Source organism: Salmo salar, chromosome 04, assembly GCF_965601325.2.
Source record: "Salmo salar chromosome 04, fSalSal1, whole genome shotgun sequence".
Taxonomy (NCBI): Eukaryota; Metazoa; Chordata; class Actinopteri; order Salmoniformes; family Salmonidae; genus Salmo; species Salmo salar.
The window spans coordinates 96,124,834-96,269,012 of record NC_138294.1 but is presented as its reverse complement, the minus strand read 5'-3'; the positions used below and the strand labels follow the sequence as shown (position 1 = coordinate 96,269,012).

General features: G+C 42.8%; 2 protein-coding genes across 3 annotated transcripts in view; both read right to left on the bottom strand.

Moving 5' to 3' along the window:
- The window catches only part of nectin1a (nectin cell adhesion molecule 1a), a 49,333-nt gene extending 10,648 nt beyond the window's left edge, over positions 1-38,685 (bottom strand). The window contains exons 1-8 of the mRNA XM_045717662.2: positions 38,502-38,685; positions 38,308-38,424; positions 37,974-38,115; positions 37,248-37,365; positions 18,716-18,897; positions 14,811-14,928; positions 12,424-12,575; positions 12,134-12,275 (exon numbers count right to left, since the gene is read on the bottom strand). Coding sequence (XP_045573618.2) covers positions 12,134-12,275; positions 12,424-12,575; positions 14,811-14,928; positions 18,716-18,897; positions 37,248-37,365; positions 37,974-38,115; positions 38,308-38,424; positions 38,502-38,591 — 1,061 coding nt within the window. The 5' untranslated portion in view covers positions 38,592-38,685. The remainder of the gene's footprint in view (positions 1-12,133; positions 12,276-12,423; positions 12,576-14,810; positions 14,929-18,715; positions 18,898-37,247; positions 37,366-37,973; positions 38,116-38,307; positions 38,425-38,501) is intronic.
- A 47,456-nt stretch (positions 38,686-86,141) lies between these two features.
- On the bottom strand, positions 86,142-124,850 carry LOC123742519 (uncharacterized). 2 transcript variants are annotated; one of them, XM_045717515.2, is made up of 5 exons: positions 124,690-124,850; positions 96,157-96,209; positions 89,248-89,335; positions 86,917-87,206; positions 86,142-86,737 (listed from the first exon to the last, which is right to left on the bottom strand). In XM_045717515.2, the coding sequence occupies exons 1-5, from the start codon at positions 124,722-124,724 to the stop codon at positions 86,640-86,642; spliced, it is 564 nt and encodes a 187-aa protein (XP_045573471.1). In that variant the 5' UTR covers positions 124,725-124,850; the 3' UTR covers positions 86,142-86,639. The 2 variants fall into 2 exon arrangements, with proteins under 2 accessions (XP_045573471.1, XP_045573472.1); XM_045717516.2 differs by having other exon boundaries at positions 86,917-87,164; positions 124,690-124,814.
- Between the last annotated feature and the right edge of the window lie 19,329 nt (positions 124,851-144,179).

The window sequence follows — 144,179 nt, the reverse complement described above, 5'->3', positions numbered from 1 at the left end:
TGACATTTATTGATGAAATACAATAAAATCACAAATTAGGTTTCTTTGAATCAAAGCTAAAATAATTAGCTACAAAAAAATTAAAACCTGTTAAACATCAACTGCTGTGTTCCTCACCTGGCTCACTGTAAAAAGCTAACTACAGTAAAACATCAACTGCAGTGTTCCTCCCCTGGCTCACTGTAAAAAGCTAACTACAGTAAAACATCAACTGCAGTGTTCCTCCCCTGGCTCACTGTAAAAAGCTAACTACAGTAAAACATCAACTGCAGTGTTCCTCCCCTGGCTCACTGTAAAAAGCTAACTACAGTAAAACATCAACTGCAGTGTTCCTCCCCTGGCTTACTGTAAAAAGCTAACTACAGTAAAACATCAACTGCAGTGTTCCTCACCTGGCTCACTGTAAAAAGCAAAGGATTGATTACTGTACTTCTATATTTCCATCAACCCTGTCTTGTGGATTTGGCCACATGTTCTCATCCACATCACAATGGATGTTTTCATTAGCCAAACATCTTGGGAAGAATCTTTGGGCGAATCCAGGCCTGACACTGGTCTGGCGTGATGTCATTGCATGCATCATCCATGGCCTGGAGAAGGGTGGCTTGTTCGTGAGGGCGCCTATCATATACCTTCCACCTCCATGTGGAGAAAAATTCCTCAATCGGGTTAAGGAAAGGAGAGTATGGGGGTAAGTACAGGGTGGTACATTGTGGATGGGCCTGAAACCATGCTTGCACCATTTGAGCACGGTGGAACCTGACATTATCCCACACAATGACATAGGTCATGCCATCAGCTCTACAGACCTGATTTAGCTCATCAAGGAAGGTTACATTCGAACAGCGAATCACGTGGCTGCCTGCAACTCAATATATAGAGTATATAGAGTAGAGCGCTTTAGATGTTGTTCGACCAAACATTAGAATATGCAAGATGAGTAATCTAAGCAACTTTGACCGTGGTATGATTGTTGGTGCCACACATGGTGATTCCAGCATCTCAGAAACAACTGCCCTCCTGGGATTTTTACGCACTACAGTCTCTAGAGTTTACAGAGAATGGTGCGATAAACAAAACACATTCAGTGAGCGGCAGTTCTGTGGGCAAAAACACCTTGTTAATGAGAGAGGTCAGAGGAGAATGTCCAGACTCATTCAAGCTAACAGAAAGGCCACAAATGCTCAAATAACAGCTGTTTAAAACAGTGGTGTGCAGAAGGGCATCTCTTAACGTCCAACATCGTGAATAATTCAGGCTGTTGTGGAGGCAAAAGGGGGTCCTACCCAGTCCTCGATAGGTGTACCTAATAAAGTGGCAGGTGAGTGAACAGTAATGTCAAATCTGAAAACATGGTCTGGAAAAGTGGTCCATGGGACCATAGAAACAGTGTCTGATAAAGAATGATGATGAAATATTACATCCATAGATAATGTAGTCCAATTGGTTCATGTTCCACGGTAATTGGTGTCAATGGATCTCGTTATCCTGAAACTTTCATGATCTAAAGATGGAATATTGTTTGTCAGTTTCCGTAAAACTATGCATTAAGAGTAATGCAACAGTTACTCATCATTTTGAGCAGTTGTATCAATTGATAGTTAGATCATTGTAATGAAATGAATAGACAGTCATCTCAGATGTAATGTGTGAATTGCATTTTGAAACAGGTGATTTTAGTTCAATGAACAAATGATCTTATCTTTATGTGTATTGTATCCAAGCAACTGGAAAAAGTGTTAGAGTTTTGAAAAATTAGCATTTTGATCATCGGTTGTGAGTTTTGTGTCTCGAGATTTGAAAAATGACATCAAGGTTCCGAAATTAGTGCCAAAGTGATTGTTAAAAACTGTATTATAGCCCTGGTGTGATATGGTGGTTTAGCGTGGCTGACACTGAATGCAGCAACTAATCATTCCCCAATTAGTTAGTGGCTAGTTCATTGAGTCTATATACCAATGCTGGAGTCAATATGATTTATGGTTCATGAGAAGATCTAATGGAGAAGATGATTTTCAGCATTAGAGTTACAAAGAATGAGATGTTTATAGTTTCCTTGTTCTTCGATATATACTATATGACCAAAAGTATGTGCACACCTGCTCGTCAAACATCTAATTAAATTTTTTTTTTTTTCATTTAACATTTAAAAATCATGGGCATTAAAATCGAGTTGGTCCCCCCCTTTGCTGCGGGTAGGTAGCATTCTCCTGGCATCCGCCAAACCCAGATTTGTCCGTAAGACTGCCAGAGAGTGAAGCCTGATTCATCACTCCAGAGAACGCGTTTCCACTGCTCCAGAGTCCAATGGCGGCGAGCAATACACCACTCCTGCCGAAGCCTGGCATTGCACATGGTGATCTTAGGCTTGTGTGCGGCTGCTCGGCCGTGGAAACTAATTTCATGAAGCTCCCGATGAACAGTTTTTATGCTGATGCTTCCAGAGGCAGTTTGAAACTCGGTAGTGAGTGTTGCAACCGAGGACAGACGATTTTTACACGTTACACACTTCAGCACTTGCCGGTCGCGTTTTGTGAGCTTGTGTGGCCTATCACTTCGTGGCTGAGACGTTGTTGCATCTAGATGTTTCCACTTCACAATAACAGCACTTACAGTTGATTGGTGCAGCTCTAGCAGGGAAGAAATTTGACGAAGTGACTTGTTGGAAAGGTGGCATCCTATGACGGTGCCACACTGAAAGTCACTGAGCTCTTCAGTAAGGCCCTTCTACTGCGAATGTTTGTCTATGAAGAATGCATGGCTGTGTGTTACATTTTATACACCTGTCAACAAAGGGTGTGGCTGAAATAGCCGAATCCACTAATTTTAATGGCTGTCCACATACTTCTGTTCATACAGTACCAGTCAAAAGTTTGGACACATTTTTCTTTATTTTTACTATTTTCTACTATGTAGAATAATAGTGAAGACATCAAAACTATGGAATAACACAAATGGAATCATGTAGTAACCAAAAAAGTGTTAAACAAATCCAAATATATGTTATATTTTAGATTCTTCAAAGTAGCCACCCTTTGCCTTGATGAGAGCTTTGCACACTCTTGGTATTCTCTCAACCAGCTTCATGAGGTAGTCACCTGGAATGCTTTTCCAACAACCTTGAAGGAGTTCCCACATATGCTGAGCACTTGTTGGCTGCTTTTCCTTCACTCCGCAGTCCAACTCATCTCACCCAAACCATCTCAATTGGGTTGAGGTCAGGTGATTGTGGAGGCCAGGTCATCTGATGCAGCACTCCATCACTCTCCTTATTGGTCAAATAGCCTTTACACAGCCTGGAGGTGTGTTGGGTGATTGTCCTGTTGAAAAACAAATGATAGTCCCACTAAGTCCAAACCAGATGGGATATCGCTGCAGAATTATTATTATTTTTAACTAGGCAAGGCAGTTAAGAACAAATTCTAATTTACTATGACAGCCTACCGGGAAACAGTGGGTTAACTGCCTTGCTCAGAACAACAGATTTTTACCGTGTCAGCTCAGGGATTCAACCCAGAAACCTTTTGGTTACTGGCCCAACACTCTAACCACTAGGCTACCTGCCGCCACAGAATGCTGTGGTAGCCATACTGGTTAAGTGTGCCTTGAATTCTAAATAAATCACAGAGGGTATCACCAGCAAAGCACCCCTACACCATCACACCTCCTCCTCCATGCTTCAAGGTGGAAACCAAACATGCAGAGATCATCCATTCACCTACTCTGCGTCTCACAAAGACATGGAGGTTGGGACCAAAAATCTCAAATTTGGACTCATCAGACCAAAAGACAGATTTCCACCGGTCTAATGTTCATTGCTTGTGTTTCTCGGCTCAAGCAAGTCTCTTCTTCGTATTGGTGTCCTTTAGTAGTGGTTTCTTTGCAGTAATTCGACCATGACGGCCTGATTCACACAGTCTCATCTGAACAGTTGATGTTGAGATGTGTCTGTTATTTGGGCTGCAATCTGAGGTGCAGTTAATTGCCGATTACTGGTAACTCCAATGAACTTATCCTCTGCAGCAGAGGTAACTCTGGGTCTTCCTTCCTGTGGTGGTCCTAATGAGAGCCAGTTTCATCATAGCGCTTGATGATTTTTGCGACTGCACATGAAGAAACTTTCAAAGTTTGTGAAATTTTCAGCATTGACTGACCTTCATGTCTTCGTTTCTCTTTGCTTATTTGAGCTGTTCTTGCAATAATATGAACTTGGTCTTTTACTAAGTATGGCTATCTTCTGTATACCAACCCTACCTTGTCACAACACAACTGATTGGCTCAAACGCATTAATGAAAGAAATTCCACAAATTAACTTTTAACAGGCACATTCAAGGTGACTACCTCATGAAGCTGGTTGAGGGAATGCCAAGAGCGTGCAAATCTGTCATCAAGGCAAAGGGTACTTTGAAGAATCTCAAATATAAATATATTTTGATTTGTTTAACACTTTCTTGGTTACTACATGATTTTCAGGGAAGCTCATATGCGTGCTAGTCTTCCTCATCAGGGTCTTGACCTGACTGCAGTTCAGCGTCGTAACCGACTTCAGTGGGAAAATGCTCACCTTCAATGGCCACTGGCATGCTGGAGAAGTGTGGTCTGATTTGAAACCGGATGAATCCCGGTTTCAACTGTACTGGACAGATGACAGACAATATGCGTCATGTGGGTGAGCTGTTTGAAGATGTCAATGTTGGGAACAGAGTGCCCCATGGAGGAGGTGTAGTTATGATATGGCCAGGCATAAGCTACTGACAACAAACACATTTACATTTTATCACTGATCATTTGAATGCACAGGGATACCATGATGAGATCCTGAGGCCCATTGTTGTGCCATTCATCCACCGCCATCACATCATGTTTCAGCATGATAATGCACAGCCCCATGTCACAAGAATCTGTAAACAATTCCAGAAAGCTGAAAATATCCCAGTTCTTCCATGGCCTGCATAATCACCAGACGTTACCCATTGAGCATGTTTGGGATGCTCTGGATCAACGTGTACGACAGCGTGTTCCAATTCCCGCCAATATCCAACAACAATCAACAGCCTGATCAACTCTATGTGAAGGACAAATGTTGGGAACACCAGATACTGACTGGTTTTCTAATCCATGCCTCTTTTTTATTTAACCTCTTGACGTTACCCTAGGATAGGGGGCGCCACAGCGCATTTTGGAAAAAATTCGTGCCCATTTTCAACGGCCTACTAATCAGACTCAGAAGCTAGGATATGCATATAATTAATACCTGTGGATAGAAAACACCCTAAAGTTTCTAAAACTGTTTGAATGGTGTCTGTGAGTATAACAGAACTCATATGGCAGTCAAAACCCCGAGACCGATTGAACCAGGAAGTGGAATTCTGAATTGTGGACTCAACTTCACGTCGTCGCCTATTATTCACACCGTGAGATATCGTTTATTGAGCACTTCCTATTGCTTCCACAAGATGTCGCCAGTCTTTACAAAGTGTTTTGAGCCTTCTACTGTCGAAACTCAGTGAATGAGACGCGTTGGAAATTGGTCACAGCGGGAGGGCCATCACCATTATGACGCCGGCGGCCCTATCTACCCCCACCTTTGGAAACGTTTTGAAACACATTGAAATCGTCCCCCTCGAATCTTATTGGCTCTCTTGTTGAAACAGGCCCTGAAGATTTATGTTATACAACGTTTGACATGTTTGAACGAACCTAAATGGGAAAAAATTGTTTTTTCCGACACGGCTGTCCCGCGGCCGGCAGAGCTTTTGGATACTGCCTTCAGACGCGCTAACAACAGCAAGCTAATGGAACATAAAGGATGGACTTTTTCGACCGAAAATACATCTGTTGTGGACCTGGGATTCCCGGAAGTGCTTTCTGATGAAGACAACTAAAGGTAAGGGATTATTGACAATATTATACAACATTAGATGTGATATGCGATTGTTCCAAGATGGCGCCGAGCTGTATTTACTAGCTCATTTTCTGAGTATCGCATCCCCTTTTATCGCTAAGTGTGATTACCCAGTAAAGTTATTTTTAAATCTGGTATGACAGGTGCTTTCAAGAGATATTCATCTATAAATCTTAGAATGACAATATTACATTTTAAACATGTTTTCGAATAGTAATTCAGTAAATTGTAGCACTGTTTCATCGGATGCTTTTGACGGGAAAATAGTTAGTCAACGTCAGACGCCGATGTAAAATGCTGTTTTCATATATAAATATGAACTTTATTGAACAAAAGAATGCATGCATTGTGTAACATGATGTCCTAGGTGTGTCATCTGATGAAGTTTGTAAAAGGTTAGTGCTGCATTTAGCTGTTTTTTGGTTATTTGTGATGCATGTGGTTGGTCGGAAAATGGCTATGTTGCTGCTTTTTACGATGGACTCCTCTAACATAATCTAATGATTTGCTTTTCCTGTAAAACCTTTTTGAAATTGGACGACGTGGGTCGATTCAGGAGAGGTTTATCTATAAAACGATATAATTTGAAAAAAAATATAATACATTTTTTTTTTAAATTTTGTTATGCTAATGGCGATATGATTTTTCGCTGGATTTTGATCCCGCTGACGGGATGAGACGCTGAAGAGGTTCTGTGACCAACAGATGCATATCTGTATTCCCAATCATGTGAAATAGATGAGGGCCTAATGAATTTATATCAATAGACTGATTTCCTTATATGAACTGTAACTCAGTTAAATCTTTGAAATTGTTTCATGTTGCATGTATATTTTTGTTCAGGGTATACTTAGATAATTAGGTACAACTGCAAATTCAGTGTGGTTCATCTTATGGATGTCCATGATAGCGATTACGAGTTTCAAGTTGGTAGTCCTTGGCGGAGTGGATTTACACACCCTGCTATATTGTGGATAAAGAGTTAACTGTCTAACAGAGCATAATTCCCCAGAGAAGCTGTCTAGGCCCTTTACTTTTTTAATTCTTTACTAATGACATTCCACTGGCTTTGAGAAAAACGAGTCTGTCTATGTATGCGGATGACTAAAACACTATACATGTCAGCTGCTACAGTGACTGAAATGACTGCAACATCTAACAAAGAGCTGCAGTTAGTTTCAGAATGGGTGGCAAGGAATATGTTAGTCCTAAATATTTCAAAACTAAAAGCATTGTATTTGGGACAAATCATTCACTAAACCCTAAACCTCAACTAAATGTTGTAATAAATAATGTGCAAATTGACCAAGTTGAGGAGACTAAACTTATTGGAGTAACCCTGGATTGTAAACTGTCATGGTCAAAACATATTGATACAACAGTAGCTAAGATGGGGAGAAGTCTGTCCATTATAAAGCGGTGCTCTGCCTTCTTAACGACACTATCAACAAGGCAGGTCCTACAGGCCCTAGTTTTGTCACACTTGGGCTATTGTTCAGTCATGTGGTCAGGTGCTACAAAGATAATTGCAATTGCCTCAGAACAGGGCAGCACAGATGGCCCTTGGAAGTACACAGAGAGCAAACATCTCTCCTTGCTCAAAGTGGAGGAGAGATTGACTTCATCCCTACTTGTATTTGTGAGAGGTATTGACATGTTGAATGCACCAAGATGTCTGTTTGAACTACTGGCACACAGCTCGGACACCCATGCATACCCCACAATACATACCACCAGAGGTCTCTTCACAGTCCCCAAGTCCAGAACATACTGTGCACAGTACTGAATAGAGCCATGACTACATGGAACTCTACTCCACATCAAGCAGTACAATCAGATTTAAAAAACAGATTAAAAATACCTTATAGTCAGGGACAAAGTTGTGGAGAAGTACAGATCGGGGTTGGGTTATAAAAAAAATATCGGAAACTTTGAACATCCGACGGAGCACCATTAAATCCATTACAAAAAATGGAAAGAAAATGCACCACAAAAAAACCTGCCAAGAGAGGGCTACCCACCAAAATTCACAGACCAGGCAAGGAGGGCATTAATCAGAGAGGCAACAAAGAGACTAAAGATAACCCTGAAGGAAATGCAAAGCTCCACAACGGAGATAGGAGTATCTGTCCATAGGACCACTTTAAGCCGTACACTCCACAGAGCTGGGCTTTACGGAAGAGTGGCCAGAAAAAAGCCATTGCTTAACCTCTCTTGGGCAGGGGGCAGTATTTTCACGTCCTGATAAAAAACATACCCGATTTAATCTGGTTATTACTCCTGCCCAGAAACTAGAATATGCATATAATTGTTTGATTAAGATAGAAAACACCCTAAAGTTTCTAAAACTGTTTGAATGGTGTCTGTAAGTATAACAGAACTCATATGGCAGGCCAAAACCTGAGAAGATTCTATACAGGAAGTGCCCTCTCTGACCATTTCTTGGCCTTCTATAGCCTCTTTATCGAAAACAGAGGATCTCTGCTGTAACGTGACATTTTCTAAGGCTCCCATAGGCTCTCAGAAGGCGCCAGAACGGGGAATGATGACTCTGCAGTCCCTGGCTGAAAAACAGTAGGGGTTTTGGATAGTGGTCGATCTGAGAACACGGTCGCGCGCGTGCACATGAAGAGTCCATTTTCTTCTTTCAGTCTTTGAACGAAAACAACGTTTCCCGGTCGAAATATTATTGCTATTTTACGAGAAAAATCGCATAAAAATTGATTTTAAACAGCGTTTGACATGCTTCGAAGTACGGTAATGGAATATTTAGACATGTCACGACATGCGTCCGCACGTCACTGTTCGGATAGGGACCTGAACGCACGGACAAAACAGAGGATATTTGAAGATAACTATGGATTATTTTGAACCAAAACAACATTTGTGGTTTAAGTAGAAGTCCTGGGAGTGCATTCTGACGAAGAACAGCAAAGGTAGTCCAATTTGTCTTATAGTAATTCTGAGTTTAGTGAACGGCAAATTTGGTGGGTGTCAAATTAGCTAGCCCGTGATGGCGAGCTATCTACTCAGAATATTGCAAAATGTGCTTTCGCCGAAAAGCTATTTTAAAATCTGACACCGCGATTGCATAAAGGAGTTCTGTATCTATAATTCTTAAAATAATTGTTATGTTTTTTGTGAACATTTATCATGAGTAATTTAGTAAATTCACCGGAAGTTTTTGGTATGTTTGCTAGTTCTGAACATCACATGCTAATGTAAAAAGCTGGTTTTTGATATAAATATGAACTTGATTGAACAAAACATGCTTGTATTGTATAACATAATGTCCTAGGAGTGTCATCTGATGAAGATCATCAAAGGTTAGTGCTGCATTTAGCTGTGGTTTTGGTTTTTGTGACATTATATGCTAGCTTGAAAAATGAGTGTGATTATTTCTGGCTGGGTACTCTCCTGACATAATCTAATGTTTTGCTTTTGTTGTATTGCCTTTTTGAAATCGGACAATGTGGTTAGATTAACGAGAGTCTTGTCTTTAAAATGGTGTAAAATAGTCATATGTTTGAGAAATTGAAGTTATAGCATTTTTAAGGTTTTTGAATTTCGCGCCACTTGATTCCACTGGCTGTTGACTAGGTGGGACGATGCCACATACCCGAGAGAGGTTAACCTGTTAGGGCTAGGGGGCAGTATTTGCACGGCTGGATAAAAAAATGTACCCGATTTAATCTGGTTACTAATCCTACCCAGTAACTAGAATATGCATATACTTATTATATATGGATAGAAAACACCCTAACGTTTCTAAAACTGTTTGAATGGTGTCTGTGAGTATAACAGAACTAATTTGGCAGGCAAAACCCTGAGACAGATTCTGACAGGAAGTGGATACCTGATGTGTTGTATTACCTTTAAACCTATGCCATTGAAAAACACAGGGGCTGAGGAATATTTTGGCACTTCCTATTGCTTCCACTAGATGTCACCAGCCTTTACAAAGTGTTTTGAGTCTTCTGGAGGGAGATCTGACCGAACAAGAGCCATGGAACGATGATGACCCATTAGACTCCTGGCGCGCGAGTTCATGTTGGGTACCCTCGTTCCAATACGTTGTAAAAGAGAATGCATTCGTCCACCTTGAATATTATTCATGTTCTGGTTAAAAAAGGCCCTAATGATTTATGCTATACAACGTTTGACATGTTTGAACGAACGTAAATATATTTTTTCCCCTCGTTCATGAAGTGAAGTCCGGCTGGCTTAGATCATGTGCTAACAAGACGGAGATTTTTGGACATAAATGATGAGCTTTTTTGAACAAAACTACATTCGTTATGGACCTGTGATACCTGGAAGTGACATCTGATGAAGAGAATCAAAGGTAATGGATTATTTACATAGTATTTTCGATTTTAGATCTCCCCAACATGGCGGCTAGTCTGTATCGCAACGCGTATTTTTCTGGGCGCAGTGCTCAGATTATTGCAAAGTGTGATTTCCCAGTAAGGTTATTTTTAAATCTGGCAAGTTGTTTGCGTTCAAGAGATGTAAATCTATAATTCTTTAAATGACAATATAATATTTTACCAATGTTTTCTAATTTTAATTATTTAATTTGTGGTGCTGACTTGAATGCCGGTTATTGGAGGGAAACGATTTCCTGAACATCAACGCCACAGTAAAACGCTGTTTTTGGATATAAATATGAACTTGATAGAACTAAAAATGCATGCATTGTCTAACATAATGTCCTAGGAGTGTCATCTGTTGGAGATTGTAAAAGGTTAGTGCATAATTTTAGCTGATTTTATGGTTTTGGTGACGCCTGTCTTTGAATTGGCACAACATTACACACAACTCTTGTAAATGTACTGTCCTAACGAACTCTAAATTTATGCTTTCGCCGTAAAACCTTTTTGAAATCGGAAAACGTGGTTAGATTAAGGAGATGTTTATCTTTCAAAGGGTGTAAAATAGTTGTATGCTTGAAAAATATGAATTTTGACATTTATTTGGATTCAAATTTGCCGCTCTTGAAATGCACCTGCTGTTGATGGAGTGCACCACGGGTGGGACGCTTGCGTCCCACCTAGCCCATAGAGGTTAAAGAAAAAAATAAGCAAACATGTTTGGTGTTCGCCAAAAGGCATGTGGGAGACTCCCCAAACATATGGAAGAAGGCTCTCTGGTCAGATGAGACTAAAATGTAGCTTTTTGACCATCAAGGAAAACGCTATGTCTGGCACAAACCCAACACCTCTCATTACCCCGAGAACACCATCCCCACAGTGAAGCATGGTTGTGGCAGCATCATGCTGTGGGGATGTTTTCATTGGCAGGGACTGGGAAACTGGTCAGAATTGAAGGATGATGGATGGTGCTAAATACAGGGAAATTCTTGGGGGAAACCTGTTTCAGTCTTCCAGAGATTTGAGACTGGGACGGAGGTTCACCTTCCAGCAGGACAATGACCGTAAGCGTACTGCTAAAGTAACACTCGAGTGGTTTGAGGGGAAACATTTAAATGTCTTGGAATGGCCTAGTCAAAGCCCAGACCTCAATCCAATTGAGAATCTGTTGTATGACTTAAAGATTGCTGTATACCAGCAGAACCCATCCTACTTGAAATGGCTGGAGCAGTTTTGCCTTGAAGAATGGGCAAAAATCCCAGTGGCTAGATGTGCCAAGCTTATGGAGACATACCCCAAGAGACTTGGACTATAAACACATGTACACATGGATTTTGTGTTGTAGATATGTGGTGGTAGAGTAGGGGCCTGAGGGCACGGACTTAATTTATTGTGAAATCTGTTGTGAATGTGTTGTAATGTCTAAAAAACATTGTATAGCTGTCTTATTTTTGCTGGACTCCAAGAAGAGTAGCTGGTTCCTTGGCAATTAATAAATACAAATACAGTGATTTAAATGGACATGTATTTTTTTTTAACTTAACATTTTTTTTGTAACTTTTTCAAATTTGTTCAGCATGAGGAAAGACACCGACATACAAAGTTTCAAGTCTCTAGGTCAAACTGGGTGGCGGATATGACGGTCTATGTGAGACTGCTTATAACAGTACCACCTATAGGTCAATCGGTGCCATTATTTTTAACTAAATTACTCATTACTTCTAGTTTCTGAGTGCCAAATTAGAAAAAAAGTGACCAATCTCAGCTTGAGTTATCTGACCATGTCAAGACAAAGACAATAACAATTCAGAATTCAGAAAATAACAATAGGTTTGATAATAATAATATACATACGAGTCAGCATCCGCCTCTCCCCTCTGTTTTCTCCTGTTAAGAAGCAGCACAGTGATCGCCACGCCCAGAATCAGCCCCACAGCCAATAGCATGCCCAGAACACTGATGACATCACCCGTTCCCACCTGGGGCAGTGGCTCCTCTACACAGAGGGAAAAAAACACTGTTACACACACGCACGCACACACACACGCACACACGCACACGCACGCACGCACGCACCCACGCACGCACACACACACACACACACACACACACTCCAGGTAACCATTGTAACCACATGACCTTACCTGTGATGCTGACCTCCATGAAGGCGGAGCTTGTCCCGATGCTATTGGTTGCGTCGCAGACATAAGTCCCTCCTACCTCGTATCTGATTGGTCCTTTAAATGACAGAACATTGTCACGGATCTCTACGCTGTTCGGTATGGAACCATTCAACCTGCAGGTACACACACACCGATACACACACACACAAACACACGAATGCCATTATTCCAAGTATGACATAACATACAAAGCTTCATAAACATCAAACAGACCATAGACTTATAAAGAGGACTCATCTTTTTATTTAATCACATAACGGCTTCTGTGACATCATTGAGGGCGTTCTCCATTTTAAAGTAGTAAACAAACTGAAAAGGTGCATAGTGTCATCTGGAGGGTGTTGTCTGAACAGGTATAAAGCCAAGGTTGGTGATTTACTGCCCCCTGGAGGGTGATGTCTGAACAGGTATAAAGACAAGGTTGGTGATTTACTGCCCCCTGGAGGGTGTTGTCTGAACAGGTATAAAGACAAGGTTGGTGATTTACTGCCCCCTGGAGGGTGATGTCTGAACAGGTATAAAGACAAGGTTGGTGATTTACTGCCCCCTGGAGGGTGATGTCTGAACAGGTATAAAGACAAGGTTGGTGATTTACTGCCCCCTGGAGGGTGATGTCTGAACAGGTATAAAGACAAGGTTGGTGATTTACTGCCATCTGCAGTTATGGAATGTTTTCTCAGCAGTATAATTCATTGGCTGATCCCTCCTGATGACCTGGATGGAATTTAGTGATCCTTCCTTAACCTGTTAGGGCTAGGGGGCAGCATTTGCACGTCTGGATAAAAAAAATGTACCCGATTTAATCTGGTTACTAATCCTACCCAGTAACTAGAATATGCATATACTTATTATATACGGATAGAAAACACTCTAAAGTTTCTAAAACTGTTTGAATGGTGTCTGTGAGTATAACAGAACTCATTTGGCAGGCAAAACCCTGAGACATTTTCTGACAGGAAGTGGATACCTGATGTGTTGTATTACCTTTAAACCTATCCCATTGAAAAACACAGGGGCTGAGGAATATTTTGGCACTTCCTATTGCTTCCACTAGATGTCACCAGCCTTTACAAAGTGTTTTGAGTCTTCTGTAGGGAGATCTGACCGAACAAGAGCCATGGAACGATGATGTCCCATTAGACACCTGGCGCGCGAGTTCATGTTGGGTACCCTCGTTCCAATACGTTATAAAAGAGTATGCATTCGTCCACCTTGAATATTATTCATGTTCTGGTTAAAAAAGGCCCTAATGATTTATGCTATACAACGTTTGACATGTTTGAACGAACGTAAATATATTTTTTCCCCTCGTTCATGACGAGAAGTCCGGCTGGCTTAGATCATGTGCTAACAAGACGGAGATTTTTGGACATAAATGATGAGCTTTTTTGAACAAAACTACATTCGTTATGGACCTGTGATACCTGGAAGTGACATCTGATGAAGAGAATCAAAGGTAATGGATTATTTACATAGTATTTTCGATTTTAGATCTCCCCAACATGACGTCTAGTCTGTATCGCAACGCGTATTTTTCTGGGCGCAGTGCTCAGATTATTGCAAAGTGTGATTTCCCAGTAAGGTTATTTTTAAATCTGGCAAGTTGATTGCGTTCAAGAGATGTAAATCTATAATTCTTTAAATGACAATATAATATTTTACCAATGTTTTCTAATTTTAATTATTTAATTTGTGACGCTGACTTGACTGCCGGTTATTGGAGGGAAACGATTTCCTCAACATCAATGCCATAGTAAAACGCTGTTTTTGGATATAAATATGAACTTGATAGAACTAAAAATGCATGCATTGTCTAACATAATGTCCTAGGAGTGTCATCTGATGGAGATTGTAAAAGGTTAGTGCATCATTTTAGCTGGTTTTATGGTTTTGGTGACCCGGTCTTTGAATTGACAAAACATTACACACAACTCTTGTAAATGTACTGTCCTAACATACTCTAAATTTATGCTTTCGCCGTAAAACCTTTTTGAAATCGGAAAACATGGTTAGATTAAGGAGATGTTTATCTTTCAAAGGGTGTAAAATAGTTGTATGTTTGAAAAATTTGAATTTTGACATTTATTTGGATTCAAATTTGCCGCTCTTGAAATGCACCTGCTGTTGATGGAGTGCACCACGGGTGGCACGCTAGCGTCCCACCTAGCCCATAGAGGTTAACCTATAGGAAGCCCCATCTTTTGACTATAAAAAAATTCCTCAATGGTGCTGTCCATGCTAAAACAAACTACATCCATCTAGCGCCCTCTTTATATCGCTATGACACTGGTATACTCACAATTACGCTTAGGGTTAGAGGTTAAGGGTTAGAGGTCAGGGTTACTCACATTCTCCACTGGAACAGAGAGACAGGTGGGTTGGCATCAGTCAGACATGTGAGCTCAACGTTCTGACGGTCCAGGTACCAGTTCCCATCGAACCCCTCCACTGACACCTCTGGTTCATCTGATGTAAAATAATAATATCGAATACTTTCATATATGCCATTTAGCACACACTTTTATCCAGAGACACTTACAATAATTTTTACAAGTGAGTAAGTCAGTGGGACGGTGAAAGTGTGTGTGCATGTGCACTGGCGCGTGTGTGAATGTGTGTATCAGGGTTGGGCCCAATTCTATTTGAAGGAAGTAAACTACAATTACAATTCAATCATTGAAAAATGGCATTTATTTTCAATGACTTCTTACAGTTTTCTCCAATTGTTAGCACACCTTTGTTGAAACGAAATCTCAGATACTCAACCCTCTAAAGACAAAACAGTTAACCAATTTCCCCAAACCCCACAGACATCTTGCAAAATGGAACACAGCAATCCAAATCCTGTACTCAAAATGGAACACAGCAATCCAAATCCTGTACTCAAAATGAAACACAGCAATCCAAATCCTGTACTCAAAATGGAACACAGCAATCCAAATCCTGTACTCAAAATGGAACACAGCAATCCAAATCCTGTACTCAAAATGAAACACAGCAATCCAAATCCTGTACTCAAAATGAAACACAGCAATCCAAATCCTGTACTCAAAATGAAACACAGCAATCCAAATCCTGTACTCAAAATGGAACACAGCAATCCAAATCCTGTACTCTCTGCTCAAAACGAAACACAGCAATCCAAATCCTGTACTCAAAATGGAACACAGCAATCCAAATCCTGTACTCAAAATGAAACACAGCAATCCAAATCCTGTACTCTCTGCTCAAAACGAAACACAGCAATCCAAATCCTGTACTCCCTGCTCAAAATGAAACTGTATACAAATGACACACACATCAAATGAATCTAACTTAGTGACAACTGAGATCACACTAATGTGACCTAATTCAAAACACTACTATCAGAACCTATTTCAGTGTAAAGACTAAGATGTTGTTGTTAAACTGTATATTGTTTGTGTTCACTCAAACAAGAAAGGAACACAAATGCAAAAATGTTAGTTTTATATTTCAACATGACTCAATACATGTCAAACAGTATACTGTAAGCACACATACAGTAAAAATGCAAACATAAAGTAAATATATTTTGCATATGGAAAGGAAGACATATAGGCCTATTTGTACTACTGTACTGTATGTTAGATCAATTGCATCAAATATATAAAGAAACTGTGAAAATACAATCAAATCAGAAACAAATACTGCATTGTGAAAACAAAATCAGTTCACAGATTTTCATAAACATCACAGGCGATATTCTCCTTGGAATGATGCATCCACCCCTGACAGGACCCTGCTGGAATGTCACCACACGCCTCCTCCATTGCCTGGAGAAGGGCTTTGGGATCATACATCTTCCACCACCATGCTGAAATTCCTCAATGGGGTTGAAAAATAGGGAATATGGTGGGAGATAGAAAATAGTAAACGTGGGATGGTCATGGAACCAGTTGTGGACCAATGTAAGAATTCTGTTCATTGACTATAGCTCAGCATTCAACACCATAGTACCCTCCAAGTTCATCATTAAGCTCGAGGCCCTGGGTCTGAACCCCGCCCTGTGTAGCTGGGTCATGGACTTACTGACGGGCCACCCCCAGGTGGTGAAGGTAGGAAACAACACCTCCGCTTTGCTGATGCTGAACACTGGGGCCCCACAAGGGTGCTTGCTCAGCCCCTTCCTGTACTTCCTGTTCACCCATGACTGCGTGGCCACGCACGCCTCCAACTCAATTATCAAGTTTGCAGACGACACTACAGTTGTAGGCTTGATCACCAACAACGATGAGACAGCCTACAGGGAGGAGGTGAGGGCACTTGGAGTGTGGTGTCAGGAAAATAACCTCAAACTCAATGTCAACAAAACAAAGGAGATGGTCGTGGACTTCAGGAAACAGCAGAGGGAGCACCCCCCTATCCACATCGACAGGACCGCAGTGGAGAAGGTGGAAAGCCTCAGGTTCCTCGGCGTATACATCACAGACAAACTGAAATGGTCCACCCACACAGACAATGTGGTGAAGAAGGCACAATAGTGCCTCTTTAACCTCAGGAGGCTGAAGAAATTTGGCTTGCCACCTAAAACCCTCACAAACATTTACAGATGCACAATTGAGAGCATTCTGTCAGGCTGTATCACCGCCTGGTACAGTAACTGCACCGCCCACAACCGTAGGTTTCTCCAGAGAGTGGTGCAGTCTGCCTAACACATCACCTAGGGCAAATTACCTGCCCTCCAGGACCCTTTTACGCACAGTTGTGCATCAGAGTTTTAAAGGGCAGGTCATATGCTATAGGTCCGTGGACAGAGGAATTCTATCACACCTTATTATTGATGTAGCTTGTAGGCTCTTCACAAATGGCCAGATCCTGACATAGGCAAAATTACATTTCAATCATTTAGCAGACACTCTTATCCAGAGTGACTTACAGTAGTGAATGCATACATTTCATAGATGATTTAATTTTTTTTTATTATAATTTTTTTTTTCATACTGGCCCCCTGTGGGAATCAAACCCACAACCCTGGCATTGCAAACACCGTGCTCTACCAACTGAGCCACAGGGAAGGCCGGTTCTCCAAGGTTCATAACCACTGTATAGATCATTGCATTTTTACATTTTAGTCATTTAGCAGACACTCTTATCCAGAGCGACTTACAGTAGTGAATGCATACATTTCAAACATTTCATTAAAAAAAGAATTTTCACACTGGCCCCCCCGTGGGAATCGAACCCACAACCCTGGTATTGCAAACACCATGCGTTGCAAACACCGTGCTGTACCAACTGAGTTACAGGGAAGGTCATGATGTGTGAATTTCACCAGACCGTTACTGTTTGCCCATGTTGTCATGTTGTCTAAGCTTGTTGGCACTGAAGCTTGTGGAGATTGGTGGCATATTATAGAGCCTATCAACAATTATGTAGGCTACAGGTTAGGCGTTAAGGTTGTAAATGTTGTGGAAGTGACTGTCTCACTGACCTAGATCAATTTGGTCACATGACCAACTGCAGTGACTGTCAATCATCAAATCATTGGAATGAGAATAACTTTATCAGATCAAAAACATGAAGAATGACCCATTTATCATTTCTGTGTTGTCAAGAAGCCACGCCTATTAATTGGCCAAAACGTACGATGCACGGGTCGAACCAGAACCGATCATTAAAAATACAACATTTGAATAATCAAATCATTGTTCCGTTTTTCATTATTTAATATTTCCTTTAGACAATAAAAACGAAAAACAAAACCGTTTACGTGTTTGAGTTCAGATTCAAATCATATAAATGAAGAACGACCCTTAACCTCATTTTTATCTTGTCATCTAATAGGAAATGTTAAAAAGTACACAGACCTTTCAGGCCGATCATGTCGCTGTTCAGAAAGCCTAGCTATATTAAACATATTGAAACAGTTGAAATTAAGTTTAAATAATTTAAATCAAATCCTGCAGTCAATGTTTGATACTATGTGCATTAACCCCATAAAATGGGAAATGTAAAAATACTGAATTCCAATTCAATTATTTTCCAAAGATTACATGTTTTCCAATTCAAATGAAATTCATAACTTACTTAATTATTGTTGGAATTCGAATTGAATTCAACATATATTCTCCACTTCATGAGTGAATTCAAGAATTTAATTAGAATTTCAAATTCAATTGGAATTGACCCCAACCCTGCTGTGTGTGTGTGTGTGTGTGTGTGTGTGTGTGTGTGTGTGTGTGTGTGTGTGTGTGTGTGTGTGTGTGTGTGTGTGTGTGTGTGTGTGTCCTACACTGTATGTCCAGCGTGACAGAGTCGGTGTATGTCTCCTGGTTATAGGAGGTGATACAGGTGAGTGTCTCCAGGTGTGTGTTCTTGCTGGGTACCAGGATGAAGTCGCTTCGCACCGTGATCGTCCCATCAGAGTTACGGATCTCCTGGGTGGTCGCTTCACCACGCACACGCGTGTCCCACCTGCTCACACAGAGAGAAACACACACAGACACACAGAGAGAAACACACACAGACACACAGAGAGAAACACACACACACAAAGCAGTCAGGAAATAAACTTCCATATAACATTTGAAGCTAGCGACAGTTACTGATACGTTCACTGTTTGGGATCAAACCTTCGTGAAAACTTTGAATCATTATTGTCTGAATTCTTACTTTGGAGAGATTATGTTGCATAAAGCTTTAGAGTGTTAAACTGTTTCATAGAGCTTTAGAGTGTCAAACTGTTTCATAGAGCTTTAGAGTGTCAAACTGTTTCATAGAGCTTTAGAGTGTTAAACTGTTTCATAGAGCTTTAGAGTGTCAAACTGTTTCATAGAGCTTTAGAGTGTCAAACTGTTTCATAGAGCTTTAGAGTGTTAAACTGTTTCATAGAGCTTTAGAGTGTCAAACTGTTTCATAGAGCTTTAGAGTGTCAAACTGTTTCATAGAGCTTTAGAGTGTCAAACTGTTTCATAGAGCTTTAGAGTGTCAAACTGTTTCATAGAGCTTTAGAGTGTCAAACTGTTTCATAGAGCTTTAGCGTGTCAAACTGTTTCATAGAGCTTTAGAGTGTCAAACTGTTTCATAGAGCTTTAGAGTGTCAAACTGTTTCATAGAGCTTTAGAGTGTCAAACTGTTTCATAGAGCTTTAGAGTGTCAAACTGTTTCATAGAGCTTTAGAGCTCCATTTTTGGCTGGCCTTATGCCAGAGATAAAGGCATTGTTAAAACCGGGTCTCTTATATTTCCAAACCCTTATCTGTCTTATCTGTCTTATCTGTCTTATCTGTCTTCTCTGTCTTTTCTGTCTTATCTGTCTTATCTGTCTTATCTGTCTTATCTGTTTTATCTGCCGCTGAGGTGGGAGGGGTGGTAATATCTGAGGTGGGAGGGGTGGTAATATCTGAGGTGGGAGGGGTGGTAATATCTGAGGTGGGAGGGGTGGTAATATCTGAGGTGGGAGGGGTGGTAATATCTGAGGTGGGAGGGGTGGTAATATCTGAGGTGGGAGGGGTGGTAATATCTGAGGTGGGAGGGGTGGTAATATCTGAGGTGGGAGGGGTGGTAATATCTGAGTCCTTAAAAACATGTGCCAAAGTATCAGTTTCAGTATGCCCAGTTTGGGCTATTAGATGATCTATCTAGATATATTAGATGTGTGTAAAAAGCCCTGTATGTCAGCTAATACATGATTTAAGATGTGTGTAAAAACCCCTCTATGTAGTCTAATACATTATTTTAGATGTGTGTAAAAACCCCTCTATGTAGTCTAATACATTATTTTAGATGTGTTTAAAAACCCTCTATGTAGGCTAATGCTCATCCAGAGGCGGCGCTCCTAGTGGCCAGGGAATTAATCCAGGGAATCTTAAATCCGTTTGACCTAATATATACCAGCGTGTTGAATGTGCAACCAGAGGGAAAAAAACTCTAGACCACCTTTACTCCACACACAGAGATGCGTACAAAGCTCCCCCTCGCCCTCCATTTGGCAAATCTGACCATAACTCTATCCTCCTGATTCCTGCTTATAAGCAAAAACTAAAGCAGGAAGTACCATTGACTTGCTCAATAAGGAAGTGGTCAGGTGAAGCAGATGCTAAACTACAGGGCTGTTTTGGTGCATAGACTGGAATATGTTCAGGGATTCTTCTGATGGCATTGAAGAGTACACCACATCAGTCATTGGCTTCATCAATAAGTGCATCGATGACGTCATCCCCACAGTGACTGTACGTACATACCCCAAACAGAAGCCATGGATTACAGGGAACATCCGCAATAAACGAAAGGGTAGAGCTGCCGCTTTCAAGGAGCAGTACTCTAACCCGGACCCTTATAAGAAATCCCACTATGCCCTCCGACGAACCATCAAACAGGCAAAGCACTAATAAAGGACTAAGATTGAATCATACTACACGGGCTCCGACCCTCGTCGGATGTGGCAGGGCTTGGAAACTATTACAGACTACAAAGGGAAGCAGAGCCATGAGCTGCCCAGTGCAACGAGCCTAACAGACGAGCTAAATAACTTCCATGCTCGGTTCGAGGCAAGCAACACTGAAAAGTGCATCATCCAGTATTTATGCTGCAGTAGTTTATGTGTCGGGGGGCTAGGGTCAGTCTGTCACATCTGGAGTATTTCTCTTGTCTTTTCCGGTGTCCTGTGTGAATTTAAATATGCTCTCTCTAATTCTCTCTTTCTCTCTTTCTTTCTTTCTCTCTCTCGGAGGACCTGAGCCCTAGGACCATGCCTCAGGACTACCTGGCTTGATGACTCCTTGCTGTCCCCAGTTCACCTGGCCGTGCTGCTGCTCCAGTTCCAACTGTTCTGCCTGCAGCTAAGGAACCCTGACCTGTTCACCGGACGTGCTACCTGTCCCAGACCTGCTGTCCCAGACCTGCTGGAACCCTGACCAATTCACCGGACATGCTACCTGTCCCAGACCTGCTGTTTTCAACTCTCTAGAGACAGCAGGAGCGGTAGAGATACTCTCAAAGATCGGCTATGAAAAAGCCAACTGACACTTACTCTTGTGTTACTGACTTGTTGCACCCTCGTCAACTACTATGATTATTATTATTTGACCATGCTGGTCATTTATGAACATTTGAACATCTAGGCCATGTGCTGTTATAATCTCCACCCGGCACAGCCAGAAGAGGACTGGCCACCCCTCATAGCCTGGTTCCTCTCTAGGTTTCTTCCTAGGTTTTGGCCTTTCTAGGGAGTTTTTCTTTGCCACCGTGCTTCTACACCTGCATTCCTTGCTGTTTGGGGTTTTAGGCTGGGTTTCTGTACAGCACTTTGAGGTATCACCTGATGTAAGAAGGGCTATATAAATAAATTTGATTTGATGAGAACAGCAGCTGTTGTGGATGACTGTGTGATCACACTCTCCATAGCTGATGTAAGACTTTTAAACATGTCACCATTCACAAGGCCGCAGGGCCAGACGAATTACCACGAGCATAAGCTGACCAACTGACAAGTGACTTCACTGTCATTTTCAATCTGTCCCTGACCGAGTCTGTAATACCAACATGTTTCAAGCAGACCACCATAGTCCCTTTGCCCAAGAACACCAAGGTAACATGCCTAAATGACTACAGACCCGTAGCACTCAAGTCTGTAGACATGAAGTGCTTTGAAAGGCTGGTCATGGCTCACATCAAAACCATTATCCCAGAAACACTAGACCCACTCCAATTTGCATACCGCCCCAACAGATCCACAGATGATGCAATCTCTATTGCACTCCACACTGCCCTTTCCCACCTGGACAAAAGGAACACCTAAGTGAGAATGCTATTCATTGACTGCAGCTCTGCGTCCAACACCATAGTGCCCTCAAAGCTCATCACTAAGCTAAGGACCCTGGGACTAAACACCTCCCTCTGCAACTGGGATCAGGACTTCCTGATGGGCCGCCCCCAGGTGGTAAGAGTAGGTAACAACACATCTGCCCCGCTGATCTTCAACACAGGGGCACCTCAGGGATGCGTGCTTAGTCCCTTCCTACACTCCCTGTTCACCCACGACTGTGTGGCCAAGCACGACTTCAACACCATCAATAAGTTTGCTGATGACACAACAGTGTTAGGGCTGATCAATGACAACAATGAGACAGCTTAAAGGGAGGAGGCCAGAGACCTGGCAGTGTGGTGCCAGGACAACAACCTCTTACTCAATGTGAGCAATACAAAGGAGCTGATCATGGACTACAGGAAAAGGAGGGCCGAGAAGGCCCCCATTAACATCAGCGGGGCTGGGTGAAGAGTTTCAAGTTCCTCAGTGTCCACATCATCAATTAACTACATGGTCCAAACACACCAAGACAGTCGTGAAGAGGGCACGGCAACACCACTTCTCCCTCAGGAGACTGAAAAGATTTGGCATGGGTCCCCAGATCGTAAAAAGTTCTACAGCTGCACGGTTACTCCTGACCGGTTACTTCAACGCCTGATATGGCAACTGCTCGGCATCTGACTGTAAGGTGCTAAAGAGGGTAGTTTGTAGGGCCCAGTACATCACGGGGGCCAAGCTTCCTGGCATCCAGATGTTGTATCCAAGTTTACATATACTAAGGTTAGAGTCACTAAAACTCATTTTTCAACCACTCCACAAATTTCTTGTTATCAAACTACAGATTTGCCAAGTCGGTTAGGACATCTACTTTATGCATGACACAAGTCATTTCTCAAACAATAGTTTACATACAGATTATTTGACTTATAATTCACTGTATCACAATTCCAGTGGGTCAGAAGTTTACATACACTAAGTTGACTGTGCCTTTAAACAGCTTGGAAAATTCAAAAAAATGATGTCATGGCTTTGGAAGCTTCTGATAGGCTAATTGACATAATTTGAGTCAATTGGAGGTGTACCTGTGGATGTATTTCAAGGGCTACCTTCAAACTCAGTGCCTCTTTGCTTGACATCATGGGAAAATCAAAAGAAATCAGCCAAGACCTCAGAAAAATTATGATGGACCTCCACAAGTCTGGTTCATCCTTGGGAGCAATTTCCAAATGCCTGAAGGTACCACGTTCATCTGTACAAACAATAGTACGCAAGTAGAAACAACATGGGACCACACAGCCGTCATACCGCTCAGGAAGGAGACGCATTCTGTCTCCTAGAGATGAACGTACTTTGGTGTGAAAAGTGCGAATCAAACCCAGAACAACAGCAAAGGACCTTGTGAAGATGCTGGAGGAAACAGGTACAAAATAATCTATATCTACAGTAAAACGAGTCCTAAATCGACATAACCTGAAAGGCCGCTCAGCAAGGAAGAAGCCACTGCTCCAAAACTGCCATAAAAAAAGCCAGACTACGGTTTTCAACTGCACATGGGGACAAAGATCGTACTTATTGGAGAAATGTCCTCTGGTCTGATGAAACAAAAATAGAACTGTTTGGCCATAATGACCATCAATATGTTTGTAGGGAAAAGAGGGAGTGTCACGGCTGTTTGAAAGAGCGGACCAAGATGCAGCGTTTTCGTAGTTCCACATGTTTTATTTAAATCAGTGAACCCGAATGCAACAATTAACACTTTAATACAAAACAACAAACCGTTGGAGGAACATAAACCTCACGAAGAACAATCACCCACAAACACCTGTGGGACAAACCTAAACTTAAATAGGACCTCCAATTAGAGTCAACGACAACCTGCTGCCTCTAATTGGAGGTCATGCCAAATAACACCAACATAGAAATACAAACCTAGAACCAAAACATAGACCTACAAAAACCAGACAAACACCCCCTGTCACGCCCTGACCTAATCTACCATAGAAAATAACACTCACTATGGTCAGGACGTGACAGGGATGCTTGCAAGCTGAAGAACACCATCCCAACCGTGAAGCACGGGGGTGGCAGCATCATGTTCTGGGGGTGCTTTGCTGCAGGAGGGACTGGTGCACTTCACAAAGTAGATGGCATCATGAGGGAGGAAAATGATGTGGGTATATTGAAGCAACATCTCAAGACATAAGTCAGGAAGTTAAAGCTTGGTCGCAAATGGGTCTTCCAAATGGACATTGACCCCAAGCATACTTCCAAAGTTGTGGCAAAATGGCTTAAGGACAACAAAGTCAAGGTATTGGAGTGGCCATCACAAAGCCTTTACCTCAACCTATAAAAAATTTGTGGGCAGAACTGAAAAAGCGCGTGTGAGCAAGGAGGCCTACAAACCTGATTCAGTTACACCAGCTCTGTCAGGAGGAATGGGCCAAAATTCACCCAACTTATTGTGGGAAGCTTGTGGAAGGCTACCCGAAACGTTTGACTCAAGTTAAGCAATTTAAAGGCAATGGTACCAAATACTAATTGAGTGTATGTAAACTTCTGACCCACTGGGAATGTGATGAAAGAAATAAAAGCTTTAATAAATCATTCTCTCTACTATTATTCTGACATTTCACATTCTTAAAATAAAGTGGTGATCCTAACTGACGTAAGACAGGGAATTTTTACTAGGATTAAATGTCAGGAATTGTGAAACTGAGTTTAAATGTATTTGTCTGAGGTATATGTAAACTATTTGTCTAAGGTGTATGTAGACTCCAACTGTATATACTAGGCGGTGTCAGAGGAAGGCCGTACTAAGCGGTATCAGAGGAAAAAAATGTCAGACTCCAGTCACCCCAGTACCAAGCGGTACTGGGGCGTCAAGTCTAAGACCAAAAGGTCTCCTTAACAGCTTCTACCCCCAAGCCATAAGACTGCTGAACAATTAGTCAAATGGTCACGCAGACTATTTACATTGACCTCCCCCCCTTTGTTTTTACACTGTTTATTATCTATGCATGGTCACTTTACAAATTACCTCACCTAACCTTTACCCCCACACATTTTATTTAACCTTTATTTAACTAGGCAAGTCAGTTAAGAATAAATTCTTATTTACAATTACGGCCTACCACCGCCAAACCCTAACCCAGACAACACTGGGCCGATTGTGCACCACCTTATGGGACTCCCAATAATGACAGGTTGTGATACAGCCCAGAATCAAACCAGGGTCTGTAATGATGCCGTTAGCACTGAGATTCAGTGCCTTAGACCGCTGCGCCACTCAGGAGGCCAAAGGTACATTGACAAATGTACCAGTACCCCCTATATATAGCCTCGTTATTGTTATGTCATTTTCTTGTGTTACTTAAAAATAAAAAAATCTAATTAAAAAAAATGGCCTTTAGTTTATTTTCTTAACTCACTTTATTGAACTGGATTGTTGGTTAAGGGCTTGTAAGTAAGCATTTCATGGTTATGTCTACAGCTGTTGTATTCGGTGCATGTGACAAATAAAATTTGGTTTGATTTGATGTTTCTGGCAAATGCAACACAACACATCACTGAGTACCACTCTTCATATTTTCAAGCATAGTGGTGGCTGGATCATGTTATGGGTATGATTGTAATTGTTAACGACTGGGGAGTTTTTCAGGATAAAAAAAATAAAAAGAATGGTGCTAAGAACAGGCAAAATCCTAGAGGGAAACCAGGTTCAGTTTGCTTTCCACCAGACACTGGGAGATTATTTCACCTTTCAGTAGGACAATAACCTAAAACACAAGGCCAAATCTACACTGGAGCTGCTTACCAAGAAGACAGAGAACGTTCCTAAGTGGCTACTTGAAAATTAACCTGTTAGGGCTAGGCGGCATTATTTGCACCGCTGGATAAAAAAATGTACCCGATTTAATCTGGTTACTAATCCTACCCAGTAACTAGAATATGCATATACTTATTATATATGGATAGAAAACACCCTAAAGTTTCTAAAACTGTTTGAATGGTGTCTGTGAGTATAACAGAACTCATTTGGCAGGCAAAACCCTGAGACAGATTCTGACAGGAAGTGGATACCTGATGTGTTGTATTACCTTTAAACCTATGCCATTGAAAAACACAGGGGCTGAGGAATATTTTGGCACTTCCTATTGCTTCCACTAGATGTCACCAGCCTTTACAAAGTGTTTTGAGTCTTCTGGAGGGAGATCTGACCGAACAAGAGCCATGGAACGATGATGGCCCATTAGACACCTGGCGCGCGAGTTCATGTTGGGTACCCTCGTTCCAATACGTTATAAAAGAGAATGCATTCGTCCACCTTGAATATTATTCATGTTCTGGTTAAAAAAGGCCCTAATGATTTATGCTATACAACGTTTGACATGTTTGAACGAACGTAAATATATTTTTTCCCCTCGTTCATGAAGTGAAGTCCGGCGGGCTTAGATCATGTGCTAACAAGACGGAGATTTTTGGACATAAATGATGAGCTTTTTTGAACAAAACTACATTCGTTATGGACCTGTGATACCTGGAAGTGACATCTGATGAAGAGAATCAAAGGTAATGGATTATTTACATAGTATTTTCGATTTTAGATCTCCCCAACATGGCGGCTAGTCTGTATCGCAACGCGTATTTTTCTGGGCGCAGTGCTCAGATTATTGCAAAGTGTGATTTCCCAGTAAGGTTATTTTTAAATCTGGCAAGTTGATTGCGTTCAAGAGATGTACATCTATAATTCTTTAAATGACAATATAATATTTTACCAATGTTTTCTAATTTTAATTATTTAATTTGTGGTGCTGACTTGAATGCCGGTTATTGGAGGGAAACGATTTCCTGAACATCAACGCCACAGTAAAACGCTGTTTTTGGATATAAATATGAACTTGATAGAACTAAAAATGCATGCATTGTCTAACACAATGTCCTAGGAGTGTCATCTGTTGGAGATTGTAAAAGGTTAGTGCATAATTTTAGCTGATTTTATGGTTTTGGTGACGCCTGTCTTTGAATTGGCACAACATTACACACAACTCTTGTAAATGTACTGTCCTAACATACTCTAAATTTATGCTTTCGCCGTAAAACCTTTTTGAAATCGGAAAACGTGGTTAGATTAAGGAGATGTTTATCTTTCAAAGGGTGTAAAATAGTTGTATGTTTGAAAAATTTGAATTTTTACATTTATTTGGATTCAAATTTGCCGCTCTTGAAATGCACCTGCTGTTGATGGAGTGCACCACGGGTGGGACGCTTGCGTCCCACCTAGCCCATAGAGGTTAACCTCTCTAGGACCGGCGGGACGAATTCGTCCCACCTACGTAACAGCCAGTTGAATCCTGTGGCGCGATTTTCAAATACCTTAGAAATGCTATTACTTCAATTTCTCAAACATATGACTATTTTACAGCATTTTAACCTGTTAGGGCTAGGGGGCAGCATTGACACGGCTGGATAAAAAACATACCCGATTTAATCTGGTTACCACTCCTACCCAGTAACTAGAATATGCATATACTTATTACATATGGATAGAAAACACCCTAAATTTTCTAAAACTGTTTGAATGGTGTCTGTGAGTATAACAGAACTCAAATGGCAGGTCAAAACCTGAGAGATTCCTTTACAGGAAGTGGCCTGTCTGACCATTTGTTGAACTTCTTTTCCATCTCTATCATTTACTAAGGATCTCTGCTCTAACGTGACACTTCCCACGTCTTCCATAGGCTCTCAGAGCCCGGGAAAAAACAGAATGTCGTCATTCCAGCCCCAGGCTGAAACACATTATCGCCTTTCTCAAGTGGCCCATCAAGAGACACTAGCTTATGCGCGTGACCCCGACCGCCCCCGCCTTTGGGATTTTTTCCTCTGTTTGCCGAAAAGGAGATTCCCTGTCGGAATATTATCGCTTTTCTACGAGAAAAATGTCGTAAAAATTGATTTTAAACAGCGGTTGACATGCTTCGAAGTACGGTAATGGAATACTTAGAATTTTATTGTCACGAATTGCGCCATGCGCGTGACACTTCTTTACTATTTCGGATAGTGTCTGGAACGCACGAACAAAACGCCGCTATTCGGATATAACGATGGATTATTTTGGACCAAACCAACATTTGTTATTGAAGTAGCAGTCCTGGGTGTGTATTCTGACGAAGACAACAAAAGGTAATGAAATTTTATAATAGTAAATATGATTATGGTGAGTGCTAAACTTGCCGGGTGTCTAAATAGCGAGCCCGTGATGCCTGGGCTATGTACTTAGAATATTGCAAAATGTGCTTTCACCAAAAAGCTATTTTAAAATCGGACATATCGAGTGCATAGAGGAGGTCTGTATCTATAATTCTTAAAATAATTGTTATGCTTTTTGTGAACGTTTATCGTGAGTAATTTAGTAAAATGTTAGCGAATTCCCCGGAAGTTTGCGGGGGGTATGCTAGTTCTGAACGTCACATGCTAATGTAAAAAGCTGGTTTTTGATATAAATATGAACTTGATTGAACAAAACATGCATGTATTGTATAACATAATGTCCTAGGGTTGTCATCTGATGAAGATCATCAAAGGTGAGTGCTGCATTTAGCTGTCTTCTGGGTTTTGGTGACATTATATGCTGGCTTGAAAAATGGGTGTCTGATTATTTCTGGCTTGGTACTCTGCTGACATAATCTAATGTTTTGCTTTCGTTGTAAAGCCTTTTTGAAATCGGACAGTGTGGTTAGATTAACGAGAGTCTTGTCTTTAAATGGCTGTAAAATAGTCATATGTTTGAGAAATTGAAGTAATAGGATTTTTAAGGTTTTGAAAATCGCGCCACAGGATAGCAGTGGCTCTTACGTAGGTGGGACGAATTCGTCCCGCCTAGCCTAGAGAGGTTAAAGACAAGACTCTTGTTAATCTAACCACACTGTCCGATTTCAAAAAGGCTTTACAACGAAAGCAAAACATTAGATTATGTCAGCAGAGTACCCAGCAAGAAATAATCAGACACCCATTTTTCAAGCTAGCATATAATGTCACAAAAACCCAGAAGACAGCTAAATGCAGCACTAACCTTTGATGATCTTCATCAGATGACACACCTAGGACATTATGTTATACAATACATGCATGTTTTGTTCAATCAAGTTCAGATTTATATCAAAAACCAGCTTTTTACATTAGCATGTGACGTTCAGAACTAGCATACCCCCCGCAAACTTCCGGCGAATTTACTAACAATTTACTAAATTACTCACGATAAACGTTCACAAAAAGCATAACAATTATTTTAAGAATTATAGATACAGAACTCCTCTATGCACTCGATATGTCCGATTTTAAAATAGCTTTTCGGTGAAAGCACATTTTGCAATATTCTCAGTAGATAGCCCGGCATCACAGGGCTAGCTATTTAGACACCCAGCAAGTTTAGCCTTCACCAAAATCAGATTTACTATTACAAAAGTTTGATTACCTTTGGTGTTCTTCGTCAGAATGCACTCCCAGGACTTCTACTTCAATAACAAATGTTGGTTTGGTCCAAAATAATCCATAGTTATGTTCCAACAGCGGCGTTTTGTTCGTGCGTTCTAGACACTATCCGAACGGTAAATAAGGGTCACGCGCACGGCGCATTTCGTGACAAAAGATGTCTAAATATTTCATTACCGTACTTCGAAGCATGTCAACCGCTGTTTAAAATTAATTTTTATGCCATTTTTCTCGTAAAAAAGCGATAATATTCCGACCGGGAATCTGCAATTAGGTAAACAGCCGAAAGAAAATATATCACTGGGTCGACTCGGGCACGCGCCTAATTCCTTTGTCCTCTGATTGGCCACTTGGCAAAGGCGATTATGTGTTTCAGCCTAGGGCTGCCTCGACATCGTTCAGCTTTTTCCCGGGCTCTGAGAGCCTATTGGAGCCGTAGGAAGTGTCACGTTACAGCTAAGATCCTGACTCTTCAATAAACAGAGGCAAGAACAACAACACCTTGTCAGACAGGCCACTTCCTGCATGAAATCTTCTCAGGTTTTTGCCTGCCATAGGAGTTCTGTTATACTCACAGACACCATTCAAACAGTTTTAGAAACTTTAGGGTGTTTTCTATCCAAAGCCAATAATTATATGCATATTCTAGTTACTGGGCAGGAGTAGTAACCAGATTAAATCGGGTACGTTTTTTATCCGGACGTGCAAATACTGCCCCCTATCCCCAACAGGTTAAATCTACTTGAAAATCTATGGCAACATCTGAAAATTGTTGTCTAGCAATGATCACAACCAGTTTAACAGAGAATTTTGAAAAGAATAAAGGGTAAATGTTGCACAATCCAGGTATGGAAAGTTCTTAGAGAATTACCCAGACAGACTCACAGCTGTAATCACTGCCAAAGGTGCATATACAGAGTATTGTAAAATGATTGCATCAGGGGTGTGAATACTTACGTCAATTATATATTTCTGTATTTAATTTTTTATAAAAGTAATGTGAAAACATTTCTAAAAATCATGTTTACACCTTGTCATTATGGGGTGTTGTGCATAGATGGGTTAGAAATATAGCACATTTAATAAATGTTGAATTCAGGCTGTAACACAGCAAACGTGGAATAAGTCAAGGGGTATGAATACTACTTTCTGAAGCCACTGTAATGATTTGCGGTGTCAGGGCGTGTAACCGCATTGGAGTTGTCAAATCAGTGACCAGCTGCACTTGATCATTGTTACGAAGCCACAACATCCCACTCATGTTAAAAGTTCAGAACGAGAAAGTGTAGGTTGTATACAAAGAATTACGCTCAAAAAATATTTTACGAGAAAAATAGCATATAAATTTATTTTAAACAGCGTTTGACATGCTTCGAAGTACGGTAATGGAATATTTTGAATTTTTTTTTGTCACGAAATGCACCGGCGCGTCACCCTTCGGATAGTGACTTGAACGCACGAACAAAACGGAGCTATTTGGATATAACTATGGATTATTTCGAACCAAAACAACATTTGTTGTTGAAGTAGAAGTCCTGGGAGTGCATTCTGACGAAGAACAGCAAAGGTAATCCAATTATTCTTATAGTAAATCTGAGTTTGGTGAGGGCCAAACTTGGTGGGTGTCAAATTAGCTAGCTATGATGGCCGGGCTATGTACTCAGAATATTGCAAAATGTGCTTTCACCGAAAAGCTATTTTAAAATCTGACATAGCGTTTGCATAAAGGAGTTCTGTATCTATAATTCTTAAAATAATTGTTATGTTTTTTTGTCAACGTTTATCGTGAGTAATTTAGTAAATTCACCGGAAGTTTGCGGTGGGTATGCTAGTTCTGAACATCACATGCTAATGTAAAAAGCTGGTTTTTGATATAAATATGAACTTGATTGAACAAAACATGCATGTATTGTATAACATAATGTCCTAGGAGTGTCATCTGATGAAGATCATCAAAGGTTAGTACGTCAACAACAAATGTTGTTTTGGTTCGAAATAATCCATAGTTATATTGAAATAGCTCTGTTTTGTTCATGCGTTGAGGTCACTATCCGAAGGGTGACGCTCGAGCGCATTTCGTGACAAAAAAAAACAAAATATTCCATTACCATACCTTGAACCATGTCAAACGCTGTTTAAAATCAATTTTTATGCGATTTTTCTCGTAAAATAGCGATAATATTCCAACCGGGCGACGATGTATTCATTCAAAGACTGAAAGAAAAAAATGGAGTCGTCTCGTGGACGCGCATCTCCAGTGTCATTGTTCCCTGCCTGACCACTCACAAAAACTCCTGCTGTTTTTCGCCCAGAGGCTGCAGAGACGTCATTCCACTTTCTGGCGCCTTCTGAGAGGCAATGGAAGCCTTAGAAAATGTGACGTTACAGCAGAGATGCTGTATTTTTGATAGAGATGCCACAGAAGGAGAACAAATTGTCAGACAGGGCACTTCCTGTATGGAATCTTCTCAGGTTTTGGCCTGCCATATGAGTTCTGTTATACTCACAGACACCATTCAAACAGTTTTAGAAATTTTAGAGTGTTTTCTATCCAAATCTACTAATTATATGCATATTCTAGTTTCTGGGCAGGAGTAGTAACCAGATTAAATCGGGTACGTTTTTTATCCGGCCGTGAAAATACTGCCCCCTATCCCAAACAGGTTAACGTTAGAAGCCTCCTCCCTAAGTTTGTTTTATTCACTGCTTTAGCACACTCTGCCAACCCAGATGTCCTAGCCGTGTCTGAATCCTGGCTTAGGAAGTCCACCAAAAACTCTGAAATCTTCATCCCTAACTACAACATTTTCAGACAAGATAGAACGGCCAAAGGGGGCGGTGTTGCAATCAACTGCAGAGATAGCCTGCAGAGTTCTGTCTTACTATCCAGGTATGTACCTAAACAATTTGAACTTCTACTTTTAAAAATCCATCTCTCTAAAATCAAGTCTCTCACCGTTGCTACCTGCTATAGACCACCCTCGGCCCCCAGCTGTGCCCTGGACACCATATGTGAACTGATTGCCTACCATCTATCTTCAGAGCTCGTGCTGCTAGGTGACCTAAACTGGGACATGCTTAACCTCTATGGGCTAGGTGGGACGCTAGCGTGCCACCCGTGGTGCACTCCATCAACAGCAGGTGCATTTCAAGAGCGGCAAATTTGAATCCAAATAAATGTCAAAATTCAAATTTTTCAAAAATACAACTATTTTACACCATTTCAAAGATAAACATCTCCTTAATCTAACCACGTTTTACGATTTCAAAAAGGTTTTACGGCGAAAGCATAAATTTAGAGTATGTTAGGACAGTACATTTACAAGAGTTGTGTGTAATGTTTTGTCAAGTCAAAGACAGGGTCACCAAAACCATAAAACCAGCTAAAATGATGCACTAACCTTTTACAATCTCCATCAGATGACACTCCTAGGACATTATGTTAGACAATGCATGCATTTTTAGTTCTATCAAGTTCATATTTATATCCAAAAACAGCGTTTTACTATGGCATTGATGTTGAGGAAATCGTTTCCCTCCAATAACCGGCAGTCAAGTCAGCGTCACAAATTAAATAATTAAAATTAGAAAACATTGGTAAAATATTATATTGTCATTTAAAGAATTATAGATTTTCATCTCTTGAACGCAATCAACTTGCCAGATTTAAAAATAACCTTACTGGGAAATCACATTTTGCAATAATCTGAGCACTGCGCCCAGAAAAATACGCGTTGCGATACAGACTAGACGTCATGTTGGGGAGATCTAAAATCGAAAATACTATGTAAATAATCCATTACCTTTGATTCTCTTCATCAGATGTCACTTCCAGGTATCACAGGTCCATAACGAATGTAGTTTTGTTCAAAAAAGCTCATCATTTATGTCCAAAAATCTCCGTCTTGTTAGCACATGATCTAAGCCAGCCGGACTTCTCGTCATGAACGAGGGGAAAAAATATATTTCCGTTCGTTCAAACATGTCAAACGTTGTATAGCATAAATCATTAGGGCCTTTTTTAACCAGAACATGAATAATATAATATTCAAGGTGGACGAATGCATACTCTTTTATAACGTATTGGAACGAGGGTACCCAACATGAACTCGCGCGCCAGGTGTCTAATGGGACATCATCGTTCCATGGCTCTTGTTCGGTCAGATCTCCCTCCAGAAGACTCAAAACACTTTGTAAAGGCTGGTGACATCTAGTGGAAGCAATAGGAAGTGCCAAAATATTCCTAAACCCCTGTGTTTTTCAATGGGATAGGTTTAAAGTCAATACAACACATCAGGTATCCACTTCCTGTCAGAAAATGTCTCAGGGTTTTGCCTGCCAAATGAGTTCTGTTATACTCACAGACACCATTCAAACAGTTTTAGAAACTTTAGAGTGTTTTCTATCCATATATAATAAGTATATGCATATTCTAGTTACTGGGTAGGATTAGTAACCAGATTAAATCGGGTACATTTTTTTTATCCAGACGTGCAAATGCTGCCCCCTAGCCCTAACAGGTTAACACCCCAGCCATCCTACAATCCAAGCTTGATGCCCTCAATCTCACACAAATTATTAATGAACCCACCAGGTACAACCCCAAAGCCGCAAACACTGGCACCCTCATAGATATCATCCTAACCAACTCGCCCTCTAAATACACCTCTGCTGTTTTCAACCAAGATCTCAGCGATCACTGCCTCATTGCCTGCACCCGTAATGGGTCAGCAGGCAAACAACCTCCACTCGTCACTGTCAAACGCTCCTTGAAACATTTCAGCGAGCAAGCCTTTCTAATCGACCTGGCCCGGGAATCCTGGAAGGATATTGACCTCATCCCGTCAGTAGAGGATGCCTGGTTATTTTTTTAAATGCCTTCCTCTCCATCTTAAATAAACATGCCCCATTGAAGAAATTTAGAACCAGGAACAGATATAGCCCTTGTTCTCTCCAGACCTGACTGCCCTTAACCAACACAAAAACATCCTGTGGCGTTCTGCATTAGCATCGAACAGCCCCCGTGATATGCAACTTTTCAGGGAAGTTGGAAACCAATATACACAGGCAGTTAGAAAAGCCAAGGCTAGCTTTTTCAAGCAGAAATAATCTTCCTGCAACACAAACTCAAAAAAGTTCTGGGACACTGTAAAGTCCATAGAGAATAAGAACACCTCCTCCCAGCTGCCCACTGCACTGAGGATAGGAAACTCTGTCACCTCCGATAAATCCACTATAATTAATTAATTTATTATAATTAATAATAATTGAGAATTTCAATAAGTATTTTTCTACGGCTGGCCATGCTTTCCACCTGGCTACCCCTACTGCAGTCAACAGCACTGCACCCCCCACAACTACTCGCCCAAGCCTTCCCCATTTCTCCTTCTCCCAAATCCATTCAGCTGATGTTCTGAAAGAGCTGCAAAATCTGGACCCCTACAAATCAGCCGGGCTAGACAATCTGGACCCTTTCTAAAATGATCTGCCTGTTCAACATCTCTTTCGTGTCGTCTGAGATTCCCAAAGATTGGAAAGCAGCTGCTGTCATCCCCCTCTTCAAAGGAGGGGGCAAACTTGACCCAAACTGCTACAGACCTATATCTATCCTACCCTGCCTTTCTAAGGTCTTCGAAAGCCAAGTCAACAAACAGATTACCGACCATTTCGAATCCCACCGCACCTTCTTCGCTATGCAATCTGGTTTCAGAGCTGGTCATGGGTGCACCTCAGCCACGCTCAAGGTCCTAAACGATATCGTAACCGCCATCGATAAGAAACAATATTGTGCTGCCGTATTCATTGACCTGGCCAAAGCTTTCGACTCTGTCAATCACCACATCCTCAACGGCAGACTTAATAGCCTTGGTTTCTCAAATGATTGCCTCGCCTGGTTCACCAACTACTTCTCTGATAGAGTTCAGTGTGTTAAAATCGGAGGGCCTGTTGTCCAGGCCTCTGGTAGTCTCTATGGGGGTGCCACAGGGTTCAATTCTTGGGCCAACTCTTTTCTCTGTATACATCAATGATGTCGCTCTTTCTGCTGGTGAGTCTCTGATCCACCTCTACGCAGACGACACAATTCTGTATACTTCTGGCCCTTCTTTGGACACTGTGTTAACAACCCTCCAGACAAGCTTCAATGCCATACAACTCTCCTTCCGTGGCCTCCAACTGCTCTTAAATACAAGTAAAACTAAATGCATGCTCTTCAACCGATCGCTACCTGCCCGCCTGTCTAGCATCACTACTCTGGACGGCTCTGACTTAGAATATGTGGACAACTACAAATACCTAAGTGTCTGGTTAGACTGTAAACTCTCCTTCCAGACTCACATCAAACATCTCCAATCCAAAGTTAAATCTAGAATTGGCTTCCTATTCCGCAACAAAGCATCCTTCACTCATGCTGCCAAACATACCCTCGTAAAACTGACCATCCTACCGATCCTCGACTTCGGCGATGTCATTTACAAAATAGCCTCCAATACCCTACTCAATAAACTGGATGCAGTCTATCACAGTGCCATCCGTTTTGTCACCAAAGCCCCATATACTACCCACCACTGCGACCTGTACGCTCTCGTTGGCTGGCCCTTGCTTCATAATCGTCACCAAACCCACTGGCTCCAGGTCATCTACAAGACCCTGCTAGGTAAAGTCCCCCCTTATCTCCGCTCACTGGTCACCATAGCAGCACCCACCTGTAGCACGCGCTCCAGCAGGTATATCTCTCTGGTCACCCACAAAGCCAATTCCTCCTTTGGCCATCTCTTCTTCCAGTTCTCTGCTGCCAATGACTGGAACGAACTACAAAAATCTCTGAAACTGGAAACACTTGTCTCCCTCACTAGCTTTAAACACCAGCTGTCAGAGCAGCTCACAGATTACTGCACCTGTACATAGCCCATCTATAATTTAGCCCAAACAACTATCTCTTCCCCTACTGTATTTATTTATTTATTTTGCTCCTTTGCACACCATTATTTCTACTTTGCACTTTCTTCTACTACAAATCTACCATTCCAGTGTTTTACTTGCTATATTGTATTTACTTTGCCACCATGGCCTTTTTTGCCTTTACCTCCCTTATCTCACCTCATTTACACACATTGTATATAGACTTATTTTTCTACTGTATTATTGACTCTGTTTGTTTTACTCCATGTGTAACTCTGTGTTGTTGTATGTTGTCGAACTGCTTTGCTTTATCTTGGCCAGGTCGCAATTGTAAATGAGAACTTGTTCTCAACTTGCCTACCTGGTTAAATAAAGGTGAAATAAGAAATAAATAAAGAAAATCACATCTCCTGTCTTAGGCCTCCTGAACACTACACGGTTTTACAATCATAACATCGGAGTACGTCTGGGTACTGGGTATCGGTGTAAGGAGTACACCTAGCGACACTACCTTGGTAGAGTGATTCAACCGCTAACCCTAACCCATCCAACCTATTCCACAGATTTTTCCATCTATTTGAAATGTTACTCTGTTTACACACAAACAAACAAACATGGTGGCTGCCCACCTGATGGTTCCTGGAGGCTTCCCATTGGCCGAGAGGCAGGTGGCGACCGGCGTCTTCAGATTGGATGACCGAGCTACCAGTGTGGGTGTTGACAAACTCATCTGGGTCAAAGGTCGAGCTGGACCAACAACAAAATCACAACTTGGCCAAACACAGCACAGCAACAGTTTGTAAAATCACAGCACAGCAACATAGCTGCTAGACACATAATTTGAGTTACAGGAAATGTGGTGTACAGGCCCCAAGGATATCACATGACATATTACACAGGCCGGGATTCAATCATTAAACAATCCTCAGGCCAGGATTCAATCCTATCATTGGTTGTAGACAATGTGGCTTTTAAAGTCAATTTTTAATAGCGGAGGTGCATAAAGATGGGATTCCCATGCACTTAACACAAATTCCTCATTTTGATAAATTCACCATATTGTACATTGGGTTAGGGTTATTGCTCTCTATTACTCTTTTTTGTTGTGTGTTCATTAGCACAGTATACATGATCCCAATTTCATCTTCAAGACTCAGTGAATAGTGTTAAAACAAGGACATCATATCTGAATTCTGCCATATTTATGCGCATTCACCATTGAGCCAACATACTGAAAGCAGCATTGACCATGAATGCAATCTCTGTGAACGCAGAAACATTGACCTATATTCAATCAGATTGAGAGTTAACCCGTGTTGGCCGACATCCGCATAGTGGCTGTGTTGTGGTCTTACCGTAGACTGTGAGATTGACTGTGTTTTCGCGGTTGCCAGCAGGGAAGGTAGTGTATTCACAGATGTATCTGGCCTCGTCAGACAGTCGCAGAGACGAGAGGGTCAGAGTGGTGTCCTCCAGGGACGGAGTTCTCCTCCGCACCTTAACATCAGAGCCATATATTTAGAGACCAACCACAACCACAACACAACCCATCCACAACCACAACGCAACCCATCCACAACCACAACACAACCACAATCCAACCACAAAACAACCTCAACACAACCACCACACAACCACAAGACTGCATGGCAAGGTTAGAACACAGCCACCACACCACGTCATCCTCACCAAAGGGTTTTTGAAGCTGACTCTGTCTTTGAAGGGCGGAGCTACAGACACGCCTAGAGACGGGTTAGCTATCGCCACGTTCTGTTTCTTTCCATTAATCACCTTCTGCCATGTCACCTGGAGGGAGGGAAGAACTGAAGGCAAAGTTCTTGCAGATGTTGTATTGATTGCATGTGTGTGTGTGTGATGGTTACCTGTGAGATCTTGACAGGTGGGATGCTGTTGATAAAAAGACATGGTAGATCCACCTTGGAGCCCACGTACCCTGACTGCCCGGGTTCCATCTGGACTGACTGACCACACACACCTAGGACACACAATACACACAGATGTTAGATACACTGCTGCTCAGTTAAATGGGGTTACGGTTAGGGTCACACACACGTACACATACGCCGTCACCCAGTGGGATCAGGCCAGAGCTCATTAGGTTTAGGGTTAGACCTACGCTTTGGGTGAGGAACAGAGATGAGCACAGCCTACGTGTCTGACACACACACACACACACACACACACACACACACACACACACACACACACACACACACACACACACACACACACACACACACACACACACACACACACACACACACACACACACTCATTGGGAAAATAGAGCATGTAGGAAAGGAAAGAGAGAAAGAAGATAGTCAGAGAGAGAGATAGCGAGGGAGAAGGGGAGCGAGATAGAAAGAGATATATATATATATATATATATATATATATAGAGAGAGAGAGAGAGACAGAGAGAGAGATATATATATATATATAGAGAGAGAGAGAGAGAGAGAGAGAAAGAGAGACAGAGAGAAAGAGAGACAGAGAGAGAGAGGGATTAACTGTTTAATCTCTAGTCTGTGATTGACCTGGAATGAGAGGCTGTTTGTCTTACTGACCATGTGACCTACTACACACACACACACACACACGCAGACACACACTTTAAAAAATATACTGGAACTAAGAGGTACTAACGGTAGCACTTTGATGAATAACTACTAGATATTGATAACTCTGCTCTTACTTCAAAATGTAAAAAAATTATTCTCTGTACAGCCTAAACTTTCCTTTATGATCCAACTTCCAGCTAGCTAACAGATAGCTACCAGCTAACTACCAGGTAACCAACTGCTAGCTAAGAGCTAACTAACAGCTAACTAAATGCTAACTAACCAGCTAACTACCAGCTAAATAACAGCTAACCAACAGCTAGCTAACAGACAGCTAACTAACACCTAACTAAAAACTAACTAATAGTTAGTTACCAGCTAACTACCAGCTAAATAACAGCTAACCAACAGCTAGCTAACAGACAGCTAACTAACACCTAACTAACAGCTAAATAACAGCTTATAAACAGTTTCTAACAGCTAACTAACATCTAACTAACAGCTAAATAACAGCTTATAAACAGTTTCTAACAGCTAACTAACAGCTAACTAACAGCTAACTAACAGCTACCACCTAGCTAACAGCTAACTAACACCTAACTAACAGCTACCACCTAGCTACCAGCTAACTAACAGCTAACTAACAGCTAACTAACAGCTACCACCTAGCTACCAGCTAACTAACAGCTAACTAACAGCTAGCCAACAGCTAACTACCATGTTGTTAACAGCTGAGTAAAAGCTATCTAACAGTTAACCAACAGATAGCTTCCAGCTTGCTAACACAGCAGCAGAGTAGCAACACATACCAGACATTTCTTAATTCTGATAAAGGCAGAAAAATTACTTTAGGCTGAAATGTTTATTTTCAAAGTAATGTTTGTGTGTGTGTGTGTGTGTGTTTGGCCCAGATACGGTCTACTTCCACTTCTACTCTGCCAAATTGATTGTAATCTGTTGGACTATTTGGATATGTAGTGTGTGTGTGATCTCTGGCACTGTCAGCATGAGTAGTGTGTGTTGGAGAGCGTTCAAGAGGAGCTCAGGGATTACATGTTTCATCTGTGTTCTGGAACCAGAGCGATATCAACAGACAGGCAGGCAAACAGACAGACAGAATACAGACCTACGTGTGTGTGTGTGTTAGTGGGCATGTGTCTGTCTGTATGTGTGTGTAATATATTGTTTATGTATAGAAGTGTTAATGTGGTGTAGCAGCGGTTCTCAGAGTTAAACCCAGTGGAACACCAGAGGATAAGGTGTGATCTTAATTTACAGATTGAAGATGTATGCTGTAGGATGAACCAACTCTCTGATGGTAGGGTTATGGTTAGAGGGTAGACTAGAGGTTATCTCACCTTTAATAACACATGTTGCTGTCAGGAATATCCACAACACAGAATTCTCCATGACAACTCCACTGGCGCCACCTTCCTTGTAGTTCCAACAGAATAGTTCCGACAGAAGAGTTCCGACAGAAGAGTTCCGACAGAAGAGTTCCGACAGAATAGTTCCGACAGAATAGTTCCGACAGAATAGTTCTGAAAGAATAGTTCCGACAGAATAGTTCCGACAGAAGAGTTCTGAAAGAATAGTTCAGACAGAATAGTTCCGACAGAAGAGTTCCAATAGAATAGTTCCAATAGAATAGTTCCGATAGAATAGATAGAATAGTTCCGACAGAAGAGTTCCAACAGAATAGTTCTGATAGGAGAGTTCTGATAGAATAGTTCCGACAGAATAGTTCCGACAGAATAGTTCCGACAGAATAGTTCCAACAGAATAGTTGCAGCTTGCTGTGTAGCGTTGGATAATAGTTTCAGCTAGTGACTGCTTGTTGTGTTCTTAGCTGGTAGTCGGTAGTGAAATGAACTCCTGTCGCAGCTTGTTGTCAGATGTTAGTTGTGTGTTGGAAGTTGCTGCTTGTTGTGTATTCATTGTTGCAGCTTGCTGTGTAGCGTTGGATAATAGTTTCAGCTTGCTGTGCAGCGTTAGTCAATAGTTGCAGCTTGCTGTGTAGAGTTAGTCAATAGTTTCAGCTTGCTGTGTAGAGTTAGTCAATAGTTGCAGCTTGCTGTGCAGCGTTAGTCAATAGTTGCAGCTTGCTGTGCAGCGTTAGTCAATAGTTGCAGCTTGCTGTGCAGCGTTAGTCAATAGTTGCAGCTTGCTGTGTAGAGTTAGTCAATAGTTTCAGCTTGCTGTGTAGAGTTAGTCAATAGTTTCAGCTTGCTGTGTAGAGTTAGTCAATAGTTGCAGCTTGCTGTGCAGCGTTAGTCAATAGTTGCAGCTTGCTGTGTAGAGTTAGTCAATAGTTGCAGCTTGCTGTGTAGAGTTAGTCGGTAGTGAAATGAACTCCCTCCAGCGAAGCGGCCAGGCAGACGGGGCTAAAGCTGCTTAGTGGTGGACAGATTACTGAGTTACACTCACACACAATCTCCCCGATACACACACACACACACACACACACACACACACACACACACACAATCTCCCCGATACACACACACACACACACACACACACACACACACACACACACACACAATCTCCCCGATACACACACACACACACACACACACACACACACACACACACACACACACACACACACACACACACACACACACACACACACACACACACAATCTCCCCGATACACACACACACACACACACACACACACACACACACACACACACACACACACACACACACACACACACACACACACACACACACACACACACACACACACACACACACACACACACACACACACACACAATCTCCCCGATACACACACACACACACACACACACACACACACACACACACACACACACACACACAGACCATGTAGTTATTATCATTGGTCAGACATGTCGGCTCATTAGATGTACAGTTGACTTCGTGGTTAATTTGCACATCATGATGTTTGTTTTAATTGTGTTATTTAAACATTATGTGTATATTTTGTTTGTTATTGAAATACAAATGATTTGTGTGTGTATCTATCTGGCAACTTCAGTAATCAAATCCCAACTGTGTTGGATAATACTACACTGCCATCTTATGGTCAATTAGACCATAAAAACGTAGCCTTGCGAAGCCGCCTGATCCTGCGAGTTAAACTCTGATACCAGTCTGGCAGAGATGTGATTCATACCGTTTAATCGAGGAGGCGTAGAGCAAAATCATTTTACAGGTGATTGGATCAACCTTCAACCAATCAGACCAATGAGCCATGTTACTAAGTACCAGAGCATTTCACTACTGGCCAGAATCAGACCTTTCATACGCACACCTTTCCTACTCACGTTTTTCCTATGGACTTCTCAGTAGTTAGTATTCTGACTTCAATTATGAGGTGTGCAAGTGTGTAACGGTCATCGTAGTAATTGGACCAAGGCGCAGCGGGTTGAGTGCTCATCTTAACTTTTATTGTGAACACGACTAATAAACAAAACAATAAACAAACAAACAGTCTTGTAGGCTCACACAGCAGTACAAAGAACAACCTCCCACAATTCCCATGACATAACCATTCCTAATTATAGGACCTTCAATCAGAGGCAACGATAGACAGCTGCCTCCAATTGAAGGCCCCAATCCCTAAACACAGATCTAAACACCCTAGAACAGACATAGAAATATACAAACATAGAACAATGACCAAAACCCCGGAATACATAAATCAAACACCCCTCTACATACACACACACCCCAAACCACGACTCCAGATAACTCCTTTGCTGCTCCATCCCCCGCTGCTTGGTCCATTGTTGGTGGGAGGTTCTGTAACGGTCGTCGTAGTAATTGGACCAAGGCGCAGCAGGTTGAGTGCTCATCTTAAAACCTTTTATGGACAGGCGTTCGGCTAGAGGAATGCCTCGCCAATATCCAATGGTAGCGCCTGCCGCGAAATACGAAAAACCTTAAAAATGCTATAATTTCAATTTCTCAAACATATGACTATTTTACACCATTTGAAAGATAAGACTCTCCTTTATCTAACCACATTGTCCGATTTCAAAAAGGCTTTAGAGCGAAAGCAAAACATTACATTATGTCAGGAGAGTACCCAGCCAGAAATAATCACACACCCATTTTTCAAGCTAGCATACATGTCACAAAAACCAAAACCACAGCTAAATGCAGCACTAACCTTTGATGATCTTCATCAGATGACACTGCTAGGACATTATGTTATACAATACATGCATGTTTTCTTCAATCAAGTTCATATTTATATCAAAACCCAGCTTTTTACATTAGCATGTTTTGTTCAAAACTAGCATACCCACCGAAAACTTCCGGTAAATTTACAAAATTACTCACGATAAACGTTGACAAAAAACATAACAATTATTTTAAGAATTATAGATACAGAACTCCTTTATGCAATCACGGTGTCCGATTTTAAAATAGCATTTCGGTGAAAGCAAATTTTGCAATATTCTGAGTAGATAGCCATGCCATCACGGCTAGCTATTTTGATACCCATCAAGTTTGGCACTCACCAAACTCAGATTTACTATAAGAAAAATTGGATTACCTTTGCTGTTCTTCATCAGAATGCACTCCCAGGACTTCTACTTCAACAACAAATGTTGTTTTGGTTCGAAATAATCCATAGTTATATCCAAATAGCTCCGTTTTGTTAGTGCGTTCAAGTCACTATCCGAAGGGTGATGCGCCGGCGCATTTCGTGACAAAAAAAATTCAAAATATTTCATTACCGTACTTCGAAGCATGTCAAACGCTGTTTAAAATCAATTTTTATGCGATTTGTCTCGTAAAATAGCGATAATATTCCAACCGGGCGACGACGTATTCGTTCAAACACTGAAAGAAAAAAATGGAGTCGTCTTGTGCATGAGCGCTCCAGTGCCATTGACCTCAGAAGGACCACTCACCAAAACCCCTTCTGTTTTTTGCCCAGAGACTGCAGAGCTATCATTCCACGTTCTGGCGCCTTCCTAGAGCCAATGAAAGCCTTAGAAAATGTCACGTTACAGCACAGAGGCTGTATTTTCGATAGAGAGGCTATAGAAGTACAAGAAATGGTCAGACAGGGCACTTCCCGTATAGAATCTTCTCAGGTTTTGGCCTGCCATATGAGTTCTGTTATACTCATTCAAGCAGTTTTAGAAACTTTAGAGTGTTTTCTATCCAAATCTACTAATTATATGCATATTGTAGTTACTGGGCAGGAGTTGTAACCAGATTAAATCGGGTATGTTTTTTATCCGGCAGTGAAAATACTGCCCCCTATCCCAAACAGGTTAACTTTTATTGTGAACACGACTAATAAACAAAACGATAAACGAACGAACAGTCTTGTAGGCTCACACAGCAGTACAAAGAACAACCTCCCACAATTCCCATGACAAAACCTTTCCTAATTATAGGACCTTCAATCAGAGGCAACGATAGACAGCTGCCTCCAATTGAAGGCCCTAATCCCAATACCTAAACACAGATCTAAACACCCTAGAACAGACATAGAAATATACAAACATAGAACAATGACCAAAACCCCGGAATACATAAATCAAACACCCCTTTACATACACACACACCCCAAACCATATAAAACAAATACCCCCTGCCACGTCCTGACCAAACTATAATAACAAATAACCCCTTTACTGGTCAGGACGTGACAAAGTGTGGTTGCCTTGCAGGTGTGGTTGCCTTCCGCATGCTGAATACATTTAATTAAACCGCTGAAAACCCTTCCACTTGCTGGCCAACAGATTTTCTCATGGAGTTTTCATTAAATAAGGTTTTCAGCACATTTATCTAAAGCTACAGTAATTATGATTTTTTTGACAGTCATATATGTGACCCATTTCTGGAAACTACTGTAGGCGTATGTGTCATAAAATAAGTTGTACTCATCCTTGAAAATGTCGTACTGGAGAGAAGAGGACCAAGGCGCAGCGAGACTGTGAATACTCATACTTTAATAGACTCCAGTAAGGCATCCACAGGAAAACAATAACACGACAACAACAGTCTGACTAGGCACACGGCTAAGCACAGAACAATTCCCCACAACCCCAAAGACAAACACACACACCTATATAGGACTTCCAATCAAAGGCAACTATACACACCTGCCTTCAATTGGAAGTCCCAATCATCCACCCAACATTTAACCAACACAAACATGCCACGTCCTGACCCCAAAACTAAAACACTAGCTCCATCTGCTGGTCAGGACGTGACAGTACCCCCCCCTCAAGGTGCAGACCCCGGAATGCACCTACCAACAAAAAACCCCAACACAAAACCCATAAACAATAACCCTATAACAATAAGGGAGTGAAGGGAGGGTGGCTGCCGTCACCGACGGCACTGTGCTACACCCTCCCTCCCCAACCCACCTATCCTGGAGGTGGCTCAGGTGCAGGGCGTGGACCTTGCTCCACCGTCGGCGTAGCCCACTTCGGTGGCGCTGCTAGCTGCGCCGGGCAGATGGGCCACTTGGGCTGACCCTGGCAGACGGACCACTCGTGCTGGGCCGGGGGACAGGAGGGCCCCTCGGGCTGGGCCGGGGGACAGGAGGGCCCCTCGGGCTGGGCAGGAGGGCCCCTCGGGCTGGGCCGGGGGACAGGAGGGCCCCTCGGGCTGGGCCGGGGGACAGGCTGGCCACTCGGGACGGTCGAGGCAGTCTGGCCACTCCGGCAGGTCAGGGCAGTCTGGCCACTCCGGCAGGTCAGGGCAGTCTGGCCACTCCGGCAGGTCAGGGCAGTCTGGCCACTCCGGCAGTTCAGGGCAGTCTGACCACTCCGGCAGTTCAGCGCAGTCTGGCCACTCCGGCAGTTCAGCGCAGTCTGACCTCTCTGGCGACTGTTGACTGGCGGGCAGCTCTGACGACTGTTGACTGGCGGGCAGCTCTGACGACTGTTGACTGGCGGGCAGCTCTGGTGACGACTGTTGACTGGCGGGCAGCTCTGGTGACGACTGTTGACTGGCGGGCAGCTCTGGTGACGACTGTTGACTGGCGGGCAGCTCTGGTGACGACTGTTGACTGGCGGGCAGCTCTGGTGACGACTGTTGACTGGCGGGCAGCTCTGGTGACGACTGTTGACTGGCGGGCAGCTCTGGTGACGACTGTTGACTGGCGGGCAGCTCTGGTGACGACTGTTGACTGGCGGGCAGCTCTGGTGACGACTGTTGACTGGCGGGCAGCTCTGGTGACGACTGTTGACTGGCGGGCAGCTCTGGTGACGACTGTTGACTGGCGGGCAGCTCTGGTGACGACTGTTGACTGGCGGGCAGCTCTGGCGACTGTTGACTGGCGGGCAGCTCTTGCCCCGTCAAACAGCCCTTGTGCCCCCCCCTAAAAAATTCTTGGGGGTGCCTCTCGGTCTCCCTTACCTCGCCAGCCTTCTTCCGCTGCTTGGTCCTTTGTTGGTGGGGAATTCTGTCATAAAATAAGTCGTACTCATCCTTAAAAATGTCGTACTGGAGAGAAGAGGACCAAAACGCAGCAGGTATGGGCAGGCTCATCTTGATGTTTATTTATTTTCAAAATGAATGCCAAAATAACAAACCACGAGAATGACCGAACAACCAACAGTCTGGCAAAGCATAGGCTCAACACAGAACAATTCCCCACAACCCCAAAGACAAACACACACACCTATATAGGACTTCCAATCAAAGGCAACTATACACACCTGCCTTCAATTGGAAGTCCCAATCATCCACCCAACATTTAACCAACACAAACATGCCACGTCCTGACCCCAAAACTAAAACACTAGCTCCATCTGCTGGTCAGGACGTGACAGTATGTCACTGATCACTACTTCACAGAAGAGCCGTTTGAACATAAACTTGTATTTCTTTAACAAAATGCGTTTTCTGGCAGAAATGCCTTCTCGGACATGTGAACTTTCATGTGCCTTAATAACAAACGTGTATGCCATCTGTAAATACAAATAAAATTGTTCAGTTACGAGCCTAGTTGGTTTAGCCACAGAAAAAGCGAGGCAACCTTCCTGCTAGCCATGATTGGCTGAGATAATGAGTGGGCTGGACATGCCGAGAGATGAGTTTAGATTGGTCTGCCATATTGCATGCTTCTGTCTATTTGACCTGGTCAGTATGTCTAGGTAATCCTGTCTAACGCGGATCTTTTTTATTATTATTGTGTATTAAAACTGCATAATTGTTGCTCTCCACTTTCTGGAGGACCGAGTTTTGAAATCAGTGGAATTATAGTATGATAGCTAAGGAGGTGGAGAAAACACCTGTCTCTGGATTGCATCTTTAAACTAAGGGCAACCATGGCATCCGATAGGAGACGAATCCATCCATGAATTATGTATAGGGGTAAGATAGTCTAGCTTGCTACATTTTCTGATATTACACATTTCTAATTTTGAAAGAAAGAGCCATTTGCTTGGCTAGCTATAACCTAATGTTAGCTAGCTAACATTGAACCTGGTTGGTTAGCTACCTGCAGATTCATGCAGGGTAGTAACGTCATGAGTTATGATTATGGTTCATTGTTTACCTAGCTAGCTAGCTAACGTTAGCTGGCTGGCTCGCTAGCTAACGTTACGTGTATGACCTTATTATTCCTATCTCAGAGCCATTTGCTTAGCTAGCTACGGCTTGATGTTAGCTAGCTAACATTTTACCGGGTTGGTTAGCTACCTGCAGATTCATGAAGGGTAACGGTAACTAACGCACTTTTGTACATCGCTCTGTAATGTACAATTTACCTTATTTTAGTGACCAAAAAACATAATACTTCCAGGTCAACTGTAATATTAATACCATTGTAAAGCACAATTTCTCCCCTTTCCAGCAAAATCAATGACAAGACCTTCATTCTGCCCATCTCTGCATGATTGAAGAAGACAATGGCAGATGGGGAAGTGAAACCTACTGTGTGATAGTGAAAGGGGGAGATAAGCCGTGTGGGGAAATTATTTTTTTCACCCGATCTGTCCAACATATCACCTATAAAATGTAAATAAAACACTATAAAGAGTTTTATAATGTGCCATTACATACCTATTTGAAGGTTTGTGTTGAATTTGAATCAGGTTTTTAGGGCGGCGCTAAAGTTATCTTCAGAAGTAAACAGAGGCTGTCGCAGCTTTTATTTTTTATTTCACCTTTATTTAACCTTTATTTAACTAGGCAAGTCAGTTAAGAACAAATTTTTATTTTCAATGACGGCCTAGGAACAGTGGGTTAACTGCCTTGTGCAGGGGCAGAATGACAGATTTTTACCTTGTCAGCTCGAGGATTTGATCTTGCAACCTTTCGGTTACTAATCCAAAACTCTAATGCTCTATCCACTAGGTGACCTGCCGCCCAGGTAGTGATGATGCAAAAAATGAATGCATTCAGTTGTACAATTGACTAGGTATCCCCCCTTCCCTGTCCCTGTCCCTTTCTTGTTTTTAAATCTGTGAGAGAAGCGCTACACCTGGTGGAGAGAGTCTGTACGACACAGAATGAGTTGCATTATGGGTGCTGTACATTACATCATGACATCGTCAGAGGGGTCCGTTTTTTCAACTTTTCTCCGATACTATCGGGCCATCACCATGTCAACCAACGCTTGAATAGAAACATAGTTCACACCCTGGATATTAATGCCAACACAGTCGCTACAGTCCCATTAGTTTCCATTACAGCCTGGATATTAATGCTAACAGTCACTACAGTCCCATTAGTTTCCATTACAGCCTGGATATTAATACCAACAGTCACTACAGTCCCATTAGTTTCCATTACAGCCTGGATATTAATGCTAACAGTCACTACAGTCCCATTAGTTTCCATTACACCCTGGATATTAATGCCAACACAGTCGCTACCGTCCCATTAGTTTCCATTACAGCCTGGATATTAATGTTAACACAGTCGCTACAGTCCCATTAGTTTCCATTACAGCCTGGATATTAATGCTAACAGTCTCTACAGTCCCATTAGTTTCCATTACAGCCTGGATATTAATGCTAACAGTCACTACAGTCCCATTAGTTTCCATTACACCCTGGATATTAATGCCAACACAGTCGCTACCGTCCCATTAGTTTCCATTACAGCCTGGATATTAATGCTAACAGTCACTACAGTCCCATTAGTTTCCATTACAGCCTGGATATTAATGCTAACAGTCACTACAGTCCCATTAGTTTCCATTACAGCCTGGATATTAATGCTAACAGTCACTACAGTCCCATTAGTTTCCATTACAGCCTGGATATTAATGCTAACAGTCACTACAGTCCCATTAGTTTCCATTACAGCCTGGATATTAATGCTAACAGTCACTACAGTCCCATTAGTTTCCATTACAGCCTGGATATTAATGCTAACAGTCACTACAGTCCCATTAGTTTCCATTACAGCCTGGATATTAATGCTAACACAGTCGCTACCGTCCCATTAGTTTCCATTACAGCCTGGATATTAATGCTAACAGTCACTACAGTCCCATTAGTTTCCATTACAGCCTGGATATTAATGCCAACACAGTCACTACAGTCCCATTAGTTTCCATTACAGCCTGGATATTAATGCCAACACAGTCGCTACCGTCCCATTAGTTTCCATTACAGCCTGGATATTAATGCTAACAGTCACTACAGTCCCATTAGTTTCCATTACAGCCTGGATATTAATGCTAACAGTCACTACAGTCCCATTAGTTTCCATTACAGCCTGGATATTAATGCTAACAGTCACTACAGTCCCATTAGTTTCCATTACAGCCTGGATATTAATGCTAACAGTCACTACAGTCCCATTAGTTTCCATTACAGCCTGGATATTAATGCTAACAGTCACTACAGTCCCATTAGTTTCCATTACAGCCTGGATATTAATGCTAACAGTCACTACAGTCCCATTAGTTTCCATTACAGCCTGGATATTAATGCTAACACAGTCGCTACCGTCCCATTAGTTTCCATTACAGCCTGGATATTAATGCTAACAGTCTCTACAGTCCCATTAGTTTCCATTACAGCCTGGATATTAATACCAACAGTCACTACAGTCCCATTAGTTTCCATTACAGCCTGGATATTAATGCTAACAGTCACTACAGTCCCATTAGTTTCCATTACACCCTGGATTTGAGTTTATTTAATTTTTTACAGGGACAGTGCACATTAATCAACGTTTCAGTAAAAGTGCCGGTTTTAGCCAGCCGGCTAATTTTCAACCGCAGTCCCTGGGCAGGTTATTAAAAACAATTACAATATAGACAATCATTGAGCTGTGAGCACACGCAGAGCAACATAGGACAAGCAAGACATAGCATAAAGACAGAGCAACATAGGACAAGCAAGACATAGCATACAGACAGAGCAACATATGACAAGCAAGACATAGCATACAGACAGAGCAACATAGGACAAGCAAGACATAGCATACAGACAGAGCAACATAGAACAAAAAGCAACAAGACAAAATCCATAAAAACAAAGTGTTTCCACACGCGGCAATACACAGCTAGGGATTATGTTCACAAATCTGATTGACCTTTAGCCATGTCTTCATGCATTTTGTGAAAGTGTGATATGTGGTGCAGTTATGTGTGTCTGATGGCAGTGTATTCCAGACATGGGACGCTCTCACAGAGATAGCAGATTGACTAAAGGTGCTTTTCCTTAACCTGTTGGGTCTAGGGGGCAGCATTTGCACGTCTGGATAAAAAAAATGTACCCGATTTAATCTGGTTACTAATCCTACCCAGTAACTAGAATATGCATATACTTATTATATATGGATAGAAAACACTCTAAAGTTTCCAAAACTGTTTGAATGGTGTCTGTGAGTATAACAGAACTCATTTGGCAGGCAAAACCCTGAGACATTTTCTGACAGGAAGTGGATACCTGATGTGTTGTATTGACTTTAAACCTATCCCATTGAAAAACACAGGGGTTTAGGAATATTTTGGCACTTCCTATTGCTTCCACTAGATGTCACCAGCCTTTACAAAGTGTTTTGAGTCTTCTGGAGGGAGATCTGACCGAACAAGAGCCATGGAACGATGATGGCCCATTAGACACCTGGCGCGCTAGTTCATGTTGGGTACCCTCGTTCCAATACGTTATAAAAGAGTATGCATTCGTCCACCTTGAATATTATTCATGTTCTGGTTAAAAAAGGCCCTAATGATTTATGCTATACAACGTTTGACATGTTTGAACGAACGGAAATATATTTTTTCCCCTCGTTCATGACGAGAAGTCCGGCTGGCTTACATCATGTGCTAACGAGACGGAGATTTTTGGACATAAATGATGAGCTTTTTTGAACAAAACTACATTCGTTATGGACCTGTGATACCTGGAAGTGACATCTGATGAAGAGAATCAAAGGTAATGGATTATTTACATAGTATTTTCGATTTTAGATCTCCCCAACATGACGTCTAGTCTGTATCGCAAAGCGTATTTTTCTGGGCGCAGTGCTCAGATTATTGCAAAGTGTGATTTCCCAGTAAGGTTATTTTTAAATCTGGCAAGTTGATTGCGTTCAAGAGATGTAAATCTATAATTCTTTAAATGACAATATAATATTTTACCAATGTTTTCTAATTTTAATTATTTAATTTGTCACGCTGACTTGACTGCCGGTTATTGGAGGGAAACGATTTCCTCAACATCAATGCCATAGTAAAACGCTGTTTTTGGATATAAATATGAACTTGATAGAACTAAAAATGCATGCATTGTCTAACATAATGTCCTAGGAGTGTCATCTGATGGAGATTGTAAAAGGTTAGTGCATCATTTTAGCTGGTTTTATGGTTTTGGTGACCCTGTCTTTGACTTGACAAAACATTACACACAACTCTTGTAAATGTACTGTCCTAACATACTCTAAATTTATGCTTTCGCCGTAAAACCTTTTTGAAATCGTAAAACGTGGTTAGATTAAGGAGATGTTTATCTTTCAAATGGTGTAACATAGTTGTATTTTTGAAAAATTTGAATTTTGACATTTATTTGGATTCAAATTTGCCGCTCTTGAAATGCACCTGCTGTTGATGGAGTGCACCACGGGTGGCACGCTAGCGTCCCACCTAGCCCCAAGAGGTTAAGGGAACTATACAGTCACCTCTCATGGCAGACCTTGTGGATCTGCTGCCATATGTTTGGGTTTTCTGTTTAACTAAAGTACTGAGTGGAGGGGGAGCCAGGCCATTTAGGATCTGGAATACAAGACATGCGTCGGTGTATTGCACAAGATTTTCCCAACTCAGGAGCTCATGCTTTCTGAGGATGTAACAGTAATGATGGCTATTGGGCTACCTATCGAGCACTTTGGGAGCCTGTTTGTAGACAGACTGAATAGGTTTTAATGTTGTATAGCAAGTCTGGGCCCAACTAGTCAAGCAGTATGTTAAATGGGGAGAGTATCATAGATTTGAAGTACAGTTTTGCTACCTCTGTAGTCAAACAATTTCATATAAATCGGAAATTAGCTAGGTTGAATTTGGTTATTTGAATTACCTTTTTCACCTGCTTTTTAAAAGAGAGGTTGGAATCAAGTATGATGCCAAGGTACTTAAAATCAGATACCACCTGGAGCTTCTCCCCTGATACACAGACATCTGGCTCAGTAGCATCAGATACCACCTGGAGCTTCTCCCCTGATACACAGACATCTGGTTCAGTAGCATCAGATACCACCTGGAGCTTCTCCCCTGATACACAGACATCTGGTTCAGTAGCATCAGATACCACCTGGAGCTTCTCCCCTGATACACAGACATCTGGTTCAGTAGCATCAGATACCACCTGGAGCTTCTCCCCTGATACACAGACATCTGGTTCAGTAGCATCAGATACCACCTGGAGCTTCTCCCCTGATACACAGACATCTGGTTCAGTAGCATCAGATACCACCTGGAGCTTCTCCCCTGATACACAGACATCTGGCTCAGTAGCATCTGTTGCCCTCTTTGTGAAGAACATGCAAACAGTTTTTTTCACATTGAGATGCAAACACGAGTCACTGAGCCACTTTGTAACCTGGACCATTACAGTAGTGAGTTCTTGTGCAGCTTGTTGTTTGCTCTTTGCATGCACATATATCACTGTATCATCTGCATACATTTGAACTTCAGACCCAGTGCAGACAGAAGGCAGATCATTAATGTACAGGCTGAACAGGAGGGGCCCCAGTATTGACCCTTGGGGCACGCCCACATCATAGCTAAGAGTGGGCGACAGCTCATTGCTCACTCTGACACACTGAGTTCTGCCTTCAAGGTATGATTTCATCCATCTCAAGGCATCGGGGGAAAAGTTGAACTTGGACAATTTTGTGATGAGGATCTCATGGTTAACAGTATCGAAAGCCTTCCTTAGGTCCAGAAACACAGCCCCAACAACGCCCCCTTTGTCCATCTTGGACTTCACATTTTCCAGAAGAAAGCAGTTGGCCGTTTCTGTGGAGTGTTTCGCTCTGAAGCCAAACTGCATGGAGTGTAATGTGAAGGGGCTGTTGTTGAGGTGGCAAATCAGTTGTTCTGCTACACACTTTTCAACAACCTTCGACATCACAGGTAGTATACTAATGAGCCTGTAGTTACTCACGTCAGCAGGGTCGCCCGATTTAAAGATGGCCGTTATTATGGCTGACTTCCATACCCTTGGAAGCACCCCCAGACCAATAGATGTGTTGGTGACCTTAGTAATGGGGCCAATGAGTGACTCTTTGTAGTTTTTAAGAAAGGTAGAGTCCAGCCCAAACACATCTTTGGATTTAGAGTTCTTTAGTGAGCTAATCACCTTGTTGACCTTTGACTCAGAAACCTCCCTTATGACAGGTTGAGCGTCATTTACTAGCACTGAGCCCAAGAAACCAGTGGAGGGGTTCTGTGTCAGTACCTTGACAGAGTCAATAAAGTAGGAATTGAAGGCTATTGCTATTTCAACTGCATCCTGTGTTAGATTGTTATTCACCAGGATTTCTAGTCTTTTTGCGGTGTTACTATGGTCTTTCCCTGTTACCTTTTTTAGCTTCTCCCAGATCAATTTAGAATTTCCCTTTGCCTCAATTTCCCTTTGCCTACGTCTGTCATGCTCTAATTTGGATTTTAGGGCTGTTTTTAGAGCATAATCTCGTTCTTTCATCAATTTCCAAATTTCTCCATTTAGCCAAGGAAGAGTGCTCTTTTGGCCAGGTTTGGATTTGATTTTCTTTAGGAAACCATTTATTGTAGCCTGGATTGTGGATAGAAAAACCTCACTATCAGCTTCCACGTCTGTATAGGACAAGAGATCATTCCAGTTAATTCCATTAATTGCGTTTTCAAAATAGTTTAATTCACTCTTAGGTATTCTTAGTTGATCCGGCTTTCTAACAGTAGAGAGCTTAAACCTGCTCTTAGACAACTTTCTGGCTATAAGTGTCAAATTATGATCAGATAGCCCAGTAACCATATTGAATGATTTAGTCACTCTCTCTGGTTTATTACTGAACACCAAATCAATCTGTGTTTTAGAGCAACAAGTCACCCTGGTTGGCCCTTTAACGAGCTGTGTAAGGTCAAAGGTATTAGTGATCCGTTTGAGGGTTTTCCTACAAGACTTGTCTTCATAATTAATATTAAAATCTCCCATTAAGATGACCTCCTTCCCATAATCACATTCCCTAAGCATGTTATTAAACTGATCAAAAAACACACTTTTTGTGGAAGGTGGTCTATACATTCCAATAAGGGTAAAATACATTTGGGGAGACAGTAACGTTCAGGCCAATACATTCTAGTTCATTATCACATGACCACTCAATTTGTTTACATCGGATATGTTCTTTAATGTAAATCATCAGACCCCCTCCTCTTCCTTCAATCCTGTCTCTCCTGAAAACATTGTAGCCAGGCACAATCAAAGCAGCACATGGAGAGTTTTTATGGAGCCATGTATCTGAAAGGCAGAGGAAGTCAAGCTTGGAGTCTGTGAGTAGATGTTGAATTTGATCATTTTTTGGAATGACACTACGAATGTTCCAGTGTCCTCCTAGTAGTCCCTTGGGTTTAGCCCGTGGGTCCCAGATGACTCGAGAGTGATTGACACACTGAAAAAAGTTTAATTTTCTGTGTTTTCTGACAGCTGGGTTTAGGCCGTTTTGTTTCGTTTTGATTAGGGGCAGTTCGGTAGCGGAATTAACAATCCCTCCCGCTTGCACTGGATGCGGAAAACTAATAATGATATTAATACCAACACAGTCACTACAGTCCCATTAGTTTCCATTACAGCCTGGATATTAATGCTAACAGTCTCTACAGTCCCATTAGTTTCCATTACAGCCTGGATATTAATGCCAACACAGTCTCTACAGTCCCATTAGTTTCCATTACAGCCTGGATATTAATGCCAACACAGTCTCTACAGTCCCATTAGTTTCCATTACAGCCTGGATATTAATGCCAACACAGTCACTACAGTCTCATTAGTTTCCATTACAGCCTGGATATTAATGCTAACAGTCTCTACAGTCCCATTAGTTTCCATTACAGCCTGGATATTAATGCTAACAGTCACTACAGTCCCATTAGTTTCCATTACAGCCTGGATATTAATGCCAACACAGTCACTACAGTCTCATTAGTTTCCATTACAGCCTGGATATTAATGCTAACAGTCTCTACAGTCCCATTAGTTTCCATTACAGCCTGGATATTAATGCTAACAGTCTCTACAGTCCCATTAGTTTCCATTACAGCCTGGATATTAATGCTAACAGTCTCTACAGTCCCATTAGTTTCCATTACAGCCTGGATATTAATGCCAACACAGTCACTACAGTCCCATTAGTTTCCATTACAGCCTGGATATTAATGCTAACAGTCTCTACAGTCCCATTAGTTTCCATTACAGCCTGGATATTAATGCTAACAGTCTCTACAGTCCCATTAGTTTCCATTACAGCCTGGATATTAATGCCAACAGTCACTACAGTCCCATTAGTTTCCATTACAGCCTGGATATTAATGCTAACACAGTCACTACAGTCCCATTAGTTTCCATTACAGCCTGGATATTAATGCTAACAGTCACTACAGTCCCATTAGTTTCCATTACAGCCTGGATATTAATGCTAACAGTCACTACAGTCCCATTAGTTTCCATTACAGCCTGGATATTAATGCTAACAGTCACTACAGTCCCATTAGTTTCCATTACAGCCTGGATATTAATGCCAACACAGTCTCTACAGTCCCATTAGTTTCCATTACAGCCTGGATATTAATGCCAACACAGTCACTACAGTCCCATTAGTTTCCATTACAGCCTGGATATTAATGCCAACAGTCACTACAGTCCCATTAGTTTCCATTACAGCCTGGATATTAATGCTAACAGTCACTACAGTCCCATTAGTTTCCATTACAGCCTGGATATTAATACCAACAGTCACTACAGTCCCATTAGTTTCCATTACAGCCTGGATATTAATGCTAACAGTCTCTACAGTCCCATTAGTTTCCATTACAGCCTGGATATTAATGCTAACAGTCACTACAGTCCCATTAGTTTCCATTACAGCCTGGATATTAATGCTAACAGTCACTACAGTCCCATTAGTTTCCATTACAGCATGGATATTAATGCCAACAGTCACTACAGTCCCATTAGTTTTCATTGCAGCCTGGATATTAATGCTAACAGTCTCTACAGTCCCATTAGTTTCCATTACACCCTGGATATTAATGCTAACAGTCACTACAGTCCCATTAGTTTCCATTACAGCCTGGATATTAATGCCAACACAGTCACTACAGTCCCATTAGTTTCCATTACAGCCTGGATATTAATGCCAACACAGTCACTACAGTCCCATTAGTTTCCATTACAGCCTGGATATTAATACCAACAGTCACTACAGTCCCATTAGTTTCCATTACAGCCTGGATATTAATGCTAACAGTCACTACAGTCCCATTAGTTTCCATTACAGCCTGGATATTAATGCCAACACAGTCTCTACAGTCCCATTAGTTTCCATTACAGCCTGGATATTAATGCTAACAGTCACTACAGTCCCATTAGTTTCCATTACAGCCTGGATATTAATGCTAACAGTCACTACAGTCCCATTAGTTTCCATTACAGCCTGGATATTAATGCCAACAGTCACTACAGTCCCATTAGTTTCCATTACAGCCTGGATATTAATGCTAACACAGTCTCTACAGTCCCATTAGTTTCCATTACAGCCTGGATATTAATGCTAACAGTCACTACAGTCCCATTAGTTTCCATTACAGCCTGGATATTAATGCTAACAGTCACTACAGTCCCATTAGTTTCCATTACAGCCTGGATATTAATGCCAACAGTCACTACAGTCCCATTAGTTTCCATTACAGCCTGGATATTAATGCTAACACAGTCTCTACAGTCCCATTAGTTTCCATTACAGCCTGGATATTAATGCTAACAGTCACTACAGTCCCATTAGTTTCCATTACAGCCTGGATATTAATGCTAACAGTCACTACAGTCCCATTAGTTTCCATTACAGCCTGGATATTAATGCTAACAGTCACTACAGTCCCATTAGTTTCCATTACAGCCTGGATATTAATGCTAACAGTCACTACAGTCCCATTAGTTTCCATTACAGCCTGGATATTAATACCAACACAGTCACTACAGTCCCATTAGTTTCCATTACAGCCTGGATATTAATGCTAACAGTCTCTACAGTCCCATTAGTTTCCATTACAGCCTGGATATTAATGCCAACAGTCACTACAGTCCCATTAGTTTTCATTGCAGCCTCGTTTGAATGCCTCGGTTGCACAAATTTGTACAGAATGGGGTTAGTCAACAGTAGTAAAGTCATGAGTTGTGATTATGGTTCATTGTTTACCAAGCTAGCTAATGTTAGCTGGCTGGCTCACTAGCTAACGCTATGTGTATGACCTTATTATTCGTATCTCAGAGCCATTTGCTTAGCTAGCTATAGCCTAATGTTAGCTAGCTAGGCAAATAATGAACCATAATCACAACTCATGATGTTACTACTGTTGACTAACTCCAACCTGGTTGGTTAGCTACCTGCAGATTCATGCAGGGTAGTAACGTCATGAGTTGTGATTATGGTTCATTGTTTACCTAGCTAGCTAACGTTAGCTGGCTGGCTCACTAGCAAAACATTTTTGAATTTAACCTTTATTTAAACAAGGAGTCGCATTGAGATTAAAATCTCTTTTACAAGAGAGCCCTGTACACATTACAATAAAAACAGAATATTAGAACAACATACATGTGTATAAAACAATCAAATTCAGCACAATAAAAAAAGAAACATTTAATAAAAGCAATCACATTCAACTACATAGAGGTCCTCAATCAATAATTTTAACTGCCTGAGTGGGGCACCTGCACACCTAACTGCAGTGAACTCTGCAGATTGTTCCACAAATTAGGGGCATAAAAACAAAACACAGATTTTCCCAAATCTGTGGAGACTGGAGGGATCTCTAGTGCTATCCATTCCTGTGAATGGGTTTGGTAATTTAGGATTTCTATCTTAATGAATTATGTTACATATAGAGGGAGTTTCTGTTAGATTGCTTTGTAAATAAATAAAAGAATGCAGCTTTCTTCTTACAGACAGAGAGGTCCATCCCACATTTTTGAACAGACTACAATGCTGAGTCCTAAAATTGTCCCCTGTGATAAAACGTATTGCTGAATGGTAGACTGCGTAGAAGGGTTTTAAAAGATGTTGCCGCATGCATGTAAACAATATCACCAAAATCCAATACAGGGAGAAGCGTTGTTTGAACAATCTTTCTCCTATTTTTAATACTAAGGCATGATTTATTTAGGCATAAAAAACAATCTTGGATCTTAGCTTTTTAGTCAGATTTCTATATGCGTTATGAAGGATAACTTCAATACAGACTCCCAGGGACTTATACTGAGAAACAAGCTCAATTTGGACTCCATTTATAGCGCAAACATGAAGGTCCTCAGAGTCAACATTTCATGACCTAGAGAACAGCATGAGCTTGATTTTACTTGTATTTAACACTAATTTAAGATCTGTAAGTGATTTCTGAATTGAATCAAAGTCATGCTGAAGTTCACAAATGGCCTGCTGCACTGAGGTGGCACAGGAATACAAACCTGTGTCATCTGCATAGAGATGAATGTTACAAGTATTAACAGTGTTTCCTGTCATTAATATACAATGTGAATTTATTTATTTTACCAGGCAAGTCAGTTAAGAACAAATTCTTATGTTCAATGACAGCCTGGGAACAGGGGCTTAACTGCCTGTTCAGGGGCAGAACAACAGATGTGTACCTTGTCAGCTCAGGGATTTGAACTTGCAAACTTTTGGTTACTAGTCCAACCCTCTAACCACTAGGCTACCCTGCCACCCCATAATAATAATGGACCCAAAATCGAACCCTGAGGAACACCTCTTGTACCTAGACTTGGCGCTCCGGTACCTCTTGCCATGCAGTAACAGAGAGAAGAGTCTATGACTAGGGTGGCTGGAGTATTTTACAATTTTTAGGGCCTTCCTCTGTCACCGCCTGGTATAGAGGTCCTGGATGGCAGGAAGCTTGGCCCCAGTGATGTACTGGGCCGTACGCACTAAACTCTGTCGTGCCTTGCGGTCGGAGGCCGAGCAGTTGCCATACAAGGCAATGATGCAACCAGTCAGGATGCTCTCGATGGTGCAGCTGTAGAACCTTTTGAGGATCTGAGGACCCATGCCAAATCTTTTCAGTTTCCTGAGGGGGAATATATTTTGTCATGCCCTCTTCACGACTGTCTTGGTGTGCTAAGACCATGTTCGTTTGTTGGTGATGTGGACACCAAGGAACTTGAAGCTCTCAACCTGCTCCACTACAGCCCCGTCGATGAGAATGGGGGTGTGCTCGGTCCTCCTTTTTACTGTAGTCCACAATCATCTCCTTTGTCTTGATCATGTTGAGGGACCAGACGGCCAGGTCTCTGACCTCCTCCCTATAGGCTGTCTCGTCGTTGTCGATGATCAGGCCTACCACTGTTGTGTCATCGGCAAACTTAATGATGGTGTTGGAGTCATGCATGGCCGTGCAGTCATGAGTGAACAGGGAGTACAGGAGGGGACTGAGCACGCACCCCTGTGTTGAGGATCAGCATGGCGGATGTGTTGTTACCTACCCTTACCACTTTGGGGCGGCCCATCAGGAAGTCCAGGATCCAATTGCAGAGGGAGGTGTTTAGTCCCAGGGTCCTTAGCTTATTGATGAGGTTTAAGGGCACTATGTGTGGAATGCTGAGCTGTAGTCAATGAATAGCATTCCACATAGGTGTTCCTTTTGTCCAGGTGAGAAAGGGCAGTGTGGAGTACAATAGAGATTGCATCATCTGTGGATCTGTTAGGGCAGTATGCAAATTGGAGTGGGTCTAGGGTTTCTGGGATAATGGGGGTGATGTGAGCCATGACCAGCCTTTCAAAGCATTTCATGGCTACAGACTTGATTACTATGGGTCTGTAGTCATTTAGGCACGTTACCTTATTGTTCTTAGGCACATGGACTATGGTGGTCAGCTTAAAACATGTTAGTATTACATACTCGGATAGGGATAGATTGAAAATGTCTGTGAAGACACCTGCCAGTTGGTCAGCGCATGCTCGCAGTACACGTCCTGGTAAACCACCTGGCCCTGCGGCCTTGTGAATGTTGACCTGTTTAAAGGTCTTCCTCACATCGGCTGCGGAGAGTGTGATCACACAGTCATCTTGAACAGCTGGTGCTCTCATGCATGTTTCAGTGTTATTTGCCTCGAAGCGAGCATAGAAGTAGTTTAGCTCATCTGGTAGGCTAGTGTCACTGGGCGGCTCTCGGCTGTGCTTCCCTTTGTAGTCTGTAATGGTTTGCAAGCACTGCCACATCCGATGAGTGTCGGAGCCGGTGTAGTACGATTCGAACCTGTTTTTTTAGCTACCTGCAAATTATGCAGGGTAGTAACATCATGAGTTGTGATTAGGTTCATTGTTTACCTGGCTCGCTAGCTAACATTACGTGTATGACCTTAATATTCGTATCTCAAAGCCATTTGCTTAGCTAGCTATAGCCTAATGTTAGCTAGCTAACATTGAATCTTGTTGGTTAGCTACCTGCAGATTCATGAAGGCTAGTATCGTCATGCATTGGGATTATAGTTCATTGTTTACCTAGCTAGACTATGCAAGTAACCATTTCGGGTGCGTTCGTAAATTCAGTCTGGCCATCTACTCTGATTTCAGAGCTCTCTCGTCTGTGTGTGCCAGAGCGCAGAATAACTGTTGAATTTTCGAATGCTTAACACCCATTGAATATGGCCGGTGTCAGTAAACGTTGGCAAAAAAGCGTAATTAAATTGTTGCCAGCAGCACATTTACCGCCACCAACGCTCTGGATAACATGAAAACTGCTTAACCAGCTCTGCTAGTGCAGCCAGCGACCACAATCATCTTCATCACCACAATCATCATCACCACCATCATCATCATCACCACCACCATCATGACCACCATGTTCTGCTTATAATATTATAATAGGCAATAACTCCTAAACAGAGGAAAGATTTCTAACCACTAGGGAGGTAATACTACCTGCTAGGCTACCTGGGGGTGGCAGGTAGCCTAGTGGTTAGAGCGTTTGACTAGTAACCGAAAGGTTGCAAGATTGAATCCCTGAGCTGACAAGGTACAAATCTGTCGTTCTGCCCCTGAACAAGGCAGTTAACCCACTGTTCCCCCCGGTAGGCTGTCATTGAAATAAGAAATTGTTCTTAACTTGACTAGTTAAATAAAGAATTAACAAAAACAACTGTCATCTGTCGGGTGTTTTTGAGACTTAGAGAATAACTTCTCCTTCCTCCTGAAGTGTGCAATCTGAGGAATTTAAATGTGCTGGATTGGTGCAGGCAGAAGTAAGGGCAATCTCTTCCCGTGATTGCCACGGTTACGTAAAAGATGACAAAATTTCAACCACAGAAAATATCATGCAAGACTAACTAAAATCTTAGAGATTTTCTTTTTCACAACTTTTCATTTCCTAAGAACCTACAGCCAGAGGACCAGGGAGGTGATACTGGGAGAGAGAGAGAGAGAGCTGCTCCTACAGCCAGAGGACCAGGGAGGTGATACTGGGAGAGAGAGAGAGAGAGCTGCTCCTACAGCCAGAGGACCAGGGAGGTGATACTGGGAGAGAGAGAGAGAGAGCTGCTCCTACAGCCAGAGGACCAGGGAGGTGATACTGGGAGAGAGGGAGGGAGAGTCCTCTAACCCTAACCCTGGTCCTCTGGCTGTAGGAGCAGGACTCTACCTGTAGCCTGGCTTTGACCAGCTGAATCAGACTCGCTAACACCCTCAGTTTCCCTTCTCTATCTCTACCTGTAGCCTGGCCTGTTACTTTTAGATTTTTAACACTACAGTACTACTAGTGTGTGTGTGTGTGTGTGTGTGTGTGTGTGTGTGTGTGTGTGTGTGTGTGTGTGTGTGTGTGTGTGTGTGTGTGTGTGTGTGTGTGTCTATAGATGTACAGTATATGGTCAAACGTATTGATCTGATCCAATCGGGCGAGTAAAATGTTCAGAGTGGGGTGTTCTCTCATTATGTTTCTGAAAGTAGCTAGCCAATTTTAGCCAGTTAGCTTGGGTGCTTGACTGCTGTTGTGAGGTCAGAACGTTTGGTCATCAGCCAGAGCGTCCAGTGTGTGTTCTGAACGCTCCTGAAGTGGCAAGTTTTGAATTTACCAACTGACAATCTGATAGCACAGTTGCAGTCACCAATGCTCTGGATAACACAACAGCCTAACCAGCTCTGCTAGGGTGAGTAATGTTCAGTGAGCTGTTCTGTAATTTGTGCCTGGTAGTAGCTAGCAAGTTAGCTTGACTGCTGTTAGTACAGAACGCTTGGATCAACCCTTAAAGAGATGGGTGGGGCTACGGCTTAAGAGGGTGTGAACGATGCTGAATGTGTGTAGACAAAGAGCTCTCCAGTAGTAGTACTAAAACATTCAAAGGCCATTTTCTCAAAAGTGAGTTTACAAATGTATCAAATTTCAAAGCAAAATTACTTTCCCATTGTTCCTCAACTGTAGTGTATGATATTACATTTTGTAGTTCTGAGTCTCTACTTTTTAATGTAAAAAAAAACACTATTTCAAATTTTGCTACATAAGATCGATTTGATCCGGTCGGTCACATATGGAGAGAACCTTTCAGAATATTAGGGATCTATTAAAGAAATCCATGTAGGCCTAAATACTAAATACAAATACAAATACTACATAAATAATACATATTCGTCTCCTTTTCAGCACCAATTGGTGGATTTAAAAACACTCTGATCTTGTATATTAGTTAAGGTTAGTAAAGTATTTATGAATAAAAAAAAATAAAAAAAATTTGGAAAGACTTTACGCACTACCGTAAATTCCGGACTATAAGCCGCAACTTTTTTCCCACGCTTTGAACCTCGCGGCTTATGTAACAGGGTTGGTTATGTTTCCACTTGCCTCTAAAGAAATGTGTACTTAATGTTCAAGCATTCGTATTGGTTGGTTCAACTGATGACAATAAGGTGTGTTGTGATTGGCCCCGCTTGCAGATAGGGGGAGATCGCGAACGTCAGGTCTTCCCAGTATGAAAATGTGATGCAAGGGGTAGGTCACGTTCTGAATACTGTTTTATATTTTATATTTTACAATGTGTACAAGTTAGCTGTACGTTACGGATTTATGCATGTGTGAGTATATGGTACCTGTTAGGGATTGAGGGGCTTTCTGGGATGTGCTTTTGCATATGATTGCTGTAGATAAGTGTTAGCTAGCATACATCGTTGTAATGGTCACATAAGCCCACTGCTAACACAGTTGTCTTCATGCTACAGCTTTTGCCATCGACAGCCATCAGTATCATTAAGCCCTGCACAACTACCGTGCTGTTTCTCATTTAACAACAGGTATTTACACATGTTATATTTTGTATTGTATTTTTGTATTTTGTGGCCCAGTATGAAAATGTGATGCAAGGGCTTTTGCCATCGACAGCCATCAGTATCAATAAGCCCTGCACAACTAAAGTGCTGTTTCTCATTTAACAACAGGAATAAATGATGCTCAACTGGGACCGCTGGCTGATGTGATTTATTAGGAAAAAAACACAACGCAAGGAGAGTACGCTATACATCTGTTACACTTAAACAATGATGCGGCTAACATATGGATTTTTCCCGCTTTCAAATTTGTGGGTCCTGACAGCGTGGAGCATTGTCAAAAAATCCACTATCATCAACGGGTTTCGAAAGGCTGGACTGCTGCGTGTTGAAGAGGGCTCAGCAGGGGATTTGCCTCTGGATGAAAGTGACGAGAGCGACAATGAAAACGATCCAATATCGGATGAAGCAATTCTGAGGCTATTCAACTCCGACACCGAAGGAGATGACTTCAGTGGTTTCAGTGCACAGGAGGAGGAAGATAGTGACCAATGACTTTCTTGGTAGGCTACTGTTTACTGCAAATTTTTTATTTCTTGTTACAAGCCGTGTTTCGTTAAAGCCTATTTATTTTTGTTACAAGCCGTGTTTCGTTAAAGCCTGTGTAAAGTTCATTTGTTTCAATGTACCGTTAGGCACCTGCGGCTTATAGACGTGTGCGGCTTATTTATGTTCAAAATAAAATAAAAAAAATTAATTCAGTGGGTGCGGCTTATATTCAGGTGCGCTTAATAGTCCGGAAATTACAGTAAATATATTAATGAATCAAAAATTCATCCTGATAGTTGCCGTATTCAATTGTTCATTCCATGAAATATTGGAAGGTGAGAAAAGTGTACAATAGGGGTTGAACAGTAGTCCTATAAATCTACCCTAATAATCCTCCCTAATCATGGAACTGGGATGCCAGCGGTCCAGTCATTATGAACAATGCGCCAGGCTCCAGGTTGAAACTGCTACTTATGGTCTGTGTTCCATGATGATTAAAATAGGTATATGTCCCAAACGATTGCACGACTTGTAATAAGTTAGCATAATATGATCCACTATTGCTAGCGACCCTTTGGAACAACCACACAAACGTGACAGAGGAAAGACAGGTAAACTAACGATGTACAGTGCCTTGCAAAAGCATTCACCCCACTTGGCATTTTTCCTATTTTGTTGCATTACAACCTGTAATTTAAATAGATTTTTATTTGGATTTCATATAATGGACATACACAAAATAGTCCAAAACGGTGAAGTGAAATGAAAAAAATGACTTGTTTCAAAAAAATCAACAACAAAAATACAGAAAAGTGGTGTGTGCATATGCATTCACCCCCTTTGCTATGAAGCCCCTAAATAAGATCTGGTGCAGCCTATGACCTTCAGAAGTCACACAATTAGTTAAATAAAGTCCACCTGTGTGCAATCTAATTGTCACATGATCTGTCACATGATCTCAGTATATGTACACCTGTTCTGAAAGGCCCCAGAGTCTGCAACTAAGCAAGGGGCACCACCAAGCAAGTGACACCATGAAGACCAAGGAGCTCTCCAAACAGGTCAGGGACAAAGTTGTGGAGAAGTACAGATCAGGGTTGAGTTATAAAACAATATCCGAAACTTTGAACATCCCACAGAGCGCCATTAAATCTATTATTAAAAAATGGAAAGAATATGGCACCACAACAAACCTGCCAAGAGAGGGCCGCCCACCAACCCTCACTGACCAGGCAAGGAGGGAATTAATTAAGGCTAGCGGGACACCTGTCGACAACATCCGGTGAAATTGGGGGGCACGCAATTCAAATAAATAATCGTAAATATGAAACATTTATGAACATACAAGTGTCTTATATCGGTTAGTAGCTTAAATTCTTGTTAATCTAACTGCATTGTCAGATTTACAATAGGCTTTACAGCGAAAGCATACCATGCAATTGTTTGAGGACTGCGCCCCCATTTACATTTTACATTTTAGTAATTTAGGAGACGCTCTTATCCAGAGCGACTTACAGTAGTGAATGCATACCTTTCATACCTTTTTTTTTTGTTGTACTGGCCCCCCATGGGAATCGAACCACAACCCTGGCATTGGCACTAACTAAACAGCCCCCACATCAACATATTTTTCAACCACCACAGACTTCATAAAATCACAAATAGCGATTAAATAATCACTTACTTTTTGAAAATCTTCCTCTGTTTGCAATCCAAAGGGTCCCAGCTACAACATGAATGGTCATTTTGTTAGATAAAATCATTTTTTATATCCCAAAAAGTCTGTTTACTTGGCGCCATCGATTTCAGTAATCCACTCATTCAACATGCAGACAAAGGAATCCAAAAAGCTACCGCTAAACTTTGTTCAAACAAGTCAAACTACATTTCTATTTAATCCTCACGTACCCTAAAATGTAAATAAACTATAATATTTCATACGGAAAGAAGTATGTTCAATAGAAAAGTAAAATTAGCAAGTGCACGTCCTCTTCGTCGCACGCCCACAGACTGATTTCCAACTGTGACTACCGGTTCCAAAACTCCAAATTCTTCCTTGTTTGGGAAGTAACAAGCCTGAAACCTTGAGCAAAGACTGTTGACATCTAGTGGAAGCCATAGGAACAGCAATCTGGGAGCTGGAATTGCATAGGACCCATAGCTTTCCATTATAAGAGCCTGGGACCTCAAAAGTAAAATGTTGGTTGGTTTTTCTATGGATTTTCGCCTACCATATCAATTGTGTTATAGACTCATACATTCTTTTAACATTTCTACAAACTTCAAAGTGTTTTCTATCCAATGCTACCAATTATATGCATATCCTGGCTGCTGAGCCTGAGTAACAGTCTCGGTGTCCCTTCCAAGGGACGGTTGAGCTAACGTAGGCTAATGCGATTAGCATGAGGTTGTAAGTAAGAAGAGAATTTCCCAGGACAAAGACATATCTGATATTGGCAGAAAGCTGACATTCTTGTTAATCTAACTGCACTGTCCAATTTACAGTAGCTATTACAGTGAAATAATGCCATGCTATTGTTTGAGAAGAGTGCACAATTTTGAGCATGAAAAGCTATTAATAAACAAATTTGGCACATTTGGGCAGTCTTGATACAAAATTTGGAACAGAAATGCAATGTTTCATTGGATCAGTCTAAAACCTTGCAAGGCAAGTCCTACGGGCTCGTGTGGTCAGCTGCCACAACAAGCGATCTCGTAAAATTGCATTTGTCTCAGAACAGGGCATCACGGTTGGACCTTAAATGTACACAGAGAGCTAACATGTAAATCTCTCATGGCGGCTCAAAGTGGAGGAGAGATTGACTTCATCATTACTTGTTTTTGTTAGAAGTGTTGACATGCTGAATGCACCGAGGTGTCTGTTTAAACCACTAGCACACTAGACATGCCACCAGAGGTCTGTTTATTAAACTACTGGCACACAGCTCAGACACCCATACATACCCCACAAGACATGCCACCAGAGGTCTGTTTAAACTGACTGGCACACAGCTCAGACACCCATACATACCCCACAAGACATGCCACCAGAGGTCTGTTTATTAAACTACTGGCACACAGCTCAGACACCCATACATACCCCACAAGACATGCCACCAGAGGTCTGTTTAAACTACTGGCACACAGCTCAGACACCCATACATACCCCACAAGACATACCACCAGAGGTCTCTCCAAAGTCCACAGTCCAGAACAGACTACATAGAGCCATGACTACATAGATCTCTATTCCACATCAGGTAACTAATGCAAACAGTAGAATCAGATTTTAAAACAGATAAAAATACACCTTAAGGAACAGCGGGGACTGTGAAGACACACACACAAACACAGGCACTGACATACATACACACATACATACACATGATAAGACACGCAATCTACATACCTGCACAAGGATGTTGTATTGTAAATATGTGGTGGTGGAGTGGTGGCCTGAGGGAACACACTGAATGTGTTGGGTAATGTGCTATAAAATCTAATGTCATGTCATATTTTAAACTGTATGTAACTGTCTTATGTTGCTGGACCCCAGGAAGAGTTGCTGCTGCCTTGGCAGGAACTAATGGGGATCCATAATAAACCCCAGGAAGAGTTGCTGCTGCCTTGGCATCAGCTAATGGGGATCCATAATAAATACAAATACAGCACCAAACCTACCGAGTTGATTTATGATTTCTATAATGTTTTAATTATATGAGCAGACTTCACTGTATTTTTTACTATTTGTAATGTGTTAAATATTATCCACTATCAGTAGCCACCATCAGTTATACCCACATACATTTTTAACTGTCACTTTAGTGTTAGTTTCCTTACATTTTGCATCATTCCATTACAGTGGCTTACGAAAGCATTCACCCACCTTGGCATTTTTCCTATTTTGTTGCCTTACAACCTGGAATTAAAATTGATTTTTGGGGGGGTTGTATCATTTGATTTACACAACATGCCTACCACTTTGAAGATGCAAAATATTTTTAGGAGACTTGAGCCTGCATAACTATTCACCCACCCAAAGTCAATACTTTGTAGAGCCACCTTTTGCAGCAATTACAGATGCAAGTCTCTTGGGGTATGTCTCTATAAGCTTGGCACATCTAGCCACTGGGATTTTTGCCCATTCCTCAAGGTAAAACTGCTCCAGCTCCTTCAACATTTTACATTTTAGTCATTTAGCAGACGCTCTTATCCAGAGCAATTTACAGTAGTGAATGCATACATTTCATTTCATGCATTTTTTTTTCTCCCCCCCGTGGGAATCAAACCCACAACCTTGGCATTGCTCACACCATGCTCTACCAACTGAGCCACAGGGAGTTGGATGGGTTCCACTGGTGTACAGCAATCTATAAGTCATACCACAGATTCTCAATTGGATTGAGGTCTGGGCTTTGACGAGGCCGTTCCAAGACATTTAAATGTTTCCCCTTAAACCACTCGAGTGTTGTTTTAGCAGTATGCTTAGAGTCATTGTCCAGCTGGAAAGTGAACCTCTGTCCCAGTCTCAAATCTCTGGAAGACTGAAACAGGTTTCCCTCAAGAATTTCCCTTTATTTAGCGCCATCCATCATTCCTTCAATTCTGACCAGTTTCCCAGTCCATGCCAATGAAAAACATCCCCCACAGCATGATGCTGCCACCACCATGCTTCACTGTGGGGATTGTGTTCTCGGGGTGATGAAAGGTGTTGGGTTTGTGAAAGACATAGCGTTTTCCTTGATGGCCAAAAATCTACATTTTAGTCTCATCTGACCAGAGTACATTCTTCCATATGTTTGGGGAGTCTCCCACATGGCTTTTGGCGAACCCCAAAGATGTTGGCTTATTTTTTTCTGGCCACTTCCATAAAGCCCAGCTCTGTGGTGTTTACGGCTTAAAGTGGTCCTATGTGCAGATACTCCAATCTCCGCTGTGGAGATTTGCAGCTCCTTCAGGGTTATCTTTGGTCTCTTTGTTGCCTCTCTGATTAAGAAGGTAGAGCAATGCTTTATTATGGACAGACTTCTTGTCACGCCCTGATCTGTTTCACCTGTTCCTGTGATTGTCTCCACCCCCTCCAGGTGTCGCTTATTTTCCCCAGTGTATTTATCCCTGTGTTTCCTGTCTCTCTGTGCCAGTTCATCTCGTATGTTTAGTCAAATCAACCAGCGTGTTTTTCCTGTACTCCTTTTAATATTCTCTTTTTCTAGTCCTCCCGGTTTTGACCCTTGCCTGTTTCTGGACTCTGTACCCGCCTGCCTGACCATTCTGCCTGCCTTGACCACGAGCCTTTCTGCCGCTCGGTACCTCCTGAACTCTGATCTGGTTTTGACCTTTTTGCCTGTCCATGACCATTCTCTTGCTTACCCCTTTGGATTCTTATACATTGTAAGACTCCAACCATCTGCCTCCTGTGTCTGCATCTGGGTCTTGCCTTGATACTTCTCCCCATCTTAGCTACTGTTGTATCAACATGTTTTGACCATGACAATTTACAATCCAGGGTTACTCCAAGCAGTTTAGTTACCTCAACTTGCTAAATTTTAACATTGTTTAATACAAGATTTAGTTGAGGTTTAGGGTTTAGTGAATGATTTGGAAGTGATGCAGAGAATTACATTGACGGAAGCTACAATCTATCTGCAATATTAAAGCTGATCTACCCCTTAAATTTAAAACAATTAAAATAAATAAACATTATTTACCAAGGAACACCTTCAGTGCTCAGGTGTCTACACCAAGTCTGTCCCCAAACAATTTGATTTGCTGGTTTTATGCATTAAACTGTCACATAGCTGTTTGTTGACTGTTGCTGGGTGTTATAGTCCTGTACCTACCTGCCCTAAGCTCAACCCTGGTCCCTTACACTAAGTCTGAATGTGTCCTGCTAGGTAACCTAATCTGGGACATGCTTCAACCACCTGACCAAGTCCTAAAGCAATGGGACTCCCTAAATCTTTCTCAGATTATTACCGAGCCCACAAGGTATGACTCCAAACACCCAGAAAAGGCTAATCTCCTCGATGTTATCCTCACAAATAATCCTGATAGGTATCAGTCTCGTGTTTTCTGTTATGACCAAAATGATCACTGTAATGACTGCTCAGTGAAACAACCTGTCCTGATTTGTCATAGAAGCTTGCTAAAAACTTTAATGAGCAAGCCTTTCTTCATGAGCTGGCCTCTGTAAATTGGTATAGAATCAGCTTGATCCCTTCTGTCAAAGATGCTTGGACCTTCTTTTTTTACATATTCAGTGGTATTGTGAACAAACACGCCCCCATAAAGTAAATGAGAATTAAAAACAGGTTCAGCCCCTGGTTCGACCATGATCTGGCATAGTTACCCTACCTCAAGAATTGCATTTGGCGAAAGGCTCGGCACACGCATACTCAGGCTGACTGGCTCTCGTTCAGGCAAATGAGAAATAAGTGCACTCAGGCTATCTGGAAGGCCAAAGTTACTTTAAGGAGCAGTTCTCTCCCTGGGTCTAACCCCAAGAAGTTCTGGAAAAAGGTTAAAGACCTGGAGAACAAACCCTCCTCCTCACAGCTGCTAATGTCCCTTAATGTTGATGATATGGTTGTTACTGATAAGGTGCACGTGGCTGAGCTCTTTAGTCACCACTTCATTAAGTCAGGATTCCTATTTGACTTAGCCATGCCTCCTTACCTGTCCAACACCTCCTCATCTCCCAGCCCTTCTAATGCGACTAGCCCTGATGCTCCTCCCTCTTTTTCTTCGCTATAAGGTTTCTCCCTGCAGGCGGTCATTGATTCTGAGGTGCTAAAGGTGCTCTTTAAACTTGACCCCTAACAAATATCTGGGTTATATGGTTTAGATCCTTTCTTCTTTAAGGTTGCAGTCAATATCATCGCCAAGCCTGTTATAGGCCAATTTCTATTTTGCCCTGTTTATCAAAAGTGTTGGAAAAACTTGTCAATAATCAACTGACTGGCTTTCTTGATGTGTATAGTATTCTCTCTGGTATGCAACCTTCAAGGTCCAAAATTATGTCACCATTGTCCTTGATTCTAAGCAATGTTGTGCTGCTATTTTCTTTGACTTGGAAAAAGATTTTAATATGGTAGACCATTCCATTCTTGTGGGCCAGCTAAGGAGTATTGATGGGTCTTTGGCCTGGTTTGCTAACTACCTCTCTCAGAGTGCAGTGTATAAAGTCAGAACATCTGCTGTCTCAGCCACTGCCTTTCACCAATGGAGTACACCAAGGCTCAATCCTAGGCCCTACTCGATTCTCAATTTACATAAACAACATAACTCAGGTGGTAGGAAGGTCTCTCATCCATTTATATGCAGATAATAGTCTTATACTCAGCTGGCCCCTCCCCGGATTTTGTGTTAAACACTCTATAACAAAGCTTTCTTCAGGTCCAACAATTTTTCTCTGCCCTTAACCTTGTTCTGAACACCTCCAAAACAAAGGTCATGTGGTTTGGTAAGAAGAATGCCCCTCTCCCCACAGGTGTGATTACTACCTCTGAGGGTTTAGCGCTGGAGGGTTTAGAGCTTGAGGTAGTCACCGAATACAAGTACTTGGGAGTATGGCTAGACGGTACACTCTCCTTCTCTCAGCACATATCAAAGCTGCAGGCTAAGGTTACATCTAGACTTGGTTTCCTCTATCACAATCAATGCTATTTCACCCCAGTTGCCAAACTAACCCTGATTCAGATAGCCATCCTACCCATGCTAGATTACTGATACGTAATTCATAGATCAACAGGTAAACATGCTCTCGAGCAGCTAGATGTTCTTTACCATTCGGCCATCAGATTTGCCACCAGTGATCCTTATAGGACACGTCACTGCACTCTATACACCTCTGTAAACTGGTCATCTCTGTATACCTGTCGCAAGACTCACTGGTTGATGCTTATTTATAAATCCCTCTTAGGCCTCACTCCCCCCTATCTGAGATATCTACTGCAGCCCTCATCCTCCACATACAACACCCGTTCACTCCCCCCTATCTGAGATATCTACTGCAGCCCTCATCCTCCACATACCCGTTCTGCCAATCACATTCTGTTGAATGTCCCCAAAGCACACACATCCCTGGATCGCTCCTCTTTTCAGTTCACTGCAGCTAGCGACTGGAACGAGCTGCAACAAACACTCAAACTGGACAGTTTTATCTGTCTTCACTGAAAGACTCAATCATGGACACTCTTACTGAGATTTGTGGCTGCTTTGTGTGATGTATTTTGTGTCTCTACCTTTTTGCCGTTGTGCTGTTGTCTGTGCCTAATGTCTGTACAATGTTTTATGCTGCTACACTGTAGTGCTGCTTGTCATGTTGTGTTGCTACCATGTTGTTGTCTTAGGTCTCTCTTTATGAAGTTATGTGGTGTCTCTCCTGTCGTGATGTGTTTTGTCCTAAACTTTTATTTTTCATACCCTGGTCCCAGCAGGAGGCCTTTTACCTTGTGGTAGGCTGTCATTGTAAATAAGAATGTGTTCTTAACTGACTTGCCTAGTTAAATAAATGTTAAAACCTGTTGGGGCTAGGGGGCAGTATTGACAATTTCGGAAAAAATATGTGTCCATATTAAACTGCCTCCTACTCAAACTCAGAAGCTAGGATATGCATATTATTAGTAGATTTGGATAGAAAACACACTGAAGTTTCTAAAACCGTTTGAATGGTGTCTGTGAGTATAACATAACTCATATGGCAAGCAAAAACCTGAGAGAAATCCTACCAGGAAGTGGAAATCTGGATGCATGGGCTCTCTTCAAGTCGTTTCCTATTGAATACACAGTGACGTAGTAATAATTGTGCACTTCCTACGGCTTCCACTAGATGTCGACAGTCTTTACAAAGTTGTTTGAAGCTTCTACGATGAACAGAGCCCGAATGACAAGGAGGGGAAGTTGTTGAGGCAGGGGGTGACATCACTTCTTGGGGCGCGTTCACGAGGGAGGATCCTCCCGTTCCAAAACCTTTTTCATGACACAGGAACCGTCCGGTTGAAATATTATTGAATCTTCACGTTCTGAAGGCCCTAAAGATTGATGTTTTACAACGTTTGACATGTTTGAACGAACGTAAATACAACTTTTTTTTACTTTTCGTCGCAACATTGTCCGCTCGCTTTCTACACTTGGAGTAGCTTACTGGGCACACGAACAACAAGGAGTTATTTGGACATAAATTATGGACTTTATCGAACAAAACAACATTTGTTTTGTACCTGGGATTCCTGGAAGTGCCTTCTGATGAAGATGATCAAAGGTAAGGGAATATTTCTAATGCAATGTATGATTTTAGATGTCCCCAAGATGGCGGCTATCTGTATAGCCTAGTGTATTTTTCTGAGCTCAGTACTCAGATTATTGCAAAGAGTGCTTTCCTCGTGAAGCTTTTTTGAAATCTTTCATAGCGTTAGCATAAAGGAGATGTTCATCTATAATTCTTTGAATGACAGTTTAATTTTGTATCAATGTTTATGACAAGTATTTTTGTAAATTGTGGCGCTGATTCACCGGCAGTATTTGAGTGAAAATATTTTCAGAATGTCACGCGCCGATGTAAAATGCTGTTTTTATATATAAATATGAACTTTATCGAACAAAAAATACATGTATTGTGTAATATGATGTCCTAGGAGTGTCATCTGATGAAGATCGTCAAAGGTTAGTGCTGCATTTAGCTGTGTTTTGGGTATTTGTGATGCATGCTAGTTGCTTTGAAAATGGCTGTGTGATTATTTTTGGCAGGGTACTCTCCTAACATAATCTAATGTTTTGCTTTCGCTGTAAAGTCTTTTTGAAATCGGACAATGTGGTTCGATTCAGGAGAAGTGTATCTATAAAATTGTGTAAAATAGTCATATGTTTGAGAAATTGAAGTAATAGCATTTATGAGGTATTTGTATTTCGCGAGACGCGATTCCACTGGCTGTTGACCAGGGATTAAATAAATAAATACAAATATATAAATTAACACCATAATAATAAATAGTTGAGTCCATAGTTACACAATAATAGCTAGGTGAGTCAGTAGTTACACAATAATAGCTAGGTGAGTCTGTAGTTACACCATATTAATATATAGTTGAGTCAGTAGTTACATCATAACAATAGATAGTTGAGTCAGTAGTTACACCATAACAATAGATAGTTGAGTCAGTAGTTACAGCATAACAATAGATAGTTGAGTCAGTAGTTACACCATAACAATAGATAGTTGAGTCAGTAGTTACACCATAACAATAGATAGTTGAGTCAGTAGTTACAGCATAACAATAGATAGTTGAGTCAGTAGTTACACCATAATAATAGATAGTTGAGTCAGTAGTTACACCATAACAATAGATAGTTGAGTCAGTAGTTACAGCATAACAATAGATAGTTGAGTCAGTAGTTACACCATAACAATAGATAGTTGAGTCAGTAGTTACACCATAACAATAGATAGTTGAGTCAGTAGTTACAGCATAACAATAGATAGTTGAGTCAGTAGTTACACCATAATAATAGATAGTTGAGTCTGTAGTTACAGCATAACAATAGATAGTTGAGTCAGTAGTTACAGCATAACAATAGATAGTTGAGTCAGTAGTTACAGTATAACAATAGATAGTTGAGTCAGTAGTTACAGCATAACAATAGATAGTTGAGTCTGTAGTTACAGCATAACAATAGATAGTTGAGTCAGTAGTTACACCATAATAATAGATAGTTGAGTCTGTAGTTACAGCATAACAATAGATAGTTGAGTCAGTAGTTACACCATCATAATACATAGTTGAGTCTGTAGTTACAGCATAATAAAGATAGTTGAGTCAGTAGTTACATAATAATAATAGATAGTTGAGTCAGTAGTTACACCATAATAATAGATAGTTGAGTCAGTAGTTACACCGTATTAATAGATAGTTGAGTCAGTAGTTACACCATATTAACCTGTTGGGGATAGGGGGCAGTATTTACACGGCCGGATAAAAAACGTACCCGATTTAACCTGTTAGGGCTAGGGGGCAGCATTGACACGGCTGGATAAAAAACATACCCGATTTAATCTGGTTACCACTCCTACTCAGTAACTAGAATATGCATATACTTATTACATATGGATAGAAAACACCCTAAATTTTCTAAAACTGTTTGAATGGTGTCTGTGAGTATAACTGAACTCAAATGGCAGGTCAAAACCTGAGAGATTCCTTTACAGGAAGTGGCCTGTCTGACCATTTGTTGAACTTCTTTTCCATCTCTATCATTTACTAAGGATCTCTGCTCTAACGTGACACTTCCCACGTCGTCCATAGGCGCTCAGAGCCCGGGAAAAAACAGAATGTCGTCATTCCAGCCCCAGGCTGAAACACATTATCGCCTTTCTCAAGTGGCCGATCAAGAGACACTAGCTTATGCGCATGACCCCGACCGCCCCCGCCTTTGGGATTTTTTCCTCTGTTTGCCGAAAAGGAGATTCCCTGTCGGAATATTATCGCTTTTCTACGAGAAAAATGTCGTAAAAATTGATTTTAAACAGCGGTTGACATGCTTCGAAGTACGGTAATGGAATACTTAGAATTTTATTGTCACGAATTGCGCCAAGCGCGTGACACTTCTTTACTATTTCGGATAGTGTCTGGAACGCACGAACAAAACGCCGCTATTCGGATATAACGATGGATTATTTTGGACCAAACCAACATTTGTTATTGAAGTAGCTGTCCTGGGTGTGTATTCTGACGAAGACAACAAAAGGTAATGACATTTTTATAATAGTAAATATGATTATGGTGAGTGCTAAACTTGCCGGGTGTCTAAATAGCGAGCCCGTGATGCCTGGGCTATGTACTTAGAATATTGCAAAATGTGCTTTCACCAAAAAGCTATTTTAAAATCGGACATATCGAGTGCATAGAGGAGGTCTGTATCTATAATTCTTAAAATAATTGTTATGCTTTTTGTGAACGTTTATCATGAGTAATTTAGTAAAATGTTAGCGAATTCCCCGGAAGTTTGCGGGGGGTATGCTAGTTCTGAACGTCACATGCTAATGTAAAAAGCTGGTTTTTGATATAAATATGAACTTGATTGAACAAAACATGCATGTATTGTATAACATAATGTCCTAGGGTTGTCATCTGATGAAGATCATCAAAGGTGAGTGCTGCATTTAGCTGTCTTCTGGGTTTTGGTGACATTATATGCTGGCTTGAAAAATGGGTGTCTGATTATTTCTGGCTTGGTACTCTGCTGACATAATCTAATGTTTTGCTTTCGTTGTAAAGCCTTTTTGAAATCGGACAGTGTGGTTAGATTAACGAGAGTCTTATCTTTAAATGGCTGTAAAATAGTCATATGTTTGAGAAATTGAAGTAATAGGATTTTTAAGGTTTTGAAAATCGCGCCACAGGATAGCCGTGGCTGTTACGTAGGTGGGACGAATTCGTCCCGCCTAGCCTAGAGAGGTTAATCTGGTTACTACTCCTGCCCAGTAACTAGAATATGCATATAATTATTGGCTTTGGATAGAAAACACCCTAAAGTTTCTAAAACTGTTTGAATGGTGTCTGTGAGTATAACAGAACTCATATGGCAGGCAAAAACCTGAGAAGATTCCATACAGGAAGTGACCTGTCTGACAAGTTCTTGTTCATCTTGACTCTTTTTATTGAAGACTGAGGATATTTGCTGTAACGTGACACTTCCTACAGCTCCCATAGGATCTCAGAGCCCGGGAAAAAGCTGAATGATATCGAGGCAGCCCCAGGCTGAAACACATTATCGCCTTTGGCAAGTGGCCGATCAGAGGACAATGGGCTTAGGCGCGTGCACGAGTCGACCCCATGCTTTATTTTCTTTCGTCTTTTTACCTAAACGCAGATTCCCGGTCGGAATATTATCGCTTTTTTCAGAGAAAAATGGCATAAAAATAGATTTTAAACAGCGGTTGACATGCTTCGAAGTACGGTAATGGAATATTTAGAATTTTTTTGTCACGAAATGCGTCGTGCTCGTCACCCTTCTTTACCATTCGGATAGTGTCTTGAACGCACGAACAAAACAGAGGATATTTGGATATAACTATGGATTATTTGGGACCAAACCAACATTTGTTATTGAAGTAGAAGTCCTGGGAGTGCATTCTGACGAAGAACACCAAAGGTAATAAAAATTTTCTTATAGTAAATCTGACTTTGGTGAGTGCTAAACTTGCTGGGTGTCTAAATAGTTAGCCCTGTGATGCCGGGCTATCTACTCAGAATATTGCAAAATGTGCTTTCACCGAAAAGCTATTTTAAAATCGGACATATCGAGTGCATAGAGGAGTTCTGTATCTATAATTCTTAAAATAATTGTTATGCTTTTTGTGAACGTTTATCGTGAGTAATTTAGTAAATTTTTTGTAAATTCACCGGAGGTTTTATGCTAGTTCTGAACGTCACATGCTAATGTAAAAAGCTGGTTTTTGATATAAATATGAACTTGATTGAACAAAACATGCATGCATTGTATAACATAATGTCCTAGGTGTGTCATCTGATGAAGATCATCAAAGGTTAGTGCTGCATTTAGCTGTGGTTTGAGTTTTTGTGACATTATATGCTAGCTTGAAAAATGGGTGTCTGATTATTTCTGGCTGGGTACTCTGCTGACATAATCTAATGTTTTGCTTTCGTTGTAAAGCCTTTTTGAAATCGGACAGTGTGGTTAGATTAACGAGAGTCTTGTCTTTAAAATGGTGTAAAATAGTCATATGTTTGAGAAATTAAAGTAATAGCATTTCTAAGGTATTTGAATAACGCGCCACAGGATTCCACTGGCTGTTACATAGGTGGGACGATTTCGTCCCGCCGACCCTAGAGAGTGGCAGGGGGGTGTTTGTTTTATGTGGTTCGGGGTTTGTTGTTATATGTGTTTATGTAGAGGGGTGTTTGTTTATAGTATTCCGGGGTTTTGGTCTATGTTCTATGTTAGTCTATTTCTATGTTCAGTCTAGTCTATTTATTTCTATGTTTAGTTTATTGATTTGGCCTTCAATTGGAGGCAGCTGTTCCTCGTTGCCTCTGATTGAAGGTCCTATATAGAGGGGTGGTTTTTGTATGGGTTTTGTGGGAAGTTGTGTTTGCATAGCTGTGTTTTTTGCTGCAATCCTGTTCGTTCGATCGTTTTCTTGTTTTGTTTAATTTTGTGTTCAATAAAAGTCATTATGTGCACTCAACCCGCTGCGCCTTGGTCCACTACGTACGACGACCGTTACAGAACTTCCCACCACCAACGGACCAAGCAGCGGGGAAAGGAACAACAGAGGAATTATGTGGACAATTCGGAAACTTGGACATGGGAGGAGATTCTGGACGGGGCTGGACCATGGCACCAGGCTGGTGAATATCGTCGCCCACCGGAGGAGATAGAGGCAGCCAAGGCGGAGCGACGCCGGTATGAGGCTCTATACACACGGTTGGCATTTAAGCCTGAGAGGCAGCCCCAATAATTTTTTTGGGGGGAGCACACAGGTAGTTTGGCTGGGCCAGGATTAAGCCCCAAGCCAACTCCCAGTGCATATCGGAGGCAGCCTGTTACTGGTCAGGCCCTGTGCTATGGGGTGATGCGCACGGCGTCGAGGCCGAGCATTGACAGGCCGGTGTGCGAGGTGCCAGCGCCCCGCATTTGCCAGGGGGAAGCGGGCATCCAGCCAGTAAGGGTGGTGCCAGTACTGCGCTCGAGACCGCCAGTGCGCCTTCATGGCCCAGTGTATCCTGTTCCCGCTCTCCGCACTGGCCCTGAGGTGCGTGTATCCAGTCTGGCGTCTCCAAAGCCAGCACCATGCACCAGGCCTTCAGTACGTCAGCCCAGTCCAGGATGTCCTGTTCCCGCTCCTCGCACTAGCCTTGGGGTGCGTGTCTCCAGTCTGGTACCTCCACTACCAGCCCCACGCACCAGGCCTCCAGTGTGTCAGCCTAGTCCAGAGCTTCCGACGACAGTACCTCGTCCAGAACTTCCGGCAACAGTGCCCCGTCCAGAGTGTCCGGCAACAGTGCCCCGTCCAGAGTGTCCGGCGACAATGCCCCGTCTAGAGATGGCCCACAGTCTGGAACCGAGTGAGATGGCCCACAGTCTGGAACCGAGTGAGATGGCCCACAGTCTGGAACCGAGTGAGACGGCCTACAGTCCGGAACCGAGTGAGACGGCCCACAATCCGGAACCGAGTGAGACGGTCTACAGTCCGGAACCGAGTGAGACGGCCTACAGTCTGGAACCGAGTGAGACGGTCTACAGTCCGGAACCGAGAGAGACGGCCCACAATCCGGAACCGAGTGAGACGGTCTACAGTCCGGAACCGAGAGAGACGGCCCACAGTTCAGAGCCGAGAGAGTCGCCCTACAGTCTGGAATCGACGCAGCGAGAGTCGCCCGACAGTCTAGAATCGGCGCAGTGAGAGTCGCCCTACAGTCCGGAATCGACGCAGTGAGAGTCGCTCTACAGTCCGGAATCTACGCAGCGAGAGTCGCCCGACAGTCCGGAATCGGCGCAGCCAGAGTCTCCCTTCAGCCCGAGGTCTCTAGCGACGCACATCAGCCCGAGGTCTTCAGCAATGCGCCATAGCACAGAGACTTCTGGAGGGGTAACATTAAATATGTATTCAGCGGGGGTTGACAGGTTAGGTGGGGGACTAAGGCCAGAGCCTGAGCCACCTCCACAGTAGGAGGTTTGGGGAGGGGGTGTAGCATGGGAAGCGTCAGTGACGGCAGCCACCCTCCCTTCCCTCCCTTTAGTTTGGGGGATTTATTTTTGTGTTTTTTATTTTTTTTTAGGTGCATACGGGGTATGCACCTTTGGGGGGGGGGTACTGTCACGTTCTGACCAGTAAAGGGGTCATTTGTTATCGTAGTTTGGTCAGGACGTGGCAGGGGGTGTTTGTTTCATGTGGTTCGGGGTTTGTTGTTATATGTGTTTATGTAGAGGGGTGTTTGTTTAGAGTATTCCGTGGTTTTGGTCTATGTTCTATGTTAGTCTATTTCTATGTTCAGTCTAGTCTATTTATTTCTATGTTTAGTTTATTGATCTGGCCTTCAATTGGAGGCAGCTCTTCCTTGTTGCCCATGATTAAAGGTCCTATATAGAGTGGTGGTTTTTATATGGGTTTTGTGGGAAGTTGTGTTTGCATAGCTGTGTGTTTTAGCCTGCAATCCTGTTCGTTTGATCATTTTCTTGTTTTGTTTAATTTTGTGTTCAATAAAAGTAATTATGAGCACTCAAAGCGCTGCGCCTTGGTCCACTACGTACGACGACCCTTACTGTAACGGCTGTCTTCGGAAGAAGTGGACCAAAATGCAGCGGAGTTAGTGTTCAACATGATTTAATTAAACGAACACTGTACAACTACACAAAACAAGAAAACTGACAGCCAACACAGTCCTGTCAGGTGCAACCACTGTGACAAGAACAATTACCCACGAAACACAAAAGAAACGTAGGCAACTTATGTGTGACTCCCAATCAACCACAACCCTCTACAGCTGTGCCTGATTGGAAGTCACACGGCCAAAATCAACGAAACAATAAAAAACACAAACTCCCTTCTGCCACGTCCTGACCCAACTACACCCTCTACTGGTCAGGACGTGACAGTACCCCCCCTCAAAGGTGCAGACCCCGAAATGCACCTACACAAAACACAGGAAAAAAAAAGAAAAAAAAACTGACAACAAAACAAAAAACAATCCCCTAAACAAAAAGGGAGGGAAGGGAGGGTGGCTGCCGTCAATGACGACACCCTCCCCAACCCACCTATCCTGGAGGTGGCTCAGGTGCGGGACGTAAACCTCGCTCCACCTTTGGCGTCCTCCACTTTGGTGGCGCCGATAGCTGCGCCGGGCAGACGGGCCACTCGGGCTGACCCTGGCAGACGGGCCACTCGGGCTGGGCCGGAGGACAGGCGGGCCACTCGGGCTGGGCCGGAGGACAGGCGGGCCACTCGGGCTGGGCCGGAGGACAGGCGGGCCACTCGGGCTGGGCCAGAGGACAGGCGGGCCACTCGGGCTGAGCCGGAGGACAGGCGGGCCACTCGGGCAGATCCGGCACGGCGGGCCACTCTGGCAGATCCGGCACGGCGGGCCACTCTGGCAGATCCGGCACGGCAGGCCACTCTGGCAGATCCGGCACGGCGGGCCACTCTGGCAGATCCGGCACGGCGGGCCACTCTGGCAGATCCGGCTCAGGATTCACCAGGCTGGGGAGACATGAAGGAGGCCTGGCTCTGGGCGCAGGCCCTGGACTCACCAGTCTGGGTAGACCCGCTGGAGGCCTGGTTTGAGGAGGTGGCACAGGAAAGACCAGGGTGGAGAGACCCACTGGAGAACTGGACCGTGGAGGAGGCACGGGTTTGACCAGGATGGGGAGACACACTGGAGGACTGGTCCGTGGAGGAGGCACGGGCTTGACCAGGATAGGGAGACCCACTGGAGGACTGGTCCATGGAGGAGGCACGGGCTTGACCAGGATGGGAAGACATGCAGGAGGCCTGGTTCTGGGCGTAGGCACAGGACGTGCAGGGCTGGGAAGACATGCAGGAGGCCTGTTTCTGGGCGCAGGCACAGTCTTTACCAGACAACCAGCACGCACCTCAGGACGAGTATGGAGAGCTGCCTCAGGTGACATCATATCCACGACACGCTCCGTAGGGCGAATGCCGTGCCTTACCACACTAGCAGCTCTCTCATCTCTCTCACCCTTAACCTGTTGGGTCTAGGGGGCAGCATTTGCACGTCTGGATAAAAAAAATGTACCCGATTTAATCTGGTTACTAATCCTACCCAGTAACTAGAATATGCATATACTTATTATATATGGATAGAAAACACTCTAAAGTTTCCAAAACTGTTTGAATGGTGTCTGTGAGTATAACAGAACTCATTTGGCAGGCAAAACCCTGAGACATTTTCTGACAGGAAGTGGATACCTGATGTGTTGTATTGACTTTAAACCTCTCCCATTGAAAAACACAGGGGTTTAGGAATATTTTGGCACTTCCTATTGCTTCCACTAGATGTCACCAGCCTTTACAAAGTGTTTTGAGTCTTCTGGAGGGAGATCTGACCGAACAAGAGCCATGGAACGGTGATGTCCCATTAGACACCTGGCGCGCTACTTCATGTTGGGTACCCTCGTTCCAATACGTTATAAAAGGCTATGCATTCGTCCACCTTGAATATTATTCATGTTCTGGTTAAAAAAGGCCCTAATGATTTATGCTATACAACGTTTGACATGTTTGAACGAACGGAAATATATTTTTTCCCCTCGTTCATGACGAGAAGTCCGGCTGGCTTACATCATGTGCTAACGAGACGGAGATTTTTGGACATAAATGATGAGCTTTTTTGAACAAAACTACATTCGTTATGGACCTGTGATACCTGGAAGTGACATCTGATGAAGAGAATCAAAGGTAATGGATTATTTACATAGTATTTTCGATTTTAGATCTCCCCAACATGACGTCTAGTCTGTATCGCAACGCGTATTTTTCTGGGCACAGTGCTCAGATTATTGCAAAGTGTGATTTCCCAGTAAGGTTATTTTTAAATCTGGCAAGTTGATTGCGTTCAAAAGATGTAAATCTATAATTCTTTAAATGACAATATAATATTTTACCAATGTTTTCTAATTTTAATTATTTAATTTGTGACGCTGACTTGACTGCCGGTTATTGGAGGGAAACGATTTCCTCAACATCAATGCCATAGTAAAACGCTGTTTTTGTATATAAATATGAACTTGATAGAACTAAAAATGCATGCATTGTCTAACATAATGTCCTAGGAGTGTCATCTGATGGAGATTGTAAAAGGTTAGTGTATCATTTTAGCTGGTTTTATGGTTTTGGTGACCCTGTCTTTGACTTGACAAAACATTACACACAACTCTTGTAAATGTACTGTCCTAACATACTCTAAATTTATGCTTTCGCCGTAAAACCTTTTTGAAATCGTAAAACGTGGTTAGATTAAGGAGATGTTTATCTTTCAAATGGTGTAACATAGTTGTATTTTTGAAAAATTTGAATTTTGACATTTATTTGGATTCAAATTTGCCGCTCTTGAAATGCACCTGCTGTTGATGGAGTGCACCACAGGTGGCACGCTAGCGTCCCACCTAGCCCCAAGAGGTTAATTTCCCCATTAACCCCGTCACAGTCTCTGCCTCGTACCCCTCGCTCACCTCCAATGTCATCCCGACTGGCTCTGGTTTCGACCTCGGCTCCACCGACTGTCTCGTGTGCCCCCCCATTGGGGCTGCTTCTCGTGCTCGTTACGCTCTCTCTCCTCGTAATAGCGCCTCTCCGCTCTCGCCGCTTCAATCTCTCACTGCGGGAGGCGATAATCTCCAGCCTGAGTCCATGGTCCCTCTCCGTCCAGGATCTGTTCCCAAGTCCATTGGTCCATCACGTTGTACTCCTGCTGCTCCTTCCTCCTCCGCCGCTTGGTCCTGGTTCGGTGGGTAATTCTGTAACGGCTGTCTTCGGAAGAAGTGGACCAAAATGCGGCGGAGTTAGTGTTCAACATGATTTAATTAAACAAACACTGTACAACTACACAAAACAAGAAAACTGACAGCCAACACAGTCCTGTCAGGTGCAACCACTGTGACAAGAACAATTACCCACGAAACACAAAGGAAACGTAGGCAACTTATGTGTGACTCCCAATCAACCACAACCCTCTACAGCTGTGCCTGATTGGAAGTCACACGGCCAAAATCAATGAAACAATAAAAAACACACACTCCCTTCTGCCACGTCCTGACCCAACTACACCCTCTAGTGGTCAGGACGTGACAGTTACACAGTAGTTACACCATATTAATAGATTGAGTCAGTAGTTACAATTATAATAGTTTTATTAAATAGATAGTTGAGTCAGTAGTTACAATTATAATAGTTATATTAAATAGATAGTTGAGTCAGTAGTTACACCATAATAATAGATTGAGTCAGTAGTTACAATTATAATAGTTTTATTAAATAGATAGTTGAGTCAGTAGTTACAATTATAATAGTTATATTAAATAGATAGTTGAGTCAGTAGTTACACCATAATAATAGATTGAGTCAGTAGTTACAATTATAATAGTTTTATTAAATAGATAGTTGAGTCAGTAGTTACAATTATAATAGTTATATTAAATAGATAGTTGAGTCAGTAGTTACACCATATTAATAGATAGTTGAGTCAGTAGTTACACCATATTAATAGATAGTTGAGTCAGTAGTTACACCATATTAATATATACTTTAGTCAGTAGTTACACCATCTTAATATATACTTTAGTCAGTAGGTACACTATAACAATAGATAGTTGAGTCAGTAGTTACACCATATTAATAGATAGTTAAGTCAGTAGTTACACCATATTAATAGATAGTTGAGTCAGTAGTTACACCATATTAATAGATAGTTGAGTCAGTAGTTACACCATATTAATATATACTTTAGTCAGTAGTTACACCATCTTAATATATACTTTAGTCAGTAGGTACACTATAACAATAGATAGTTAAGTCAGTAGTTACACCATATTAATAGATAGTTGAGTCAGTAGTTACACCATATTAATAGATAGTTGAGTCAGTAGTTACACCATATTAATAGATAGTTGAGTCAGTAGTTACACCATAACAATAGATAGTTGAGTCAGTAGTTACACCATATTAATAGATAGTTGAGTCAGTAGTTACACCATCTTAATATATACTTTAGTCAGTAGTTACACTATAACAATAGATAGTTGAGTCAGTAGTTACACCATAATTATACTCCCTAGATTCTACTTAGCCAACATATTTAAATGTTTTAAGAATCCATACCAAGGACCATTTAGTATTTGATTCTGAATTTTAGGACCCCTGTATTATTTATATTTTTTGATGAAACATTGAATTTGGCCTTACTGCTATTAGCCCATAGAAACACATTGAACAACATATTCGTACATGGCAAACATATAGTGAAAAAATGTATCAGAAGGAATATGGTTTTGAAGTGTCTGTCCTATATCTGAGAGATATACTGGAAGAATGCTCAGGAAATTATTATATCTCTTTTTTTTTACCCATAGTTAACAATTTTTTAGTTGTTGACACTAAAGTACTTATATACTTCCATTTATATTTTATTCTGGTACCGGGTTACCTTCAGACAAGCATTGTTCAGTTGGTTAATTAAACTATCAATTGTTTAACTTTCCAGTTCTAGGTTCAGTTACGAAGATGAACAGGCCTACAGAATAAATACAAGTTATCATGAGGCCCACAGACTCCAGCAAAGATGTACTTTCATTCATCTCCAGCCGTTATATTTAGCCTCACACTGAGGTGTTTTACCATGTTATTTTCAGGACAACAGTGCTACAGACAGAGAACAAAGCAAATTGACAGAAAAAAGTTGCATTCATGAAGTTTATGTTCATGTCAAACGCCAATCAAGAAAACAAGATCCTCCAAGCAAAACCTCACAACAATGAATTTATAAGAATTATGTAAGTACAGAATGCTCAGTGGGAAATGAATATCCATCTAGTCGGTGACAACTGTGTGGAGTTTGTAGTTTGTGACAGCAAATATGTGTGCTTATTACAGTATCATAGACACTATTTCCTGGGATATCCTGTGATCTTCTCTGTAGAAGAACCCTTAACAGTATTATAGACACTATGTTCTGGGATTTCCTGTGATCTTCTCTGTAGAAGAACCCTTAACAGTATTATAGACACTATGTTCTGGGATTTCCTGTGATCTTCTCTGTAGAAGAACCCCTTACCTTCTAACAGCTTTTGTATGGCTTGTGAGTAAAGCAGGTTACATGTGCGTGTTCGTGGGAGTCTCAGCTTTTCATAGATGGGTCATAATCGTTCGGACTCTACAGACGTTTTTGTGAGAAGTGTGTTTGTGTGTCATTGGGGGGGCAGGCCCCAGAGAGACAGCAGTACACCCAGCAGCCAGTAACAGCTCTGGACCAGCACACTGTCAGCTGAACATGGCAACAGGTCATCTGGAGACACATAACAACAGCAGGGTTAGACACACACACACCCTCAATATATCACATGCTTTTCATTAATGTGAGTCTCTCTCTCTCTCTCTCTCTCTCTCTCTCTCTCTCTCTCTCTCTCTCTCTCTCTCTCTCTCTCTCTCTCTCTCTCTCTCTCTCTCTCTCTCTCTCAGCCTCACTTTTTTCTATGATGACGGAGGCGATGTTCTTGGAAATCTTGCAAATGAAGGTTGTGTGTGTGTTGGTGAGTGTGTGTGTGTGGGTGTCTGCGTTCAGCGTCAGCCGGTATCCATAGGGCTCCAGGTGTTCCACGTAGCTACGGTCACGGTAATGCACATCAGGGGCGGAGCCAGACACGTTGGTGTTGACCACAGTCTCCACTGTTCCAGTTGACACGGAGAACTCATAACTGTTGATCTGATTGGCTCTGGCAGACAGATAGAACTCATAACTGTTGATCTGATTGGCTCTGGCAGACAGATAGAACTCATAACTGTTGATCTGATTGGCTGTGACGGACAGTATTATTGATAGAATGATATAAACAAGATAAATTATATAGAAAGATCTGTAGATACGATAGATAGATAGATAGATAGATAGATAGATAGATAGATAGATAGATAGATAGATAGATAGATAGATAGATAGATAGATAGATAGATAGATAGATAGATAGATAGATAGATAGATAGATAGATAGATAGATTCACATACATACATACATACATACATACATACATACATACATACAGGGGCGGAAATCCCGGGGGGGACGGGGGGGACACGACCCCCCCATCCTGGGAAAAATATGATTTGTCCCCCCCAATATATCACTGAAACATAACTATGTAATTTAAATAATATTAATAATACGCAATGAAAGCAATTGTGCTGATTATAGACACTTAATAGCTCGTTTTTACGTTTCAAAAGATTGCGACCCCCCCACCCTTTGCCTCACAATGGTTTGATCCACTGCCAGTTCCTTAGTTGGCAAGGTAACAGAGGGGTCGTAGCCACTGTCTGAAAGGCACTCAATGAACGTAACTGACGTGAGGTTAATCCAGTCAATCGCACACACACACTAGCTGAATATGCAGAGCTAGCGCGCAAATATTAACTATTAAGCTAGCTAGTACCTATTCCATTTATGTGGCCTCGTCAAAGATGGAATCTTTGCTATCGTCAATTTATTCCAAGATCAGCATGCAGATGATGTAAATTAGTGTTTCAAAGTCCCTGTGATAAGGTTAGCAATAAACTGAAGTCCAAACTGAACAGAACTACACTCTCTTCTACCATTGTCTTAAATATATTTAATGGTCTCGGTACAAAAGCTAAATTGTCGCAAGGGAACTTTTATTTATTTATTTTATTTCACCTTTATTTAACCCGGGTAGCAAAGATTATAGCAAACACCACTGAAACGGAATTGGTGCTCGCTAGCTTTGCAAATTCAGCTATTGTTGGAAGCCAGCCAATAGGAAACAAACTATGAAAATTACAAAAGGTTGCAGCATATGTTGTGTAAATGGTGAACTCATACAGCTGTCAACTCTTGTCATTTTAATCTGTTTCACATTTGCTAGCTACCTTTTAGATCGAAGCCCAAATAGAATGATAAAAGATAAGATGATAGAAGCCCATCTCCTACTGTAAATAACCTACACACTGTGTGTGTGTGTAGCCAGCCAGGTAGAAAAATGGCAGAAAAATAAAAGACGGACATCAGAGTATTTTTCAGTACACCAAAACACAAAGTAAGAACCCTAGTAGCCTAATATCTCAAAGACTAGTTGATAAAATGTTCATAAGAAAGAAATGAAATTCTAATGGAAATGTTTCACAATGATGTCATTAGGCAGAGCAGGCAACAGATGGCACACAGACAGCAGAGTTGGGGACAGATATGCAGGGACAGACTGGCAGAGACTGGGAGTCTCAGGTAAGTTTGTTGAGTCTTTGTTTGGCAACATTATGAAAGGTTCTCAATTTTTTTAACTTGTAAAATAGGAACATAATTGGAAAATGCCATGGATACCCCCACTCTCAACTTAAACTGGTGACTGAACTAAGATTTGTTAAAGGCAATGGTATTGCTGTTGTGATTAGTTGTGTAGTTTTGGGTACCGGTAGTTAGGAGTACGGCAAATACCTTATTTCTTTGGTTCCTCAATATACATTTACCATATTACAATGTAGGCTGTGTGTTACAGCACTACTTTTGGTGTCCCCCTCAGGAATTGCTCTTGAGAAAATTTCATGTAATTGTCCCCTCCAAAGTTGATATCAGATTTTCGCCCCTGCATACATACATACATACATACATACATACATACATACATACATACATACATACATACATACATACATACATACATACATACATACATACATACATACACTTGCATACATACATACACTTGCATACATACATACATACATACATACATACATACATACATACATACATACATACATACATACATACATACATACATACATACCTGGGTTCCACATGACAGTCTACTCTCAGATCTCCATCCTCTTCCTCACACACTGAGACCAGCTCACAATGGACCACATTCCACAGCACTGTGTGTGAGAGAAAGATAGAGAGAGACACAGAGAAAATTATAGATTAAATATACATATTTACATACAGTGCCAGAAAGTACTCCTACCCCTTGACTTATTCCACATGTTGTTGTGTTACAGCCTGAATTCAAAATGGATTCAATAGATGTTTTTCTCACCCATCTACACACAATACGCCATAATGACATAGTGAAAATATGTTTTTCTCACCCATCTACACACAATACCCAATAATGACAAAGTGAAAATATGTTTTTTGACATTTTTGCAAATGTATTGAAAATTAAATACATAAATATCTAATTTACATAAGTATTCACACCCCTGATTCAAAATGTGTTAGGATCACCTTTGGCAGCAATTACAGAGTCTTTTTGGGTAAGTCTCTAAGAGCTTTGCACACCTGGATTGCAAAATATTAGCATATTTTTTTTTTTTTTAAATCAAACTGTGAAGATGGCTGTTGGTCATTGCTAGACAGCTATTTTCAAGTCTTGCCATAGATTTTCAAGCCAATTTACACTACTGTTCAAAAGTTTGGGGTCACTTAGAAATGTAAGTTTTTGAAAGAAAAGCACATTTTTTTGTCCATTAAAATTGATCAGAAATACAGAGTAGACATTGTTAATGTTGTAAATTGATTTTGTAGCTGGAAATGGCAGATTTTTTATGGAATATAGGCTTTTAGAGGCCCATTATCAGCAACCATCACTCCTGTCGGTTAACTGCCTTGTTCAAGGGCAGAACAACAGATTCATACCTTGTCAGCTCTGGGATTCGATCTAGCAACCTTTCGGTTACTGGTCCAGTGCTCTAACCATTAGGCTACCTACCGCCCCTATTATTCTGTACAGGCTTCCTTCTTTTCACTCTGTCATTTATGATAGTATTGTGGAGTAACTACAATGTTGTTTATTCATCCTCAGTAATCTCCTATCACAGCCATTCAACTCTGTAACTGTTTTAAAATCACCATTAGCTCATGGTGAAATCCCTGAGTGATTTCATTCCTCTCCAGTAACTGAGTTAGGAAGGACGTCTGTATCTTTGTGGTGACTGGATCTATTGATACACCATCCAAAGTGTAATACATATAATTTGCGGGCGACACAACAGTGGTAGGCTGATCACTGATGAAGATGATACAGCCTACAGGGTGGAGGTCAGAGACCTGGCAGTGTGGTGCCATGACCACAACCTCTCCCTAAATATCAGCAAGACAAAGGAGCTGATTGTGGACTACAGAAAACGGAGGGCGAAGCACACCCCCTTCCACATCGATGGGGCTGTAGTGGAGCGGGCCGAGAGATTCAAGTTCCTCTGTGTCCACATAACTAAAGATCTATCATGGTCCAAACACACCAACACAGTCATGAAGAGGGCACGAGAATCCCTTCAGGAGGATGAAAATACTTGGCATGGGCCCTCAGATCCTCAAAAAGTTCTACAGCTGCACCATTCAGAGCATCTTGACTGACTGCATCACCACTTGGTAGGGCAATTGCTTGGTATCCGACCGCAAGGTACTACAGAGGGTGATATGGACGGGCCAGTACATCACTGGGGCTGAGCTCCATGTCATCCAGGACTTCAATACCAGGCAGTGTCAGAGGAAGGAATATTGTCAAAGACCCCAGCCCCCCAAGCCATAAGGCTGCTGAACATTTAATCAAATGGCTACCTGGACTATTTGCATTGACCCTTTTTTGCACTGACGCTTTTGCACTGAGTCTATGCACCCTGACTCTACCCACACATTCATATATACTACATTGACAATCCAACATAGATTGCATTCGTAAAGTATTCAGACCCCTTGACTTTTTCCACATTTTGTTAAGTTACAATATTATTCTAAAAGGGATTAAATAAATAAAAATCCTCATCAATCTATACCCCGTAATGACAAAGCGAAAATAGTTTTTTCTTAATGTTTATATATATATTATATATATATTATTGGGGGAAATACCTTATTTACATAAGTATTCAGAACCTGTGCTCTCAGTATCAAAATTGAGATCAAGTGGATCCTGTTTCCATTGATCATCTTCGAGATGTTTCTACAACTTGATTGGAGTCCACTTGTGGTAAATTCAATTGATTGAACATGATTTGGGAAGGCGCAAATCTGTCTACATAAGGTCCCACAAATGACAGTGCATGTAAGAGCAAAAAACAAGCCATGAGATCGAAGGAATTGTCCATAGAGCTCCGAGACAAGATTGTGAGGAGGCACAGATCTGGGGAAGGGTACAAAAAATGTCTGCATAATTGATGGTCCCCAAGGACTCAGTGGCCTCCATCGTTCTTAAATGGAAGAAGTTTGGAACCACCAAGACTCTTCCTAGAGCTGGCCACCTGGCCAAACTGAGCAATCAGGGGGAGAAGGGCCTTGGCCAGGGAGGTGACCAAGAACCCGATGGTCACTCTGACAGAGCTCCAGACTTCCTCTGTGGAGATGGGAGAACCTTCCAGAAGGACAACCATCTCTGCAGCACTCCACCAATCAGGCCTTTATGGTAGAGTGGCCACTCCTCAGTAAAAGGCACATGACAGCTCACTTGGAGTTTGCCAAAAGGCACCTAAAGACTCAGACCATGTGAAACAATATTCTCGGGTCTGATGAAACCAAGATTGAACTCTTTGGCCTGAATGCCAAGCGTCACGTCTGGAGGAAACCTGGCACCATCCATACGGTGAAGCATGGTAGTGGCAGTTTTTCAGCGGCAGGGAGTGGGAGACTAGTAAGGATCGAGGAAAGATGAACAGAGCAAAGTACAGAGAGATCCTTGATGAAAACCTGCTCCAGTGCACTCAGAACCTGAGACTGGGTCGAAGGTTCCACTTCCAACATGACAAGGACAATCAGGATAGATAATAAACAGAGTAGCAAAAGCGTATGTGAAGAGGATGCAAAAAACAGGGATCTGATGACGGGCATTCAGTTGTTGGTGGCGGGGACATGGAAGGTATTTGGAAGGCTGTTGCTGCAAAACAGGAAGTGGGAAGCACAACGTTCGAGTTTACATAAATACTCCGCAAGAATCATGCCAATTGGTTGAAAGAAAATAAAGTGATTATTGCACGAGTAAGCCCGTAGGTTAATCAGCGTGGTGGAATTGCCTTGGTGTGCCGTGCTCTTAAGCTGAAGTTAAAAGGTGAATGACATTCCACATACTTGCTAATAGTAAAGGAGGAGGAAAGACATGACGCTATGATGATGAGGTAACATTATAAATACTACCATATAAATACCTAATATGCTGATGAGGTAACCTAATAAACACTACCATATAAATACCTTCTATGCTGATTACACATGGGCTAAACAGACGTACAGCCAATAACACAATAGAAAAATCTATATACAGTGTGTGGAAATGTAGTAAGATTAGGGAGGTAAGGCAATAAATAGGCCATGGTGGCGAAATAATTACAATTTAGCATTAACACTGGAGTGATAGATGTGCAGAAGATGATGTGCAAGTAGAGATACTGGGGTGCAAAAGAGCAAAAATAAATAACAATATGGGGATGAGGTAGTTGGGTGGGCTATTTACAGATGGGCTGTGTACAGGTGCAGTGATCTGTAAGCTGCTCTGACAGCTGATGCTTAAAGTTAGTGAGGGAGATAGAAGTCTCCAGCTTCAGTGATTTTTGCAATTCGTTCCAGTCATTGGCTGCAGAGAACTGGAAGGAAAGGCGACCAAAGGAAGTGTTGGCTTTGGGGATGACAAGCTAAATATACCTGCTGGAGCGTGTGCTACAGGTGGGTGTTGCTATGGTGACCAGTGAGCTGAGATAAGGCAGGGCTTTACCTAGCAAAAACGTATAGATGACCTGGAGCCAGTGGGTTTGGCGACGAATATGTAGTGAGGACCAACCAACGAGAGCATACAGGTCGCAGTGGTGGGTAGTATATGGGGCATTGGTGACAAAACTAATGGCACTGTGATAGACTGCATCCAATTTGCTGAGTAGAGTGTTGGAGGCTATTTTTTAAGTGACATCGCCGAAGTCCAGGATCGGTAGGATAATCAGTTTTACGAGGGTATGTTTGGCTGCATGAGTTAAGGAGGCTTTGTTGCGGAATAAGAAGCCGATTCTAGATTTAATTTTGGATTGGAGATGCTTAATGTGAGTCTGGAAGGAGAGTTTACAGTCTAACCAGACACCTAGGTATTTGTAGTTGTCCACATATTCTAAGTCAGAACCGTCCAGAGTAGTGATGCTAGTCGGGCGGGCGGGTGCGGGCAGCAATCGGTTGAAGAGCATGCACTTAGTTTTTACTAGCATTTCAAAGCAGTTGGGAGGCCACGGAAGGAGTGTTGTATGGCATTGAAGCTCGTTTGGAGGTTTGTTAGCACAGTGTCCAAAGAAGGGCCAGATGTACACAGAATGGTGTCATCTGCGTAGAGGTGGATCAGAGAATAACCAGCAGCAAGAGCGACAACATTGATATATACAGAGAAAAGAGTCGGCCCGAGAATTGAACCCTGTGGCACCCCCATAGAGACTGCCAGCCCAGCTGATTTGTAGGGATCCAGATTTTGCAGCTCTTTCAGAAATCAGCTGTCTGGATTTGGGTGAAGGAGAAGAGGGGGGGGGGCTTGGGCAAGTTGCTGCAGGGGGTGCTGAGCTGTTGGCCGAGTTAGGGGTAGCCAGGTGGAAAGCATGGCCAGCCATAGAAAAATGCTTATTGAAAATCTCAATTATAGTGGATTTATCGGTAGTGACAGTGTTTCCTAGCCTCAGTGCAGTGGGCAGCTGGGAGGAGGTGCTCTTATTCTCCATGGACTTTACAGTGTCCCAAAACTTTTTGGAATTAGTGCTACAGGATGCACATTTCAGTTTAAAAAGCTAGCCTTAGCTTTCCTAACTGGCTGAGTATATTGGTTCCTGACTTCCCTGAAAAGTTGCATATCGCGGGGACTATTCGATGCTTATACAGAACGCCACAGGGTGTTTTTGTGCTGGTCAAGGGCAGTGAAGTCTGGGGTGAAGCAAGGGCTATATCTGTTCTTAGTTCTACATTTTTTGAATGGGGCCATGCTTATTTAAGATGGAGAGGAAATAACTTTTGAAGAGCAATCAGGCATCCTCTACTGACGGGATGAGGTCAATATCCTTCCAGGATACCCGAGCCAGGTCGATTAGAAAGGCCTGCTCACTGAAGTGTATTAGGGAGCATTTGACAGTTTGACATCAGCATAGCAGGTATTTATATAGTAGTGTTTATTAGGTTACCTCGTCAGCATAACAGGTATTTATATAGTGGTGTTATAATGTTATCTCATCAGCATAGCAGGTATTTATATAGTAGTGTTTATTAGGTTACCTCGTCAGCATAGCAGGTATTTATATAGTGGTGTTATAATGTTACCTCATCAGCATAGCAGGTATTTATATAGTAGTGTTTATAATGTTATCTCATCATCAGAGCAGGTGTTTATATAGTAGTGTTTATTAGGTTACCTCATCAGCATAGCATGTATTTATATAGTGGTGTTATAATGTTATCTCATCATCAGAGCAGGTATTTATATAGTAGTGTTTATAATGTTACCTCATCATCAGAGCAGGTATTTATATAGTGGTGTTATAATGTTATCTCATCATCAGAGCAGGTATTTATATAGTAGTGTTTATAATGTTACCTCATCATCAGAGCAGGTGTTTATATAGTAGTGTTTATTAGGTTACCTCGTCAGCATAACAGGTATTTATATAGTGGTGTTATAATGTTATCTCATCATCAGAGCAGGTATTTATATAGTAGTGTTTATAATGTTACCTCATCATCAGAGCAGGTATTTATATAGTAGTGTTTATTAGGTTACCTCGTCAGCATAACAGGTATTTATATAGTGGTGTTATAATGTTACCTCATCATCAGAGCAGGTATTTATATAGTAGTGTTTATTAGGTTACCTCGTCAGCATAACAGGTATTTATATAGTGGTGTTATAATGTTATCTCATCATCAGAGCAGGTATTTATATAGTAGTGTTTATAATGTTATCTCATCATCAGAGCAGGTATTTATATAGTAGTGTTTATAATGTTATCTCATCATCAGAGCAGGTATTTATATAGTAGTGTTTATAATGTTACCTCATCATCAGAGCAGGTATTTATATAGTAGTGTTTATAATGTTACCTCATCATTAGAGCAGGTATTTATATAGTAGTGTTTATAATGTTACCTCATCATCAGAGCAGGTGTTTATATAGTAGTGTTTATTAGGTTACCTCATCAGCATAGCATGTATTTATATAGTAGTGTTTATAATGTTATCTCATCATCAGAGCAGGTATTTATATAGTAGTGTTTATTAGGTTACCTCGTCAGCATAACAGGTATTTATATAGTAGTGTTTATAATGTTATCTCATCATCAGAGCAGGTGTTTATATAGTAGTGTTTATTAGGTTACCTCATCAGCATAGCATGTATTTATATAGTGGTGTTATAATGTTATCTCATCATCAGAGCAGGTATTTATATAGTAGTGTTTATAATGTTACCTCATCATCAGAGCAGGTGTTTATATAGTAGTGTTTATTAGGTTACCTCGTCAGCATAGCAGGTATTTATATAGTAGTGTTTATAATGTTACCTCATCATCAGAGCAGGTGTTTATATAGTAGTGTTTATTAGGTTACCTCATCAGCATAGCATGTATTTATATAGTGGTGTTATAATGTTATCTCATCATCAGAGCAGGTATTTATATAGTAATAATTTACGAAGCGCACCTACACTGATACCCGTTATAATATCAGGAGATTCACATGAGGATACACATGTCTCACCTCCTAGAACTACTCCACAGACCAACAGAGACCTCATGATGGAACTGGTACACCTAGAGAGACAGAGACACAGAGAGAGAGAGACAGAGACACAGAGAGAGAGCGACACAGAGAGAGAGAGAGAGAGAGAGAGAGAGAGAGAGAGAGAGAGAGGACAGAGAGACACAGAGAGAGAGAGACAGAGACACAGAGAGAGAGCGACACAGAGAGAGAGAGAGAGAGAGAGAGAGAGAGAGAGAGAGAGAGAGAGAGACAGAGAGAGAGAGAGAGAGAGAGAGACACAGAGACACAGAGAGAGAGAGAGAGAGAGAGAGAGAGAGAGACAGAGAGACACAGAGAGAGAGAGAGAGAGAGAGAGAGAGAGAGAGAGAGAGAGAGAGAGAGAGAGAGAGAGAGACAGAGACACAGAGAGAGAGAGACAGAGACACAGAGAGAGAGCGACACAGAGAGAGAGAGAGAGAGAGAGAGAGAGAGAGAGAGAGAGAGAGAGACAGAGAGACACAGAGAGAGAGAGACAGAGACACAGAGAGAGAGCGACACAGAGAGAGAGAGAGAGAGAGAGAGAGAGAGAGAGAGAGACAGAGAGAGAGAGAGAGAGAGAGACACAGAGACACAGAGAGAGAGAGAGAGAGAGAGAGAGAGAGACAGAGAGACACAGAGAGAGAGAGAGAGAGAGAGAGAGAGAGAGAGAGAGAGAGAGAGGAGAGAGAGAGAGAGAGAGACACAGAGAGACACAGAGAGAGAGAGAGAGACACAGAGAGAGAGAGACACAGAGAGAGAGAGACAGAGAGAGAGAGAGACAGAGAGAGAGAGACACAGAGACACAGAGAGAGAGAGAGAGAGAGAGAGAGAGAGAGAGAGAGAGAGAGAGAGAGAGAGAGAGAGAAGGATGTTATTTCTTCTTAGCCCATCAGGGTCATTCCCTCTTGTGTTGCTATAGTAACAGCTACAGGGTCACTTTGAAAATGAACCACACTCACCAGTCTGGTACAAATGTAAGGGCGCCGGAAGAGATGGCTGCCGTTTTACGAACCAATTGTGCTGTTGTGTGTGTTTTTTTGCGTTATTTGTAACTTATATTGAACATAATGTTTCTGCCACCGTGTCTTATGACTGAAAAGAGCTTCTGGATATCAGGACAGCGATTACTCACCTCGTACTGGAGGAATACCTTTTCTTCAATGAGTCGGAAGGGAAGGATTTATTTCAGACACCCGACAAGGCCCTCATCCCTATCATTCGTAAGAGAAAGAGACGAAGATCGAGGTGCCTTGTCAGGCTCCAACGCCGAGCGGGTAATCTCCCTTTACCATCGGTCCTATTAGCAAACGTACAATCAATGGAAAATAAAATAGACAAACGACGATCACGTATATTCTACCAATGAGACATTAAAAACGGTAATATCTTATGTTTCACTGAGTCGTGGGTGAACGGCGACATGAATAACATACAGCTAGCGGGTTTTACGCTGTTTCGGCAGGATAGAACAGCGGCCTCTGGAAAGACAGGGGGTGTTTTTTTGTAAACAACAGCTGGTGCACGAAGTCTAAGGAAGTCTCAAGGTTTTGCTCGCCTGAGGTAGAGTATCTCATGATAAGCTGTTGACCACACTATTTACCAAGAGTTTTCATCTATATTTTTCGTAGCTGTCTATTAACCACCACAATCCGATGTTGGCACTAAGACCACACTCCATGAGCTGTATATGGCCATAAGCAAACAAGAAAACGCTCATCCAGAGACGGCGCTCCTAGTGGCCGGGGACTTTAATGCAGGGAAACTTGAGTCTGTTTTACCTAATTTCTACCAGCGTGTTAAATGTGCAACCAGAGGGAAAAAAATCTCTAGACCACCTTTACTCCACACACAGAGACGCATACAGAGCTCTCCCTCGCCCTAAATTTGGCAAATCTGACCATAATTCTATCCCCCTGATTCCTGATTTCAAGCAAAAACTAAAGCAGGAAGCACCAGTGACTAGGTCAATAAGAAAGTGGTCAGATGAAGCAGATGCTAAACTACAGGACTGTTTTGGTGCACAGACTGGAATATGTTCAGGGATTCTTCTGATGGCATTGAGGAGTACACCACATCAGTCACTGGTTTCATTAATAAGTGCATCGATGATGTCATCCCCATGGTGACCGTACTTACATACCCCAACCCGAAGCCATGGATTACAGGTAATATTCGCACTGAGCTAAAGGCTAGAGCTGCCAAATTTCAAGGAGCGGGACTCTAACCCGGAAGCTTATAAGAAATCCCTCTATGCCCTCCGACTAATCATCAAGCAAGCAAAGCATCAATACAGGACTAAGATTGAATCGTACTACAGCGGCTCTGGGGCTCGTCGGATGTGGAAGGGCTTGCTAACTGTTACAGACTACAAAGGGAAGCACAGCCGCGAGCTGCCTAGTTACATTTACATTTTAGTCATTTAGCAGACGCTCTTATCCAGAGCGACTTACAGTAGTGAATGCATACATTTCATTTCATACATTTTTTTTTTTTTTTCTGTGCTGGCCCCCCGTGGGAATCGAACCCACAACCCTGGCGTTGCAAACACCATGCTCTACCAACTGAGCTACAGGGAAGGCCTAGTGACACGAACCTACCGGTCAACTGCCCGGCACCCTCCACAGCAACCCGCCAATGCCCCCACCTCTTCTCCTCCACCCAAATCCAGATAGCTGATGTTCTGAAAGAGCTGCAAAATCTGGATCCATACAAATCAGCCGGGCTAGACAATCTGGACCCTCTCTTCCTAAAATGATCTGCCGAAATTGTTGCAAACCCTATTACTAGCCTGTTCAACCACTCTTTCGTATCGCCTGAGATTCCCAAAGATTGGAAAGCTGCTGCGGTCATCCCCCTCTTCAAAGGGGGTGACACTCTAGACCCAAACTGCTACAGATCTATATCTATCCTACCCTGCCGTTCTAAGGTCTTCGAAAGCCAAGTCAATAAACAGATTACCGACCATTTCGAATCCCACCGTACCTTCTCCGCTATGTAATCTGGTTTCAGAGCTGGTCATGGGTGCACCTCAGCCACGCTCAAGGTCCTAAACGATATCGTAACCGCCATCGATAAGAAACAATACTGTGCTGCCATATTCATTGACCTGGCAAAGGCTTTTGACTCTGTCAATCACCACATCCTCATCGGCAGACTCAATAGCCTTGGTTTCTCAAATGATTGCCTCGTCTGGTTCACCAAATACTTCTCTGATAGAGTTCAATGTGTCAAATCGGATGGCCTGTTGTCCGGGCCTCTGGTAGTCTCTATGGGGGTGCCACAGGGTTCAATTCTTGGGACAACTCTTTTCTCTGTGTACATCAATGATGTCGCTCCTGCTGCTGGTGAGTCTCTGATCCACCTCTATGCAGACGACACCATTCTGTATACTTCTGGCCCTTCTTTGGACACTGTGTTAACAACCCTCCAGACGAGCTTCAATGCCATACAACTCTCCTTCCATGGTCTCCAACTGCTCTTAAATACAAGTAAAAATAAATGCATGCTCTTCAACCGATCGCTGCCTACACCTGCCCACCCGTCCAGCATCACTACTCTGGACGGTTCTGACTTAGAATATGTGGACAACTACAAATACCTAGGTGTCTGGTTAGACTGTAAACTCTCCTTCCAGACTCACATCAAACATCTCCAATCCAAAGTTAAATCTAGAATTGGCTTCCTATTTCGCAACAAAGCACCCTTCACTCATGCTGCCAAACATACCCTCGTAAAACTGACCATCCTACCGATCCTCGACTTCGGCGATGTCATTTACAAAATAGCCTCCAATACCCTACTCAATAAACTGGATGCAATCTATCACAGTGCCATCCGTTTTGTCACCACAGCCCCATATACTACCCACCACTGCAACCTGTATGCTCTCGTTGGATGGCCCTCGCTTCATACTCGTCGCCAAACCCACAGGCTCCAGGTCATCTACAAGACCCTGCTAGGTAAAGTCCCCCCTTATCTCCGCTCACTGGTCACCATAGCAGCCCCCACCTGTAGCACGCGCTCCAGCAGGTATACCTCTCTGGTCACCCCCAAAGCCAATTCCTCCTTTGGCCGTCACTCCTTCCAGTTCTCTGCTGCCAATGACTGGAACGCACTACAAAAATCTCTGAAACTGGAAACACTGATCTCCCTCACTAGCTTTAAGCACCAGCTATCAGAGCAGTCCCAGATCACTGCACCTGTACATAGCCCATCTATAATTTATCCCAAACAACTACCTCTTCCCCTACTGTATTTATTTATTTAGCTCCTTTGCACCCCATTATTTCTATTTCTACATTGTACTTTCTTCCACTGCAAATCTACCATTCCAGTGTTTTACTTGCTATATTGTATTTACTTTGCCACCATGGCCTTTTTTGCCTTTACCTCCCTTATCTCACCTCATTTGCTCTCATTGTATATAGACTTATTTTTCTACTGTATCATTGACTGTATGTTTGTTTTACTCCATGTGTAACTCTGTGTTGTTGTGTGTGTCGAACTGCTTTGTGTCACAAGTTTCTTCATCTTCCGATGATATAGAGAAATCGTCGTCTGAGAACGTGGACTAATACGCAGTAGAGTTGGTGCTCATCATCTTAATTTATTAAATGACGTTGAACACGAGAAAACAAGAAAACAACAAGAACGACGAATGACAGTTTTGCAGGCTATATAAAACGCAGTGCAAAATCAATCTCCCACAAAAGACAAACACAAACACACCCTCATATATGGGACTCTCAATCAAAGGCAAATAGACAACACCTGCCTTCAATTGAGAGTCACAACCCCAATGAACCCAAACATAGAAACAGACACACTAGACTCAACATAGAATACATGAAAATCAAACAGTGCCCAAAAACCCCGGAATACCTAAATCAACTGCCCTACAACAAACACACCACCCCTAACCACATAAAACAAATACCCTCTGCCACGTCCTGACCAAACTACAATACCAATTAACCCTTAGACTGGCCAGGACGTGACACTTTGCTTTATCTTGGCCAGGTCGCAATTGTAAATGAGAACTTGTTCTCAACTTTCTACCTGATTAAATAAAGGTGAAATAAATAAAAATAAAGAGTTCCAATGTGGCAATAGTTTGCTTGCCGAGGATTATAGGCTTGAGGTGGCTTTCTTGATCACGTCGGTTGCCAGCCTACGTAAGATTCTGCTGAAAACGCAGAGTAGAATGTTTACCTTTTCTACGCCAGTGGCTGGACAGCGTTCGCACTTGTAGGATGCATCTCCACCATGTCATTTTTCATTACTATGGGGATCCATAATAAATACAAATACTGTTTTACTGTCAAAGAATACAGCAAAGAGCTGCTGTTTTTACGAGTTCATGTTTAAGTTTCTATTCAGCACTTTCAACAGTGTTTTTATTTAACACTTCTATAAAACATAAAAAGTGATTCTCCTTACCTCCCTTTCGCGCTGCAGCTGCAAGGGATTAGTAGCCAAGTGTCTCAATCCACTTGCGTTTTATTATTAGCAGTTTGTCATGCATATTTTAATATCTATGTCACGACTTCCACCGAAGTCGGTTCCTTGTTCGGGCAGTGTTCGGCGATTGACGTCACCGGCTTTCTAGCCATCGCCGCTCCATTTTTCATGTCTATTTGTTTTGTCTTGTTTCCATACACACCTGGTTTTCATTATCTAATCACATTGCATGTATTTAGTTCTCTGTTCCCCTCCATGTCTTTGTGTGTAATTTTTTATTGTTATGTGAGATGTTCACGCGCCATACTTTTGTACATGTTCCGTGTTTTCTTTTGGGCACTTTGATGTCATTTTATGCCTATTTCTTGACCGGAATAAAAGTGTGCCTGTTAAATCTACTCTGCTCTCCTGCACCTGACTTCGCCTCCCGTACACAGCCGTAACAATCTAAGGCTGGGTCGTCTGGGTTTGGCCGGTGTAGGCCGTCATTGTAAATAAGAATTTATTCTTAAATGACTTGCCTAGATAAAAAAAAGGTTAAATAAAACATTTAATGAAATTAAAATTTCTCTGGTCATAGGAACCACATGAATTTGTGCATGAGGCAGAAATAATGTAGTGCGACTCGAGTTTTGCCATCAGGTGGAAGACGGTGTTACCTCTCTCTGGTCAGTCTCACTGGAGGAAAGGAGAGATCAGGGACTGTGTGCTGCTCTCTCCCTCCCTCTGCTGAGACTGACCATCAGATAAAGGTACCATCAGTCCCGTAAAATAAAACAAATGATTTCAATATATGCTCAGCTGTGTCTCGCAAGTGATATAACATCTGATCTATTTTGTTATGAAATAAAATATGGTCTGAGAAGAACAATATTGGCAGGCCAAGCATATAGCCAATATGCAGAGGAAAATACCCCTGCTAGTGGGTATTTCTGCTTGCCAAGATAATCCATCCACCTAATCCATCCACCATATCAAGAAGCTGATTAAAAAGCATGATCATTGCACAGGTGCAACTTGTGCTGGGGACAATAAAAGGCCACTCTTAAATGTGCAGTTTTGTCACACAACACAATGCCACAGATGTCTGAAGTTTTAAGGGAGCGTGCTTTTGGCATGCTGACTCCAGGAATGCCCACTAGAGCTGTTGACAGAGAATTGAATCTTCACTTCTCTACCATAAACCGCCGCCAACATTCTTTTAGAGAATTTGGTTGTACATCCAACAGGCCTCACAACCACAGACCAAATGTAACCCCATGGTGGTGGTGAGCTTATGGTATGGCCAGGCATAAGCTATTGACAACAAACACAATTGTATTTTATCGATGGTCTGCACAGAGATAGCGTGACAAGATCCTTTGTCCCATTGTCATGCCATTCATTCACCCCCATCACCTCATGTTTCTGCATGATAATGCACATCCCCATGTAGCAATGATCTGTACACAATTCCTAGAAGCTGATAATGTCCCAGTTCTTCCATGGCCTCACCAGACATGTCACCCATTGAGCATGTTTGGGATGCTCTGGATCGATGTGTACAACAGTGTGTTCCAGTTCCCACCAATATCCAGCATCTTCGCACAGCCATTGAAGATGAGTGGGACAATATTCCACAGGTCACAATCAACAGCCTGATCAACTCTATGCGAAGGAGATGTGTCATGTTGCTTGAGGCAAATGGTGGTCACGCCAGATACTGACTGGTTTTCTGATCCACGCCCCTACTTTTTTTTAAGGTATCTGTGACCAACAGATGCATATATGTATTCCCAGTCATGTGAAATCCATAGATTAGGTCTAATTAATTTATTTCAATTGACTGATTTCCTTATATGAACTGTAACAGTAAAATCCCTGAAATTGTTGTGTTTATCATTTTGTTCAGTGTATTAGGCCTACTGCACAAACTTCATTCCTAATTAACTGTATTTATTAATGTTGCATAGGCTTACATTTTTGTCAATAGTTTCTTCAAGTGTTCTTCAAGTGAGGAAAAGTTCATTAGAGTTACCAGCCTCAGAAATTGCAGCTCAAAAGAATTCTTTACAGAGTTCAAGTAACAGACACATCTCATCATCAACTGTTCAGAGGAGAATGCGTGCATCAGGCCTTCATGGTCGATTTGCTGCAAAATAAACACTACTAAAGGACACCAATAAGGACACCAATAAGAAGAAGAGACTTGCTTGGGCCAAGAAACACAAGCAATGAACATTAGACTGGTGGAAATCTGTCCTCTGGCCTGATGAGTACAAATGTGAGACTTTTGGTTGCAACCACCGTGTCTTTGTGAGACCCAGAGTAGCTAAATGGATGATCTCCCCATGTGTGGTTCCCACCGTGAAGCATGGAGGAGGTGGTGTGATGTGTGGGTGATTTGCTGGTGACACTGTCGGTGATTTATTTAGAATTCAAGGCACACTTAACCAGCATGGCTACCAGAGCATTCTGCAGCGATTCGCCATCCCATCTGGTTGCGCTTAGTGGGACTATTATTTGTTTTTCAACCGGACAATGACCCAACACACCTCCAGGCTGTGTAAGGGCTATTTGAAAGACACTGCATCAGATGACCTGGCCTCACCTGACCTCAACCCAATTGAGATAGTTTGGGATGAGTTGGACCACTGGTCAAGGAAAAGCAGCCAACAAGTGCTCAGCATATGTCAAATCAAATTTTATTTGTCACATACACGTGTTTAGCAGTTGTTATTACGGCGCTAAATGCTTGTGTTTCTAGCTCTAAGAGTGCAGTAATATCTAACAGTAATATCTAACAATTTCACAACAATACACACAAATCTAAAGAAAAGGAATGGAATTCACTTCTTCAGGCTAGGGTCTATTTTTCTCCATTTCCGCCTGATTGACATGCCCAGAGTAAACTGCCTATTGCTCAGGCCCTGAAGCCAGGATATGCATATAATTGGTACCATTGGAAAGAAAACACTCTCAAGTTGTAGAAATTTAAAAATAATGTAGGAGACTAACACAATAGATATGGTACGAGAAAATCCAAAGAAAAACCAACCTGATTTCTTTTTTTGAGCACGCTCTTCCATTAGAACATATAGGGAAAAAATGTAATCTAGCGCCCAGTACGCAATTCCTATGGCCCAGCGTGCCTCCACTAGATGTCAACAGTCTTTGTTCAAGGTTTCAGGCTTGTTTATTCCCAAACGAGGAAGAATTATGAGTTTTAGAACTGGGACTCAGAGTTGGAAATCAGTCTATGCGAGCGCGACGAAGAGCACCTGCTAATATTGTTATCCTATTGAACATACTTCTTGCTGTATTAAATATTATAGTTTAATTACATTTTAGGGTACCTGAGGATTACATTGACTTGTTTTAATCTGTTATGGCTAGGGGGCAGTATTTTCACGGCTGGATAAAAAACGTACCCGATTTAATCTGGTTACTACTCCTGCCCAGTAACTAGAATATGCATATAATTATTGGCTTTGGATAGAAAACACTCCAAAGTTTCTAAAACTGTTTGAATGGTGTCTGTGAGTATAACAGAACTCATATGGCAGGCCAAAACCTGAGAAGATTCCATACAGGAAGTGCCCTGTCTGACAATTTGTTGTCCTTCTGTTGCATCTCTATCAACATTACAGCATCTGTGCTGTAACGTGACACTTTCTAAGGCTTCCATTGGCTCTCTAAAGCCGACAGAAAGTGGAATGGGGTGTTTGCTGTCTCTGGGCAAAGTACAGCAGCAGAGTTTGTAAGTGGTCAGCCTGGGGACAGTGAGACTGAGATGCGCATTCACGAGACTTCTCCATTTTTTTCTTTCAGCCTTTGAATGAATACAACGTTGCCCGGTTGGAATATTATCGCTATTTTACGAGAAAAATAGCATAAAAATGTATTTTAAACAGCGTTTGACATGCTTCTAAGTACGGTAATGGAATATTTAGAATTTTTTTGTCACGAAATGCGCTTGCGCGTTACCCTTCGGATAGTGACCTGAACGCACAAACAAAATGGAGGTATTTGGATATAACTATGGATTATTTGGAACCAAAACAACATTTGTTGTTGAAGTATAAGTCCTGGGAGTGCATTCTGACGAAGAACAGCAAAGGGTATCCAATTTTTAGGTGTTTAGGAGTTTAGGTGACCCCGAAGTTGGCGGGTGTCAAATTAGCTAGCCGTGATGGCTGAGCTATGTACTCAGAATATTGCAAAATGTGCTTTCGCCGAAAAGCTATTTTAAAATCGGACATAGCGATTGCATAAAGGAGTTCTGTATCTATAATTCTTAAAATAATTGTTATGTATTTGTCAATGTTTATCATGAGTAATTTAGTAAATTCACCGGAAGTTTTCGGTGGGTTTGCTAGTTCTGAACATCACATGCTAATGTAAAAAGCTGGTTTTTGATATAAATATGAACTTGATTGAACAAAACATGCATGTATTGTTTAACATAATGTCCTAGGAGTGTCATCTGATGAAGATCATCAAAGGTTAGTGCTGCATTTAGCTGTGGTTTTGGTTTTTGTGACATTTTTGGCTATGAACTCTCCTAACATAATCTAATGTTTTTCTTACGCTGTAAAGCCTTTTTGAAATCGGACAATGTGGTTAGATTAACGAGAGTCTTGTCTTTCAAATGGTTTAAAATAGTCATATGTTTGAGAAATTGAAGTTATAGCATTTGAGGTATTTGTATTTCGCGCCACGCGATTCCACTGGCTGTTGAATAGGGTGGGACGCTATCATCCCACCTAGCCCAGAGAGGTTTTTAAGTAGGACCATCCGGTTATTCTCTTCAAATCATCATCAACTACACTGCTCTTATCAGCCCACTGAGGATCATTGACACGGTTGATTAGCTGTCTTCAGAGGACCCCTCTTCCTGGGAGCGAAAGTAAACACCACCATGTTAGTCTGCTTCAGACCACAGAACAAGGTATTGAAGCCACAGACAACTAAGAAGGACATTGTGACCTCTTGTGGACAATCAGTTAACCTGTTGGGTCTAGGGGGCAGCATTTGCACGTCTGGATAAAAAAAATGTACCCGATTTAATCTGGTTACTAATCCTACCCAGTAACTAGAATATGCATATACTTATTATATATGGATAGAAAACACTCTAAAGTTTCTAAAACTGTTTGAATGGTGTCTGTGAGTATAACAGAACTCATTTGGCAGGCAAAACCCTGAGACATTTTCTGACAGGAAGTGGATACCTGATGTGTTGTATTGACTTTAAACCTATCCCATTAAAAAACACAGGGGCTTAGGAATATTTTGGCACTTCCTATTGCTTCCACTAGATGTCACCAGCCTTTACAAAGTGTTTTGAGTCTTCTGGAGGGAGATCTGACCGAACAAGAGCCATGGAACGATGATGTCCCATTAGACACCTGGCGCGCGAGTTCATGTTGGGTACCCTCGTTCCAATACGTTATAAAAGAGTATGCATTCGTCCACCTTGAATATTATTCATGTTCTGGTTAAAAAAGGCCCTAATGATTTATGCTATACAACGTTTGACATGTTTGAACGAACGGAAATATATTTTTTCCCCTCGTTCATGACGAGAAGTCCGGCTGGCTTACATCATGTGCTAACGAGACGGAGATTTTTGGACATAAATGATGAGCTTTTTTGAACAAAACTACATTCGTTATGGACCTGTGATACCTGGAAGTGACATCTGATGAAGAGAATCAAAGGTAATGGATTATTTACATAGTATTTTCGATTTTAGATCTCCCCAACATGACGTCTAGTCTGTATCGCAACGCGTATTTTTCTGGGCGCAGTGCTCAGATTATTGCAAAGTGTGATTTCCCAGTAAGGTTATTTTTAAATCTGGCAAGTTGATTGAGTTCAAGAGATGTAAATCTATAATTCTTTAAATGACAATATAATATTTTACCAATGTTTTCTAATTTTAATTATTTAATTTGTGACGCTGACTTGACTGCCGGTTATTGGAGGGAAACGATTTCCTCAACATCAATGCCATAGTAAAACGCTGTTTTTGGATATAAATATGAACTTGATAGAAGTAAAAATGCATGCATTGTCTAACATAATGTCCTAGGAGTGTCATCTGATGGAGATTGTAAAAGGTTAGTGCATCATTTTAGCTGGTTTTATGGTTTTGGTGACCCTGTCTTTGACTTGACAAAACATTACACACAACTCTCGTAAATGTACTGTCCTAACATACTCTAAATTTATGCTTTCGCCGTAAAACCTTTTTGAAATCGTAAAACGTGGTTAGATTAAGGAGATGTTTATCTTTCAAATGGTGTAAAATAGTTGTATTTTTGAAAAATTTGAATTTTGACATTTATTTGGATTCAAATTTGCCGCTCTTGAAATGCACCTGCTGTTGATGGAGTGCACCACGGGTGGCACGCTAGCGTCCCACCTAGCCCCAAGAGGTTAAGAGCTCAGGAGAAGGCCAACAGAACCCTTTCCACGAAGGCCTGGGTCCAACAGAGATAAATGACGAAGGAAGACATCCAAACACGTAAATAGATTCATTATTTTTTTCCCCTTAATGGGCAGCGGTTCAGGACAAAGTATTATGATTACTGTGAGCGTAGTTCCAAGTATATAAGTCTCTCTAGTCTCTCTTTCTTTCTCCCTTTTCCCCTTTTTCTACTCATCCCTCTTTTGATAAACAAGCAGTCATCATGTCGTTACTCCGCTAGGGACCTGTTTCCATCGTATTAAGTTTCTAATCAATAACCTATACCGTGTGTGTATCCTGTGTTATCATTTAGTTAGTAAATAAACAATTAAATCTGTTATATGGAATGATACGAAAAGCTGGGGTTTGTGTAGATGCAAGGAATTTGTGACATTCAGAATGATGAGACTGATATGAGGGAACGATTAATACATGAATGATGAGACTGATATGAGGGAATGATTAATACATGAATGATGAGACTGATATGAGGGAATGATTAATACATGAATGATGAGACTGATATGAGGGAATGATTAATAACTGACTGTTATCGACATATAACTTATATATCATCTAGAGTTTAATTCGGGAGATGGTAACTCATTAAACAACTTCTTCCGTGTTGCCCCAAATCGTAATGAGTTAATTGTTACATGATTAATTTAATAGAGTAACAATTAAACCTAGTTAGTTGATTCAATACATAACAGTCATCAGATTTATGTTAAGTCATGTCCCGACAGCTGCCATCTATCCACTGTTTCTAGTTAGGGTTTTAATAGTCACAGTGTGTACAACATCTCTTATACACTTCCTGATAAACTCAGTCACCGGATCAGCATATATGTAAATATTATTCTCTGATGCTACCAAGAACATATCCCAGTCCGCGAGATCAAAACAATCTTGAAGCGTGGATTCCGATTGGTCAAACCAGCGTCGAATAGTCCTTAGCACTGGTACTTCCTGTTTGAGTTACTACCTATAGGAAGGGAGGAGCAAAATGGAGTCGCGATCAGATTTGCCGAAAGGAGTACTACAGTCAATGTGTTGATAGAATTTCGGCATTCTTTTCCTCATATTCTCTTTGATAAAATCCCAGCTACAATAAATACTGCCTCAGGATATGTGGTTTCCAGTTTGCATAAAGTCCAGTGAAGTTCTTTGAGGGCCGCCATGGTATCGGCTCGATATACACGGCTGTGAATATAACCAAAGAGAATTCTCTTGGGAGGTGATACGGTTGACATTTGATTATGAGGTATTCTAGTTTGGGTGAACAAAAGGATTTGAGTTCCTGTATGTTATCACAATCACACCATGAGTCGTTAAACATTAAACATACACCCTCCTTCCGGGAGAGGTATTTATTCCTGTCTGCGCGATGAACTGAGAACCCAACTGGCTGGAAGGACTCAGTTAGTACATCCCGAGAGAGCCATGTTTCCGTGAAACAGAGTATGTTACAATCCCTGATGTCTCTCTGGAAAGAAATCCTTGCCCTGAGCTCGTCAGTATTACTATCCAGAGACTGAACATTAGCGAGTAATATACTCGGAAGCGGTGGGTGGTGTGCGCGCTTCCTAAGTCGGACTAGAAGACCACTCCGAGTAGCTCTCCTCCGCCGGCGTTGTTTTGGTTCGGCCACTGGAATCAGTTCAATTGTCCTGGGGAGACACGAACAAAGGATCCGTTTCGGGAAAGTCGTATTCCTGGTCGTAATGCTGGTAGTGCTGGCGAGTGACTGTCGCTCTGATACCCAATAGTTCTTCCCGGCTGTCGGAACTCCTTCAAGACTGTTGGAAAATAATTCCAGGTGAAGCTGGTTGAGAGACTGCCAAGAGGGTGCAAAACTGTCATCAAGGCAAAGGCTGGCTACTTTGAAGAATATCAAATATATTTTGATTTGTTTAACACTTTTTTGGTTACTACATGTTTCCGGATGTGTTATTTCATAGGTTTGATGTCTTCACTATTATTTTACAATTTAGAAAATAGTAAAAATAAAGAAAAACCCTGGAATGAGTAGGTGTGTCCAAACTTTTGACTGGTACTGTATATATTTTTGATATTCAAATTATTATTACATTCTTAAATATGTGACTCACCACCTGGATTCGGTCTTATGTAGCAAAATTTGAAATTGTGTTTTTTTAGATTAGATAAAGGTAGAGACTCAGAGGTACACAATTGTATATCATACACTGCATTTGAGGAACAATGGGAAAGTAATTCTGCTTTGAAAGTTGATCAACTTGTAAATTCACTTTTGAGAAAATCACCTTTGAATGTTTTGCTATCTAGTGAAGAGCTCTTCTTTGTCTACACTCATTCAGCATCATTCACACACTCTTAAGCTTTAGCCCCACCCATCTCATTTCACTCTCAGAGCTCACTCTTGACGTTCTGGACAATGATTTGTTTACCTCTGGATAACATGAAAACAGCCTAACCAGCTCTGCTGGCAACAATTTCATTACACTTTATTTTGCAGAGGTTTACTGGCACTGGCCATATTCAACGGGTGTGGTATACACGTCACGTAATGTTAGCTAATGAGCCAGCCAGCTAACGTTAGCGGGTTAAACAACAATGAACAGTGCCAACAATGCCACAGTGCTGGGAGCTAACCAACCATGTTCAATGTTAGCTAGCTAACATTAGGCTCTAACTAGAACAGCACACGGCTCTGGGATACGAATAATACCATCAGCTAGGGAGCCAGCCAGCTAATGTTAGCTAGCTAGCTAACAGTACACTTTGGCTTGAAAATTTAATTATTTTTTACATTTACATTACATTTACATTTAAGTCATTTAGCAGACGCTCTTATCCAGAGCGACTTACAAATTGGTGCATTCACCTTATGATATCCAGTGGAACAACCACTTTACAATAGTGCATCTAAATCTTTTAAGGGGGGGGGGTGTTAGAAGGATTACTTTATCCTATCCTAGGTATTCCTTAAAGAGGTGGGGTTTCAGGTGTCTCCGGAAGGTGGTGATTGACTCCGCTGTCCTGGCGTCGTGAGGGAGCTTGTTCCACCATTGGGGTGCCAGAGCAGCGAACAGTTTTGACTGGGCTGAGCGGGAACTGTGCTTCCTCAGAGGTAGGGGGGCCAGCAGGCCAGAGGTGGATGAACGCAGTGCCCTTGTTTGGGTGTAGGGCCTGATCAGAGCCTGAAGGTATGGAGGTGCCGTTCCCTTCACAGCTCCGTAGGCAATCACCATGGTCTTGTAGCGGATGCGAGCTTCAACTGGAAGCCAGTGGAGAGAGCGGAGGAGCGGGGTGACGTGAGAGAACTTGGGAAGGTTGAACACCAGACGGGCTGCGGCGTTCTGGTTATCAGAAGGGGGAAAGGAGAAGATTAATTGTGTGTCGTCAGCATAGCAATGATAGGAGAGACCATGTGAGGATATGACAGAGCCAAGTGACTTGGTGTATAGCGAGAATAGGAGAGGGCCTAGAACAGAGCCCTGGGGGACACCAGTGGTGAGAGCGCATGGTGCGGAGACAGATTCTCGCCACGCCACCTGGTAGGAGCGACCTGTCAGGTAGGACGCAATCCAAGCGTGGGCCGCGCCGGAGATGCCCAACTCGGAGAGGGTGGAGAGGAGGATCTGATGGTTCACAGTATCAAAGGCAGCAGATAGGTCTAGAAGGATGAGAGCAGAGGAGAGAGAGTTTGCTCTTCTCTGTGTCACGGAGGCTCTCCGCACTGCTAAAGCTGTCTCAGTTGAATGCCCAGTCTTGAAACCTGACTGATTAGGATCAAGAAGGTCATTCGGAGAGAGATAGCAGGAGAGCTGGCCAAGGACGGCACGTTCAAGAGTTTTGGAGAGAAAAGCAAGAAGGGATACTGGTCTGTAGTTGTTGACATCGGAGGGATCGAGTGTAGGTTTTTTCAGAAGGGGTGCAACTCTCGCTCTCTTGAAGACGGAAGGGACGTAGCCAGCGGTCAAGGATGAGTTGATGAGCGAGGTGAGGAAGGGGAGAAGGTCTCCGGAATGGTCTGGAGAAGAGAGGAGGGGATAGGGTCAAGTGGGCAGGTTGTTGGGCGGCCGGCCGTCACAAGACGCGAGATTTCATCTGGAGAGAGAGGGGAGAAAGAGGTCAAAGCACAGGGTAGGGCAGTGTGAGCAGGACCAGCGGTGTCGTTTGACTTAGCAAACGAGGATCGGATATCGTCAACCTTCTTTTCAAAATGGTTGACGAAGTCATCCGCAGAGAGGGAGGAGGGGGGGAGGGGGAGGAGGATTCAGGAGGGAGGAGAAGGTAGCAAAGAGGTTCCTAGGGTTAGAGGCAGATGCTTGGAATTTAGAGTGGTAGAAAGTGGCTTTAGCAGCAGATACAGAAGAGGAGAATGTAGAGAGGAGGGAGTGAAAGGATGCCAGGTCCGCAGGGAGGCGAGTTTTCCTCCATTTCCGCTCGGCTGCCCGGAGCCCTGTTCTGTGAGCTCGTAGTGAGTCGTCGAGCCACGGAGCAGGAGGGGAGGACCGAGCCGGCCTGGAGGATAGGGGACAGAGAAAATCAAAGGATGCAGAAAGGGAGGAGAGGAGGGTTGAGGAGGCAGAATCAGGAGATAGGTTGGAGAAGGTTTGAGCAGAGGGAAGAGATGATAGGATGGAAGAGGAGAGAGTAGCGGGAGAGAGAGAGCGAAGGTTGGGACGGCGCAATACCATCCGAGTAGGGGCAGAGTGAGAAGTGTTGGATGAGAGCAAGAGGGAAAAGGATACAAGGTAGTGGTCGGAGACTTGGAGGGGAGTTGCAATGAGATTAGTGGAAGAACAGCATCTAGTAAAGATGAGGTCAAGCGTATTGCCTGCCTTGTGAGTAGGGGGGGAAGGTGAGAGGGTGAGGTCAAAAGAGGAGAGGTGTGGAAAGAAGGAGGCAGAGAGGAATGAGTCAAAGGTAGACGTGGGGAGGTTAAAGTCACCCAGAACTGTGAGAGGTGAGCCATCCTCAGGAAAGGAACTTATCAAGGCGTCAAGCTCATTGATGAACTCTCCAAGGGAACCTGGAGGGCGATAAATGATAAGGATGTTAAGCTTGAAAGGGCTGGTAACTGTGACAGCATGGAATTCAAATGAGGAGATAGACAGATGGGTCAGGGGAGAAAGAGAGAATGTCCACTTGGGAGAGATGAGGATTCCAGTGCCACCACCCCGCTGGCTCGATGCTCTAGGGGTATGCGAGAACACGTGCCAGACGAAGAGAGAGCAGTAGGAGTAGCAGTGTTCTCTGTGGTAATCCATGTTTCCGTCAGCGCCAGGAAGTCTAGGGACTGGAGGGTAGCATAGGCTGAGATGAACTCAGCCTTGTTGGCTGCAGACCGGCAGTTCCAGAGGCTGCCGGAGACCTGGAACTCCACGTGGGTCGTGCGCGCTGGGACCACCAGGTTAGAGTGGCAGCGGCCACACGGTGTGAAGCGTTTGTATGGCCTGTGCAGAGAGGAGAATTTTTTTTAATTAAACCATTTTCTGTCAAAATTAGAAAACGTGTAATATCTGAAAATGTAGCTAGCTAATGCTAGACTATAATGCATGATGGACGCGTCTCCCTGTCAGGAAAGCCATGCCATGGTTGCCCTTAGTTTGAAGATGAAATCTGAATACAGGTGTTTTCTCCATCTCTTTAGCTATCATACTCTAATTCCACTGACTACAAAAATTGATCCTCCAGAAAGTGGAGAGCAACACTTATGCAGCTCCACTACACAATATATTTTTTAAAAAGCTCAGTTCGACAGGATTACCAACACAGACTGACGAGCTCAATTAGACAGAAGCCTTCTATGCATGTCCAGCCCACTCATTATCTCTGCCAATCAGGGCTAGTGGGAAGGTTGACAGTTTTTTCTTTGGCTTAACCAATAAGGCTCGTAATTTAACAATTGTAATCGTATTTACAGATCACACACAAGTTTGTTATTATGGCACATGAAACTTCACATGTTCGAGAAGCCAACAAAAAAAACTCATTCTGATTAAAAACAATGTTACGTTCAAACGGCTCTCCTGTGAAGTCGTGACTTGCCTAGTTTCCTGAATCGGGTCACATATGTGAAAATAAGATGGACATTGCCTGACTAAATAGATTGGATGCATGCATGGCGAGTTTTATGTACTTACTTGGCCAACGCAGGCCCACATAATTAAGCCATGAATAGCGGTATCATTAATCTCAGCATTTGAATTGCACCATAAACATTTTTATCATGAGAAAGTGACCAAAAACAGGTTCCTTTTGTAATGGAAGGATTTGTATGTATGCCAAGTTGAAGCCAACATTAGATGTTGTCATCCTCATAATTCACCACAAAAGATTAACGCAACACCCTTCAATTGAAGCAGTGGGAAGCAAATGAAAGTGGCCACATCGCTCACCAAAAAAGTATCAAAATCTCAGATCTTTATTTTACTAGGCAAGTCAGTTAAGAACAAATTCTTATTTACAATGACGGCCTAGGAACAGTGGGTTAACTGCCTTGTTCAGGGGCAGAGTTTTACCTGGGGCGGCAGGGTAGCCTAGAGTGTTGGACTCGCAACCAAAAGGTTGCAAGTTCAAATCCCCGAGCTGACAAGGTACAAATCTGTTGTTCTGCCCCTGAACAGGCAGTTAACCCACTGTTCCTAGGCTGTCATTGAAAATAAGAATTTGTTCTTAACTGACTTGCCTAGTTAAATGAAGGTAAAAAATGTAATAAATAAAAAACCTTTCAGTTACTAGTCCAACGCTCTAACCACTAGGCTACCTGCCACCCCAATAAGTGTAAGGGAGCAGGAAAATGTATAAATTGGCTACAATAATTACAATATCTTTTCAATCACCAAACTGAGGGAACGTCTGAATTTCAATGGAAACCTTGCAATGAAACATTTATGTTTATGCTTTTCTATTAACCAAATGCAAGTGACTGACTGAACGAATCCTCACTAGCAGTATCTACAATTTGGCAGTACGCCCAGACCCTTGTTTTGAGAATGAAAGATATCTCAGTTTCAAGGTCTCAGCTTAGAGAGGAAAAGCCTCACATGCATGACCCAGTAATGGTCCGTCACACGAATGAAGAAAACGTTAATGATGAATTACTTATGAACGATGAATAAGCTAAATCATGCAAATATAACTTGTCTGTATATAAGAGAACTAACAGGACTGCCCCGGGAGAGCTCCTGATTGACATGTGTACTTGGTGCATTGAGATGGTTGGAACCTCCTCAGCGCTCTGAAAATAAAGAATGACTTTGAGTGTCCCTGTGTAGAATCTCCAAGACAGCCTATTCAAATACTTGATTTTTTTTGCTACAAATTCAAGGAGGCTACTTCAAGCTACTTGTATTGTTTAAGATTGCAGGTGTAACATGGACAACAACATGTATTGTCATGTTATTTCATTACGAGGTCATATTGTAAATAACCCACAAAGCTATGTCATTTATTGTCATTATATCCAGAATAATTTATAGGAATAGTGATGGGTCTTGCACACAGTAGACTCAGTGTCCAATCCAAGGCACCAAAAACATGAAAACATAAACTCATTACCTTGATGCTTTCTCTGTTAAAACTAACGAGACCCTACTGTAAATCAAGCACTCCAGAATCAGAATCACGTTATTGTCCTTCAGGAGTAAAATCTTGGCACAGCTCATTCATGAAAATAAATATTGGCACACTAATTCAGGGCTCCTGAGTGGCACAGCGGTCTAAGGCACTGCATCTCAGTGCTAGATGTGTCACTACAGACCCTGGTTCGATTTCAGGCTGTCTCACAACTGGATGTGATTGGGAGTCCCATAGGGTGTCGCACAATTGGCCCAGTGTCGTCCAGGTTAGGGTTTGGTTGGAGTGAACGGTGGGATGTTAAGAACCAATCTTTCAAAGTATTTCATGATCAGTGAAATGAGAGCAACAGGTTGGTAATGGTTGAACTCAGTCAGGGGAGATTTGTGGGACTATGGTAGATGTTTTCCATAGGGCGGAGATAGCAATACTAACAGTCAGCCCCATAGGGCGGAGATAGCAATAGGTCTAACAGTCAGCCCTATAGGGCGGAGATAGCAATAGGTCTAACAGTCAGCCCCATAGGGCGGAGATAGCAATACTAACAGTCAGCCCTATAGGGCGGAGATAGCAATAGGTCTAACAGTCAGCCCCATAGGGCGGAGATAGCAATAGGTCTAACAGTCAGCCCTATAGGGCGGAGATAGCAATACTAACAGTCAGCCCCATAGGGCGGAGATAGCAATAGGTCTAACAGTCAGCCCCATAGGGCGGAGATAGCAATAGGTCTAACAGTCAGCCCTATAGGGCGGAGATAGCAATACTAACAGTCAGCCCTATAGGGCAGAGATAGCAATACTAACAGTCAGCCCTATAGGGCGGAGATAGCAATACTAACAGTCAGCCCCATAGGGCGGAGATAGCAATAGGTCTAACAGTCAGCCCCATAGGGCGGAGATAGCAATAGGTCTAACAGTCAGCCCCATAGGGCGGAGATAGCAATAGGTCTAACAGTCAGCCCTATAGGGCGGAGATAGCAATAGGTCTAACAATCAGCCCTATAGGGCGGAGATAGCAATAGGTCTAACAGTCAGCCCCATAGGGCGGGGATAGCAATAGGTCTAACAGTCAGCCCCATAGGGCGGGGATAGCAATAGGTCTAACAGTCAGCCCCATAGGGCGGAGATAGCAATAGGTCTAACAGTCAGCCCTATAGGGCGGGGATAGCAATAGGTCTAACAGTCAGCCCTATAGGGCGGAGATAGCAATAGGTCTAACAGTCAGCCCCATAGGGCGGAGATAGCAATAGGTCTAACAGTCAGCCCCATAGGGCGGAGATAGCAATAGGTCTAACAGTCAGCCCTATAGGGCGGGGATAGCAATAGGTCTAACAGTCAGCCCCATAGGGCGGAGATAGCAATAGGTCTAACAGTCAGCCCCATAGGGCGGAGATAGCAATAGGTCTAACAGTCAGCCCTATAGGGCGGAGATAGCAATAGGTCTAACAGTCAGCCCTATAGGGCGGAGATAGCAATAGGTCTAACAGTCAGCCCTATAGGGCGGAGATAGCAATAGGTCTAACAGTCAGCCCCATAGGGCGGAGATAGCAATAGGTCTAACAGTCAGCCCTATAGGGCGGAGATAGCAATAGGTCTAACAGTCAGCCCCATAGGGCGGAGATAGCAATAGGTCTAACAGTCAGCCCCATAGGGCGGAGATAGCAATAGGTCTAACAGTCAGCCCCATAGGGCGGAGATAGCAATAGGTCTAACAGTCAGCCCTATAGGGCGGAGATAGCAATAGGTCTAACAGTCAGCCCTATAGGGCGGAGATAGCAATAGGTCTAACAGTCAGCCCCATAGGGCGGAGATAGCAATAGGTCTAACAGTCAGCCCTATAGGGCGGAGATAGCAATAGGTCTAACAGTCAGCCCTATAGGGCGGAGATAGCAATAGGTCTAACAGTCAGCCCCATAGGGCGGAGATAGCAATAGGTCTAACAGTCAGCCCCATAGGGCGGAGATAGCAATAGGTCTAACAGTCAGCCCCATAGGGCGGGGATAGCAATAGGTCTAACAGTCAGCCCCATAGGGCGGAGATAGCAATAGGTCTAACAGTCAGCCCCATAGGGCGGGGATAGCAATAGGTCTAACAGTCAGCCCTATAGGGCGGAGATAGCAATAGGTCTAACAGTCAGCCCTATAGGGCGGGGATAGCAATAGGTCTAACAGTCAGCCCTATAGGGCGGAGATAGCAATAGGTCTAACAGTCAGCCCCATAGGGCGGAGATAGCAATAGGTCTAACAGTCAGCCCTATAGGGCGGAGATAGCAATAGGTCTAACAGTCAGCCCCATAGGGCGGGGATAGCAATAGGTCTAACAGTCAGCCCTATAGGGCGGAGATAGCAATAGGTCTAACAGTCAGCCCTATAGGGCGGAGATAGCAATAGGTCTAACAGTCAGCCCTATAGGGCGGAGATAGCAATACTAACAGTCAGCCCTATAGGGCGGAGATAGCAATAGGTCTAACAGTCAGCCCCATAGGGCGGAGATAGCAATAGGTCTAACAGTCAGCCCTATAGGGCGGAGATAGCAATAGGTCTAACAGTCAGCCCTATAGGGCGGAGATAGCAATAGGTCTAACAGTCAGCCCCATAGGGCGGAGATAGCAATAGGTCTAACAGTCAGCCCCATAGGGCGGAGATAGCAATAGGTCTAACAGTCAGCCCCATAGGGCGGGGATAGCAATAGGTCTAACAGTCAGCCCCATAGGGCGGGGATAGCAATAGGTCTAACAGTCAGCCCCATAGGGCGGAGATAGCAATAGGTCTAACAGTCAGCCCTATAGGGCGGAGATAGCAATAGGTCTAACAGTCAGCCCTATAGGGCGGGGATAGCAATAGGTCTAACAGTCAGCCCTATAGGGCGGAGATAGCAATAGGTCTAACAGTCAGCCCCATAGGGCGGAGATAGCAATAGGTCTAACAGTCAGCCCTATAGGGCGGAGATAGCAATAGGTCTAACAGTCAGCCCCATAGGGCGGAGATAGCAATAGGTCTAACAGTCAGCCCTATAGGGCGGAGATAGCAATAGGTCTAACAGTCAGCCCCATAGGGCGGAGATAGCAATAGGTCTAACAGTCAGCCCTATAGGGCGGAGATAGCAATAGGTCTAACAGTCAGCCCTATAGGGCGGAGATAGCAATAGGTCTAACAGTCAGCCCTATAGGGCGGAGATAGCAATAGGTCTAACAGTCAGCCCCATAGGGCGGAGATAGCAATAGGTCTAACAGTCAGCCCCATAGGGCGGAGATAGCAATAGGTCTAACAGTCAGCCCCATAGGGCGGAGATAGCAATAGGTCTAACAGTCAGCCCTATAGGGCGGAGATAGCAATAGGTCTAACAGTCAGCCCCATAGGGCGGAGATAGCAATAGGTCTAACAGTCAGCCCCATAGGGCGGGGATAGCAATAGGTCTAACAGTCAGCCCCATAGGGCGGAGATAGCAATAGGTCTAACAGTCAGCCCCATAGGGCGGGGATAGCAATAGGTCTAACAGTCAGCCCCATAGGGCGGAGATAGCAATAGGTCTAACAGTCAGCCCTATAGGGCGGAGATAGCAATAGGTCTAACAGTCAGCCCCATAGGGCGGAGATAGCAATAGGTCTAACAGTCAGCCCTATAGGGCGGAGATAGCAATAGGTCTAACAGTCAGCCCCATAGGGCGGAGATAGCAATAGGTCTAACAGTCAGCCCTATAGGGCGGAGATAGCAATACTAACAGTCAGCCCCATAGGGCGGAGATAGCAATAGGTCTAACAGTCAGCCCCATAGGGCGGAGATAGCAATAGGTCTAACAGTCAGCCCTATAGGGCGGAGATAGCAATACTAACAGTCAGCCCTATAGGGCAGAGATAGCAATACTAACAGTCAGCCCTATAGGGCGGAGATAGCAATACTAACAGTCAGCCCCATAGGGCGGAGATAGCAATAGGTCTAACAGTCAGCCCCATAGGGCGGAGATAGCAATAGGTCTAACAGTCAGCCCCATAGGGCGGAGATAGCAATAGGTCTAACAGTCAGCCCTATAGGGCGGAGATAGCAATAGGTCTAACAATCAGCCCTATAGGGCGGAGATAGCAATAGGTCTAACAGTCAGCCCCATAGGGCGGGGATAGCAATAGGTCTAACAGTCAGCCCCATAGGGCGGGGATAGCAATAGGTCTAACAGTCAGCCCCATAGGGCGGAGATAGCAATAGGTCTAACAGTCAGCCCTATAGGGCGGGGATAGCAATAGGTCTAACAGTCAGCCCTATAGGGCGGAGATAGCAATAGGTCTAACAGTCAGCCCCATAGGGCGGAGATAGCAATAGGTCTAACAGTCAGCCCCATAGGGCGGAGATAGCAATAGGTCTAACAGTCAGCCCTATAGGGCGGGGATAGCAATAGGTCTAACAGTCAGCCCCATAGGGCGGAGATAGCAATAGGTCTAACAGTCAGCCCCATAGGGCGGAGATAGCAATAGGTCTAACAGTCAGCCCTATAGGGCGGAGATAGCAATAGGTCTAACAGTCAGCCCTATAGGGCGGAGATAGCAATAGGTCTAACAGTCAGCCCTATAGGGCGGAGATAGCAATAGGTCTAACAGTCAGCCCTATAGGGCGGAGATAGCAATAGGTCTAACAGTCAGCCCTATAGGGCGGAGATAGCAATAGGTCTAACAGTCAGCCCCATAGGGCGGAGATAGCAATAGGTCTAACAGTCAGCCCTATAGGGCGGAGATAGCAATAGGTCTAACAGTCAGCCCCATAGGGCGGAGATAGCTATAGGTCTAACAGTCAGCCCCATAGGGCGGAGATAGCAATAGGTCTAACAGTCAGCCCTATAGGGCGGAGATAGCAATAGGTCTAACAGTCAGCCCTATAGGGCGGAGATAGCAATAGGTCTAACAGTCAGCCCTATAGGGCGGAGATAGCAATAGGTCTAACAGTCAGCCCTATAGGGCGGAGATAGCAATAGGTCTAACAGTCAGCCCTATAGGGCGGAGATAGCAATAGGTCTAACAGTCAGCCCCATAGGGCGGAGATAGCAATAGGTCTAACAGTCAGCCCTATAGGGCGGAGATAGCAATAGGTCTAACAGTCAGCCCCATAGGGCGGGGATAGCAATAGGTCTAACAGTCAGCCCCATAGGGCGGAGATAGCAATAGGTCTAACAGTCAGCCCCATAGGGCGGGGATAGCAATAGGTCTAACAGTCAGCCCCATAGGGCGGAGATAGCAATAGGTCTAACAGTCAGCCCTATAGGGCGGAGATAGCAATAGGTCTAACAGTCAGCCCCATAGGGCGGAGATAGCAATACTAACAGTCAGCCCTATAGGGCGGAGATAGCAATAGGTCTAACAGTCAGCCCCATAGGGCGGAGATAGCAATAGGTCTAACAGTCAGCCCTATAGGGCGGAGATAGCAATACTAACAGTCAGCCCCATAGGGCGGAGATAGCAATAGGTCTAACAGTCAGCCCCATAGGGCGGAGATAGCAATAGGTCTAACAGTCAGCCCTATAGGGCGGAGATAGCAATACTAACAGTCAGCCCTATAGGGCAGAGATAGCAATACTAACAGTCAGCCCTATAGGGCGGAGATAGCAATACTAACAGTCAGCCCCATAGGGCGGAGATAGCAATAGGTCTAACAGTCAGCCCCATAGGGCGGAGATAGCAATAGGTCTAACAGTCAGCCCCATAGGGCGGAGATAGCAATAGGTCTAACAGTCAGCCCTATAGGGCGGAGATAGCAATAGGTCTAACAGTCAGCCCTATAGGGCGGAGATAGCAATAGGTCTAACAGTCAGCCCCATAGGGCGGGGATAGCAATAGGTCTAACAGTCAGCCCCATAGGGCGGGGATAGCAATAGGTCTAACAGTCAGCCCCATAGGGCGGAGATAGCAATAGGTCTAACAGTCAGCCCTATAGGGCGGGGATAGCAATAGGTCTAACAGTCAGCCCTATAGGGCGGAGATAGCAATAGGTCTAACAGTCAGCCCCATAGGGCGGAGATAGCAATAGGTCTAACAGTCAGCCCCATAGGGCGGAGATAGCAATAGGTCTAACAGTCAGCCCTATAGGGCGGGGATAGCAATAGGTCTAACAGTCAGCCCCATAGGGCGGAGATAGCAATAGGTCTAACAGTCAGCCCCATAGGGCGGAGATAGCAATAGGTCTAACAGTCAGCCCTATAGGGCGGAGATAGCAATAGGTCTAACAGTCAGCCCTATAGGGCGGAGATAGCAATAGGTCTAACAGTCAGCCCTATAGGGCGGAGATAGCAATAGGTCTAACAGTCAGCCCTATAGGGCGGAGATAGCAATAGGTCTAACAGTCAGCCCTATAGGGCGGAGATAGCAATAGGTCTAACAGTCAGCCCCATAGGGCGGAGATAGCAATAGGTCTAACAGTCAGCCCTATAGGGCGGAGATAGCAATAGGTCTAACAGTCAGCCCCATAGGGCGGAGATAGCAATAGGTCTAACAGTCAGCCCCATAGGGCGGAGATAGCAATAGGTCTAACAGTCAGCCCTATAGGGCGGAGATAGCAATAGGTCTAACAGTCAGCCCTATAGGGCGGGGATAGCAATAGGTCTAACAGTCAGCCCCATAGGGCGGAGATAGCAATAGGTCTAACAGTCAGCCCTATAGGGCGGAGATAGCAATAGGTCTAACAGTCAGCCCTATAGGGCGGAGATAGCAATAGGTCTAACAGTCAGCCCCATAGGGCGGGGATAGCAATAGGTCTAACAGTCAGCCCCATAGGGCGGGGATAGCAATAGGTCTAACAGTCAGCCCTATAGGGCGGGGATAGCAATAGGTCTAACAGTCAGCCACATTAACATAAGGAGACATGAAATGTTACGTACTTATACTGCATTTCTGAGATCTTTATACAAAATGCTGTCTGACAGCTAGATCCAGGATTCATACAGGTTCAAGTTCAATGTCTAATTTAACTGAGTCATGCTTCATATATGTTATAATGATAACTTACACTGCCATAAATGCAAAGACAGAAAAGTCATGTTTTATGTCACACGATTTTCAACAAATCTGTCAAGACACCAAGATAAAGGGTTAAACCTAGGTTTTAAATAAACTTGTGAATTTGATTGAATATAGCTATGATCCTCCTTATATCTTAAAGGTAATGACATGAAAAGAATTGGCAGATAATTGTCAACAGTGTAGGAAATCCTCACTGGTACCCTAGTTTATAGAAAGACCCTGATACAAATACCAGTCATTGAAATTATCAAATCATTTGTGAGTCACAACATGCAAGAGATCAGTCATTCATTCATTGCTAAGATCATTGATCAAGATATCCCTTTAACATTCTTTCTGAGCCCCCAAATGGTTGGATACAGTGGTAAAGTCTTGTTAGCTAGCTAACTGAACAAAGTGCAAACAAATGGTTGGCGGACCACGATTAGTTTTAGAACGGCCCGCGACATGGTTTATGAAGACAAACATGTGGCCCGCCAATGCGCGATAGGAAGATAAAAACATAGCATTATATCTTTTGAATGGTTTTTGATAGAAACAATCCGTTTTCTCTGTAGTATTGGTGAAACCATGGCAGTCACAAATCTGCAACGCTTTTTGTCGGAGGCAGCGATACAGCAAAGCATAATCATTAAAACAATGACTCTGTTTTTTTCTGTGCTCCCAAATGAAACTTCCAGGTTGCACAGCAAAATATTTAGAAGCATGTGCAACCAAAATGGTCGCAGTTTAGAGCCCTGTCCCCATATGCCACACACACACCCTACCAGCGTGAAACAGCAGGCCTCCCGTCAGCAATACATTATTGATACAATACTAGAATATTGTACAGCACACACCCTGTTACCCTCTCCCCCCTCTCCCCCTCTCCCTCCTCCTCTCACTCCCTCCTCCTCTCCCCACACCCTGTCTCCCTCTCCCCTCTCTCACTCCCTCCTCCTCTCCCACACCCTGTCTCCCTCTCCCTCTCTCTCACTCCCTCCTCCTCTCCCACACCCTGTCTCCCTCCCCCTCTCTCTCACTCCCTCCTCCTCTCTCACACACCCTGTCTCCCTCTCCCCCTCTCTCTCACTCCCTCCTCCTCCCCCCTCTCCTCTCACTCCCTCCTCCTCTCCCCCCTCTCTCTCACTCCCTCCTCCTCTCCCCCTCTCTCTCACTCCCTCCTCCTCTCCCACACCCCCCCTGTCTCCCTCTCCCCCCTCTCTTTCACTCCCTCCTCCTCTCCCCCCTCTCTCTCACTCCCTCCTCCTCTCTCACCCCTGTCTCCCTCTCCCCCCTTTATCTCACTCCCTCCCTCCCTCTCCTCCCCTCTCTCTCACTCCCTCCTCCCTCTCCCCCTCTCTCTCACTCCCTCCTCCTCTCCCACACCCTGTCTCCCTCTCCCCCCTCTCTCACACTCCCTCCTCCCTCTCCCCCCTCTCTCACTCCCTCCTCCTCTCCCACACCCTGTCTCCCTCTCCCTCTCTCTCACTCCCTTCTCCTCTCCCACACCCTGTCTCCCTCTCCCCCCTCTCTCTCACTCCCTTCTCCTCTCCCACACCCTGTCTCCCTCTCCCCCTCTCTCTCACTCCCTCCTCCTCTCCCCACACACCCCCCTGTCTCCCTCCCCCCTCTCTCACTCCCTCCTCCTCTCCCACACCCTGTCTCCCTCTCCCCCTCTCTCTCACTCCCTCCTCCCTCTCCCACACCCCCTCTGTCTCCATCTTCTCTAGATTTAGCCTGTAACTGCTTTAGCTAAACTAGCCTGTCTCTCTCCTGATTCAGCCTTTAACTGCTTTAGTTAAACTAGCCTGTATCTCTCTCCTGATTTAGCATGGCCATCTAGCATACAGTATTTGTTCTCTCTAGCATGGCCATCTAGCATACAGTATTTGTTCTCTCTAGCATGGCCATCTAGCATCATGCCTGTCCTGTCTAGTTCCGCCTTTTAGCACATTCCATACTCTACACCAGTTCTGCACTGTCCAAAACAGGGTTTCACAGGACAGAGTTTAGGAAACCCTGGTCTTAGACAGGAGAGGCAAGGAACATACCTGAACTGTTGTTGTGTCCTCTGGAACCCAAACATCCCGTCCCGTGCTCGACAGGCTTCCTGTTTTTCTCGTCTCTGGACTGTGTTCTGTGGCGCTGGCTGATGGTGAATCTCAGTGTGTTGGTAGAGCTGTGATAGTAGTGGTGGTGACGTTATATGCTTAGTTTTTTATAGCTGCAGCCTGGGCTGGAGCACTGCAGGACTGCTCAGGAGGGAGGAGGGAGGGGAGGGAGGGAGGGGAGGGAGGGAGGGAGGGAGGGCTGGAGCACTGCAGACTGCCTCAGGAGGGAGGGAGGGAGGGAGGGAGGGAGCACTGCAGACTGCTCAGGAGAGATGGAGGGAGGGAGGGAGGGAGGGAGGGAGGGAGGGAGGGAGGGAGGGAGGGAGGGAGGGAGGGAGGGAGGGAGGGAGGGAGGGAGGGAGGGAGGGAGGGAAGGAAGGAGGGAGGGAGGGAGGGAGGGAGGGCTGGAGCACTGCAGACTGCTCAGGAGGGAGGGAGGGAGGGAGGGAGGGAGGGAGGGAGGGAGGGAGGGAGGGAGGGAGGGGAGGGAGGGAGGGAGGGAGCACTGCAGACTGCTCAGGAGGGAGGGAGGGAGGGAGGGAGGGCTGGAGCACTGCAGACTGCTCGGGAGGGAGGGAGGGGAGGGAGGGAGGGAGGGAGGGAGGGAGGGAGGGAGGGAGGGAGGGAGGGAGGGAGGGAGGGAGGGAGGGAGGGAGGGAGGGAGAGCGCTGATTCGTCTCTCTCCTCTGCAGTGACTCAGCCAAGGACACCAGCCAGTACAGAACATGATCGGCTCCTCTCCCTCCTTTTCCTATCCTCGCTTCATCTCAATCTCCTCGAGGTGAGAGGAGTGAGGATGCGAGGATTATGCAATTGAGATTGTCCCCTAGTCCCCTCCCCGCTAACACCAACCAGAAAGAAATTGCCATTGAGATGTGTCCTTTCTCTACCGTCTTTGGGAAACCCTCTCCACGGGGCAGGGGTGATAAGCAGGCTAGAGCGGCCCCACCCCTAACCCTAAATGAGGGAGTGGGATGCCTCACTTTCTCTATCGTCTCTGACATTAACTATTATGTTTTGATTCAGCAGCCACCTTTGATTCTAAACTGCAGTTTCAGCTCAGCCACTAGATGGCAGCATATCATCACAACAACAATACACTCTCACAACAGTCTCTCTTAAATTGTGTCCGCTGCCCAGTATTCATGGATGTCCCTACCCCATTGCAGTTGACATTTAAAGAGGTTAAGGTTACATTAGGGGTTAGGGTAAGGGTTAAGGTTAGGGTTATGGTTTAGGGTAGGGACGTCCCAAGGATTCCCGTTACCACTGACCATCATGGCAAGATAAGCAATCTTAGGGATGACATGCCAGTAACAAACACTGACACTACACATCCAAGTATATCTGACCAAATTATGAAAGACAAGAATTGTACTTTTGAATTCTGTAAAGTCAGTGTGGAAGAGGTGAAAATAGTATTGTTGTCTATCAACAATGACAAGTTACCGGGGTCTGACAATCTGGATAGAAAATGACTGAGGATAATGGCAGACGATATTGCCACTCCTATTTGCCACATCTTCAATTAAAGCCTACTAGAGATCGTGTTCCCTCAGGCCTGGAGGGAAGCTAAAGTCATTCCGCTTCCCAAGAATAATAAATAGCACAGCGACTGAAATAACTGCAACACTTAACAAAGGGATGCAGTTAGTTTCGGAATGGGTAGCAAGGAATAAGTTAAACCTAAATATTTAAATTCAAATCAAATTTTATTAGGTCACATGCGCCGAATACAACAGGTGTAGAACTTACAGTGAAATGCTGAATACAACAGGTGTAGTAGACCTCACAGTGAAATGCTGAATACAACAGGTGTAGTAGACCTCACAGTGAAATGCTGAATACAACAGGTGTAGTAGACCTCACAGTGAAATGCTGAATACAACAGGTGTAGTAGACCTCACAGTGAAATGCTGAATACAACAGGTGTAGTAGACCTCACAGTGAAATGCTGAATACAACAGGTGTAGTAGACCTCACAGTGAAATGCTGAATACAACAGGTGTAGTAGACCTCACAGTGAAATGCTGAATACAACAGGTGTAGTAGACCTCACAGTGAAATGCTGAATACAACAGGTGTAGTAGACCTCACAGTGAAATGCTGAATACAACAGGTGTAGTAGACCTCACAGTGAAATGCTGAATACAACAGGTGTAGTAGACCTCACAGTGAAATGCTGAATACAACAGGTGTAGTAGACCTCACAGTGAAATGCTGAATACAACAGGTGTAGTAGACCTCACAGTGAAATGCTGAATACAACAGGTGTAGTAGACCTCACAGTGAAATGCTGAATACAACAGGTGTAGTAGACCTCACAGGGAAATGCTGAATACAACAGGTGTAGTAGACCTCACAGTGAAATGCTGAATACAACAGGTGTAGTAGACCTCACAGTGAAATGCTGAATACAACAGGTGTAGTAGACCTCACAGTGAAATGCTGAATACAACAGGTGTAGTAGACCTCACAGTGAAATGCTGAATACAACAGGTGTAGTAGACCTCACAGTGAAATGCTGAATACAACAGGTGTAGTAGACCTCACAGTGAAATGCTGAATACAACAGGTGTAGTAGACCTCACAGTGAAATGCTGAATACAACAGGTGTAGTAGACCTCACAGTGAAATGCTGAATACAACAGGTGTAGTAGACCTCACAGTGAAATGCTGAATACAACAGGTGTAGTAGACCTCACAGTGAAATGCTGAATACAACAGGTGTAGTAGACCTCACAGTGAAATGCTGAATACAACAGGTGTAGTAGACCTCACAGTGAAAAGCCCCTAACCAACAATGCAGTTTAAAAAATACGAATAAGAATAAGAAACAAAAAAAGCAAGTAGTTAAAGAGCAGTAAAATAACAATAGCGAGACTATATACATATATATACATATACAGTTGAAGTCGAAAGTTTACATACAGTTAGTTTGGAGTCATTAAAAGTCATTTTTTTAAACACTCCACAAATTTCTTGTTAACAAACTATAGTTTTGGCAAGTCAGTTAGGACATCTACTTTGTGCATGACACAAGTCATTTTTCCAACAATTGTTTACAGACAGATTATTTCACTTATAATTCACTGTATCACAATTCCAGTGGGTCAGAAGTTTATATACACTAAGTTGACTGTGCCTTTAAACCGCTTGGAAAATTTCAGAAAAGTATGTCATGGCTTTAGAAGCTTCTGATAGGCTAATTGACATAATTTGAGTCAATTGGAGGTGTACCTGTGGATGTATTTCAAGGCCTACCTTCAAACTCAGTGCGTCTTTGCTTGACATCATGGGAAAATGTAAAGAAATCAGCCAAGACCTCAGAAAAAATTCATGCCTGAGCAATTTCCAAATGCCTGAAGGTACCACGTTCATCTGTAAAGACAATAGTTCGCAAGTATAAACACCATGGGACCATTCAGCTGTCATACTGCTCAGGAAGGAGACGTGCTCTGTCTCCTAGAGATGAACATACTTTTGTGCGAAAAGTACAAATCAATCCCAGAACAACAGCAAAGGACCTTGTGAAGATGCTGGAGGAAACAGGTACAAAAGTATCCACATCCACAGTAAAACGAGTCCTATATCGACATAACCTGAAAGGCCGCTCAGCAAGGAAGAAGCCACTACTCCAAAAAAGCCATAAAAAAAGCCAGACTACGGTTTGCAACTGCACATGGGGAAAAAGACCGTACTTTTTGGAGAAATGTCCTCTGGTCTGATGAAACAAAAATACAACTGTTTGGTCATAACGACCATCATTATGTTTGGAGGAAAAAGGGGGAGGATGGCAAGCCGAAGAACACCATCCCAACCGTGAAGCACGGGGGTGGCAGCATCATGTTGTGGGGGTGCTTTGCTGCAGGAGGGACTGGTGCACTTCACAAAATAGATGGAATCATGAGGGAGGAAAATGATGTGCATATATTGAAGCAACATCTCAAGACATCAGTCAGGAAGTTAAAGCTTGGTCCCAAATGGGTCTTCCAAATGGACAATGACCCCAAGCATACTGTGACGGCCCTGAATTTTCCTGAACCGTCTCAGCGCTTCTCCTTCCAATAGGGCGCTTTCCCTTTAATTCCGAATTAAATAGCCAGCATCAGCTGCGCAAAAGTGGGGTTGTGATGGAAACGTGAATGAGGATGTGTTCAACCCTCAGTTCTGAAGCGTCCCTCTTCCGTTTGTTGTGTTGCCTATAAAAGTGTGATTTGTAGCCTAATAACAAGTTTACCCAGGACCGGATCCACTCTTTGCGTCCGTGGACGACACCTCTCCATTGTTCTTCATGGCCTTTCTCCGCTGGAGATCTGTCGGCGGATTGGCTTCTCTGACTGACCGACTGACTACAACTTTTTTGTATACGGTATTTCATTTGTTTTGGGGTGATGTATACCGTGATGATTTATGTAGTTAGTTGTAGTTGAGGATTTACTAAGATGTGATACGCTTTATAGTTGTGGTAGAATATTTGTAATTTTGATTGTATGAATGATACTGGGGTTTACGCTACACTGGTATAAACGGACAAACATTGCGTGACTAAGGTCACTTGAGTTCTCTGAACTTGTTTACCGGGCTGGACTCTTTTTAGGCCCCAGGACATTTCTGGAGGAACTAGAGCTGTTTAAAGCTCATTATTGTATATTGTTATATGTGTGTGTGATCATTTGTTAGTAATACAACCACGCAAAAGAATACCGTTGTTTTGTAAGTTCTTTCCAATGTTTTAAGGGTTTATGAAAAGTGTATTTCCATCCTGACTTTTACATGAGTCCTTTGTATTGGTGTAGACTTGACGGACCAGATGGGACTCATTCCTTCCCAAACCAAAAGGAGAAACCAATATTTTCTCTGGTAGGCACAACCTACCTGGCACCCCTATAAATGATAACCTCAAGTCAAAACCGTTACAATACTTCCAAAGTTGTGGCAAAATGGCTTAAGGACAACAAAGTCAAGGTATTGGAGTGGCCATCACAAAGCCCTGACCTCAATCCTATAGACAATTTGTGGGCAGAATTGAAAAGGTGTGTGCGAGCAAGGAGGCCTACAAACCTGACTCAGTTACACCAACTCTGTCAGGAGGAATGGGCCAAAATTCTCCCAATTTATTGTGGGAAGCTTGTGGAAGGCTACCCGAAACGTTTGACTCAAGTTAAGCAATTTAAAGGCAATGGTACCAAATACTAATTGAGTGTATGTAAACTTCTGACCCACTGGGAATGTGATGAAAGAAATAAAAGCTGAAATAAATCATTCTCTCTACTATTATTCTGACATTTCACATTCTTAAAATAAAGTGGTGATCCTAACTGACGTAAGACAGGGAATTTTTACTGGGATTAAATGTCAGGAATTGTGAAAAACTGAGTTTAAATGTATTTGGCTAAGGTGTATGTAAACTTCCGACTTCAACTGTACAGGGGATACCAATACAGAGTCAATGTGCGGGGGCACCGGTTAGTTGAGGTAATATGTACATGTAGGTAGAGTTATTAAAGTGACTATGCATAGATAATAACAGAGAGTAGTAGCGGCGTAAAAGGGGGGGGGGGGGGAATGCTAATAGCCAATTGATTAGATGTTCAGGCGTCTGATTTTTATCTTATTTTTTACCTTTATTCAACTAGTCCGTTAAATAGGCTGGGTTTCTGTACAGCACTTTGTGACATCAGCTGATGTAAGAAGTGCTTTATAAATGCATTTGATTGAGTTAAGAACAAATTCTTATTTACAATGACGGCCTACCAAAAGGCAAAAGGCCTCCTGCTGGGACAGGGGCTGGAGCTGGGATTAAAATTTTTAATAAATACTATATAAATATTGAACAAAACACACATTACGACAAGAGAGACAACACTACATAAAGAGACCTAAGACAACAACATAGCAAGGCAGCAACACATGACAACACAGCATTATAACAACACAACATGGTAGCAGCACAAAACATGGTACAAACATTATCGGGCACAGACAACAGCACAAAGGGCAAGAAGGTAGAGACAACAACACATCACACAAAGCAGCCACAACTGTCAGTAAGAGTGTCCATGATTGAGTCTTTGAATGAAGAGCTGGAAATAAAACTGTCCAGTTTGAGTGTTTGTTGCAGCTCGTTCCAGTCGCTACCTGCAGCGAACTGAAAAATCAAATCAAATGTTATTGGTCATATACACATGGTTAGCAGATGTTAATGCGAGTGTAGCGAAATGCAGGGATGTGTGTGCTTTGGGGACCTTTAACAGAATGTGATTGGCAGAACGGGTGTTGTACTCAGCAAATTGGATGCAGTCTATCACAGTGCCATCCGTTTTGTCACCAAAGCCCCATATACTAATCAAATCAAATCAAATGTATTTGTCACATACACATGGTTAGCAGATGTTAATGTGAGTGTAGCGAAATGCTTGTGCTTCTAGTTCAGACTGTGCAGTAATATCTAACAAGTAATCTAACAATTCCACAACAACTACCTTAAACACACACAAGTGTAAAGGAATGAATAAGAATATGTACATATAAATATATAAATGAGTGATGGCCGAACGGCATAGGCAAGATGCAGTAGATGGTATAGAGTACAGTATATACATATGAGATGAATAATGTAGGTTATGTAAACATTATCTAATATAAATAATATAAACTGGCAAGTGATAAATTGATTACATAAATTTTCCCATTATTAAAGTGGCTAGAGATGAGTCAGTATGTTGGCAGCAGCCACTCAATGTTAGTGATGGCTGTTTAACAGTCTGATGGCCTTGAGATAGGAGCTGTTTTTCAGTCTCTCGGTCCCAGCTTTGATCCACCTGTACTGACCTCTCCTTCTGGATGATAGCGGGGTGAACAGACAGTGGATCGGGTGGTTGTTGTCCTTGATGATCTTTTTGGCCTTCCTGTGACATCGGGTGGTGTAGGTGTCCTGGAGGGCAGGTAGTTTGCCCCTGGTGATGCGTTGTGCAGACCTCACTACCCTCTGGAGAGCCTTGCGGTTGTGGGCGGAGCAGCTGCCGTACCAGGCGGTGATACAGCCCGACAGGATGCTCTCGATTGTGCATCTGTAAAAGTTTGTGAGTGTTTTTGGTGACAAGCTGAATTTCTTCAGCCTCCTGAGGTTGAAGAGGCGCTGCTACGCCTTCTTCACCACATTGTCTGTGTGGGTGGACCATTTCAGTTTGTCCGTGATGTGTATGCCGAGGAACTTAAACTCTCCCCCCTTCTCCACTACTGTCCAGTCAATGTGGATAGGAGGCTGCTCCCTCTGCTGTTTCCTGAAGTCCACGATCATCTCCTTTGTTTTGTTGACGTTGAGTGTGAGGTTATTTTCCTGACACCACACTCCGTGGGCCCTCACCTCCTCCCTGTAGGTCGTCTAGTCGTTGTTGGTTATCAAGCCTACCACTGTAGTGTCGTCTGCAAACTTGATGATTCAGTTGGAGGCGTGCATGGCCACGCAGTCGTGGGTGAACAGGCAGTACAGGAGAGGGCTGAGAACGCACCCATCTGTTTTGTCACCAAAGCCCCATATACTACCCACCACTGTGACCTGTATGCTCTCGTTGGCTGGCCCTTGCTTCATATTCGTCGCCAAACCCACTGGCTCCAGGTGATCTAAGTCTTTGCTAGGTAAAGCCCCGCCTTATCTTAGCTCACTGGTCACCATAGCAGCACCCACCCGTAGCACGCGCTCCAGCAGGTATATTTCACTGGTCATCCCCAAAGCCAATTCCTTCTTTGGCCGGCTTTCCTTCCAGTTCTCTGCTGCCAATGACTGGAACGAATTGCAAAACTCACTGAAGCTGGAGACTCATATCTCCCTCACTAACTTTAAGCACCAGCTGTCAGAGCAGCTCACAGATCACTGCACCTGTACATAGCCCATCTGTAAATAGCCCATCCAACTACCTCATCCCCATATTGTTATTTTGTTTTGCTCCTTTGCACCACAGTATCTCTACTTGCACATTCACCTTCTGCACATCTATCACTCCAGTTTTTAAATGCTGAATTGTAATTACTTCGCCACTACGGCCTATTTATTGCCTTACCTCCCTAATCTTACCTCATTTGCACACACTGTATATAGTTTTTTCTATTGTGTTATTGACTGTACGTTTGTTTATTCCATGTGTAACTCTGTGTTGTTGTTTGTGTCGCACTGCTTTGCTTTATCTTGGCCAGGTCGCAGTTGTAAATGAGAACTTGTTCTCAACTAGCCTACCTGGTTAAATAAAGGTGAAATAAAAAAAATAAAAAATGTGGAGGATGAGGGCTGCAGTAGATATCTCAGATAGGTTGGAGTGAGGCCTAAGAGTGTTTTATAAATAAGCATCAACCAGTGGGTCTTGCGACGGGTAAACAGAGATGACCAGTTTACAGAGGAGTATAGAGTGCAGTGATGTGTCCTATAAGGAGCATTGGTGGCAAATCTGATGGCCGAATGGTAAAGAACATCTAGCCGCTCGAGAGCACCCTTACCTGCCGATCTATAAATTACGTCTCCGTAATCTAGCATGGGTAGGATGGTCATCTGAATCAGGGTTAGTTTGGCAACTGGGGTGAAAGAGGAGTGATTACTATAGAGAAAACCAAGTCTAGATTTAACTTTAGCCTGCAGCTTTGATATGTGCTGAGAGAAGGACAGTGTTCTGTCTAGCCATACTCCCAAGTACTTGTATGAGGTGACTACCTCAAGCTCTAAACCCTCAGAGGTAGTAATAGCACCTGTGGGAAGAGGGGCATTCTTCTTACCAAACCACATGACCTTTGTTTTGGAGGTGTTTAGAACAAGGTGTTGGACACTAAGAAAGTTTTGTTGCATTTAAAACGTATTCAGGATTGGTGGGTCACCTTCGGGATGGTTGAGCTAACTGTTAGGTTCTTATTTTTCAGAGTAAACAACTCAAGGTCACAAGAGAAGCTTTAACCAAATTTAATTCTTCCCAAAGGTTCTGTACAGCTGTAATTCAGACAACCCAACATTTCTCCCATCCAGATATATATATCCCACTTAAGACACTCCTCCTTCTCTCCAATCCTTACATCTTATGGTTTAACAGGAAAAGAGTAACAAGATACGAAACCCTTATTACCCCCTTCAGGTGACCTCCTGACCTCATCCATCTAATCCACAGATGTCCATCAACACGTTGCTCTCCTCTTGTCCACCATTTTGTCTTTCTACAGAGACCCAGTCTCGTTCACTCCTTAATATATTATGCATCTGATCTATCATGTTAATATCTCAATGTTCAAAATGTCGAATCCAACATAATGTAGGCTAATGCGACTAGCATAAGTTTGTAAGCAATAAGAACATATTTTACCTTTATTTAACTAGGCAAGTCAGTTAAGAACAAATTCATATTTTCAATGATGGCCTAGGAACAGTGGGTTAACTGCCTTGTTCAGGGGTAGAACAACAAATTTTTATCTTGTCAGCTCGGGATTTGATCTTGCAACCTTTCGGTTACAAGTCCAATGCTCTAACCACTAGGCTACCTCCCGCCCTATAGATATATCTGATATTGGCTGAAAGCTTAAATTCTTGTTAATCTAACTGCACGGTCCAGTTTACAGTGGCTTTTACAGTGAACAAATACCATGCTATTGTCTGAGGAGAGTGCACAGTTTTGAACATGAAAAGTTATTAATTAACAAATTAGGCACATTTGGGCAGTCTTGATTTTTTTTTTACAGAAATGCAATGGTTCATTGGATCAGACTAAAACTTTGCACATACACTGCTGTCATCTAGTGGCCAATATCTAAATTGCATCTGGGCTGGAATAATACATTATGGCCTTTCTCTTGCATTTCACAGATGATGGTACAAAAAAAAGTTTTTTTTCTTCTTCGTATTACCTTTTACCAGATCTATTGTGTTATATTCTCCTACATTCCTTTCACATTTCCACAAAATGTAAAGTGTTTCCTTTCAAATGGTACAAAGAATATGCATATCCTTGCTTCAGGGCCTGAGCTACAGGCAGTTAGATTTGTGTATTTCATTTTAGGTGAAAATTGAAAGGCAGTGATGCAACCAGTCAGGAAGCTCTCGATGGTGCAGCGGTAGAACCTTTTGAGGATCTGAGGACCCATGCCAAATCTTTTCAGTCCCCTGAGGGGGAATAAGTTTTGTCGTGCCCTCTTCATGACTGTCGTGGGGTGCTTGGACCATGTTAGTTTGTTATTGATGTGGACACCAAGGAACTTGAAGCTCTCAACCTGCTCCACTACAGCCCCGTCGATGAGAATGGGGACGTGCTCGGTCCTCCTTTTCCTGTAGTCCACAATCATCTCCTTTGTCTTGATCACGTTGAGGGAGATGTTGTCCTGGCACCACACAGCCAGGTCTCTGACCTCCTCCCTATAGGCTGTTTCATCGTTGTCTGTGATCAGACCTACCACTGTTGTGTCATCAGCAAACTTAATGATGGTGTTGGAGTCGTGCCTGGCCGTGCAGTCATGAGTGAACCGGCAGTACTGGAGGGGACTGAGCACGCACCCCTGAGGGGCCCCGTGTTGAAGATCAATGTGGCAGATGTTTTGTTACTTACCCTTACCACCTGGGGGGCGGACCATCAGGAAGTCCAGGATCCAGTTGCAGAGGGAGGTGTTTAGTCCCAGGGTCCTTATCTTATTGATGAGCTTTGAGGGCAGTATGGTGTTGAACACTGAGCTGTAGTCAATGAATAGCATTCATTCACCTTTTGTCCAAGTGGGAAAGGGCAGTGTGGAGTGCAATAGAGATTGCATCATCTGTGGATCTGTTTGGGCGGTATGCAAATTGGAGTGGGTCTAGGGTTTCTAGGATAATGGTGTTGATGTTAGCCATGACCAGCCTTTCAAAGCACTTCGTGGCTACAGATGTGAGTGCTACGGGTCGGTTGTCATTTAGGCAGGTTACCTTAGTGTTGTTGGGCACAGGCACTATGGTGGTCTGCTTGAATCATGTTGGTATTACAGACTCGGACAGGGAGAGGTTGAAAATGTAATTGAAGACACTTGCCAGTTGGTCAGCGCATGCTTGCAGTACACATCCTGGTAATCCGTCTGGCCCATGCAGCCTTGTGAATGCTGACCTATTTAAAGGTCTTACTCACATCGGCTAGAGAGCGTGATCACACAGTCGTCCAGAATGACTAGTGCTGTCATGCATGTGTCAGTGTGATTTGCCTCGAAGCGAACATAGAAGTAGTTTAGCTCATCTGGTAGGCTTGTGTCACTGGGCAGCTCTCGGCTTTGCTTTCCTTTGTAGTCTGTAAGGGTTTGCAAGCCCTGCCACATCCGACGAGCGTCGGAGCAGGTGTAGTACAATTCCATCTTAGTCTTGTGTTGACGCTATTCCTTTTTGATGGTTCGCCGGAATGCATAGCGGGATTTCTTATTAGCTTCTGGGTTAGAGTACTTAGTAGTTAGAGAGGCTCCTTGAAAGCAGCTGCTCTACCCTCCCGTTGGTAGTTTAATCTTCCTCGTAGGTTGTCAATTTTATTTTTCAATGATTGCATGTTAACTTGTAGAATGGAAGGCAGTGGGGGTTTATTTGATCGCCTACGAACTCTCAAAAGGCAGCCCAACCTCCACCCTCTTCTTCTCCATCTTCTCTTCACGCAAATTATGGGGATTTGGGCCTATTCCCTTTAAAAGTTGCAGCGTACTGCGGCACAGCATGCATGGTGCTGCAGAATTCTGTGGCACGTTATTTAAGTGCCAACCATTGGTACCATTAATGCTTGTTAGTGCTAATTTGGCCACCAAATGGCATCTTTGAGAAGCATTTAACTGCCTTCAATAGTGGATGTACTAGAGAATTTAAAATCTTTTTTTTTGTAAAAACATAGTATATGGGACTGATTTTAAGAAATGTTGCTTAATTAATTTGATTAATATTGTGGTGTTTCTATTCCAAGAAAAACGAAAAACCCTCTGGGTTTCTGTTAGGATGGAACGGAAAATATGGCGCTGTACAACATGATGGTCGGGAGTAGGCTACAGTACTTGGCTATTTAGCTAAAGAATCCCCATGTCGTGCGGGCACGCGGGAGACCGGGGTTTAACTCCCCGATGGGGAGGAAGGAGTAGGCTGTCCTTGTAAATAAGAATTTGTTCTTAACTGACTTGCCTAGTTAAATAAAGGTTACACTAAGAGCATAATGTAATGCAGGTCAACTAATGTTGAATACTTATCGTTACTAGTGAGATTCCACTAACCAATCATATTAAATTGTGGTATGTTTAAGTTGACAGCTATTACAAATCATCTGTCAGAAGCTGCATGATGAGCAGCTTATTTTGAGCCAATCAAAACTCAATTATCTTAGTCCCTCTCCTAACCAACATGCTGAAAAAGAGCTAGAACAGAACGTGAATAGCTACCACCATTCCATGGAAGAATAACTAAGTTCTATAAAACTGAACTAAAAAGAGAGAACTGGATATTAACGCTCACTGATCTATACGAAAGTGCTGTGAAGGGATTGAGGGAAAGATTGACGCCGGGATTTGGTCAGGGTTTTTGAGTATGGATTCAGTTCCACCAAGGATGGCGAGCCGCCCGAACCCAGGCATCGATAATTTTTTTACTTTTTCCCTCACTCAACTTTTTTCATTCAACTTTTTCACCCCGGAGGTTTTATCTGGACATGGTTCGTCAGGACTTCAAACAGCCGAAGCTAAGTAACATTAACATGATGCCTTCTAATTGCAGTCGTTGTACTTATAATATACAGGAGAACGATCGCCATACGGCAAGGATAGCTGTGCTGCAAGCCCAGCTTCAGACGCGATCGTTAGGCAAGGGTAATTTCAGTGTAGGAAAGGATGAAACAGCGTCTGTGCCACCAGTAAGTACAGATAGTAACGTTAGTATAAACCCCCTCGCACGGTCCCCGCAGCCGGACATCTTTCTCATGGCTTCTGGAGGGAAACGCTGTAGGAATGCTCAACCGGTGTCGCTTATTCAGCCGACAGAAACTTTCAACCGGTTCTCCCCATTAAGCGAGTCGGAGTCGGAGGCCGAGACTTCTCTGGTCTCTACTCCTCCCGTTGTGGGGTCTGAGACGCCGACGGCTCCCACCATTAGCTCTGACAAATTGAAAACCCTAGTCATTGGCGACTCCATTACCCGCAGTATTAGACTTAAAACGAATCATCCAGCGATCATACACTGTTTACCAGGGGGCAGGGCTACCGACGTTAACCTCTTGGGGCTAGGTGGGACGCTAGCGTGCCACCCGTGGTGCACTCCATCAACAGCAGGTGCATTTCAAGAGCGGCAAATTTGAATCCAAATAAATGTCAAAATTCAAATTTTTCAAAAATACAACTATGTTACACCATTTGAAAGATAAACATCTCCTTAATCTAACCACGTTTTACGATTTCAAAAAGGTTTTACGGCGAAAGCATAAATTTAGAGTATGTTAGGACAGTACATTTACAAGAGTTGTGTGTAATGTTTTGTCAAGTCAAAGACAGGGTCACCAAAACCATAAAACCAGCTAAAATGATACACTAACCTTTTACAATCTCCATCAGATGACACTCCTAGGACATTATGTTAGACAATGCATGCATTTTTAGTTCTATCAAGTTGATATTTATATCCAAAAACAGCGTTTTACTATGGCATTGATGTTGAGGAAATCGTTTCCCTCCAATAACCGGCAGTCAAGTCAGCGTCACAAATTAAATAATTAAAATTAGAAAACATTGGTAAAATATTATATTGTCATTTAAAGAATTATAGATTTACATCTTTTGAACGCAATCAACTTGCCAGATTTAAAAATAACCTTACTGGGAAATCACACTTTGCAATAATCTGAGCACTGTGCCCAGAAAAATACGCGTTGCGATACAGACTAGACGTCATGTTGGGGAGATCTAAAATCGAAAATACTATGTAAATAATCCATTACCTTTGATTCTCTTCATCAGATGTCACTTCCAGGTATCACAGGTCCATAACGAATGTAGTTTTGTTCAAAAAAGCTCATCATTTATGTCCAAAAATCTCCGTCTCGTTAGCACATGATGTAAGCCAGCCGGACTTCTCGTCATGAACGAGGGGAAAAAATATATTTCCGTTCGTTCAAACATGTCAAACGTTGTATAGCATAAATCATTAGGGCCTTTTTTAACCAGAACATGAATAATATTCAAGGTGGACGAATGCATACTCTTTTATAACGTATTGGAACGAGGGTACCCAACATGAAGTAGCGCGCCAGGTGTCTAATGGGACATCACCGTTCCATGGCTCTTGTTCGGTCAGATCTCCCTCCAGAAGACTCAAAACACTTTGTAAAGGCTGGTGACATCTAGTGGAAGCAATAGGAAGTGCCAAAATATTCCTAAACCCCTGTGTTTTTCAATGGGATAGGTTTAAAGTCAATACAACACATCAGGTATCCACTTCCTGTCAGAAAATGTCTCAGGGTTTTGCCTGCCAAATGAGTTCTGTTATACTCACAGACACCATTCAAACAGTTTTGGAAACTTTAGAGTGTTTTCTATCCATATATAATAAGTATATGCATATTCTAGTTACTGGGTAGGATTAGTAACCAGATTAAATCTGGTACATTTTTTTTATCCAGACGTGCAAATGCTGCCCCCTAGACCCAACAGGTTAAGGCTAATCTAAAGACGGTGCTGGCTAAAGCTAAAACTGACGAGTGTAGAGAGTATAGAGATATTGTTATCCACGTCGGCACCAACGATGTTAGGATGAAACAGTCAGAGGTCACCAAGCGCAACATAGCTTCAGCGTGTAAATCAGCTAGAAAGATGTGTCGGCATCGATTAATTGTCTCTGGCCCCCTCCCAGTTAGGGGGAGTGATGAGCTCTACAGCAGAGTCTCACAACTCAATCGCTGGTTGAAAACTGTTTTCTGCCCCCCCAAAAGATAGAATTTGTAGATAATTGGCCCTCTTTCTGGGACTCACCCACAAACAGGACCAAGCCTGGCCTGTTGAGGAGTGACGGACTCCATCCTAGCTGGAGGGGTGCTCTCATCTTATCTACGAACATAGACAGGGCTCTAACTCCTCTAGCTCCACAATGAAATAGGGTGCAGGCCAGGCAGCAGGCTGTTAGCCACCCTGCCAGCTTAGTGGAGTCTGCCACTAGCACAGTCAGTGTAGTCAGCTCAGCTTTCCCCATTGAGACCCGTGTCTGTGCCTCGATCTAGGTTGGGCAAAATTAAAAATGGCGGTGTTCGCTTTAGCAATCTCACTAGTATAAAGACCTCCTCCATTCCTGCCATTATTGAAAGAGATTGTGATACCTCACATCTCAAAATTGGGTTACTTAATGTTAGATCCCTCACTTCCAAGGCAGTTATAGTCAATGAACTAATCACTGATAATAATCTTGATGTGATTGGCCTGACTGAAACATGGCTTAAGCCTGATGAATTTACTGTGTTAAATGAGGCCTCACCCCCTGGTTACACTAGTGACCATACCCCCCGTGCATCCGGCAAAGGCGGAGGTGTTGCTAACATTTACGATAGCAAATTTCAATTTACAAAAAAAAAAACAATGACGTTTTCGTCTTTTGAGCTTCTAGTCATGAAATCTATGCAGCCTACTCACTCACTTTTTATAGCTACTGTTTACAGGCCTCCTGGGCCATATGCAGTGTTCCTCACCGAGTTCACTAAATTCCTATCGGATCTTGTGGTCATAGCAGATAATATTCTAATTTTTGGTGACTTTAACATTCACATGGAAAAGTCCACAGACCCACTCCAAAAGGCTTTCGGAGCCATCATCGACTCAGTGGGTTTTGTCCAACATGTCTCTGGACCTACTCACTGCCACAGTCATACTCTGGACCTAGTTTTGTCCCATGGAATAAATGTTGTGGATCTTAATGTTTTTCCTCATAATCCTGGACTATCGGACCACCATTTTATTACATTTGCAATTGCAACAAATAATCTGCTCAGACCCCAACCAAGGAGCATTAAAAGTCGTGCTATAAATTCTCAGACAACCCAAAGATTCCTTGATGCCCTTCCAGACTGCCTCTGCCTACCCAAGGACGTCAGAGGACAAAAATCAGTTAACCACCTAACCGAGGAACTCAATTTAACCTTGCGCAATACCCTAGATGCAGTTGCACCCCTAAAAATTAAAAACATCTGTCATAAGAAACTAGCTCCCTGGTATACAGAAAATACACGAGCTCTGAAGCAAGCTTCCAGAAAATTGGAACGGAAATGGCGCCACACCAAACTGGAAGTCTTCCAATTAGCTTGGAAAGACAGTACCGTGCAGTATCGAAGAGCCCTCACTGCTGCTCGATCATCCTATTTTTCCAACTTAATTGAGGAAAATAAGAACAATCCGAAATTTCTTTTTGATACTGTCGCAAAGCTAACTAAAAAGCAGCCTTCGCAAATGGAGGATGGCTTTCACTTCAGCAGTAATAAATTTATGAACTTCTTTGAGGAAAAGATCATGATCATTAGAAAGCAAATTACAGACTCCTCTTTAAATCTGGGTATTCCTCCAAAGCTCCATTGTCCTGAGTCTGCACAACTCTGCCAGGACCTAGGATCAAGGGAGATACTAAAGTGTTTTAGTACTATATCTCTTGACACAATGATGAAAATAATAATGGCCTCCAAACCCTCAAGCTGCATACTGGACCCTATTCCAACTAAACTACTGAAAGAGCTGCTTCCTGTGCTTGGCCCTCCTATGTTGAACATAATAAACGGCTCTCTATCCACCGGATGTGTACCAAGCTCACTAAAAGTGGCAGTAATAAAGCCTCTCTTGAAAAAGTCGAATCTTGATCCAGAAATTATAAAAAACTATCGGCCTATATCGAATCTTCCATTCCTCTCAAAAATTTTAGAAAAAGCTGTTGCACAGCAACTCACTGCCTTCCTGAAGACAAACAATGTATACGAAACGCTTCAGTCTGGTTTTAGACCCCATCATAGCACTGAGACTGCACTTGTGAAGGTGGTAAATGACCTTTTAATGACGTCAGACCAAGGCTCTGCATCTGTCCTCGTGCTCCTAGATCTTAGTGCCGCTTTTGATACCATCGATCACCACATTCTTTTGGAGAGATTGGAAACCCGAATTGGTCTACATGGACAAGTTCTGGCCTGGTTTAGATCTTATCTGTCGGAAAGATATCAGTTTGTCTCTGTGAATGGTTTGTCCTCTGACAAATCAATTGTAAATTTCGGTGTTCCTCAAGGTTCCGTTTTAGGACCACTATTTTTTTCACTATATATTTTACCTCTTGGGGATGTCATTCGAAAACATAATGTTAAATTTCACTGCTATGCGGACGACACACAGCTGTACATTTCAATGAAACATGGTGAAGCCCCAAAATTGCCCTCGCTAGAAGCCTGTTTTTCAGACATAAAGAAGTGGATGGCTGCAAACTTTGTACTTTTAAACTCGGACAAAACAGAGATGCTTGTTCTAGGTCCCAAGAAACAAAGAGATCTTCTGTTGAATCTGACAATTAATCTGGATGGTTGTACAGTCGTCTCAAATAAAACTGTGAAGGACCTCGGCGTTACTCTGGACCCTGATCTCTCTTTTGAAGAACATATCAAGACTGTTTCAAGGACAGCTTTTTTCCATCTACGTAACATTGCAAAAATCTGAAACTTTCTGTCCAAAAATGACGCAGAAAAATTAATCCATGCTTTTGTTACTTCTAGGCTGGACTACTGCAATGCTCTACTTTCCGGCTACCCGGATAAAGCACTAAATAAACTTCAGTTAGTGCTAAATACGGCTGCTAGAATCCTGACTAGAACCAAAAAATTTGATCATATTACTCCAGTGCTAGCCTCCCTACACTGGCTTCCTGTTAAGGCAAGGGCTGATTTCAAGGTTTTACTGCTAACCTACAAAGAATTACATGGGCTTGCTCCTACCTATCTTTCCGATTTGGTCCTGCCGTACATACCTACACGTACGCTACGGTCACAAGACGCAGGCCTCCTAATTGTCCCTAGAATTTCTAAGCAAACGGCTGGAGGTAGGGCTTTCTCCTATAGAGCTCCATTTTTATGGAATGGTCTGCCTACCAATGTGAGAGACGCAGACTCAGTCTCAACCTTTAAGTCTTTACTGAAGACTTATCTCTTCAGTAGGTCCTATGATTAAGTATAGTCTGGCCCAGGAGTGTGAAGGTGAACGGAAAGGCTGGAGCAACGACCCGCCCTTGCTGTCTCTGCCTTACCGGTTCCCCTCTTTCCACTGGGATTCTCTGCCTCTAACCCTTTTACAGGGGCTGAGTCACTGGCTTACTGGTGTTCTTCCATGCCGTCCATGGGAGGGGTGCGTCACTTGAGTGGGTTGAGTCACTGACGTGGTCTTCCTGTCTGGGTTGGCGCCCGCCCTTGGGTTGTGCCATGGCGGAGATCGTTGTGGGCTATACTCGGCCTTGTCTTAGGACGGTAAGTTGGTGGTTGGAGACATCCCTCTAGTGGTGTGGGGGCTGTGCTTTGGCAAAGTGGGTGGGGTTATATCCTGCCTGTTTGGCCCTGTCCGGGGGTATCATCGGATGGGGCCACAGTATCTTCTGATCCCTCCTGTCTCAGCCTCCAGTATTTATGCTGCAGTAGTTTATGTGTCGGGGGGCTAGGGTCAGTCTGTTACATCTGGAGTATTTCTCTTGTCTTATCCGGTGTCCTGTGTGAATTTAAATATGCTCTCTCTAATTCTCTCTTTCTCTCTTTCTTTCTTTCTCTCGGAGGACCTGAGCCCTAGGACCATGCCTCAGGACTACCTGGTATGATGACTCCTTGCTGTCCCCAGTCCACCTGGCCGTGCTGCTGCTCCAGTTTCAACTGTTCTGCCTGCGGCTATGGAACCCTGACCTGTTCACCGGACGTGCTTGTTGCACCCTCGACAACTACTATGATTATTATTATTTGACCATGCTGGTCATTTATGAACATTTTAACATTTTAACATCTTGACCATGTTCTGTTATAATATCCACCCTGCACAGCCAGAAGAGGACTGGCCACCCCTCATAGCCTGGTTCCTCTCTAGGTTTCTTCCTAGGTTTTTGGCCTTTCTAGGGAGTTTTTCCTAGGGAGTTTTTCCTAGCCACCGTGCTTCTTTCACATGCTTTGCTTGCTGTTTGGGGTTTTAGGCTGGGTTTCTGTACAGCACTTTGAGATATCAGCTGATGTACGAAGGGCTATATAAAAATAAATTTGATTTGATTTGATAAGAAGATTTGCCTGCGAAAATGTATTTTCCTTGGAGAATGCTGAATTTGCACTGCCATGCTACAGTGTGGTAGGATTTTTCTTGCAAGACATCATTGCATCATACATTGCAGTGGGATTCAGTGAAAATTAAAATCTCATTGATTTATCAAGAACTGTCCCCATGCTTCTCAGAGCAGA

Excerpts from the sequence above, each read along its gene's own strand:
- LOC123742519 (XM_045717515.2), bottom strand. The coding sequence starts at position 124,724 with ATGTTTGGGTTCCAGAGGACACAACAACAGTTCAG. Across the intron at positions 96,210-124,689 it reads AGGACACAACAACAGTTCAG|GTGTACCAGTTCCATCATGA; the intron begins GTATGTTCCTTG and ends CTGTCTCTCTAG. Across the intron at positions 86,738-86,916 it reads CTCCGTCATCATAGAAAAAA|ATGACCTGTTGCCATGTTCA; the intron begins GTGAGGCTGAGA and ends ATGTGTCTCCAG.